The 142,883-nt window shown below is 44.9% G+C and overlaps 5 protein-coding genes and 1 pseudogene across 7 annotated transcripts in view; 3 read left to right on the top strand and 3 right to left on the bottom strand.

The window, feature by feature from the left end:
* The window catches only part of LOC129069456 (ornithine decarboxylase-like), a 17,124-nt gene extending 10,313 nt beyond the window's left edge, over positions 1-6,811 (bottom strand). Inside the window, exon 1 of the mRNA XM_054572200.1 lies at positions 6,728-6,811. Within this exon, the coding sequence (XP_054428175.1) occupies positions 6,728-6,811 (84 nt within the window). The remainder of the gene's footprint in view (positions 1-6,727) is intronic.
* A 3,260-nt stretch (positions 6,812-10,071) lies between these two features.
* SERINC2 (serine incorporator 2) lies at positions 10,072-27,503 on the bottom strand. The gene is made up of 10 exons (XM_054571883.1): positions 27,372-27,503; positions 19,275-19,436; positions 18,330-18,520; positions 17,833-17,912; positions 17,238-17,375; positions 16,086-16,255; positions 14,336-14,426; positions 13,875-14,004; positions 11,596-11,811; positions 10,072-10,638 (listed from the first exon to the last, which is right to left on the bottom strand). The coding sequence occupies exons 1-10, from the start codon at positions 27,408-27,410 to the stop codon at positions 10,503-10,505; spliced, it is 1,353 nt and encodes a 450-aa protein (XP_054427858.1). The 5' UTR covers positions 27,411-27,503; the 3' UTR covers positions 10,072-10,502.
* A 26,900-nt stretch (positions 27,504-54,403) lies between these two features.
* FABP3 (fatty acid binding protein 3) lies at positions 54,404-61,489 on the top strand. Its single transcript, XM_054571882.1, has 4 exons — positions 54,404-54,561; positions 57,589-57,761; positions 59,678-59,779; positions 61,209-61,489. The coding sequence occupies exons 1-4, from the start codon at positions 54,489-54,491 to the stop codon at positions 61,260-61,262; spliced, it is 402 nt and encodes a 133-aa protein (XP_054427857.1). The 5' UTR covers positions 54,404-54,488; the 3' UTR covers positions 61,263-61,489.
* ZCCHC17 (zinc finger CCHC-type containing 17) lies at positions 56,068-112,713 on the bottom strand. 3 transcript variants are annotated; one of them, XR_008528991.1, is made up of 9 exons: positions 112,633-112,713; positions 103,920-104,040; positions 97,252-97,309; positions 85,013-85,113; positions 83,473-83,564; positions 77,196-77,296; positions 75,256-75,398; positions 62,607-63,133; positions 56,068-56,117 (listed from the first exon to the last, which is right to left on the bottom strand). XR_008528991.1 is itself a non-coding variant. In XM_054571881.1 (9 exons), the coding sequence occupies exons 3-9, from the start codon at positions 103,983-103,985 to the stop codon at positions 62,972-62,974; spliced, it is 723 nt and encodes a 240-aa protein (XP_054427856.1). In that variant the 5' UTR covers positions 103,986-104,040; positions 111,761-112,025; positions 112,633-112,713; the 3' UTR covers positions 61,641-62,971. The 3 variants fall into 3 exon arrangements, 2 of the variants coding, with proteins under 2 accessions (XP_054427856.1, XP_054427855.1); XM_054571881.1 differs by lacking the exon at positions 56,068-56,117 and adding an exon at positions 111,761-112,025 and having other exon boundaries at positions 61,641-63,133; XM_054571880.1 differs by lacking the exon at positions 56,068-56,117 and having other exon boundaries at positions 61,641-63,133.
* On the top strand, positions 91,957-93,174 carry LOC129069424 (transmembrane emp24 domain-containing protein 10-like; annotated as a pseudogene).
* Positions 112,714-112,911: 198 nt separating the features above from the next.
* Positions 112,912-141,501, top strand: SNRNP40 (small nuclear ribonucleoprotein U5 subunit 40). The gene is made up of 10 exons (XM_054571879.1): positions 112,912-113,098; positions 115,467-115,596; positions 116,973-117,066; positions 118,258-118,423; positions 127,458-127,580; positions 132,501-132,621; positions 134,962-135,044; positions 136,306-136,367; positions 140,148-140,251; positions 140,986-141,501. Exons 1-10 carry the CDS (start codon positions 112,955-112,957, stop codon positions 141,033-141,035), a joined length of 1,077 nt encoding a protein of 358 aa, XP_054427854.1. The 5' UTR covers positions 112,912-112,954; the 3' UTR covers positions 141,036-141,501.
* Positions 141,502-142,883: the final 1,382 nt, after the last annotated feature.

Raw genomic sequence — 142,883 nt, 5'->3', positions numbered from 1 at the left:
GCCCAAGGTCATAAAGAAAGTAGGTGTCACAGTCCAGAGACACCCTCCTTTGACACACAGCAGAACAGGGACATCCTCAGGGTGAGGCCTGTATCCCTGTAAACACTATGATCCCAGTTACATAACACACCCTTTCAAGGAGGCTGGGGACAAAGTCATCCCAGAGAGGACATCCCGCACCCACTTCTGCCTAGACGTCCCATTGGAACAGAGTCTGCCCCCCTCGACTCCACCCAAGCAGGACGTGTGTCCTGGCTTTTCTGGGGCCTGTTCCTGCTGACTTCAATGTCAGCAAACACGACATAATACAACTTTGTACCGGGGCCTGGTGTGCAGGGTCAGGGGGAGAGAAATGAATGGAATTGGCTAAAGCAGACCCAGGTCAGAGATGTACACATTTGCCCTGGCCAGGTAGTTCAGCGGATTAAAGCGCCATCCTGATACACCAAGGTTGCAGGTTTGATCCCTGGTCAGGGCACATACAGAAATCAACCAATGAGTGCATAAATAAGTGGAACAACAAATCAATCTCTCTCTCTCTCTCTCTCTCTCAAATCAATAAATTAAAAAAATTTTAAAACAATATACATACTCATTGGGCAGTGCGGGGCAGGGGATTATTGTCTCTATTTTATGGATGACCATATTGAAGTTCAAAAAGTTGATGACTTGCCCATGTGGAATGTGGAAGTGAGGTTCCTGGACTCTGTGGCCAGATTGCAAAGGTTTGTGCCAGTTCTGCTGCCATCTGGGCAAGTACTTGACTTTTCTGTGCGTCTGTCAAGTGGGGATAATGGCAGACGTTACTCCTTAAGGTTGTTGTGAGGACTGAATGAGCCAGTACACATAAAAGACCGAGGACAGGGCCTGGCTTCACCGCCGTCTCCCTGTAACTCCCTCCTGCTGAGGAAGGTCTACGGGTGCCTCTGACATAGGTGTTCAGAGATAACACGAGCTGTCCCAGACACCAGGGAGCAGAAGCAGCCCTCGTTTACAATCTGGAAAGAACAGAGAAAATGCCTGCCCACCACCTCCCCTGCCTGTACACAGCAAGATAAAATCACTATGCAACTCAGACAGAAGACAGAAGATAAACCCCAGTTCGCTCTTCTGAAACAGTGTGGACTGACACGGGTTGAAACGGTTTTTCCGAGACTCCTCTGGTACAAAGTCCACCCAGGGCAGCCTCCAGGTAAGGACCGCTTGGCCAGACAGAGCTCATGTCACGCAAAGGGGATCAGGAAGGAGGAAGACTGGCTGCTGGCAATGTTTTTATGACCTAGCCATCAGTCAAGACCAGGAAAAGTTAGTGATTCTTAGCCTGTGACAATGATGGCCCACCCATGGTGACAACCAAATGACACAGCTATGAATGGCAAAGCCAGCACTTAACTCAGGGTTGTCTGGCACCAGAACTTACCCTCTGGGGAGGCAGAGAGCAGGGACGGCCTGGACTTCGGTGTTGGACCCTGGCCTGGGTCCCTCCACCCCTTTCAGTCGTGTGGCCTTGGCCCCCGTGCTCCTGCTTGCTCATCTCCAGGAAGGAGGGAAAAGTAACAGCCTTGAGGGTAGTCTTTGAATTTAAAACTATAGCATCTCTTTTTCTTCCACAATAAAATAGCTCTCCACTATTTTGGCTAATGCAAATAGTACACGCTCACTGTGATCAATTTAAACAATACAGAAAATTAAAAGAAGGTGAGTAAAAAACACCCAAAAGCCCTTCCCCAAGGAAAACCTTTTATGTTTTGGGATCAGCCTTACATGTATCTTTTTATGAATCTAACAAGTGCAGGTACTTAATATTTTGTCACTAGAACTGTATATACTCTGAATTATAATTATACATGTATAAAATGTATTGCCTTTTTAAAATAAATACAAGATCATATTTAAAATAGACATTTCTCTGTGTCTTGCTAGTCTCACAATGCAGCATGAAAATTCCACCAAATCAACAGGTCTAGCTCTGACTTACTGTTTTTAATGCTTCCATAATATTCTATGATAAGGAGACGTTAGTTTAACTACTAACTCTGTCTCTCCAGATGGGCATGCATGTTGTTCCTAGTTTTGTTATCATGAACAGTGCTGCCAACAACAATTTTTTTGTAGTAAAACCCTTCAGTGCTTGGGTTTTCATTTCTGTGACACAGATTCTAGGAGCGGGGTTGCTAGATCCAAGAGTGTGTGCAGTTTTAATTTTAATAAATATTGCCAAATTGTATCCTTCCCCAAGGGTTCTTACTTTATATGTTTTTGTGGATGTCATGGATGAGCAGTCAGCTCTCAATGGCAAAAATTGGTCCAAACCTGCCAGGCCTTCCTCTGCCTGCTAAGTCTCTAGTGAATTGGGTCCAATCAGAGAAAAACAGCTCAAGCTGGTCCAAACCAAATCAAAATGGGATAAGGCAGTTCAAGCTTACAAACCCTTTCCACCTTTCCAACTTTTTTCTAAGAAAGCCACCACTTGAACAAGCAGCGCACGTTCCCACGGCCTGAGCGCCGGTCAGCCGACCTCACGTGGCCGCTGTCCCCCACACGCTGCAGCACCAGAGGTCTAGATGCTCAAAGACATGGCAGTGCTTTGATCAGCCTGAGTTCTGTGGGTTGTAAGAAAACCACCTTCACACTAACAGACTCAGAGGGGATTTCTTGGCAGGAAAGTGAGGCATCTCAGGGAACCCAGGAAGAGCAACTAAGAATCGGAACGCCGTGGGGAACTAAGGCGGCCACTTCTCTCATTTGTCTCTTCATTCTGGCTTCATTTTGAAGTGGAAATCAAGGCTCAGGTGGGAATATGGCTTGTTTAGAGCCAGCAGCCCATGAGGAGCGGTGCCGCATCAGGGACAGGGGGCTCCCCGTGTGGGGGCCTGTGGGTTGGAAGCTGATGTGGGCTGCCGGGCTCTGGCTGTGGCGAGTGCTCTGACCATCCAGGAAGCCCGCAGGCTGTCAGTGGCTCAACTGCAGGCCCACAGTGACTTCGGTTTCCTCCTGAGGCCCCTGGAGCCCTGAGAGGTTTTGTGGAATCTGAAGCTTTATAGCTTGGGGGACTTCTTTAAGATTTAAGGAGGGAAATACAAAATTGCTGTGAGAGCCATCCTCAAAAGGGGCTTAATAGGGTAAAAGGCCTGGAGGTTTAGGTTTCATTCACTTCATCATCTGACTGCCTCTGCTCTTTAAGCAGCGGGAAGCACAGCCCTTGGAGAAGGTCCTGGCATTCTCCGCACGCTGCTCCCCGCTTGAGGCCATCTGTGGCTTTAGGGCGGGATCCTCAGGCTCCAGGGTGAGTACCCGGGAGCTGAGGTTTGGGGAAGGCTAGAGGAATGTGAGGCAGTCACTGCAGAAAGCCAGAAAGTAGACTGCCACCGACTGTGTGACCAGAGCTTGAGAGAGAAGTCACAGTCACTGAGGGAGGGGCCATTCCTGAAGAGGAGGAGCAGACGCCAGACAGCCCCGGTCTGAGAAGTCAGCTTGAGCCTTACAGGCTCCCTTCCTGTTCTGGAATACTTGAAACCTCTCCACACCTCAGGGCCTGTGCAGTGGCTCTCCCCTCTGTCTTGGGTGCTTTCTCCAGCCCTTCCCATGGATGGCTTCTCATCTTTCAGGTCCCCAGACACCAAGGGCCCACTTTAACCCTCCCCAGAGGGGCCAAGTCCACAAATAGCTCTCAGTGCTTAGGGCTGCCATTCTTGATTGGCTGCAGATGAAGCCTACCTGGTCATCAGCACATCTGCAGGGCGGTTTCTCTTTTTCCATCCAGGTGTTCGAAGCCCTGACTGCACAACTGCTGCCCTACTCCCGGGCCACAGGAAAGCCCCCAGCCCGGCCCTTTCCGGGAAGGAGCAGAAGCCTGTCATGGAGGGGGCAGGAGGACAAACTCCCCTGGAACCAGCTAAGGGCCCGAACCCTGAGAGGACTGCCTGGGCCAGCTGCACAGCTTCCGGGCTTCTCCTCTCTTCTCATAGAAGAGAGGCTCCCCCTGACTCCCATTAGACAGTGTTTCTCAACTGAGAGCAGTTTTGCCCCCAGGGGACACCAGGCGATGTTTGGAAATATCCTGGGCTACTGCAACTGGGGGCGGCTACTGGTGTCTTGCGGAGCGTGGCCATGGATGCTGCTGAACACCTTACAGCGTACAGTTCAGTCCCCACAACCAAGAATTCTCCAGCCCAAAATATCAACGGTGAAGATCCAGGCTCTTTCGCTTGTCACTCCAAGCCCCTACCACCTCCTTCTCCCCAACCTGAAGCCTCCAGGTTGGTCTGTGTAGTGTCACCTGCACAAGCCACTGTCCTTCAGCCTCCACATTCCTCCCTCATCCGTACTCCCCCCAACCCAACTCTATGCCTCTGCCAATGGCACCACCTCCAAGAAGTCTTCCCTGATCTTCCCCACAGATTCTCCAGCTCTGTGGACAGGCACCGATGTCACTTAATATTATATGTCATGTCACTGATGTCATGTACAGGTGAGGACCTCAGATGGTGTGATCAAGAAGAAACTTTGAGAGTCACGGAGTCTAGAGTTTGAAGGGCAGCCTCCTGGCCCGGGTAGCCTGCAAATGGATTCAGTGTGGTCTTCATGGAGATTTTCTTTTTAACCTTGAACCAGTCACCAGCCTGAAAACATCAGAAAACATGAAATCAAAGGCCATGTTCCCTGCTTCTCTAAACACCCCAAGAGCCGCTGCAAGGGCCCACATTCCTCCATGGCAACAATCAGCGGAAACAGAGGCGGCCGCCAGAGTGGACCCGGCATGGACTCCCCAGGTCACTGCGGGTCCGGCTGCCCCCCACCCCCGCCACTATCCTCACTCACTGTCTGGCCCCTGGAGGCACGGGAGTTTGAGACCTCCAAGCCAGTCCATACCCCCGACACACCCTTCATTTTATACAGGGAAACTGAGGCCCAAGAGAGAAGCTTGTCCAAGGTCACACAGCCAGTTAGTGGTGGCACACACCTAAGGATCTGGGGCCCTGCTTCCCACGGGGCCTCCTGTGAGCACCACACTGGTCTTCCGAGAATGTTGCACAATCTCAGAGTTTGAAGGGGCCCTAAGGACTTGGTGTGGGGATGTAACAGAAATGCAATTTCAGCTTCCTGCCACAATGAAAGCCAAACTCCTGAGACAGGTACAGGTGCAAAAGGAAAGAGATTTATTCATGTGCTGCAACCTAGGAGAACGCTGGACTCCCCTCTCAAAGGTCAGCCCTTCCACCTTGCTCTCAAACCCCTATAGTGATAGGGAGGAGAGAGATTTTTTCCTAACCAATTATCTTGCTAGCTTTTGGCCCTGTCCATTCATCTTTCTAGCTTTCGGCAGGCTCAGTGAAAGGATCTCCCTATGGCATCTTGGCCAGTGGGGGAGACTCCCCAGCTTTTCCTGGCTGTCTATGGCAACAGGGACAGCCAAGGTGCCATTCGCATCTCTCAGCATCACTCTTGCATTGGCAGAAGCTAAGAAGGGCAGCCTCTGAGCTCCTCCCAAAACCAGCGTCCTGGGGTCTGACAGTTTGATTCTGGGTGTGCTGGCAGCAAGCTCCATGTCTGATGCACTGCTAATAAGAAGGTACTCAGCTAGGTGTCAGGCACTGTCTTGCAGATATCAGCGCCCTTGATCCTCTCAGCCAGCCTCTCAGAGGTTGCCGTGATGCCCGTTTACTAAAGGAGGAAACTGAGGTTCAAAGAGGTTAAGCCAGTAGCCCAAGGCTGCGCAGCTAGTAGTGGTGAGGCCAGGATTTGCACATGGGTCTGGATCAAGGCGGTGTGCACCGAGCAGCAACGCCCCTCCAGGAGGCGCAGCCTGGGACAGGAAGCAGATGTAGCCAGGTCTAAGCCTCCACAGCAGCCCACCGCAGCATGCGGGTTCAGGCTCATTTTGAGGAAGCCCTTCCCAGCCCGTGAGAGAAATATTAACCACAGCCCATGAGCCGCCGTGGGAGGAAGGCGCCAGGGCCTGGGGGTATGGCTTGAGTTGTAGGGTGGGGGCGGGGGCCTGGAAGGACAGAACAGAGACCCCCGACCTTCCACCACTGAGATGGGACGACCTCTGGCCCCAGGGGGCAGGGAGACCATGACTCATCCAGAGTCAAGGCTCCACACCCAGGAGGTACATACCAGCCTCCAAAGTGGAACCCCGGGGCCTCTTCCCCCTTGGGTTGCCCCACAAGAGGCTGGGCCAGGCAACGCGCCTGTTCACTAGCACAAAGCCTCAGGCTTTCCTGGTGGTGACAAGGCAGTGGTTCGCCCACACTGTAAACGAGGAGGACTCCGTCCTCCCTCCCATTGGAAGCCCAAAGGGTGATTCCCTCTTGTGAGCCCAGTCCGCACGGTGAGGAAGAGCTGGAGCTGGGCCCCCGGTATCCTGGCAGCGTCCCAGCAGCGTCCCAGCCCCCGTTTCTCCCAAGATTCCTGGCTCCCAAAGCACTTTCCCTTCTGGGGTTCCATTTGCATCAAGTTGACTTGGAGCTGCTATTTTGTCCCATTTTACAGAGGCAGAAACTGAGCTTCAAAGAGAATGTGAGTTATGTTCTCTTGCAACAAGGACCCCTAATTCCACTCTGCCTGCCCCACCCAGGAGGCTGCTACAGGGTCCCCTCCCCCCCACTGGACAGAGCAGGAGACTGAGCAGTGGCCACTAGTTGGAGGGGGCTCAGTAGATCAGGGCCACTCTCTCACACCCTCACACGCACACACGGTCTCCCTGGGCCCGCCCCCCACTCACCACATGGTAGATAGCCAGGGCGGTGGTGGCGATGCGGACGTTGAAGCAGCAGCAAGTCTGGCGGATGGCCATACTGGGGGCCATGGTGCTGCTGTCCCCTCCTCCGAGACACTGAGGGGGAATAGACTCAGCTCCTGGAGCAGGACAGAAAAGGGCAAGCCAACTGCTGGCCTCCCTGCTTCTTTCTCAGACAGGCAGAGGTAAGGTCGTCTCACGCAGGGCAGGGCAGCTGGGAAGAGGCAAGGCCTGCCTGGGAGCACCACAGCTGGCCTCTGCCACTTCCAGAGGCGCTTCCCGGGGAGCGCTGACCCATGCACGGGGCACCATCAGCACCTACCTCCCGTGTGCCAGGGCTGGGGTTTACGCAGTTTCTGGATGCTCACCACCACCCTTGGGAGCAGGGATTGCTACCAAACCCACTTCCAGAGAGAGAAACAGAGGCCCAGAAAGATCAAGGCATTTGCCCAAAATCACACAGAAGTTAGTACTGGTGGCTGGATTCAAAGCCAGGAGGGGTTGCTCTGGAAGAAAGTCCATTGAAGAAAAGCGAGAATTCAGGGATGTGACAGTTTCTCGTTGGCTGAGCTGCTAGGGTAGTCAAATTCTTGTTGGAGATGCAACGTACATCTTTTCCTATTGGGATCTATAACCTATGATTCTCTGCTATTGACTATTCTATTGGGGTGTGTAATTGACAAAATTTTTCCAGCAATTGGCATGGAGTGGTACTGTGTGAGAGCTCCCCCTGCTGGCTTCTGACTGCATTTTAGTGAAGTTTCCTTTTATTAATTTTGACACCCTCTGGGGTGTCCAATCTTTTGGCGTCTCTTGGCCACACTGGAAGAAGAGTTGTCTTGGGTCATGCATTAAATACATTGTGACACGTAGTCACAAAAAGATCTCATAATGTTTTAAGTAAATTTATGATTTTGTATTGGGCCGCATTCATAGCTATTCTGGGCCGCATGCAGCCCATGGAACCCAGCCTATGCCTTCCCCCTTGCCCCATTACGCCGTCCTATCTGCTCTTCCTCAAACACTCTAAGCCCCTTCCAGCCTCAGGGTCTCTGCACTTGCTTGGGATTTTTTTTTCCAAACCATCCCACGACTGGCTCCTCCTTCAGGTCCCAGCTCAAATGTCACCCCATGAAAGAGGCTTTCCTTAACCACCCTTATGCCATAGAAATCTTTCCAGCTTTCCATTCCTTTATGTCCTGTTGTCATAATGCTTTTCACGATCTGAAATTATCTTATTTATTAATTTGGTGACCTGTTTAATGTGTTTCTCCTTAATATTTACTGAGCTCCTACTCCATCCCACCACATGAATGGCTCTTATCTTCAGCACCAAGAAGAGAGCTCACCCGTGCCCACCAAATGTTGGTTGAGAGGGTGTGCATGTAATCCAGGCTTTGAGAGAATGAACATTGGTCAGATGTCAGATGTCAGGTGTCATGGAAAAATAAGCGCAGAACAGAGGACTCGGTCCAGCTTAGAGGTCAGGACATCTGAGTGAAAACCTGAAGGGTATAGGTGCAGAGAACAGAAAACCCTACTCTAGCTGGTTTAAAGAGGAAGAAATGTGTTGCGAGTGTTAAGTGTTATAAATAATCTGGAGACCTGACGGAAACAAATTTGAGGTTGAGTTTTCAGGAGCAACTCCCAAAACCACACCGCGGAAGAGGGCTACCAAGGGACCGCCGCCTGAAGGCACTGGGAGCAGGGAGAGCCCCACCTGCCAGAGCCAAGGGGCACCACCCGCAGACGCACTGCCAGCCCCGCCTCTTGCCCTCCTGAACCTGCTGCCCATGCTCTGGAATTGGCCGTAGGAAAAAACAAAAGTCTGCATACAATATTTATCTGCAGAAACTCATACCTTTCAAAGGCCGTGTAAGTTTCTCCAACTGGCTGAACCTCACACCCAGGCTGAAAGGGAGTCCAGGAAATACGGTTTCTGCTTTCTAGCCCCTGCAGGCAGGCCCTGAGAAGAAGGGTGAATGGCTATCGAGTGCAGTCCATCACATGCATCATCGTGTGCATGCATGCGTGTGCTTATGTCCATGCGTGTATGTCCATGCATATGTATGTGCTGTGTACACATTTGCATGTCTCTGTATTTGAGCCCATGGGTCATATTGTGCCCAATTGTGTGCACACTAGTGTATATATGTGTATGTGTGTGATGGGGGGCAGTTGGGGGGAGTAATGGGCCATCAAGACCAGAGGGAAGGAGGCATTATCACAAAGACCATCACAGACACTTCCTCTGTGAGGACCTGGACCAGAGCTCTGCGGGGCCATTCAGCCAAGGTGAGCAAACAGGCTTTAACTGCCCAACAGTCCAATCCTACTGCCTTATTTTTTTAATAGGAAAAGCAAGTCCAGAGGAGTTCTGTCCCTTGCCCGAGATCATACTGCAAGTCATGGCATTGGCCTAAATCCCAGCCAGGCCCCCCAGGGGGTAAAGTTCATGTTTTCCACTTGACATGTGACCAGGCTTCCAGGGAGTTTTACATGAGGGACCCTCCCACACTGGGCAAGCAGCCCTCTGCCTGCTCCACCGGACTGTCTCTGGCCTTTCAGCAGCGTGCTCCCACGTACTTGAATAACAGCAAACATTTACAGACGCCTGCCCTGTGCCAGGCAGTACAGCCTGTGGTCGCTCATCGACATCAGGACCAGGCTGGGGGCCCTAGCCTGGAGCCTATGCGCCCCCACCCTGACGTCACTGTGCGCCTCCGGAGAAGGGCAGGCTGCTTCATCCAAGCCCCGCCACACCCTGGGACGGGGTAACATCTCTCCCATCTGACGAATGACGAGCCAGGGTCCAGAGGCAGGGAGGACTTGCCAGGGCCCCACAGGAGGATCCAGGCCACCTTGGCCACTCCCAAGCATGTTCTTCCCCATTTGCCAAGGCACCTGACCTAGAGCAGGTGCTAATGTCTATGACAGGAAGAAGGGGAGAAGAGTGACAAGTTCCTTGGCAGGACTCTGGGCACGAGACGGAAGTGGGCAGGACCTCGGGGAAGACACTAGGAGACGGCCCTCTTAGCCACCTAATGGTCCCCTCTCCACCCTGACTCTGGCCTCACCTCCCTCATGTGGGCATTACCCCCTTTCCTGGCCCCCCTTTCCTGACCCCCAGAGTCTCTTTATCCAAAGCCCTCCTTCCCCCACAGCCCCCACCCTCAGGCTCCCCATGACCCAGAGGAAACAGCCCAGGCCCCTCTCCCTGTCGTCTGGCCCCTCAGCCCCAACATTCCGTTCCCAACCACCACACCACCCCCCGTGGGGGGCTGCGCCAAGAATGAGGGGGCAGAGAACATGGAGGCACACACTGTGGCTTCTTTATTGGGCAAAGTCTTAGAGACTCTGTAAGGCACGGACTCTAGGAAGGTAAGGGGCGCCCTGGGGACGTGGTCAGGATACCAGTGCCTCAGTGCTGGGCAGCCCATCGTAGTGAGTGCTCCCGTGAGCGGCCCTGAGCATTTCTCTCCTTCTGGTCCCTCTCCTGGGGAGCCTGGGAACGAGGGGCCCTTTTTCCCCCAAGAAGGGGAGCATAGGTGACCAGGGACAAGGGGAAGGAAGAGGAAGCCCTGAGGTTCAGGGGCAGCAGAGGGTAGGGCTCAGGCATGGGCCTGATGCTCCTCATCCCTGAAGGCACTAAGAATAAGGCGCCCAGCTGAAGGGCAAGTGCTGGAGGCGGGGCAGGGGCAGCCTAGCTCACTGTCACTGAGCCCCGCGGCACCAGGCGGGCAGGCTGCAGCGGGCTGCCTCAGCTGAAGTCGCGGTTGGGCAGGAGGAGCGGCGCTACCAGGGTCCACAGGTAGAGGAAGAGCCCGGCCCAGCTGGCGCAGATCTTCACCCACACGGCAGTCCAGGTGCTGATCATCCTCTGGGTCTCCCCAGGCCTGGAACACACCCCCCCACCCTGCAGTGAGCCCGGTCCCCAGTCTTGGGACCTCAGTCCTGGCCCTGACTTTATGATCCAGTTGTGATCCCTGACTTCAACTTTGGCTCTGATTCTGTAACTTTAGTCCCTGTCTCTCGTGTTTTTGACACTTGACCTTAAGACTCTAGACATAGCTCTTGACCTTGTACCACAGAACTGACACTGCCTGACCTCAGTTCCAACCTCAACCCCAGTCCTAGACCATAATATTGTGACCTGGCTTCTGGTCCCTGACTTCGGGGCCCTAGGGCTCTAGACCTTAATCCTGACCTCTAATCTTGACTCTGACCCTCAATCCTATAACCCCATTTCTGACCCCTGATCTTATGACCACGGTTTTGATACCTGACCTCAGTTCTGGCCCTTAACCCTGTGACCCCAGTCCTGGCCCTTGACCTTGTTACTCTGATCTTAGCCCCTTGCCTTGGCAATTTCAATCCAGGCTTTATGGCCTCCTAACCTCAATTTTAATTACATGACCAAATTTGTGACTTTATATGGACCCAATTCCAACTCTTGACTTCATTATTCCTATTCTTAACCCTGTGACTTTGATTCTGACCTCCACACCCGAATCCCAACCCTCCAACCATGAATCCCAGATCTGACCCCATAAGCCAAGTCACCACGCCTGACCTGTAAACACGGTCTGCCCTGCACAGGCCCGGCCCACCTCCTGCGATCCCCACCTTTCAGGCACTTGTGGAGGTACCAGGAGCTGAGCCGTCACCGGCAGGGAAACCAGGTAACGGATGGGGCAGGCTCCATGGAGGGTCCTAGATAGACTCCTCCATGCCCAAGCCTTGAGCAGGCATTAGGAAAACCCCAGTGAGGAGCCAGAACAGAGATGTGTGGCACTCCGTCCCCTGCCCCAGGCACTGCAGGCTCTGCCCACACCGAGCCAGGCTGCACGCACCTGTACCAGTTGGTGAGCGTCATCATGATGTGCAGGGAGGCGAGCACCAGGCAGAAGTGGAAGAAGGAGTAGCTGTAGGCAACGCCGTCCTGCTCATTGTCAAAGGCCCGGCCCACCACCTGCTGCTGCTCCTGCTGCTGCATGACCTCCACGGCGGGCGGGCACTCCTCAGTCCGCATCAGGCTGTTCACCTGCCGGTGGTCCGAGGCGCGAACGCTGCGGGGGAGGGAGGCGGGGGCTGTCAGGGCGGTAGCCTCTGAGGTGGGCAGGTATGCGGTGCCAGGGGGCCTCGCAAGCCATTGCCCTAGACGTAACAACAATGGGCACGATGGTCCCAGGCCTTGAGTGGCCTGGTGGTTATGTCCTGTGCCCAGGAATTAACAAACTGATTCGACTCTCAGCTCTACCCGCACTCCCTTCATGAACTTGGGCAAGACACTTGACCTCTCTGAGCCTCAATCAGGTACAACAGTACCTCCCTTACAGGGTTGCTGGGAAGGTTAAACAGAATAATGATGTAAAGTCCCTAGCACTGTGCCTGGTACAGAGTATAAATAAATAAACCATCACTGTTATTCTGGTTGTTCATTTGCCATTTCCATTAACATGTATTGAGTACCTTGTACTGCAAAGCACCATACCAGGAACTGCAATTTTTAATAATGTTAATAATTAACAATACTCAATTGCTATTAAGTTTGTTGTCCTTTTATTATTTTAGATAAGTAATCTTACCAATTACCTCCCCTTCATGTTTATAATTTTTAAAATAATAAGAGTAATGAATTTTCAGTCACTGCTCTTCTATAATGAGGTCTTGATGTTGTTAACAGTTAACAGTTTGCACGCACACACAATTTTGAAAATCCACCTTGTTGGGCTGCAGTTGACCCCACTCACCAAAACAATTTACACATGAGCTCACAGCTGGGCGATCTCCCTGAGGTAAAAGCTGCTTTGCTTCTTTGCTTCCTATGTTTTAAGAGCTAAGAACACACAATCCCCTGGGCTCTCAGGGTGCTGTCCAGTGACCCCAGGTCAGAGAGGTGTGAGTATGAGAAGCATCAGGAAGCACAGGTGCCTGGGTGGGCTCAAGCCCGCGGCCGCTGTGTGCACTCGGCCTCAGACAAGTGGCTGCTCAACACTAACCCTCATTTGCCTCTGGAATGGAGGCGATATGGGCCATCCCAGATTGGAAATAGAATCAACTGAGGTGACAAAGACCAGAGATGTTTGCAAACTGCCCAGACCTGACTTGGAGAAAATGTTTTCAAAGAGGCCCTCACAGAACGAAATGTGAAACAGCCTCAGAACGTTCTAGCCCAGGGCACAGAGGCAGGGGCAGTGCCCCTGGAGAAGCGGGGCAGAGGTGCCCTCCATGGGGCACAGGGCAGACAAAGGAAGCGGGGCCTGGGGAAAGGCTGGGCCACAGAGAGGCGACATCGAGTCTGCCAGATTCGGGTAAGCAGAGTTACACTTGAGCTTACCACGGGGTGGGGGGCAGCAAGGGGAAGCTTACAAAACAGGCACTCACGCCCAGCTGTGCAAAGGTTCACAGCTATTTGCAATTAGCAGCAATACCTATTTGGTGGCTGCCACTTGTCAAGTTCTTTTCTAAGTGCCTTATACTACATATTAACTCACCTACAACCCTACAACAATCCAATGAAGTAGGTATTGTTTTTATCCCTAACAGGTAAGGAAACTGAGGCACAGGAAAAGTAAGTGACTTTTACAAGATCACACGGCTCGTAAGTGGCAGTGCCGGGTTCATATGCAGGCAGTCAGGTTCCTGAGAAGCACTTGCTAAGACGCCTCTTTAAAAAAAGTTGTCATGTGATCTCAAGAATGAGCTGCTCTCTCTCAGATGAGAGTGTAGGGTTCCAGCCACCTGGACGTTGGAGGTTAACATCCTCCCTTTACTAAGGAGGAAACTGGAGCTCAGAGAGGTGAAGCCACTTACCCCAAGGCCACGCAGCAGGTGAGGGATGGAGCCTGGACCCGCTGGTCCCAGGCCAGGCTCTTCCCCTGACCTCATAGTTGCCTGCACCCAAATGAGCTGAGCACAAGGCAGCCCAGTGTGCGGGAAGGGGCCCTGGGCCCAGGGCAGGGCTCAGCCCTGCCTCGGCTGCCCAGTCACCCCGTGCTCTCTGAGGGGTTTTGTTTCCCCACTAGCACAACGCAAGGGCTGGACATGCTGCTTCCAGCCTGGTGGCTCGCCTCCCACATCCTCCCTTCACTTCCGGCTCTGGGTCCCCAGCAACCAGACGCTGCCTTACCTGATGAATAAGGTGCACAGGATGAAGACGATGAGACCCACGATGCTCGGCGCATCCCACCACTGGGTCACATAGCCCTCAGGGCCTGTCAGGATCGTCCCGTTGTCAAAGTGGGGGTTGCATTTCTGGTCTGGGAAGAGGAGCACGGTCACCCTCAGCCCACGCAGGCCAGGTCCGAGGGCCCAGTTAGCCCCGAGGATGGGCAGAGAGCCAACCCAAATGGACAGGCAGACAGACACACCACGCACCAATCCAGTCCCAGTGACAGGTGGCATTTAGCAGACAAAACAAGAGACAGCCCCGGAGTCAGATGGGGTCCTCCCACTTCCCTGAAAGACTAAGCCTCAGAATGGGCTGGGGCTGGGATGTCCCTGTCACCTCTGAGGGTCCCCACCCTCCCAGAGGGTTACTGCTAGCCCAAGAACAAGACCAGGCCTCCACGAACTCAGGCCTGTACTCACCAGGGACATTGGACAGCGCCAACCAGGTGACGAACATGGTGTAGAGCGTGACAACGGAGGCCTGCAGCAGACCCGAGTTGGGCTGGGCGTCCTGAGAAGAGCAGCCGTCAGTATGAGCCTAGCCAGGCTCGGGGACACCCCCACTCAGCCAACAAGGGGACCACAGAAGCCCCTCCACCCGAGGGCCATGCACGCCACAGCCTTCGGGAAAACACACAACCCAGGGCGCCCACTGCCCACCTAGCCTGCCCAAAGGTGGGGTCCTGACTCTTCCTCCTAACAGATTACCCCTTTGCCTCTCTGCTGAGAACGCTGCAAGGGTGGCGTCCCTTCGCCCTCTGAATTAAAGCCCTCCCTCATTTGTCCCACCTTCATCGCCACCAGACACCCCCACCCGCGCTCCTCCCTGCTGACCTCAGCCCAGCCACAGGGGTCCCCGCACCGTCTGGACCGCGCTGCGCCCTGTCCCACCTCAGGGCCTCGGTACTCACCGCGCCCTCCCCGACACGTTCCTTCCCATATCTCTGCACGGGCAGCCCCTCTTTAGCTTTCAGGCCTCGGCTCAAACAAGACCCCCAACAAGGCCTTGAAAACCCTGCCTAGAGCAGCCCTGCCCTACCTGCCTTCTAGCCCACGCCCTCTTTTATTTCCCAGACGGCACTCATCCAAAACCACCTTACTTTGCCCGCTCTATTGATGATTCTTCCCCGCCCTTCACCACACACACACTTGAAAATACGGATCTAAACTGCGTAATGAACAGCATACGCTCTGGGGCCAGTCTGCCTCGGTTCAATCCCAGCTCTACCCCTTACAGCTGTGTGACCTTAGGCAGGTCTCTTTACTCCTCTAAGCCTCTGTTTCCTCATCTGTAAAGTGGGGACAATGATGGTGCAAGGACTACATGATGTGATAGGTGCCATTAACTGTTAGCTGTTATGATTGTTCTTCCTCCTTTTCCTCACAGCTGCGTCCCCAATATCAAGAAGGGTGCCCGGCACGCAGTAAGGGCTCAAAAGGTGCTTGCTGCATGAATACTGATTGCTGTGTGACCCGAAACGGAGGCATCGGCCTCTCTGAGCTTCCATTTTCTCAATGGGAAAAGCAGACTCTGACCAGAAGGGAGGTTTCAAAACTTTCTGCTGAAGACCCCCAAAGACTTCCTAAGCTCCCTTTGAAACTCCTGATGGGCTCAGATCCCAAACTGGGAAGTACCACTGACTCCAAAGGCTTTCTTTCTGAAGAACAAACAATTATTTGGGAATCCCCACCCACTACCCCAGATGGTCTGGAATCAGAAACTGTGGAATTGCACCTCCTAACATCACTTCTTCAGGTGTCTAAGAATCACTGTTCAGTGACCCTCCCTAATGTTCTCCTAATTTACATAAAAACAACAATAATGACAACGATAGCCAATGTCTGATGGGTATCTATAAGGCAGGCGCTGTTCTAAGTGTTCACAAGTACTATCTCAATCCTGAGAATAACTCTGAATAGTAGCTATTATTATCCCCATTTTACATTTGAGAAGAAAGAGGCACAGAGATGTTAAGGCACTTCCCCAAGGACACCCAGCACGTAGATGTGAGAGCCAAGACGCTAGCCCAGGGAGGCTGACCTGCGAGCCCACACTCCTAGCCCAAGCCCCTGTGGTGAACAGCCCTGCCCCAGGACCCCAAGGTTCCCACAAGACATCCCCCACCCCAGCGGGCCTGCTTTCAGGCCGGGGAGAGACTGGCAAGCTCACCTGGACCTTGGGCAGGACGGAGATGATGGAGATGCAGACACAGAGAGTGAGGTTGAGGCTGATGAAGACCTTGCCCTCGGAGCAGGCACCGGGCTGGGTGTAGTAAATGAAGAGCAGGGTCACGGCCGCAATAGACAGCGAGTAGAAGAGGAGGGTGAAGCAGAAGAGGCCTGGGCAGGAGGGCAGCAAGCAGTGGGTCAGGAGGCACAGGAACCCCCGCTCTCTCAAGGGGGCGCAAACCTGTCTTAGGCCTCGACTTTCTCATCCAAGGAATGACATCCGTGTCTCCCGAACTTGTATCATTCACCAACCCCTTTGTGAGTTTTTGCCCCATCCCGAACTAAAATGATTCACTCTTCATAGACAGAGTAACCGTGAAAATAAACACAACGAATATAAAACAGACAAAAGTGAACTAGACGTGTGGCGATCTGCTGAGGCCCACCTCCGGCTGTCAGGGGGACCAGCAAGGTTGGAGAGGAGTGAAAACCCAGCCTGCGCCTCAGTGAGCCTTTTAGATGGACTCAGAAGAGCCAAAAGAGACTCCGACAGGGACGCTTTCTGCCAGGGGGGTTTCTATCTTTTTAAGTTTTTTGGTTTTTAAGATTAGAGAGGCAACTCTTTTCTAATATTTTATTTATCTATTTTTAGAGAGGGGGAAGGTAGAAAGAGAGGGAGAGATACATCAATGTGTGAGAAACACTGATTGCCTCTCTCAAGCCCCCAACGGGGGACCTGGCCCGCGACCCAAGCAAGTGCCCTGACTGGGAATTGAACCAGCAACCTTTCGGTCTGCAGGCCAGTGCTCAACCCACTGAGCCACACCAGCCAGGGCTACCACTGAGGTTTCAATGACTAAGTGTCACTTGAAGTCCGGTCTGGACTGGCTGTGAGTGGCCTGTTCCACAGGAACTGCTGAACTAGGCCCCTCCGAGGCCTCTCCAGCTGCTCTCTCTGATCCCCAGAAGTCACCCTGGACTCGGCTGCCCCTGCCCACACCCACCCCCTTCCCTCCAGCCGCCTCGGAGGTTCAATGCCTACACTAAGGCGGGGGCTGCCTGAGATGCCCTCCAGGCTTTCATCAAGCTTCAAAGACGCCCCTAATTCCTCGAGTAGCTCCAGCCCTGCACGAGGCCAGCTGGTGGCACTGACCTGCGTACCACGCACGGGAGTCACATTCCTCGGCCTTGCCCAGCCACTGCTGGTTCCAGGAGTGCGCAAAGTCGATGAGCAGCACCAGCTGGATGAGGATGAAGATGAAGGAGCCCACGACGCCAAAGTAGAACCAGACTGGGTGGGGAGAGGGGAGTGAGGCGAGCTGGTCCGGCCACGGGGCAGAAGCCTGGGCTGTAGGGCCCCTGACCCACCAGGCTCCCGGGGGTTCCTGGGGCGGCCCCTCTCACACACACATTGATTCATTCCACAGTCATTTGTGCCAAGCCCTGCACCGGGCACACTGAGAAAAAGCAAAGTCCCTACTCTCAGAGAGCCCTGAGCCCTGCACAGAGACAGAGTGTGGCAGGGAATGGCTCCGGGAAGAAGCAGGTCCCCTCATTCCACTCCCCACCCGAAGTGGCACAAAGGCCACATGGCCAAGCACCAGAGCGCAGGGTCCTGACTAGGATGAGGACGCAGGCGGCAGCCTGGGGTCTGGGCCCAGGGCCCAGAGCAGCCGCCACCAGCGCTCCTCCCTCAGGGACCTACTCCCCTCCTGGTAGCCTCCATCCGCCCCTCCAAGACCACCTACTGTCGGAGAAGGAGTCGTCGGGGATGTAGAAGGCGCCCACGGTGATGCCCACAAAGATCAGGAACTTAAAGAACCAAAACCTGTCAGGGTGGGGATGAGGACAGATGGGAGAGCTGAGCAGGGTTAGCGGAACAGGCCCGACCCCCAGAGCCTCACCCCCCAAAGAGCAAGTACTGGGAGGGGTGAAAAGGGACTTTTCCAATGGTCTGATGGGCACAGGAAGTCTGTCCTAGCCCTAGAAAAAGCCCCAAGGGGCAGAGGGAAGGACCAAGTAGGGGGGAGGGTAGTCACCAGGGTTCTGTCCCCTACTGTGTCCCTAAATGCTGTGTGGCCTTACATTGTTGTTGCCCTTTCTGAGCTTTAGTTCCTCCTCTGAGAAATGGAAAGAGCTGAATGAGCTGACCTCTGCTGCAGGGGTCTGGAGGCATCTGGAGATGGGCAGGGGACGGGGAAACCACTGTGGAAGGGTCCGGACACAGGCGGAGCCCCTCCCTCACCCGTTCTGGACGGCAGCCCTGGGGTCCTGGCTGCTACGCACGCACATCATGAGCAGCATGAAGAGGAAGAAAAAGGCGGCTGTGGCGAAGCACATGCGGTAGACAGCTCGGTAACCGAGCAGGGAGCTACAGTCAATGTGGCTCAGCTGGACGATGGGAGTCCCGGACCCCTGCTCACACGCCCAGGGCAGCTGTGCAGACAGACAGAGCAGCTTGATGGCGCGGCCCCGCCCTGCTGGCCCGGCCCAGGGAGGCTCTCCCAGCAGGGGCTGGGCCTCCCACCTCTGGGCTGAAGTCCTAGGAGTGGGGCCCCCCCACCAGACAGCCGGTCCACTTACTTGTTCCTATGGGCCCACTTTCTTGCCATCTTGCCCACGTCTCAGGATGCATGGCACTGCCTAAAGCAGGATTTCCCAAAGTGCACTCCACCCCCCACCTACACCAGAATCCTCTGAGATTCTTGGGGAAAACAGATTCTGAGGCCCCTCTCCTACAGAACTAGAGTCTCCAAGGTGGGTCTGAGACTGCATTTCCAGCACATCCCCAGGGGACTCATACCTTTATGCACACCAAAAGGTCACAACCCCTGGCCTAAATGTCCCACTGGGTCTATGCCAGGCCAGCTGGGGCCCCCAAACTGGGCTTGGGCATTAAAGAGAGGACAGCTTGCCCAGGCCAGTGTTTTAGGGCAATAATGATTAGTAGGATTTTCCAAAAGGACCACGGCTTACAAGAACCAAGAATTGCGTGTGAGGCTCAATCCCTCCTTCCCACTTGAAGAAACGCACGGGAACCCTCCTGCCCACTACTCCCCTCTTCTTGATCTGCTGGGACCCCAAGCCCGGGCCCCTTAGCAGCTGAGCCGTCCCCAGAGGCCAGGTCCCACAGGCTGCTCCGTCTGCTCACCCCGCCCGCACCCCCACGCTCCCCCCGGGGGCTGCTCACCTTGTGGAGCTGACTCTCCACACCGGGGCTCAGCATGATGACGGACACCAGCACCCCCAGGAAGAGGAAGAAGGTGAAGATGAGGCGGCTGATGGTGGAGTTGCGGCTGGAGGGGCAGCAGCCACACAGGATGCAAGGGGCAGAGCCGCAGAGGCAGGACGCCTACAGGGAGGACGGGGATGGCACCCTTATTCCCTGCCTCCTTCCCCAGTCTGTGCCCAAGCCCGCAGCACCCACCACTGCCCATTCGATGCCTCCAAACAGGCACCGAGCCGCCTGTGCCGCGCCAGGCAAGTGTGAGCCCACTTAACTTCCAAGCCTGGGGGGGGCGCCAAGCTTGGAAGGGGCTGGGTCACACACAGTCACACTGCCAGCGAGGAAAAGAACCCAGATTCAAACCTAGGTCTGTCTCAGGGATTCCCGTGGCTTCAGAGAGAGAGAGAGAGAGAGAGAGTTGGGTCACACTGTTTCTTACTTACAGGGAATCGGAGCAGGAAACAAATAAAAATAAAATTTTAAAAATCAAGAAGGCCGGCTCATCACTGATGACCTGTGCAACCTTATACAGCTCATCCAACCTCTCTGAACCTCCGTTTCCTCTCCCATAAAACAGGAATCAGAAGGGTACCTACTCCTCACATGGCAGTTGTAAGAAGGAAACAGAAGTTTTCAGTCATAACCTCCTCAGACTCCCTTCCCCTTCCTTGCTTCCTTTTTCTCCATAGGACTTGCCTGACTATCATCTGTGTAGATTCATATGCTTGTCTGCCTCCAATTTCTAGCATGCAAGCACCCCCAGGGCACCAATTTTTGTCTGCTTTGCTCACTGTTTCCCAGAAATTGGAACAGTGCCTAGCACATAGTAGGAGCTCAGTGACTTTCCGATGAATGAATGTAAAGTGTTTGGTGTAGTACCAGACACACGTTAAGACCTCAGGAAAGAGCAGAAAAGCACATGATAAACACCTGTCAAATGAATGAACAGAATGAAGACTTGTGAGTGGCTGGGATTTCCCATTCTGGGCCTGGACCGGTTAGGGACAGCAGTGGCGGTCTGACCCCTTCCCTGTCCAGGCTCCTCGGCCCAAGCTGGCGTTGGCCCCTCCCCCATCTGGGGCTGACTGTAATCATTTAGGGGCTGGGGATACCACGCTTTTCATAGCTGGCACCCCGGTAAGAGCCTCACCTCTCCCAGGAGCTCGGTCGAGCAGCCCAGCCTCTGAGGAAAAGGGCCCACTTCCGGTTACATCTGCTAAACTGTTTACCTTCCCACAAACAGCGCCAACTCGTCACCCAGGTATTTAAGAGCCTAGACAGCAAAGAGTCTAGAAAGGCACAGGCCCCACCCTCACAGAGCTTCCAAGGGCAGAAACGACCCTCAGCAAGGTGTCACACCCATCAAGGTAAGCACCTGGGAAGGGAATGGGAACGTGTGTGCCTGTGTGCCACCAGGAGTGGCGGATGGGGGCCTAGTTTAGATTGCGGTTGACAGGACACTTCCCTGAAGAAGTGACAATTTAGCTGAGAGCTAACGAACGAGGATGCACTCTCCTGACCGAAGGCAGAGGGAATGGGGCCCGAGGTGGCGTCAGCAGGAGCTGGGCAACGGAGGAACAAAAAGAAGGACCTTATGGCCAAAGCCTCATGACAGGCAGCGAGTGGCACGGTCGGCCAGGCGGGCAGGGCCTGGCAGCCATGTGCCAAACCCTGGAGTTTAACAACAGCAGGCACGCACTCAGGGGGCTGAAGCAGGGTGGACCGGAACAGCCTTATGCTGAATGATCAGCTTTGGGGCAAACAGGTTACAAAGGGACCTTGCCCTTCTGAGACCCAGCACCCTGCTCTCTGGACTGGGCACAAGGTGTAAGGCACGTTCTGCTTGAGGTGTATCTGCCTTCCTGGATCCTCCTGCCCCCAGGCTGGAAATGCCCCTGCAAATGCTCCTTCTCACCCAGCTTTCACCTGCAAGGCCAAGGACAGGAATGCTAAATGACATGCTTGCAAAATGAAATTCTCCCTTGTGGTCCAAACTGAAACAGTTCACCCCTCCAGCAACTTGCAGCCCCCACCCCAAGCTCTGACTCCTATCCACAGCCACCTTTCGGAGGTGAGGACATAAGCAAATGCCATAAAAGTGTTCTGTAAACCACAGAGAGCATTTGGGTTATCAGGTAGAGCTGGCTATTAGCCCCCATTTTATAGATGAGGAAACAGAGATCAGAGAGGTTAAAAAACTTGCCACACAGCAAGCAGACAGCAGTGCTGAGAGTCAAGCCATGATAGTGACAGCTTCCCCGCATGAAGAGCCGCCTGTCCCAGGCGCTGTGGCAAGCGCCCTATATCTACATTGAGCCTCACCGGCACCATGATGTAAGTGTGCTGTAACCTCCCGTTTACAAATGCGGAAACTGAGACTCAGAGGTAATGTGACCAAGGCCACATGGCAAGTAAGCTGGGAGCTGGGGTTCGGCTCAGGGCTCCCTGCACTTTTGAAGTCCACGAACTTCAAAGGACTCTAGTGATGAGAACAAGCCCGCCGGTGCCAGAGAAAACCAAGGGAGATGAACAGGCACTGACCTCAGGAACCAGGTGCCCACGTGCCCGGGGCAGGGCCCAACTCTGGCTTGTTACTATTTCAGTTTAAGACATTTGAGATGCAAGAAAAGTTGCCCCACTGCAGTCAGGGAACCTGGCCTTTTAATTCACTCTGTTGTTTGGAAATCAAAATCCAGGTGTTCCTGACACCTGAAACCTCAGGATTTCCAAGGGCCTAGCCAGCAGCCACAGAGATCAGATCAGGGAGAGAAAAACACACACCAGCTCCCAGCTGCTTCCGGAGCAGCCTTGGAACATTCACACCTCCCGACAGTCCCTCCACCTCTGGAATCTCTCCTGTAAGAACCTCTTCCTACAGAAGTACCAGCGGCGGGATGAAGCGCAGATGTGGGCACACCAGTACGCTCGTAAGTCCACTCTGGCACTACTCACACCAGGGAAATAATAGGGGAAGATTGAAAATAAATGCCCAGCAATACATCACGGTACTCCTAAGAGGGATATGTCTGCTAAAGGGAGCAGATGGGGAGGTAACATGTAAATGGGTACACGTAACTAAATACATTAAATTACACCTCAATAGAGCTGGTTTCATTATTTAAAAATGAAAATTTTCAATTAAGGAACAAAAACTAAAATAGGCACAAACCTTTAGGTTTTATGAGCTTATTAGAATCTCAAGAGTCTGCAAGTGACCTAAGTGCCCAGGAACCAGGGGTGGCCCATTTATTCCATGGATGTTATAGAGACAGGCAAGATGAGTCACTACACGCAGAGCAACCTGGACCAATGCTTATGATGCAATGTGAAAGGCTGAGGCCAACTATGAAACTGCCCCCACCAAATGCACTCAGCAATGGAAAAGCACCAGAACAATACTAGCCTTAGCACCAGCCAGGTTCTCTGAACGGAGAACTCAGAACTTAGGAAGCTCTGGGTCTTAGAGTCTTCCAGCTGTAAAGTTGCTTGGCATGCAACCAGTCCAGCCTCTCTCTAATGCAGAATCACCAGTAAGGCAGCCGGCTATCCTCTGCTGCTTGCATACTGTCAATGACAAGGAGCTCACTACCTTCCGAGGAACTAAAGACAGCTCTGGAGCAGCACGTGGTTTGGCATGGTGGAAACAGGCTATTGCTGAGTCATTCATACTCCCCTGGCTGTTGCCAGAGCCAGGACATAGGTTCTTAGAACCATTTCTGGGGCACTAGGTGAGTGGGGTAGGCAGCTGAGGGCTGGGGCCACAGTTTAAAGCTGTTTTGTTTAAAACAAACTGGCCCTCCACTTCTGGGTATTATTCAAAAGAACTGAAAGCAGGCATTCAGGCAGATATCTGTACCCCCATATTCATAGCAGCATAGTTAACAATAGCCAAAAGGTGGAAGCAACCCAACTGTCCATCGATCTTTGAATGCGGTACATATGTACAATGGAATATTAGTCAGCCTTAAAAAGGAATAAAATTCTCACATGCTACAACATGGACGGACCTTGAGGACATCATGCTAAGTCAAATAAGCCAATCACGAAAATATAAACCATGATTCCACTGATATGAGGTACGTGGAGCAGTCAAATTCATAGAGACAAAAAGCAGAATGGCGGTTCCCCATGGGCCTGGGGAAGAGGGACTGAGGAATTCTTATTTACTGTGTAAGGAGTCTCCGTTTGGGGGAAGACGAAAACTTCTGGAGATGAACGGCAGTGATGGCTGCACTACCATGTGTAGTGTGCTCAGTGCCCCTCACCTGCATGCTTAAAACGGTTCCAATGGTACATTTCATGTTATGTATATTTTACGATAGCAAAAAATAAATAAAAAAGGAGGGGACAGAGAATTTTCAAGGAAGACTGGTCAGTTATCTAAGCGAGGAAGGGAAGGGTATTCCTACAAAGGGAACAACGCAAGCAAAGCTGAGAGGAATGTTGTATTTTCAGGGGAGCTGGGCAATAACAGACAGTACCACTCATGGAGATTGATATCATTAGGTTATATTTTTGTTAGATATCCATTTTAATATATATCATGTTTCTTAAAAATCACAAGCTCCTTGAAGACTAAAAAAGAAGTTAAAACAGTAAATTTTATGTCATGTCTATTTTTCTGTAATTAAACAAAACACTGCTCCCGGCAAGGGTGGGACGCCCTCAAGAGACTTTGTGAACAACTCTGTAATGGGCTGAGCCAGCCTAGAACCGGAAAGACGCAGGAAGAAGAAATTAGCCCCAAAGTATTCAGGCACAATTACTTTCCCCTGTGCATTGCTAGGAATAGAGGGCCTGGAGTCTTGGCTCTGCCACCAAGTTGCAATATGACCTTAGACAATCCTGCTTTCTCCTCTGTGGGACTCAGTTTCTTCATTCATAAAATGGGCTCCTGGGCAGAATAGGAAAGTGGTCCCGAGCCCAGGCTGTACTTCAGACAGCCTTGGTTCTGCCGATTCACCGCTCCCTTAAATGTACTCTAGAGAAATGTGCCTCTCTGAGGTGTCTGCAGAGTGCCAGCTTCACGCTGAAGATGTTGGCGTGCCCATCTCAGTCCCACTGAATCCCCAGAACGTGCTGAGAGGCAGGTACCATTGTTCTCTCCGCTTAACAAACAAGGAGGGAAAGGAAGTGACTGCCCACATCCCGTAGCAGAGAGGGGGCCAAGCCGGGCTCTGAGTCCAACCGGTCTGACCCAAAGGTCTTTCACACTCCCTGGCACATAGAAGGCCCTCCCTAAATACGTATTTGCTCACCATCTGTCTCACCGTGGGCTGGCTTGCCTGGTGATTCCCACTCTCTGCGGGCCCCCATCCGTCTTACCTCGTCCAGGCCAGACTCACCTTCAGCTGAGTACAAATGCTGACCCAGAGGGCCATGCTGGGCAGGTGCAAATGCCTCATGCTGGACGGGTACAGAAGTCTTCCCCACCCCACCCCCACCCATGTTCCCCACTAAGGATGCCGGAAAACCCCGTATTGGAGCTTCACTCCTGGGAGGCAAATCTCCATTGAAACAGGTTGTTATCAGTGTTCAGTAGCAACAACACCACCATGTAATACTGTGTGGCAGAGCAGACATAACATAAAATTTACTATTTTAACATTTTTTCTTCAAGGAGCTTGTAATTTAAGAATCATGATACATATTAAAATGGATACCTAACACATATAATCCTATTGATGTCAATCTCAATGAGTGGCCTTGTCAGAGGGAATAAATAAGAGCTAACGACCCAGTGAGAATTCTAGAATCTGACTCTTCCTTGGTATCAGTCCTTTGGATTCAGCTTCCCTCTCTGATTCCGCTTCCTCGTCTGTGAAATGGGAATAACATTAACCGCCTCACTGGGGTCCTTGGAAGGATTCAATGCAAGGATATCTGCAAAGTATCACTGCAGCCGCTGGCCTGCAGCTGGGCCTGCACCGCCTCTGGAGAGCTCTGGGCAGTGAGTGCTGGGCCCACAGTGAGGACGTCATACACAGTGGCTTCTCTTGGTATCGTTATCCAGAGTAGGATAACCATCTCACAGGGCTGCGGGGAGCCACTGAACTGGCATGGGTGAGGCGCTCAGCACGGTGCCTGGCGTGCAGTGGGTGCACAGCAAATGTCAGAGGTCAGAACCCTCGGGGGAGGCCACTGAAAGGGAGTCCCTTGCAGATATTAGACTCTCACTAAGTGAAACTCAGTTCGACCCTGGGCCGGCCCTGTCTCTCAGGCACCCAGGATGGGGGAAGAGGCGTGGATTACAAATCTGATTTTAACCCTGACTGCAGTTCCTCATCCTTTAACACTGTGTAACCTTAGGCAACTCAGCTACCTTTCTGTGCTGCAGTTTTCACCTCTGTGAAATGAGGGTTTAAACAGGCCGGTCAGGTCCCTTCTGGTCTCAGCATGGTAAGATTGGATGAGTCAGAAGCACTTGGCTTTAGAGGAAATGCTCCACCCACCTTTCCAAGATGATAATAACCACAGCTCCCATTTAGAGCGCATGCCATTGATTGGGCGGGGCACTTTTTAATCTTCCCAATACCATTATGGGGGAGGCAGATGGGGAGACAGAGGCACAGGACACTGGCAGGTCTCCCCTCAACATCCCCTACCCCCAGGCTAGCCCAGCCAGATCTGGTCAACTCCAGGGAAAGTCTCCCTCCTCCACCAGGAAGCAAACTCTTCCTGGCCAGAGACCCAGCCCAAACCTTTATTTCACTGGACAGGGAGGCATCTCATGGACCAGCTCTTGATTCCCCCTCCCCGCGCAGCAACTGCGCCGCCCCCCCACCCCCCGCCCAGATGAGGAAATGGAGGCTCAGAGAGGACAAGAGACTGTCCAGAGACCCACTCTGCAGCCTCTCTGTTCAGATACCGTTCTCAAAACATGGCTGTGAAGTAAATCTCTAGATCCCCCAGCTCCCGCCCCTACACCCCCATCCTAACACACACAAAGGAAAGCAAGCCTTGAGATTCAGCAGCCACCAGACCTCCCTCTTCCTCTCTGCTCCTCTTTGTGTGGGGCAGAGGGGGAGGGGCTGCCTGAATGAGCCTCGGATTTAATGAGGGGAAAAGGAAAAGGAGAAGGGGCCTCTTAGCTGGGGGTCTGGCTGAAGCTCCGCCCCTACGCTGGCTGCAGCCCCAAAACAGAGACCGGCTGTCCACCAGGCGACCAGGTACTCCCTCCCCCCATACACCCTAACCTCCCTCAGTTCTTGGGTCTTCCAGCCCAGAATTGGGCCCAGGTGGCGGAGGCAACCCTAGCAGACCTCACTTAAGGGCGCTTTAGAAAGGCAGACAGGGACTTCCTCCCCACTCCCCATTTCGGCTCCGGGGCCCAGAAAGGAAGAGTCTGGAGAAGTGCCCAGGAGTTAGCCTGAGCCAGACTGAAAGAGGCAGAGACAAGGACGCAAAGAGTCCGACTGATGCGCGGACAGATGGACAGACACCGAACTGTGGACAATGACAGATAGAGAAGCTACAGAGGGACAAAGACAATCGGACAAATGAACAGACGGAAACAGATATCAAATACAAATGGACAAACTGAGGCAGACGGGCAGGGGCAGACAGACTGACGGAGAGACTGCCAGAGAGAGGGACAGAGAAGGACCCACGACAGAGAGATACAGGGACCAGGCAGGCCACACAAAGAGAGCGTCCGGGAGAGAGACCAAAGAAAGGCGCACCCCGAGGACGTCTCTAAGTTGAGCGCGGTGGGGCGACAACGCCCAACCCCACCCCGGGCGATGGGCCTCAGTCTCCCCAATTCCCTGGGACGAGTGCCCGCTGAGGGCACTTCCCTCCCTCGCCCCGGCGTGGCCTGACCCCTCCCCCGCGGTAACCCGAGCCCGGGACAGCAGCTGTCCGCGGCGCCTGCAGGCACAAGCTGGGGTTGGGGGTAGGCGGAGGTTGACCGAGGGGCGGGGAGGCAGGGTGTAGGGCCAGAAAGACAAGTTCGGAGGAAGGAAAACGAAGAAACTGGAGGAAGGTAAACGAAGAAACTGGAGGAAGAAGACAGGACAAAAGTGAGCAGGCGGCGCGCGGCGGGTGCCGGTGGGGACTCACGCAGCTGAGCAGGGAGCAGGCGCCCAGGCAGGCCCCCATGACGGCGGCGGCGGCGCGGGAGCGGGGTGCGGTAGAGGGGCGCCGGCCGCGGGATCCGGTCGGGCTTTCGGAGCCCTGGCCTCGCCCCGCCCCCGCCCCCGCCCCATGGCCCCGCCCCAGCCCCGCCCAACCTGCCAAAGTCGCTCGCCGTTTTCCGGCGGCGTTCGGGGCCTCCCGAGACTCACCTAGGGCAGGTGCACTGGGCGGAGCCTGTGGGGAAAGTGGGTGGAGCGGTGACTGCCGGGGCTGAAAGAGCCGCGCAACCGGTCCCGATTCTGGCGGGGGTTCGTGTCCTGGTCCCAAGTGAGGATTTGGGACCTGGGTTCGAGTCTCACGAGGCCACAGTGCGACCTCAAAACACTGTCCCCCTGCAGGCGTCAGAAGCCGAGAGGTGGTCACCCCTAACTCCTTCGCACTTGGCACAGAGCCTCTGCCCAATAGTTGAAGGTGTTGAGGATGAATGATTGGATAAACAAAGTCACTTTGCCTCTCTGAGTCTGTTTCTCCATCTGTAAAGTTAGGATGCCTACCTTACAGGGCTGTTACAACACATAGCAGATGGCTTGAGGAATGTGAGCTCCCCGTCGTTCATCTAAGACCCTGGCCTTGCACACTTTCAGCTGCCCTCCCCTCCATCCACTGGTTCCTCAAGCTCTACTGAGCCGCAGGCCACAAGCGCGCCCCAGAGCCACCCTCTTGAGTGGCTCATCCGTCCTCAGGATGCCCAAACCCTGACCCCCAGCTAAGAAGGTCAGAAGCCGCAGGTGGGTCCCATTCTGGGCAGGCTGTGCAGTCCTGAAGGGATAGATGGCGGAGACCCAGAAACTGGCGCTGTGATTACTCACTGCTCACCCTCCAGCCCTCTCCTCACTCAACTCTGGACAGGATAATGTTAGGAAAGGAAATCCAGACTCCGCACAGATGGCCCCAGAGCGAAAGATCCAGGCGATGCCAAGCGGAGCCACTCACTGTGCCAGGACCGTCGTCCAAATCCTCCCCACGCTTTCCTCCCCCAGCTCATGCCCAGACGATGTCGTTCTTTGTGAAAGCTCTTTTCCCCCTTATCCCCATTTCTGCCCTTTGAAGCCTTGCTCACATATCCCATATTTTCTCCATGAAGAGAACCACCACCACCTCCAAAACTCTCTCTGGCCGTTGAGGAATGAACGTTGCTCCAGCTTCCCCACAAGGTCCGTGTGCTTCTGCAGCATGAGCCTCCATGCTGGCCTCGCTTATAATACAAGTTACCACAAGGCTGCAGCATGTACCAAACTCTTTCGCCTACATGGTCCCATTCAAGCCCCACAATAACCCTGAAAGACGACTCACTCCCCCCCTAACCCCAGTTTATGGGTGAGCAAACTGAGACTGGAAGAAGGAAAGCGGCACGCCTATATGTAAACCGAGCGCTGGCTAAACTTTGCTTGTGATTATGCTGTTGTTACTGTTGCTTAAGATCACACAGCTCAGAAGGGCAGAGCCAGAAGACCTCCCCAACCTGCTTGATCTAAACCCAAGGCCTGTCCCCGACATGTCACTGCCTATCTTGGAAAGCAGAGGTGACAATATCCAGTCCACCTCTTTTCCTGTCCAATAATATGTGCAGTCCTTCCCTAGTCCAAGGCCCTTAGGAGACTTCGAGATGCTCAGGGACTGTCAGATTCACCTCTGACACTAAGGCAGTAAACGCTTGCTGAATACATGAATGTCTGAACTTTTGCCTCAGGCCCAGTTTCCTCATCCTGCTGGGACTGACCAACCCAAAAATAGCCCGAATGAGGTCCCCTCCCACCTAGCAGTTCTGTGCCTGGAATGCCACCAAGCAGCCTTCTCACAGCCTCGCCCCAGAGTCAACTCCCTTTGACACTTCTGTCCCAAGGGCCGAATTTTCCATCCCTCCACCCCTCCGTTTCCCATGAGCTGGTCAAGTAGAAAGCGCCCAAGACCAAGCAGGGCAACACCGGACACTCGTTCTGTCACAGCCTCTCACACCCTCTGGCATCCTGGGGACCACTCCTCCTTCTTGGACCTCCATCCCCTCCCCTGAAATGGGGTAGTTATCCTGCTTAACCTCACGGAGCAGTTGTGAGCATTGAGAAAACATTCTAAGAAATGGGCAGTTGTCTGAAAGGAGTGAGGAGCCAACTGCAAGTGCAGAGAAGACAGCCCCCTCTGGCTTTAGATTGAAATTTTCCAGGGCAGAGCAACATACTGCCACTGTCCTGGCCTCACCCTGCCCAAGACCAAGGTGGCAGAGGCTCTCATATCCCCCCGCCGTGTGTCACCGTACATGGAGGGGCAAGCGTGCTCTGCAGATACTCACTGTGTGCCCTTGTCCCGGTGACTCACCCTCTTTCAGCCTCACGCTCCTCATCTGTAAAATGGAGATAATCGTTTTGTGCTCTCGGTATCTCAGGAGACTTTTGAGGAGATGAAATGAGGCACTAGAGAGAGAAGCTTCATTTCTCTGTGTCCTGATCAGCTTCCCCCAGACTTGAACCTCCTGCTTGGGGCCTGGAGCACTGCCTCTCGTGCTCCAAAGGCAAGACCAGTCAGTAACTGTGCGTTCTTGGAAAGTCACCCAGCCTCTCTGAGCCTCGCTGAGGGCTGAGAGTCAGGACCGCTGCAGCCATTCCAACCATGCATGGCCATGCAAACTGCGTCCACTGAGAGAAATATGCAGGGGTTACTTGGTTCATGCCCCGGTGCCTATCAGGTCCTGTCGAGCTGAGCACAGACAGATGCTCAGCTCGACAGGACCCCGAGGAAGCAGGCTCTGGCTTCTTGGGCCAGTCACTCCAAGGATTCTTTTAATCTGCTCTCACTGAGCCTCTATGTTCAAATCTGTAACATAGGACCTATCCTCTGCTCTAGCCCCCAGTGACCCCCAAAAGCCCCAACCCATTCTTTCCCCATCCCTTCTCACCATCCTCCCATCCATGGGGACTCAGGTGGACTCTGGCTTTGAGGCTCCTGTTCCCTGGGCTTCACTCTCTGCACTGGCCTCTGCTTCCGACTTCTGATGCATTTACAAGGCAGCACTGAAATGATCCCTTATGAATATGCATGTGGGATAATGAGGGCTCGAGGTTGGAGGAGGATCTGGGAGAGGCGGTCACAGGAGCACCATCCACCCCCACCCACTCTCTCCATACTCAGCCCCCCATTGAGGCTGCCCTCCCTCCAGAAGGCTGCATGGGAGTTTGGGGCAAAGCTGATAAGAATATCCACTATAACTATTTTTAAGTGCTTACAACATACCAGACATACAGCTAAGAGCATCTCCTGTAAGGTGCTTTTAAGGTGGGAACTGTTTTTCCCATTTAACATAAGAAAATTGATGCTCCAAGAAGGCAAGGTTTTATCGGACTCCAAAGCTGGCCCTCTGAACCCCTGCTGCCTGGGAGCCCTGAGCACATGGTCAGGGGGCCACACTTGAATCTCACACTCTGACGGATGAGCTCACTGTGATCTTAGGTGACCAAAGCATTGGGAAAGGACAGGGGTCCTGGAATGGACTTCTTCTGGAGAGTGGAGAACAGACAGATAGGTGGGTGCACAGAGTGCGTATTCACACATATGTGCACCCACACCTGATGCACGTGTGAGCATAGATGCACACACAGTAAGCACGTGTGACAAGGGTGGCCCTGAGGATGCCCAGCGTATGCACCATTGTGCTGCTTTTGTTCCTTTTACAGTCAGCACAGACAGGCTCACTGTGTGCCAGACGCTGGGGATGCGGTGAGGACAAGGCCAGCACAGCACACTCCCTGCCCTACTGGAGCCACAGTTTGGTGGGCTTCGTACCCACATGCAGTAACGCTCTACCAGGGACATGTGAAGGAGGTTTTCTTGGTAGGATGTGCTAGGAGATGAGGAGACTGTGGGAGGAAAGGAAAGAGGTGAGATAGGTGGGGTGGGGCGGTGCAGGGGAGCCCCTGACACTTGGCCGGTTATGAGGGGTGCAGAGTAAGGCAGGACCTGGCACGGGTTCCGTGGGAACGACAGGTCTGAGGATTCTAAAAGGACTCCGGATGCTTCCCTCACAGACATCAAGGGTCTGCCATGAATGCATACGTGGGCACTGTGTGTGTGTGTGTGTGTTTAGCTTATTGCGTGTGTGCATGTGTGGTGTGTGGGGTGGACATGTGTGAATTGCAGGACATGAGTGAGGCATATGTGGTGTGCGCACATGGGGGCTTTACATGTAGGTATACGTGTGAGTGGGTGCGAGGCAGGGTTTGTTATTGTAGGGGAGGAGGTTGAGGGAAGAGAGTGTCATTTGGCCCAGGCATGACATTCATCAGCCTCAAAAATGCATCAAAAAATGAGATGGACGGAGGGAGAGATAGATGAATAGATGGGTGGATGGATTTGGATGGACTGGTGCATGGAAGGAAAGAAGGATGGATAGAGGGATGGCTGTGCAATAAAGCCAATGCTGTATTGCAAAATGTGCGTTGCAGATACTGGCGTGAGGATATGGGTACTCTCTGTACGATTCTTTCAGCCTCTCTGGATGCTTGAAATTTTCCATAGTAAAAGGTTAAGAAACAATGTAAACTCAGAGGAGGCTAGATGTTTAGACCCAAAAATCATGCATGAGATGGAAAGAATAGAAAGGTCTTCATGTAATTTTAAAAGAATATCCCATCACAGACCACAGAGCACTATGAATTTATGGTTTTTATAATTCCTGTAATCATCCTTTGAATCCCTGAATTGCATTGATTTTGTTTGTGAGAATGTGTATTAAAAGATGTTTATTTTTAAATAAAAACATGTAAAAATACCACAATTGTGACATTTCTTCATTTTTAACTGCTGGCAGCCTCAAAAGCCAGAACTGGCTTGTGCCTCTCCTGGCCTGTGTGAGGCCCTGCTGTGTGAGGTATGTACGTGGGTGTGCATGTATGTGCACAGGGAGAAATGTGTGCGCCCACGCCAGGAGCTCGGCCTCTTCCGAGCACCCAGGGGCCAGCACTGTTGCCGGGATGAGAGGATGTCTTAGGGCTGAGGGAGGGCAGCTACCAGCCCCAGGGCAGCCTTGGGGACCAAGAACTCTGTTATCTGAGGCGTGGACACGCTCAATCAGGCCAAGCGGCGTCCCTGCGTCCCTGCGCCAGCAGCGGGAGTGTGGGTGGCTGAAACTGAGGGGTTGCCTGGAGGGAGGTGAGGCAAAGGCAGGATGTCCAGGGCCCTGCTGCAGCCGTGCAGGCCCTCCCTCCCCTCCCATACACGCATCACCCCCGGTCCGGCCGTTCCTCCTCCTCCGCCCAGTGCCCTCAGGCCTGACCTGTGAGTGCTCCCTCATTGTTCAGATGGGGAAGCTGAAGCCTAGAGAGAATGGAGCTGCCCGAGCCACACAGCAGCAGAGCCGCAACTGAGATCCAGCCCAGGTTCTGTTCTCCATCCCCACAGCCTGCCACCTCTGCATCTCCCCCTTCGGCCAGTGAAGGCGGGGGGCCAAGCCCAGCAGACCCAATAAGTAAGGCCCTAGGCTGCTCTCCTGCCTGTGTGGGTAACACACAGGATCCAGGAGGCCACGCGGGCACCAGAAACAGCACATGGCTGGGAGACAGGACTTGGCTTCTAATCCCGACTCTGCCCTGGATCCAGTCAGAGAGACCTGGACAGCTCCCTGCCCCTCTCAGGGCCTCAGTTTCTCCATCTGTAAAATATATGAGGTGAACTACAGTTGCGGCTTCCACATAATGTTCTGAAGCAGAAACCCCAGGTAACTATAAGAGTTGCTGCCCTGGCCCAATGAAGGAGAGGCAGATAATCTCTCTCCACTGGCTCCCTCATCTGCCCTCCACCAAGAAGCTGCCCAAAGAGACTCCCACCCGACTGAGAGCAGTGGATAAGTACCAGGCTTCAGCATAGAACCAGGGCCCACGTCTGGCTGTGTGGTCCCAGGCAAGGTTCTCCAAGCCTGTTTACTCACCTGTAAAATGGGGGTAATAATATCAACCTCAGATGGCTGTGTGAGGTTAAATGAGAATTCATGTCCAGTGCTTGGCACGTGATATGTATATTAAAACATCAAGGAACAGTGGTCCCTATTAGTAGTTAACCCCGGAGATGAGCCATGCATGAGCCCGCTGGCTTCACCGTGCCTCGCATCTGCTGTTTCAGACCCCGAACCGAAGCCAAAGCCAAAGCATCCTGGCAGCTGCTACCCTAGATTCCTCAGCCCGCCTCTCTCAGCAGGGGCTCCAGAACAGCCGAGTGTGCGGAGGCTGCTTCTAGGCCAGGCCCGACGGGCTCCCTGTAATCAGAGCAGGCCCCCAGCAGGCCATCATTAGCTCCCCCACCCCTGCCCCATCTCATGGCCTGGCCTGGCTGCTGAAGCCCCAGAGAGAAGGCGGCAGGTATTTATCCAAAGCCTTTTATTTCCAGGGCTGCTGGGTTTGGGATGACACAAGAGGAGGGAAAGTCTCCCAGAAGCCAGGGCCCCCACCCCTCCAGGCAGCCACTGGCCCCACAGAGGACAGAGACATATGCATTGAGACTCCTCCAATGGTAGAGCTGAAGGAAGCTCAAAAAACACCTAATGTATATCCGTACAGTGGAATATTATTCAGTCTTTAAAAGGAAAGAGATTCTGACACATGCTACAACATGAGTGAACCTTGAAACGGTATGCTCAGTGAAATTAGCCAGACACAAAAAGACAAATACTGCATGATTCACTTAGAGGAGCTTCTCAGAGCAGTAAAATCCATAGAGAGAGAATGGGAGTTTCAGGGCCTGGGGTGAACGGGAAATGGGAAGTCATTAAAAATAAACAAACAAACAAAACTCCACAGCTAATGTCTCTTCTCATTTAACCGATGGGGAAACTGAGGCCGAGACAGGGGAAGGGACTTACCCCGGTACACACAGCAGGTGTTAAGAGGCGTTCCCTGGCTTTCCGCTCCTTGCCAAGCAAGCCCTGCCCCACCCGTGGGCTGCCCAGCTGCTGCAACAGGCTCCTAACTGGACTGAAGCTTCCAGCTGGCTTTTTTGGGCACATCTACTAAAGTAATTTTATTTGTCTATTGAAAAAAATAACTTTACTCTGGGTTTCATGTCTCCCAATTATAAAATTGTATCTGCTCCATGAGTTGGTTCCCCACAGGATCAAGCTCCCAGGTTTGTATGAAGCAGGACATCACATAGGTGGAATACACAGATTTTAGGAAATTGGGAAAATACAGGAATGCTTAAAAAAAGGAAAGAGAAATCACTGATGGATTCTGCCCCTCAACATGCTCTGATATATCTTATTCTAATCTATTGTAACACTTAAATATTTTTCAGAAAACAATCTGGACTTGCACTACATGGATAGGGTTTTGTTTTGTTTGTTTTTCTTTTTTTAGGGAGAGAGAGAGGAAGAGAGAGAGACAGAGATAGAAACTGCTCTGTGAGAGAAACATTGATCCATTGCCTCCCACAAGTGCTCCGACCAGGACTCAAACCTGCAGCCCAGGTATGTGCCCTGACCGAAAATCAAAATGGCAACATCCTGGTGTCTGGGAGGATGCTCTGGCCAAGAGAGCCTCCTGGGCCGGGAACAGAACATCCCATCATGAGCATTTTTCGTGCCATTAAAATATTTTCTTAATTCTGTTAGTGGACATCCTCCATTCAGAAGTCAACTTCTTAGCAAGGGTCCTGGGACCAGTGAGGCTAAATAAGCCTTTGTCCCCCATCACTTCATCTTCTTCATAACAGTTATCACTACCTGAAATTGTCTTATTCGCTTATCCTTTTGCTAATGTATTGTCTGTCTGCTTATTAAACTGTCCATGAGGTGGTTTAAGCTCTGGAACAGCAGCTACCCATGCACAGCTCACTGGCACCTAGCACATGCCTCTCCCCACAAGAAATGTTTACGTACCGAGAGCGCCAGGTGGAGCGCTAGGCTCCGAGAGTGCAGCCGGGACAACACACAGAAACCCTGGCCCTGCCCTGACGAGTGTGTCCTGATGTTTCTCTCTCACATCGATGTTTCTCTCCCTCACTTTCTCCCTCCCATCCCCTCTCTCTAAAAATAAATAAATAAAATCTTAAAAGACAACAATAACAAACAAACAAACAAACAAACAAAAAACGCTCTGGCCCTTACAGACCTTCTGTTCTAATGGAGAAAGAATGAATGAATGATGAATTTACTTCCTGTTGTTGGAATTTAGGTTAATGCTCCTTAAACTTTCCTCCTGTACCACTAATGGACTGAAAGCAGAAAATCCCTTTAAATTCTCATATTTTATCATTAAAATGAATGTAAAGTTTGCACTCTATGCAAGGTAACCAATTTGTCCTGTTTTGCCTGGAGCTTTTCTGGTTTTAGCATAAAAAGTCTCTTGTCTCCGCAAAATCTTCAGTCTCTGGCAAGCTGGGACAGTTGGCTACCCTAATCCTATGCCATACTGTATCCACTATTTTTTAAAAAACAGCTGAAATACATTTCACATACCATAAAATCCACCTCTTTTATTTTTTAAAGATTTTATTTATTTACTTTTGGGGTTGGGGTGAGGGAGAAAGAGAGGGAGAGAAACATCCATCAGTTGCCTCTCACACGCCTCCAACTGGGGACCTGGCCCGCAGCCCAGGCATGTGCCCTGACTGGGAATAGAACCAGCAATCTTTCAGTTTGCAGGCCAGCGCTCAGTCCACTAAGTCACACCAGCCAGGGCAAATCCACCTATTTTAAAGTGTACGATTCAATGGTTTTTAGTACACTCACAAGGTTGGGCAATCACCACCCCTAATTCCAGATCACTTTCAGCACCCCCAAAAGAAACCTTGTACCCATTAAGCAGTCACTTCTCATCCCTCTCCCTCATGGCCCCTAGCAACCACTAATCTGCTTTCTGTCTCTATTTCTGTCTCTATTGCCTCTTCTGTACATAGTATACATACTGTATAATGTAATTATACAGTGTGACATTTTTTGTCATCTTTCACTTAACATAATGTTTTCAAGGCTCTTCCATGCTGTGGCATGTATCAGTGTTTTGTTCCTTTTAATTGCGAAATAATATTTTATTATATAAATATAGTACACTCAGATTCTTCGTTCATCAGCTGATAGACATTTAAGTTGGTGGTGTGTGGACATCACCTCCTCCTGGATGCCTCCCAGGCTCACCCGCCACCACACAGGTCTGATGGAATCACTTATTTATAGGGACAGTTTCATGGTCATGGAACCTCTGTAGAAGTGCGCCAGTACTGAGAAAGTGCCCTTGATTGGTCTGATCCTCTGCTGTTGCTCTGCTGTTTTGAAACTCTTAATAATTCTTTTAAAGATTTTATTTATTAATGTTACAGAGAGGAGAAGGGAGGGAGAAAGAGGGAGAGAAATATCAATGTGTGGTTGCCCCTACTGGGGACCCGGCCTGCAACCCAGGCATGTGCCCTGACTGGGAATCAAACCAACAACTTTTTGGTTCACAGGCCAAAATTCTTAATAATTTTTTAACAAGGGTCTTGCCTTTTTATTTTGCACAGGGACCCGCCAATTATGTAGTTGGTCCTGCTTGTTTGCTTTCTGCCTCACCCAGGACAGTGCTCTCCTTGGCCCAGGGTCTGTCCTCCCCCCACCCCTTCCCTGTCCTCCCAGTGCCTGGCAGAAGCTAAATGAATGAGCGACCAAAATGTATGAATGAAATGAATGAATAGGTAAAAAGGAAGAAAGGGAGGGAAAAAGAAAGGAAGTAAGAGAAAAAGGAAAATGAAAAGGAATTAATCTGCTCTACCTTGAAGAGTAAGGTAGGAGGAATTTCCAATGTTAACGGAAGTTGGAAGCACAGCCCACGCAGAGGGAGCAGCACGGACAAAGGCACCCATCTGTGCAAACTCCTTATGGGCAGGACCAGGAGGTCCCGGGCAATGTGGCTGCGCTGGTCTCAGCTGAACCCCTAGGGTCTGGGGGATGGGTAGGCGTAGGGGCCATGCCTGGAATCTGGAAGGAGCTGGGGGCAGGGAGAAAGCCCGGGAATCCAGAAGAAAGGGTGCTTATCAGTGTCCTCAGAGGGGACTTTCCTGTCAGAGGTCCTGAGAGGTTAAGCCAGGAAGTGAAGGGAAGTCACTGGGACAGCTTGGCTCAGGACCAGGCCATCAAGGTCGGGCGACCTTAATTACGCCAATCGAAGTGCCTTTGCCACCACTGGGCCAGACTTCAGGAGCTCTGACTCAAGGGTCAGCACTTCCTGTCTTCCACTCTAGCCTACCCCTTGGCCCCCTTTTCCCCGGAAGCTGGATGGTCATCGGGGTCCCAGGACCAATGAGAGGTTAGAAGAGGCCCGAGGAGTGGCACCCCAGCCGCCCGCAGGGGCAGAGAGATAATGACCTCTTTGGGTTTATGGGCATAAGGCTTGGCCCTACCCAGCTCAAGGAAAGAGGCCCAGGGGTTGCCCACCCCCCGCGGAGTCTTAGCTTGCCAGCGCTGGTGCCTCTGTGCCTTTGCTCACCCGCTGCCACTCTCCCTCCTTCATTCCACCCCCTCCTGCTCACAGCAACTTTCTTTCCAGTCTTTGGTAAATCAAGTTCACTCTTGTCTCAGGGCCTTCGCACTTGCTGTCCCCTCTGCCTGCACTGCGCATCTCCCACATCTAGACACAGGGGCTTCTTGCTTTTAGGGGTGTCTCAGCTCACACGCCGCCTCCTCCCCAAGGAAATGCTGTGTGGGTGCCCCTGGACGCAGAGCCAGCCCTTCTCTCCCCCTTGGCCTTGTTTAACTCTCAGACTGTCGGGGTCAGAATCTACCCCTCCTACCCCTTTCATCTACTAGCATGGGCAAGTCCCTGCACCTCTCTGCGCCTCTACTTCCTCACCTATAAAATGGGGATAATAGCAGCACTTACGCCATTATGTTGTTGGAAGGTGTGAATGAAATGACACAGGACCTGGCACAGCGTAGAGCTCCATAAACGGTGGCCATCACAACCAGCCCCTACCGTCCCTCCAGCCCCCTGCTGAGAGACGGGACTGTGTCTGCTTGCTCACAGCTGCAACCTTAAGGCTAGAACAGTGCTTGGTACACAAAAGGCACTCCTGAAATGTGTACTGCTGTAATTGATCTGTTTGTGTCTCTCCCGGTTTTTTGACCTTTTCCTTCTCTCCCCCCTCCCAATACAAGCAGGCGGTCTGTGGGCTGACTAGAGGCTCCCCCAGGCTGGAAGGGGACGGGGGATGGAGCTAGTGGTGAGGGCCCTGTGGATGGCAGCCGGAGCCCAGAGGGGGACCTATTAAAATGACCCCAAACCACAGTGTGACCCCCAACTTGGCAGAATGATACTTGTGTCCTCCAAGGTAACCCGGAAGTGGAGACCGATGGCCCCGCACAGGCCACTCAAAGCAAGAGGAATGGGGGGTGGGGGAGGGAGTGGGAGAGGGTATAGGGGGATAAATGGTAATGGGAAAAAAATACAATAAAAAATGAACTATTTTTTAAAAAACAAAAGGAAAAATAGTGTTGCCAAGGGGACCGATATGGACACATGACTGGGAAAAGCACGGGCCCACCCAAGCCTTAGCTCTACACAGAATCATCTCCTTCCCAATCTGCACACAGCCCTGGACTGACGAAAAAGAAAACTCTGTTACCCCAGTGAGTCGTGGCGTGGCGAGCATACATTAGGTTTGCCCAGTGCATGACCTCCCTGAGCCTCAGACCTGTCTTCTCGGTCTCACCTCTCTCCCAGGATGCTGGTGCAGGTGTCTGTCCTAATAGAAAGTTTCCACGAGACACGGACTACTCTAATCTCCGCTTCACAGGTAAAGAAATGCAGCGCAGAGGGACACGAGCCTGGTCTGAGGTTGAGTAGTTGGCTGGAGCCCACCCCGTCCAACCCCAGTCCCACCCTCTTCTCCATGCAAACAAAGCAGGTAAGCAGAGGGCACCAAAATGTTTCCTAAACCACCAAGACCTGTGGTGACAGGGGGCAGCAGGGAAGGTGGGGGTCCCCCGGACAGAACAGGGGCGAGGCAGGGTGTGGCTCAGCACGGGTGGGTGCCCCAGGCAGAGGTGCGATGCCGTGCTAGCCAGGGGCCTAGCTCAGCGCAGTCTAACCCAGGAGGGCTTTCACTGAGGGGTGCAGATCCTGAAGGGACAGAGAAGCCACATTCTCAGTCCATGCTCAGCCACCCCGGGACTGCGCCAGCCTGACTGGTGTCAGAAGGTTCGGGTCGAGTGCCAGCTCTGTCTCTAGCTCTCAGGGTGGCCTCGGGGAGTCCCTCTCCTCCCGAGGCTGGGATTTTCCTGTCTGGCCCAAGTGTAGAAAAACCCAGGCTGAAGCTCTGTGAGCTGAGCATTCTCCTGTGTGGGCTCTAAAGTGCCCCCTCGTGGGCAAATCGGTGTATTCCTCCTTCAGCTCTGAGACGCATGGAATTGCCCCTGCAGAGTCTTGACCTCTCCCCTGAGTGCAAGTCTCATTTCCAGGCCCCAAGAGAAAGGGGAAGGTCCTGAGGAGCCCTGGGTTTTCCAGAATTCCCGGGCCCCTCACTTGCTGAGTTTGTGCTCACCTGCCTCTCTAGGCCTGTTTCCCTGTCTCTAATAAGGGAGATCACAAACTCCCTTATCTGGAGGTGTAAAGCTTTGTTTTCATTCTATTTTTAAGCTGTGTGCCCTTCCCTGGGCCTCAGTTAGCATCTGATGGGACCAAATGGCCTCAGACCCCTCTGGCTCTGACCATCAGGGGTCCGCGTGGGAACTATGTCTTTAGGGAGGTTAAGAGGAGAAGCAAAGGGCCCCAAGGAGAGCTTCCTTGAGGGAAGGGTTGGGTTAAAATCATCTCATGGAGTTGAACATATATTCAGGTTTTTTAATTTGACATATTTATTGAGAAAATACTTGGTGCCAGGAGGTGACATGTGAATGGGATGAAAAGGCGTATAAAAGGCACTGCATTTTAAAAAAATTAAGCAGTTTTTCCTTTCCCGTTGACTTACGCAAAAATATTGATCTTAGTGAAAATTCTACCTCTCCCTGGAAAAGAGGACAAGCAAGTTGTAACATGGATAGAAAAATCCAGCAAACAAGAAGGGCTGCCCCTTCTTGCTTGGGTGCCTGAGGTGAAAACAGGCAACTACTAACCGTGATGAGTGGGGTGAGTCTCAGACACAGAGTGAGGCCAAGGGTCAGGATGTCTGTTGAGCTCTTAATAATAAAAATCAACAGTGTCACATTTTGATGTGGAGAAACCAAAATGGTCGTGCCAAAATAGCCAGGGTGATGTGTCCTGCCCTTGAATTTGATAGAGCCATTGCTTCAAGTTTCTTCCTGTGCTCCGTGGCACAAACCAGCTCAAACTTTCCCAGAGCAAATGGCTTCACCACTGTCTTTCCTGTCATGGGGCCTCTTGCTGACAATGTCCCATGCAGGCCTTGGGGTTGGGACAAGTCCAGCAGTGCAGAGAGGTGGCTCACACCAGCTCACAAGAGCCAGTTGCTAAAGTTTCAGAAATTTTGCACACCAATTGTTGAATAGTCATTATTAAAAATTAAATTGCAGCCCTGGCTGGTGTGGCTAAGTGGACTGAGTGCTAGCCTGTGAATAAAAAGGTTGCCAGTTCAATTCCCAGTCAGGACACATGCCTGCGTTGTGGGCCAGATCCCTAGTAGAGGCACTTGAGAGGCAGCCACACGATGTTTCTCTCCTTCTCATTCTCCCTCCCTTCCCCTCTCTAAAAATAAATAAATAAAATCTTTTTAAAAAAATTAAATTGCATAAATTTACAATTAAATTGTATTAAAATAAAGAAAATACTCAAAACTCCACACTTCCTAGAGACTTTATTATTTTCTATTCTTTTGAGATCATCCAAATCTATTGTATCTGCACAGTGTGACTTTGACATATGGCGTGCTTCTGCATGTATCTTCCCAACTCTGTGCGCAGAATTTAACTGTTTTTTTTTTTTACTTTCTAGGCTAAAGAAAGTGATGGACAAAAAAATAAATAAAAATAAAAATAAAAAAAGAAAGTGATGGACAAAATGTTAATAGTGCAGACTAAACTGAAAAGCTGAAACTGAAGAAATTTTAGCTGAACTGAAAGAGATTTTAGTTCAATGACTACACTTGCTGGAAAGTAACAAATAATGTAACAGTAAATTGTGCATCAGATTTAATGACGATAAATGTATTTAGAAGAGTTAGTAGACTAGAATGAGACTCCATTGCAAACTTTTGTTGAATTACAACCATAGGTTGACTACAGATACAAGAATTTGGCAAAAATTAACGAAAGAATTCTGTGAGAACTAATTGATTACATGGGATTTATAATCAAGAATGCATATATTGAGTTGTTGTTTGTAAATTGTGTGCTACACATCCTTTATGTCAGTAAAGTTTATAACAAACATATGTACATCTGTAATGTATACATTTGGATTTCTGAAGAACCAGTTGTCAAATATCTGCCAGCACACCACGGGACAAATGAAAGTTTAATGAAGTTCTTTTTGAAGCAAATTTTTTTCTTAGAAAAGCCCTCTTCATTGGGCAAAGTATTTTCAGGACAAAGTGACAGATGACCTCATGCTACCACTGGGGACACTCCCAGGACACAGCTCTGTGCTGTGGGATATGTCACTTTCAACAATGACAATAAAACCAACACATTTAGGGGCTTTGTGGTACTTTCTTTCCTTTGATGTTTTTCAATGTAAGTGCCTTAAAAAAGGCTATTGGGCTGCAAGTAGTAGCAATTTATCAGGCCAATTGAAACAGAAGCAGGACTTATCCGAAGGATGAATGTATGAGGAAGAGCACTCCTGGCCATCACCAGGAGCTCAAGCAACTCCCCGCTCCCTCCCCACGTACCAAGTCATCACTACTTCCTTCTCCTCTTCCCCTGTACCCAACTTCCCGCCTCTTTGTTATGCAAACAGCAGTGAAAGGAAGGCAGCTGCTTTACAGTCAACAGGTTGACCTGGTCTTAGGTCAGGGACCAGCTGGATCCACAATCCCCAGACAAAGGATCTGATTGGCCCACTTGGATCAGGTAGGCATTCCTGGACCAAATCCCATGATTCCCCTCATTCCTCCTCTCCTCAGCCTCCTACTCTAAGTTCTGCTAAGCACCCAGAGGACCTGGAATCTGAGGATCTGGGGTGGGCCCTCTGTGTCTTCATGGGTAGGGGGTGGTGCCCCCTCCCAGGAATAGAAGGGCAACTGGAGAGGGACTTTGCCTGCTCTTTGCCAAGGCTGCTTGGATACTGATCCCCCCCACTACCTTGCCCCTGCCCCCAGGCTGCAGAAAGAACAGGCAGGAGTGGGGCCACCCAGAGAGCCATGTAAGCACCAGGACCACACCAGCAGGTTCCAGGCCTGGCTTCCATTAGTACAGCTCCCTTTTATTTGTTTCATCTCCTGGACTTTCACCTAAGAATTTGTTTGAATTCTCAAAAATTCTCGTGGAAAAATAGTTCTCAAACCACAGCCCTCCTCACAGATGCTTCAAAGGGGAGACCGTTCTAGAGGGCAAGTGGCTTGCCCCAGGTCACAGAGCAAGGCAATGAGAGAGGCTCGCCTGCCTGGGACCGGGTCTCCTGCTGCCCAGGTGCATTCCCTTTTCCCCAAAGCTGCCTCTCAGACTTTTCCCCAAGCAGGGCCTGGGTGGAGGGCTTCGTGAAGGTCCAAGCAGGGGGCAACTCTGGGGTCCAACCAACCAACTCTGACAGCCAACCTGGGTGTCTATGCTGTGCCCTGGGAAGGGGACAGAGGGGTGAATAAGGCACAGCTCCTGCCCTCAGCAAGCTCCCCATCTGGGCCTGAATATGGGAAAAATGGGTTCCTCCAAATCTAACTCTAAACTCCTCCTTTCTCACTTCGTATTTTCCCTGCCTGTGAGCCCTGTCTTACCACTCGGCCTTTTTCCTGAAATTGCTCTATCTTCCTCCGCACTCCGCCCTCCCTCCCTACATTCAGAGGGAAGAGTTCTCTGGACTCTTCCACTCTCCTTCACACATTAGTTCTCTTATCTCACCCTGTTTCAAAGCCCTTAGGCTGGGAAAAGGCCAAGTGAAGGAGAGCATAGGACAAAGGCAAGTGGCTTAGCAGGACGGAGCTGCGATGCTTCCCCTTCCCAGGAGGGGGCGCGCTGTCATCTGCTGCGACCCATCTCTCCCTGGCGCTCAGCCCTGCAGGCGCAACCAATTCCAGAGCCTGGACTAACATGCAATCATTGCAGTTACGTCGCCGCGGAAGGCAGGATAAATGATCCCCAGGTTCAGAGATGGGCAGTGGTGGCTGGAGACCTGGGTTCACACAGCAACCGGTCTGAGCCTGGCTTCCAGTGCCCTTGACTCAAAATTAACCTCCTCCTCCTGGTCCTGGGAGATGGGTTGTCCTGTGAGAGGAAGGGCTATGGGCTGCGCTGCCTCTGAAACTACCAGGCCCAGGGGTATCTTTTCTTGGGCCGCTTATCCTTGAATTCCTTCCAAAATCGACCTTTCTCTTCCTAGGACACCATCCACCATGCCTACTTCCAGCATCCTTTCCCTCATTTAAACCCTTGGTTTGGGTCTCCGCCTGACCGGGATGGCCGCTGCCGCATGGGGGTTGGGTCAGCGCCGGGATCCCACTGGCTGCTCTCTCAGTGTTCTCCCTGGGGCCTCCTTCCCCAGTCTTTCCTCGGGAGTCTCTAGCCCAGTCTCCCTGCCTTTGCCGGATACCAGGAAAGAAGGAAAGGGAGGGGAGGGGAGAAGAGGGGGAAGGGTCGAGGGAGGGAGGAAAGGGGAGGGAGGGAGGAAGAGAGAGAGAAGGAAGGAAGGAAGGAAGGAAGGAAGGAAGGAAGGAAGGAAGGAAGGAAGGAAGGAAGGAAGGAAGGAAGGAAGGAAGGAAGGAAGATGGAACTCCTACCTTTTGCGACAGCATGGATGGAACTGGAGAATATTAAGCTAAGTGAAATAAGCCAGCTGGTGAAAGACAAATACCATATGCTCTCACCTGTAAGTCGAATCTATTCAACAAAATAAACTAACAAACAAAATAAACCACAGGCATGAAAACGTGGAGCAGACTGACAGTGACCAAAGGGGATGGGGGAAGAGGACAACGGTGGAAAAAAGGGGAAGGGACTAGACAAAAAACATGTATGAATGACTCATCGACATGGACAACCGAGTGGGAATTGACTGGGGGGGGGGGGGGGGTGGAGATGGGATGGGTGGAGGGGGGCCAAGGGGAGGAAATTGAGACAATTGTAATAGAATAAACATGATTTATACATTCAAAAACTAAACGAAAAAAAAAATAAACCCTTGGTTTAAGGGATGGGGCTAAATAGTCCTGGCTGCCTTAGCCATACACCTGCCCTCATAGGGGCGCCTCAGGCCTGCCAGGAACTCTAGTAGAAACCATCCCCAGAACAACCCCTTTTGAAAAGTAAACACAGCCCTGGGCCTCTCCACATGCCAGGCCCTCCCCTAAGTCTCGGTGTGTTAGCTCACTGTACACCCTCAGATGAGGCCCCTGAGGCACATAGAGAGGGCACGATCTCACACAGCTGGTGGTAAGGCAGGACTTAAACTCAAGAAATCTAATTTCAGAGAAAGACTTTTAACCACTGTTAGAGGCCTCCATTCTCTTCATTTTTCTAGGCTAACAGGTGGTCCAGAATAATGACTGTTTCCCAATCTCGCCTGCAGCTAGATGTGGCCATGCACCTAATTTCTGGCCAAGAGAGAGGCGTGTGCATCTGTAAGGTCAGCCTTTCATTAGGACAGGCGCGCCCCTCCGTGCTCCCCTTCCTGCTGGCTGCAGGCACCGGTGAGCGGACTGGGAGAGCTGCCACAGCCTCCTCACCGGTCTCCTGTCCAGCTTCCACACAACAGCCAGGGAACTCTTTATCATAATATGAGTCAGATCAGGCCACTCCCCTCCCCCAGCCCTCAGTGACTCCTCGTTGCCTCCAGAAGACAGGCAAGCTCTTTTCCTGTCTGATCTTAAACTGTCTTCCCAGTCTCATTACTTGCCACTTTTATCCTCTGCCTTCATCCCAGATGAATCACCAGGAAAATCTCTTTCTCGCTGGCTGCTGTGGCTCAATGAATAGAGTGCTGGCCTGAGAACAGAAAGGTCGCCGGTTCAATTCCCAGTCAGGGCACATGCCTGGGTTGCAGGTCAGGTCCCCAGTTGGGGGCACGTGAAAGGCAACCTGTCAATCGATGTTTCTATCCCTCTTTCTTCTTCCTTTCCCCTCTCTCTCTAAAAATAAATATATAAAATCTAAAAAAAAAAAATTTAGAAAACCTCTTCCTTCCTTAACAATCTTTCATCCTCTGCCTTCCCAATTTCTCTTCCCAAGTCTCGCAGACTCCTATGTATCCTTCAAGGCCCAGCCCAAAGGGGTTTCTCCTGTGGGAAGTTTTTCCTGACTCTCCTTGCAGACTGAGCAGCTCCCTCCTCTCGTCTTCTGTGGTCTGTGCACAGCCCTCTGGGACAGCGATAGCCTTTCTGTATTGTCATGGTCTGTAGACGCGTCCATCTCTCCTGTCTCTATAAGCGCAGGAACCAAGTCTGGGTCATCTGTTGGTTATCAGTACCCTGTACAGGGCCAGGCACCAAGCCAGCGACGGTCAAGTTTAATGAGTGATAGAAAGAGAATGTGTGTGTATGTGTGTGTGCGTGCGTGCATGTTTCCTGGGTTGGCTGGAGGTTCAGGCCAAGGAGACAGGGAGGACATCTAGAAATAGCCTCATTCTGAGCCCTAGACCAGGCCTGCTGCCCAGGTAAACTGACCCTGAGTGAGGGGGTAGGAGCCCAAGATAGGGGGGTAGAGACTAAGAGGTGTGGCTCAAGCAGACTGTGACCCTGCTGCCCTCTGGGGTCCGCTAGCCAAGGCAGATGGGCCTGTCAGACTGTTGGCGGTCAGTCCTGGCACTCAAACCTCAGTGACCTCAGTGACCAGGGAGTATTTCAGGCTGGGGCTGAGTGTCACCTGCTCCCTTGGCCTCATAGCTTATAGGGCAAAGGGGAGGCTGCCAGTCTACCCACTGAGGAGGGGGCAGGGTTGGGGCAGGGGCCCTGGAAAAGTTTGTTCTTTCTCTGTTCCGACCCCACCTCACCCTCTTCCCCACTTGGAAGTTCTCTCCCTGAACCACCAAATGCCACAGCTTAAAGGATTAGAGGGACCATCTGGCCAACCTCATACCATGGAGATGGGAACACTGAAAGGAAGAGACTGGCCCAAGGTTGCAGAGGAAGGCAGAGTGAAGACTATCACAGAGAAAGGCGATGTGGAACAGTGGTTAACCACACAAGATCTAGAGCCGGTCTTCCTGGGTCTAAACCTCGGGTCTCATCTATCAGTTAGGGATGGGGACAATAGTACCTCCTTCACTGGGCTACTTTCAGGACTAGGTAAGAATGGTAAGACAGAAAGCTGCCAGGTCCACCCTGGCACTTGATAAGTGCTATATTGATGTTCGCAAGCATTTTCTGTGCCACACTTCGCGGCACACAAAGCTTCTCAACGCTTACCATCTCATTTGTTCCTTCCGACAACCCTGAGAGGTAGACATCACTGTCCCTTTCACACAGAGGAGGATGTGAGCACAGAGAGCTTGACGGGCCAAGTTCACACAGCTGGTATCGTGTCTCCCAACTGCCCTGTCAGCGGTCTTTCCACCTCCTCCTTGCTGCAGTGATGGCTCATAGACCGGTTCCTCAACGGAGAGAGGACCAGAGAGCAAATGGAGAGACAGTCCTTGGGCCCTGATGCTGCCCTGAGCTCTTCTTAGCCCTACACTGGATGACCCCATTGCCGGGAGGATAATTTTATCCATCTGACATCATCCCCTCTTGACCGATTCCATTCTTCTAATGTCTTGATCTTCCCACCTCCCACCTCTAGAAGGGGAAATCTCGCAGCATAGACTCCTGTCCAAGTTCACTCCCAGCCCACCCAGTCCTTCCTGCAAATGACTCCTTCCTTTTCCTATCTAGCATCTCTGTTTACTACAGAGCCCAGGTGTCACAGGCGGACACAGGTAACCAGGTTCTTGGTGATTCCAGGCAAAGAACTGAACCAAATTCACAGAGAGTTTATAGAGAACGAGAGAGAGCAGATTTATTAAGCAATAGTACACTCCACAGAACATGGGAGCAAGCCAACTCTGAGCAGAGATTGACCTCAGGGCCTGGAGAGCTTCTAATAGGGCAGATATTTCCTGGCTAGTTTTGGCAAGGTTTTATTGTGCATGTACAAGTAGTTATATTACTTTAAAGCTACTGCGTGTGTGGTCTCCCACGATTTTCCTTGATTGGCCACCGAGAAGGGAGTCCCACAATGTTAATTCATTGTAATGAAGCAGGGGTCATGCTGCATCTTTTGCGCAGGTGCATCCATGGTTCACCGTGACTTAGTGCTTTTCCAGAAAGTGGGAACAACCGGTCTAAGAACAGGGTCTCTGTGCTGTATCAATGTCCTTCATCTTAGCCCTGGAGCACCCCTAGAGCTTCCTCCTTCCTGACTATTGCCTGCCCCCCAAGGATGCTGCTCCCCACTAACTCCCAGCTAACCCCCAAATCCCAGGTCCCTAAAAACAGATCAAGTCAGGTTAACAGCCTTGGCTCCATATCTGCTTCCTGGAACACACCTGGCCCCAGACTTCTGAGGCCAAGATCCTCTCCCTGCCAGGCCCCCCCGGCATGGCGGGCCAACTCTCCTCACCTAAGGATACACAGTGATCACCTGTCCAAACCAACCTGGCTCATCAGGCCTCCTGGAAGTCTTCCCAGAATCTTCGGCAGGCTGCTCCTGAATGAAGTGTACTCTGGGGAGTGACTGTTGAACCATTAGTTCTAATTATACTTAATCTAATATTATTTGTATTTTTGCACAGGCAAATTTTTCATTTGATAGAGCAGTAATTTGGGGAAGGTGCCAGAGGCAGCCCCGAGTCTGAGACCTGGTTTGATCACTTCCTGGGAAACAGCCCTGTCCCCAGAGAAAGCTGCCATGGAGAGCTTGTTTGGAGGTTCTAGCAGGGTAGTGCTGCTACTCATATACCCTTGACTGAAGAACAGTCCTCTCTTCTATCTGGGAAGGTCACCCTCTTTACACGTGGAGCAGCGAGGGAGGAAGGGGATACCCACAGAACCAGTCAGATCGGCTGAATCAATCCTGGCAATCAATGGGGTGACATTTGTCTCAGCCAGATCACCCTCACATCCTGAGAGCTACCATTGAGATTCAGGCTACACCTATGTGCCCAGAAAGGCAGTTCTCACCTGGGACTACTTGGGGCCCCACTTCACACCGGAAATAGCCCAGTCTCATGGCCCAGGTGGATGGAGTGAAAAAGAGGCCATGAGACAGGATACCTTGGCCGGAGGAAAGCTGAGAATAGGTAGTAGAATTTTCAAACAGAGAGCACACTGAAGAAGACAAGTGGTGTTCTTTGCTTTGGAGAGACTGTTCGTCCACTCCACAAATCTGTGCTGGGCCCTGTACTAGGCCCTGTGGCCATAGCACAGAGCCCCATGACCCGGGTCCTGGTGTAATCGGAGAGACAGACTCTGAAGCAAAAGGACCTCATGACAGCAGGGTAAGTGCTCTGATAGGGAAGGCGGGGCTTCCTGGAGGAAGGGGTAGCGGCTAGGGTGGAGGAGTATTCCAAGCAGGCAAGTGAGAGGTATGGAGCTGCTTCAAGGTACTAAAAGGGTGGAGTGACTGCAGGGTGGAGAGCTTGGTGGGGGAGGGGCAGTGGGGCAGGGCCAGAGCCCAAGGGCCGAGAGGCAAGGGATGGGGGTCTTGTGCTGAGGACCCTAGGCAGCCAGGGAAGGCGGCTGAGAAGAGAAACAATTAACCTTGGTACGGCACCCCTAGGCTTCTCCTACCTTATCTTCCCAGAGTCCTTGGGCAGCAGGCTGGGTTTTTTGCCGAAAAAGGAATTGAGACCCAGAGAGATCATGCCTTTCCCAAAGATACCCCTGGGATATAAGTAACAGAGGCAGGACTGGAACCGAAGAGGGTCTCACTCGAGAGGCCCTAAAGCTGCAGAGATGGAGAGATTTATTCACTCATTCATTCAACATTCATTCATGCTTACTCTCTGCCTGGTACTGTCCTGGAGTCAGATTTCAGTAATAAAGTAGACCAATAAAACAGATAAAACAAGGCTAAAGAGTTTGGGCTTTATTCTTTCAGCAACAGATAGGACGGCCGGTTTCTGGAAGGCAGAGGTGACTGCCCGTCCACTCTGAGCTGCAGGCCCTCCTCCTGGGGCAGGGAGAACCATTGTTTTCCTTCCAGGTACTGTTCTGCCACAGGCAGCTGCTTCTTGGAAGCAAATCGGTGCTGAGTACACCTCTGTCTTCTGCCATCTTTTGTTCTCTCAGACCCACAGTATCTAGAATCCTTGGGGAACGAGGAAGTGACTTCCTAGTGGCAGGAAGAACACTCCATTCCACCCACTGTGGCTGCAACTGTCCTGGCATTGTGAGCTCAGGGACAGAAAAGGGGTTCTCTGGAAAGTAATCTCATCCGGGGATCTGAACATAAATTCCAAACTGGGCAAGTCACTGGGTAGTCAGGCCCCAGGCCTACAGCTTCTTTAGCAAAAGGCTTATCCTTGCCTTCAGCGAGCCTTGCCCTTGGCATATGCATCCAGGTTAATGCCTCTTTGCAATGTCCCCTTTCAGGCCCTCATTCTAATGTACGACCGCCCGCTCAGACCCCTACTTCCAAAGCATGACAACCTTCAAGAAACCACATAATCTTAACTATTTTCCAATCCCATCCCCACCTTGGTTTCTCCCACTTTCATGGGATCTTCCTTACGTTCCCTCCTTTACCTCCAAAGCACAAAATAAACTGCAAACTTATTCTCAAAAGCATTTATCTCAGGCTGTTGAAATCTTGCTCCCAGGTAAGCGGACATAAGCCCCTTTCTCAGGTCCTCTTTCCCAGAGCTGGCTGGACCCCAGAAAGCATGACTGACCCTAACTGTTTTATCCTCAGGACTAGAAAAGTTCTGGAAGCTCCCCGAAGGCACAGAGGCCCCTGGAACTTAAGAAACAGGACATACCAGACTTCAGTGACCACTGGACCCTGCACCCAAAGATAACATCGAAACAGGTTGCAGCCTGACTGAAACATCCTGCTCTACAACCGCCCCATTGCCCGATAGAGACTCAGAGCCCTAGCCACCCCGTGCAGGCGCAGGCGCATGTCTCCGTATCGAGCCCTTTCCCTCCCTTGGGAAGGTAAAAATAAAAAAACTTTGCTCTCTGCACTTTCTTCTCTCTGTGAATTCTTTCACAGCCTGCATCACTGGCCATGCTAACACCCGGCATATCCTCTATTTGGCTCAAATAGATTTTTGCAAAAACTCTCTACGGGTTTGGCAGTTTCTTACATTGAGAGAGGGCGGCGGCCACAGCTCTCCTATTCACACTGGATCCCCGCTGAGCCCAGCACAGTGGCTTGGTATAGGCAGCGCTCAGTTAAGATTGGGGGAACCCATGAATTATTTAATGGGAGAGAAAGGGAGCGAGGAAGATCCTTCTCTGCGGTATCTGAAGGCTCTCGGTGATCTCAATGAGGAGGAGGTATACTTGGCTCATTCTTGTGCACTTCTGGGAAGGAGACCCAAAGGGAGAAGGGGAGTTGCCATTCAGAGTGTTAGTGTATGTTAGCCTTTCCGTACGTTCTCTCTTTTCATCCTCATAACAGCCCAGGGAAGCCATGGTCTTCCTCCATCTAGGAGGAAAGGAGGCTCAGAAGGGGGAAGGGAATTGCTTGGGTCTCTAGCTAGTAAGTGGGAGGTTTGGGATTTAGAGCCAGGACTCTTTCCAAAGATACTGCTTCCAAGTACACCATGCACCAAGGGAGGGTTTAAAGAGTGTGGAGAAACACGACAATTCCATGGCAGGCAGAGACACAGAACCCCCGCCACCATTCGCAGCCAAAGAGAAAAATTCTCAGTTTCAGGTACTTGGGGGTGGGGTGTGGCTGGTCAGCATTCACAGACTTTGGCCCGGAAGGAGCAAAGGGTGTCTCCATGTCCCCAGGTCAGTGGAGACTCCAGCTCAGCTTCTTTGGCCTTTACCTCTGGCATCTTTCCCTGTGCCAGCAGCACATTCCTCAGTGGAGGTGTCCAGATGGTAGGGAGGGTTGAGAGAACAGCTGAAGATGCTGAGTAGGCCTCCTTCTCCCCCCTCCTATGGCCCCATGGATCACCCGGTGCTGGCGGCCCTTCTCATTGGTTCTCTCCTGGCTGTTCATCTCTCCTCCTCTCCATCTTCCCAGCCTGTGGTTGCCATGGAAACAGAGAACAGTGACATCACCATAGGGCTAAGGCTGGGGAAATGCTGCTCTTGGCAGGGATTGTTCCTGCTACCTGCCAGATGTTATATCCACATCTGGACCTGTCAAGAGCAAGAGAAAGGAGCAGAAGATGGGGCAGGGCTCATACTCCCTCTCTTTGCCCCTCTCTCCCTAAATGTAGTGAGCACAAGAGGGCAAGGGGGATGCAGGTAATCAGAAGAATGAGGAAAAGACTGGACAAAGTTTAAAAGGAAGATGAGAACCAGGTGGAAAGGAGACAGGGTGCGGCTGAGGAGTCCACTTTGGTGACTCAGGTCCGAGCGTGGTGGGGAGATGGGTGTAGGGCAGCAAGAGTAGTGGGTGTCGGGTTTGCCTAGAGTTCCTCAGAGCACCATGCCATTCAACATAGGCAGGGCCCAAAAGAGGGAGCAAAAGGACTTTCTGGCAGTATCCCCCATCCCAAAGGTCTCTATAGCTCCTCCCTCACAGCTGCAGCAGTTTCTAATCCTGTCTCAGAAATAAGGAAATTGAGGAGTAGAGAAGCAGAGCAATCTGCCTTGGGCGGCACAGGTGAGGGACAGAGCTGTGACCGGGTCTTAGGACTCCTGTTCTATCCATGGAGATAATAATAAGAAATAATAACAGCAGCAGCAGGAGTGAACATAATTTATTAAGTCTGCCATGCTCAGCATTTTAAATCCATTGTCTCATTTGATCCCGAAACACCTCTATGGGGTAAATACTGTCATTACCTCCATTTTCAAGATAAAATGAAGATTTAGGGTGGCTTAAGTGAATTGCCCACAGCCACATAGCTAGAACCCCACGGAATCAGAACTGGAACACAGGTCTGTCAGCCAGCCCCAGACCGTGGCCTCTGCATTATGAAGACCTGGTAGGGAGGCAGCTCTGGTCCCTGGGTCTCCAGCTACTCCACCTTTGAAAGTGGAGGCCCCGTGTCTAAAGGCTGTGACCTTGAGTTAGAAATCATCCCACTCCCCTCCTCCCCTGGCAACTGCTCTGGCGGTTAGGTCACCAGGGCTCCATGCCCAGCCCTGAGGGCCTGTCCCTGTAGCTTTGGCAGAAATAGGCCCCTCAGTCTTCTGGCTAGCGGACTTATTCAAAATAACTGAGATCTTGGGGGAGAGAGGGCTCTTCCTCCCTGGCCCCCTTCCCAGATTGGGAAAGGGAGGTAAGGGCAGACGCTCACTATTCCCTCATGGAGAGACAGAGGTCCAGCAGGGGGGTCTGCCACACTGTAAGTGTGGGGCAGGGGGGCAGGAGCCCCAGCTGCTGGGCCTGCAGCTCCTGCACACCCCCCAGGGGGGCCTCTACTGGCTGAAGTTCAGTTGGGCACCACTACCTTATGCAGGGCCTCCTGTCAGGAATTTGCTTAAACTCACTTCCTCCGGGAAGCCTCCCCTGAGCCCCTAGGTCGGGCTAGGCCTCCCCTTAAAGCCACCACGGTAGTTCTGTGTCTGCTCACCCAGAGGTGCGTGTGTGTCTTATTCGCGGTTGTCTCTCCAGAGCCTAGCCCAGGGCCTGGCTTAAAGTAGGTGCTTTAATAACTGATATGAATGGCTCCCCTAAGCTTTGGTTTGCAAATCTGTAAAGCAGGGTTAATGATAACATCTACATCATGGATTTTGTTTTAAACGTTCAATGAGGCGTTGTAGTTAATGCCCTCAGCATGCAGTAAATGTCAGTTACAAGGAGGACCTTGTTATTCACAGTGCTTTGTGAACTGTAAAGTGTCAGCACTGAGTGTTTCTTTAAAGGAGGTGACTGACTGCTTGCCGGTGTGCAGAGGTCAGAGAAAGAGCAGCAGGTGGGGGCTGCAGATGAGGATGAGGGGGCTGCGGTCAGGCAGATGAGGAACAGAATATCTGAAGGAGGATGAGGGGGAAGGACTGCAGCAAATGCCCAGAGCTGTGCGTCGAGGTCAGAAAAGCCTGGAGCATTGGCAGGGTGGACGGGGAGTTGGATGGCTCGGCGGAAAGGCGCGCAGCAGACATTCCGCTGGGAGGGGCGAGCACGTGCGGGGCGCGCATGGTGGGCAGGGTCCCACTTTCGCAGGAGCAGACAGAGGGCACAGGGGCAGCTTAGCCATTGAGGGTGCCCCTGGTAACTCTCCCGGCCACCGGACAGTGGGACAGTGGCCGAAGAGCCAGCTAAACCAGGCTTGCAATCTGGGCTCCAAGTCACCCTCTCTCTTCGTGCGACCTTGTCAATTCCCCCTCTTAGTCTCCTCACCTGTAAAAGGGGGACCACGATTGCTGCTTCACGAAGAGTCAGCCAGAGCTTTCCGGGCGTGGTCATCAGACCAAGGGCAAGTTTCCTTTGTGCTCTAGTGCCTCCCTGCTCTAGTTCCAGCCTAGGGAGAAACTGGGGGATGGAAGACGTCCGCGGAGTGCGCCCCAGCTCGCGGGCACCGTGCCCCCAGCTGCTTCCTTCTCAGATTCCAAAGAAGGCCTTGAGGCCAGGGAAGGGAGCCGGTCCTGCCTCCCGGAGCAAAGGACTCGAAGGCCAGGCACCGCGCTGACACAGGCTAGCCTGGCACCACCGGCTGTCCCCCTCCACTTTGGTGCGCTGGGGGGATGGGCGGCCACCCCCTGTAGGGTGAGTGGCCAGCCTGGGGCTTCCTATTTCGGGAGCAGAAAGGGGGGAGGGGTGGGCCACGCCTCCTCACGTGACGCAGGAGCTATTTAAAGCGGCCGCGCGCGCCGAGAGCCGCGGGTCCCGGAGTCCGTCCTTGCCATCCTTGTCGCTTCATCTTAGCGCAGCCCAGCCTCATCATGGTGGAAGCCTTCGCAGGCACCTGGAAACTAGTGGACAGCAAGAATTTCGATGACTACATGAAGTCACTCGGTGAGCAGGGCTCGGGATGCTAGGCGGCGGAGGGGCTGGCCGCGTGCCCAACCGGCGCCGCGTTCCCGTTGTGGCTGGTACCCTGGGCGCCTGCGGCATCCCTCCCGGCCAAGGTTGGGGATGAGGAACGGGGAGAAGGCGGCAGCTTGGGCTAGGGCATCCGAGGCCTGTTGGGAGGGGCGTTTCATGGTCTGAACCTGGCGAGGATTCCCAGGTGGGGGGAAGCATAAGGAAGCAGATGTGCTGGTCCATGTTGGGGGTTGAGAGGTGCTTTCGAGGAAGAGGGGTTTATGTTCTGGAGAGTTTGGATAAAAAAAGAACACTGATCCAAGAAAGTGGGAGGGTAGCTAGGGGAGGAGAACAGCAGCACAGGAGGTTTAGGAATTGGAAATTGTGGACCTAGAAAGGGAATGGTCTGGATAGGGACTGTACTATGGCCTACAGAATTGAGGAATTTCCAGGGGAAGAGAGATGGAAGAAGAGTGCGTAACCCCAATGGTGGGATATTGAGAAGTAGGTGAGTTAGGAGTCCACACAGTTAGCAAAATCCCTGCTTCTCCATGTCAGGCTGGGGAAAAGGATTTCCCCTGGAGGACACCCTCTTTCTCACCAGCCAGTCTCTGACCTTGTCCTGCAGTGGTTTGTAACGAGCTTTTAATTGTAGTGGTAAGGTGGGGTAAGAGGCCCCAACATAAGCTACAACCCGAGGCTTTGCCACTCATCAGGGAAGGATGCGGTGGAGAAAGCCATTGGGTTTCCAGGGTGCAGCAAAGGGGTCCTAGTGCAAGGACTAGACTTGTTAAGGGAAGGGAGGGCCTTTGGTCTAGGAGGGTGTGGTGTTGGGATGCAAAAGGGTGAAAATTCAAAGAATCTCATAGGGTCCTTGGAGATCCCCATTACTTGCTTAGTTCAATAGAGGGAGAAACTGAAACCCAAAGAAAAGTAGAAACTTACAAAAATTCCACAGCAGAGCAGAAAACCTAGATTTCTAGATCTGCAACCCAGATCAGCTTCCATATGGGCCCTGTGGGTGGGAGTAATTGGAACTGCTTATCTAACAATTGGCCTCAGCCCTTCCCCTCCTGGTATGTGCTTCATGCTTGGATGGACGGGGTTATAGCCTGACTTGAAATCCCCAGCTCTGAGATTACCTGGGATCTCCAGGGTGGGACCAGGAAAGTATTCCCTGCCTTCCTCCCAGGGTAGGTGGGCTGGATTACTGCAGATATCCAAAGGAGGGAGGAAATCTGCTCCAGGCACCTCTCACCTTTGTTCCTAACCCATTCCTGAAATAGGGGCAAGGGTTGGCTTTTGAGGCCTGCCTTGTGCTGGGCACTACGTCCAGTGACTCCTGGGCAGCTGTTGGGGAAGTTGGAATGCCCAGCATTAGTTCCTCCTCCCAGACCTCCCACAGCCGACATTCCAAATGAAGACTTGTTCCCTGAAGTCAGCTGCAACATCCTTACCACCACTGCTTCCTTATCGGGCGCCACTTGGGCTAGGGGGCTGAGTCCATCCAATCTGCTCTTCTAGTTGTTCTGATAGAAAGGCTGAGGCTGGTGGGGGAGGAAAGCCCCTCCTCAGTTCTCAGTAAAGAGCTTCAGCTTCGTTTCAAAGTAAAACCTATCTCTTCCCAAGTCTCCTAAATTGTCAGCCCAGTTTCATTCTCAGTTTCTCCTGGCTCAGCCCCTCCCTCCCTCTCCAGATTCCTTCCTCAAATATTCCACCCCTCCAGGTAGGTCCAGTGCAAACAGAACTTGTTGTGCAGTGATAACGCCCAGATCTCTGTTGGCGGTGGAACTGGCCCTACTCACTCTGACTGTTGGGGGGTAAGGCCAAAGTCCCTCACTGGCCAAACAGGGTGGGCCAGCTGCTCGTGCCCTTCATTTTGGGCCAACGGTTCTCAGGGGGCAAAGGTGGTACCAGCGATCGCAGGCACACGTTACAGGAGGCAGGACGGCCCGGCAGGAACAGCAAAGTTTTGGAGCCTGGGTCAGTCACCTACTCTTTGACTTTGGGCAAGTCACTTCCCTCTCCAAACCTCTTTATAATAAGTAAAATGGGGATAATAAAACCTACCGTTCAGGGCTTTTATGAGCATTTCAAATACAATAACCCATGGAGGGCATGGGCTAGCTGCCAACAAGCACTATGGGGACTTTACAGACTTCTCTACACTGGGCTGTTCCTGCCTTGCCTCTGCCCTGGGGGGTAGCTCAGTATAGGCTGCTGGGGGCAGAGTGGCCAGGCAGCCACGGGAGGTTGGAGGCAAAAGGGCAGATTGCAGGGACACACCTTAGACTGCCTAAGAACTCTTCGTTCTGCACTCCCTTGCAGGACACTTCGGGCTTTGCCCAGCACCCAGGGAAGCCATACTTGGACTGGGGGCCCCCATCGGGCCTTAAGACTAGGAGCCAGGAGACCTGGATTCGAGTCCTGACTGCACTACCACTTTAGGCCTCTCCTAAATCTGTACAATGAGGCAGACGTGCCCTCTGCCTACCTCCGAGGTCTGCGATAAGCTCCACTGTGTCTCAGGGTAAAAATTTCCAGAGGAGGAACACTCATTCCAGGGCTTTTTAAGGCAAAATCCACATTTCTCTCCTTAGCCTGTGGCTTGAAAGCTGCCCAGGTGCTGCTGGAAGGGAACCCTGTACTCCAGCCTTGAGAGACACTATAGCTGAGCAGTTAAGTGAGCTCTGCAGTCAAAGGATTCAAATTTGTGACCCTGGGCTTTAACTCTGTTTTTGCATCTGTAAAGTGGAGATAAATCGACCCTTTAGGAAGACTGGAAGGATTGAATGAGATAACACATGTACAGTTCTTACCACACAGAAAGCACTTCTTATTCTAGTCTCTACTGTGCAACCGACTTGCTGTGGCATGCCTGTCCCTTTGCGTATGTCCATGCAAAGCCTTGGAAAGTTCTACTTTTCTTCCTTTTCCCACAGCCAGCCTGAGTTGTTCATTGAGCTCCTTATACCCTGCCTCTCTGCTCCATACGCATAACCTTCCCTCTGCTCTCAGGTGTGGGTTTTGCTACCAGGCAGGTGGCCAATATGACCAAGCCTACTACAATCATCGAAGTAAATGGGGACACCATCACCATAAAAACCCAAAGCACCTTCAAGAATACGGAGGTCAGCTTCAAGCTAGGGGTGGAGTTTGATGAGACGACAGCAGATGACAGGAAGGTGAAGGTGAGTAAAAGGAGGGGACATGGGGAAATGCGAATTGTGAGACCCTGAAGGGGAATAAACTGGTAGTCTTGCATCCTATTATTGCACCCTGCGGGGTAGGCTGTTATGGGGGATTGAAATAAAACAAGGGTCATCGCAGGAGCAGTGCTGGAATGTCCCAGTGCTAAACGCGTGTTGGTCCCATACACTTGTTTTGCCCCTCCATGGTTGAGAAGCATCTACAACCTGCCTCTGGGAGTGGGCAGCAGAGCCCAGGAGGTTCTTGACTTGTGTCTACTGTTCTGGCTGGAGGGTGACCTTGTGCATAGCATGCATTAGCTCTGGGTTCCTTTCCCCTTCCATAGATGGGGACCAGGTAACAGCCATGGCTCTTACCTCAGGTGTTTTAGGAATGATGCCCAGAAGGCAGGGCCCTCCACTGAATTAGCAGGTAGGTCATCCCTGGCCTCCAGCAACTAAGGAGGCAACTGGGGACAAGGAGCTGAGACCCACTCAGAGGCTTCCTCCTCAGTTCCCGTCTCCCAGGCTTGGCCAATGACCCTGAGGAAGTATTTCCAATGCTGCCAGTCCACAGGCAGGATAAGCTGTGATCTGAACAGGGCATGGCCGTGGGTATGTTTTTAGTGTCTTCTAACCAAGTCTTAGTCCACCTTCTCCTCAGGATGGAGAGGCCGCATACCTCGTTTCAGGGGCTGTCACCCTGCAGTGGCTTTCTTAGTAGCTTGCCTCAGGCCTCTGAGCTAGGCACACGAGAACAAAGGGGCTTTCATCTCTACAGGGTGGCTCTGCAGCAGTCTCCCTGGACCAGCCCGTCATTCAGCGCTTCAGCGGTTTCCTCCTCCTCCTCACAGCTGCCCCGAGGAAGGACAAGGGAGGGTCTGGGCTCTACTTTGTGGGGAGAACTGAAGCCCACCCCAGGATCACATGGGAGGCTGGCAGGAGAGCTGGGGTGGTGCCCAAAGATGGCAGCCTACCTGGGAGAGGTGGCTGCCCCAACCATATGCCGCTACCTCCTTCAACCAGTCCACTTTCTTGAGGGGCAAACCCCACAAGTTTTCTGGGATGCCTGGCTAAAAATAACCTGCTGTGTGAGTGGGCCAAAACTAAGGGAATGAGAATAAGGAATGAGGAGGTGCTAAGGATACACCACCCCGCAGCACACCCAAACATACGACCATCTGATTCTTTCACTGAACTCTGCTCAGTAAGGGTCCCTTAGCCTGGCCTAGAGTCCCCAAATTCCTAGAGGAGAGACCTGGGAGAGCTGCCAAGTGAGAACCAGCTGATACAGGCTGGTAGCACCCAGCAGACTCAAGTGGGCATTTGGCCAGAGCTGGGGAACACTCCAAGGGCACTCCGACCCAGGACCTGGCAGTTGCTGCCCACTTGTCAGCTGAAGGGGTCATATGATGGGAACCAAGAAGAGAAGTAGGAATATAGGGAGGGGGGGTCTAATTTCCTAACACTCCCCATCCCCAAGCATCTTTTAGACACCATATGTGATCACCACTAGGCTGGGAAGTCTCAGGACTCCCCCCTCCTCACCAGCCTTTCCTAGGGATATGTTGGCACAGGCCCCTTCTATCTTAGGAGCACTGGGACTATGGCATCACTCAAGAGTATGGGTTAAATGCCCATCTTGAATGCTGGTGGCGCTTCTCAGGGCCAGGCTCTCTGGCTCTACCACACTGCCTCTCTCTCCTACTTGCCCAACCCCTGAAGGCCCCTTCCCCCACCAGGCAGTAGTGGAGCAGAGGCTGGAAGCTAGACATCCTGCAGAGCGAGGCTGGAGGTGGGCTGCCTGCACTCTGGGCCCAGCACCATCATTAGTTTGGGCCAGAGGCCCAGTGACCAGGCCCCATGTTGTCTCAACCCTGGCTCGGGTCATATCTCAGGCCACTACCCTCTTTCCACAGTCAACTGTGACGCTGGATGGAGGCAAACTTGTCCACGTGCAGAAATGGGATGGGCAAGAAACAACACTTGTACGGGAGCTCGTTGATGGAAAACTCATCCTGGTAAGACGGGCACTTTGGAGCCTAACCCAGTTGGTTACTGCTGCTGCCCCTTCAGCCAAGCCCATTGTAAAGAGCCAAAGTCTTCCCGTGGCAGCACCGGGAGCCGGGACAATGCAGAGTGAAGAGGTGGGGGTGGTGTTAGTGGGAATTTTCTGTGTAGTGCTTTGGACTCACATCTCAGGCTGAGGTTCAAATCTCAGATTATAGGCCGTGTGACTTTGGACATCACCTTCAAGTCCCACTGTAAAAACAGGTACTAGTAACACCACCTCTGTAGGGCTGCTGGGACGTCTGAGTGACACAGTGGATGCAGAGCACAAAGCATCACTGACATGGGAGGAAGACAACGGGTGCTCCACAGCCTGTTTCCTCCTGTGTTGCTGCCTTGTCTCACCCGAGAGGGAAAAAACAGGGCCAGTTCTGACCCCGAGTCCCTAAGAAAGGCTCCCGCCTCCTATCACAGCCTTCCTTTTCCCCCTCCACCCTTGGACTGTACCACATGTAAACCCTGTAGGCAGTGACAGGCTGGGGCACAGACTGACAGCACAGTCCTTCTTTCCTCATTCCAGCCCCAGCTGCTCTCAGTGCCTTTCATGCCTGGCCTATTGCAAGTACCTGAGTAGACAGCTTGGGTAGGAAGTGACAACCAGGCCGGCAGATCTGTCTGTTTAGGGACAAACTTGGGGACTTCAGTCAGAATGTAGACTTGACTGAACACTCCCAGGCCCACAAGCGGAGATAGCAGCCACTCATGGTCTCTACCTCCTAATTCCGTAGGGCCTCAGGTTTTCACTTCAGCATCTTCAAGGCAGACCCTCTTGGGTCAGTGTAACCTGCTCACTGCATTCTTGCACTTACAGAGCAGGGGCCCTGCAGAGTCAAGAATGAGGTGCCTGCCTTTGGTAGAAACGTAAGATACAGGAGTCGCTGGACAGTCGGCTACGGGGAGACCATGGGCCTGGCTCTACGATGGCAGGCTGGGTGGTAGGGGCTCAGGGCTCCAGCCCTGGGCCTACTCCAAGTTAGGGAAGGAAAGAAGAGCTGGTGGCCTGGCACAGTCCTTCCCTAGGAGTCTCTGGATATTTGTATTCACCTATTTGTCTACTACATGTTAGGCACCATCCCACGCATTAAGGGTGAAGGGAGAAGAATGATGTGAGAAAAAGAAACACTCTGGGATCTTGATGAAGTTACTTCCTCTCTCAAGACTCATTTTCCTAAGTCTCTAAAAGTGGGGTTACATGCATAACTTAAAGACCTGGTAGAAGTATTAGAAAAAAGCAACACACGTAAAGTGCTTGGCACATAGCAGGTAGCCAATAAATGAAGACGATTAGGATGAAGGCAGAGGGTTCTCCCCACCAGAATGGAGCGATCTCATGTTTGTGCCCTCAGCCCTGCCCTAATCTGCCTCTCTTTTTCCTTCCAGACACTCACCCATGGCAATGCAGTTTGTACTCGCACTTACGAGAAAGAGGTGTGACCTGCCGGCACCTTCACTGACTGCTCCTCTGCCCCCTGGCTACCCCTGGACTCAGCACCAGATTGCCTCATTTTTTCCTCTGGCATTTTGTATAAATTCACCTCATTTGGGGAAATCCTTCTGGGGCCAGGTGCACCATCCTGGATCCAGTTCCAGTACCCATTGTGTTTGTTTTTCTAACTACATCCAAAGAGTGCTCTGAGGTCAATAAAGCAGAGCCAAGACCACCCGTTGCCTTTTTGCTTTTGGTGACATGACCCCGGGAGTCTCAGTTTCCCTGTCAGACTGGGCAGAAACAGTTGTGTGAAGGTCACTCAGGAAGAAGCACTGGATGAGACTGAAATGGACAGTCTCGGGGACAGTGGTAGCTGACCACCTTACACATACAATAATGTAACAGCTGTACCTATACCTTGCCTTTACTTCCTCTCCATGGCCAAATGAGCTAGTCCATCCTGGAATAATCCATCAGCGGCAGGGCTTCCCTAGGCCTGGCTACTGAACCATCACCTCAGGCCTGTCTGTATTGAATGCTCTTGGGTCTGGGCAGGTGCTCTTCTCTGTGCAGTGCTGCATTCTCTCTCATTCCAGAATGCAGGCTCAGGACAAAGGATCCAGGCTTGTGCCATAGTGGTGGGAGAAAATGCCCACTGGCCTAGATGACTGCTGAGCTCCCACCTATACCTCAGGCCATTACTCAGTTATAAATTCTCACTGGTTCTCTAGTCAACTCTGGGAGAAGAGGTCATCTGAGCACTACAGAAGAGGGAGCTTATGAGTGATCTAAGCACCTGCTAGTACATCTGGCTCTGCGCCTGAGCTGGGCCTCTCCACAGTCCAAGGTAACACATTAAATGGTTTCCTGTCAAGTCATGTAGACTCTGACTTTTAAGTCTGTAAGTTAAGTCTGGGAAGAAGTATTGTAGCAATAAGAACTTTCAGTAAGTTTAAAACCAAACACACTTCCATTTAGTGCCAGGAATTTAAGCAGAAACCTGAAGTGGAACCAATTGACTCGTACAGTAGTAAACACAAAGTAAAGCAATGATCTTGGCTTGCGTCGTCTGGTTTGGTGGCCTGGCAGACTGTCACACACAAGCTCAGTCACTGTGGACAATGGTTTTCTGGCCGCAACCACTGGCTGTAACTTCTAGCATAGTCAAATTACGTTAGGGAAAATGGAAAAAGCGAGCACCACTTCCTACCACATTCTTTTTCAGACTGCCAGTTGCCTATATGCCCCTGTGTTGGTTGGGTGCAGCAGAGATCACCGACCAATCAGCCCAGGGCAAACCACCGCGGAGGGGCCAATCTCTCTGTTCTCCAAATACAAGCCAGACTCACCTCCACAGCAGTAACTGTGGCTCTAGCCTGGACTCCTGTACAGGAATCAGACTCTGGCAGTGGCAGCTGGAGAGGATAATAGAATCTCCTGCCGAATAAAGAAGTTGGGTGAATGGATGAGAGAGCTGCAGGGGTCACTTGCAAATGGACGAGGAGTGACAAGGAGACAACTCATTCAGGCAGATGCTTCTGACATGTAACTCCCAAACCTGTCTGCTGCTTGAGGGGAAGCCATCTCCCATGGGAGAGAAGTCATGGGGTGGGAGGCCACATTCTCACTATTGGGTCTTTTAGGAGCCAGGGCTGCAGGGCACAAGGCTCCTGGTTCCTTCTTCTCTCAACCACCCCCTCTCCTCTTTGCACTCTCACTCCTTGTGCTTCTTCTTGTGTTTCTTCTTCTTTTTCTTCTTCTTGGCTGCCTTGCTGTCTTTTGATGTGTGCCTTGCCCTCTTGCCTGTATCACTCTCAGAGTCTGAGCTGTCAGAGTCAGATGACTTTCTGTCTCTATGTTTCTTTTTCTTCTTTTCCTGAAAAGCATATTAGAAAACTCAACATTGTGTATATATATTTGCTTTTTAAAAAATCATGACATGTAATCAATAGGGGACCACTTAATAAATTATAAAACATTAATTAAAAAAATCTTCAATTATCAATAAGAAAAATGCCCAAAGCAAGTAAAGGATCAAGCCATAATACGGTATGAATTCTAGTTTCTAGTGTATTTAACATACATGTGCATGTACTTATCCACACACACATACATGCATAGTATACAATGTGTGTATATATACATACATTTACATATACCTGTATATATTTACAATACACAGAAAACAACAGAAAGCACACAAAGTAGAAGTATCTCAGGAATGTATCTAATAAGGAAAGACGGGGTCTTTCATTTTTTACTTCATATAACTCTGTCCAGTTCGAATTTTTTAAACATTTATTACTTTCATCTTTAAAAAGCACAGATATAAAAGCTAAAAGGAGTCCTTAGGGATCACCTAGTCAATCTAGAGACAGCGCTTCACATGCCCAAGGTCACAGGATGAGAAAGTAATAATAGATTTAGGACTCCTGACTCCCAGTCTGGTTTCTATTAGACCCCATGGCCAGAGTAAATAACTGCCACCAGTTAATAAGGCTCTACCTGCTGCCCCTGAATATTTATCATTTCTAACCTTCACAACAACTTTACAAGATTATATGATAAAGAAAAAACTTCAGAAAGAGTTTTCTGAAAACTACCCACTATACCATGCTGCCAGATAGCAGCACAAACTCATACAAAGGATGGGAGGCAGATACCCAGGCTCTGGGCAGTTTTTAAGCTTTACACAGACCTTCTCCTTAAATTTCAAATGTTTGTATTGCCTTAGTGAGGTTTCTAAGAAGAAAGATTATGCGAAGAGAAAGGAACAGCAGCAGAGGGTGAGGCTCCTGCTCCTATAGGCTTTCAACGAGCATCCTGAAAGCTGTAAGTCTGCCTGAGTGATGCACCAGGTCTTAGAGGCTGGCTGTGACAAATGGTGGACAGAACACCAAAGCAGGTAGCACACACAGACCTGAACTCTGGCTTTACCATTACTATTCTGTAATCCTGGGCACACTATTTCACCTTACTAAGTTTCCTCCACTGTGAAACAGGGGGGCGGGGGCGCGGAGGAAGGAAAGGGGGGGAGGGGAGAGAAAGAGGGGTCATGTGGTTGTGATTAAGATTTAATGGGACAGAGACAGTATCCGCGGCTGGAGAAGTTGACAGCCACTTGCCTCAGATAGCACAGGCAGGCTGGGATCTGCCTGCAGATCACAGGACTGGAAATCTCCTGAATTTTCCGCTGTAGCACACAGCCCCTCTCTATATATAGTGCTGGCAGGCCTCGTGGTATGATCAGAAGAACAATTTTGGAATAAGAAGTAAGTTCAAATTCCAATTTTACCACTTACTAGCTGTGTGACTTGGAACAAGAAACTTAACTTTTTTGAACCTTAGTTTTTCTTTTCAGTAAATTGCACATAATATCTATTTCAAAGGATGCTATGAGCATTAAATATAAATTCTAATTATAGTGCCTGATATATGGTAGACACTCAAGGGTAGCTAGAAGTAATGCATTATTTTCTCATTTCAGAGAAATCCAGAATGTTCTGACAATCTGGCTATGCATCTATGGCAGATAAGTCAAAATTCTGAGAGGCAATTAAACCAAAATTTTTTTCTTGGAGTCTCCAATGGAGTAGAAAGAGGGGAAGCTTCCTAGGTCCACATTACCTATAGGAACCATGGCTGGGAGGAGCTGAGAGCTGGCAACTCATTGGTCTGGCCCACGTTACTGCACCTTCCTGGGTGGCAGGAACATGGAAGCCCATCACAGGCTATGTGGGCTTGGGACTCTCAACAGGTTCTGTCCCTTAGATAAGGCAGGGTTCTGGGGAGGGAAATAAGCATAAATGCTGAGCCTGGCCCAGCCTGGGAAAATGAGGAAGGAAAGTAATTATGCTCCTTACATCTAAGTAGCACTCTAGTTCATCAAGTTCTCTGCATCCCTTATCCTATTACAACTTGCTAAGGTCAAAATTCAGGAATTATTAGTTCCATTTTGCAAACGAGAAAATGGCAACTCAGAAAAAGTACATTAAGTGAGTTGATGCACACTGTCATGATAAGAATGTGGTACTTTCTTACTCAGAGTTGGGCATTATTTCCATTTTGCTCTCTCTCAAAGATGCAGGCTCAGGAGAAGAAAAGAGAAAAGCAAATCAGTTGACAACTTTGGCGTGCCAGGACGTGTACTCGACTTAGCAAGAACTCCCTAGACTTCAATCTTGACACAAAAGCTCTTTTGCAACTCTGAGCAAAGAAAATCTAGTCCTCTAGCAGATAATACCATTTTCATTGTGTGTCTAACTTTTCAGCCAGAGAACAAAGAACAATCACCTCAGAAGTTGCAGTTCAAAAGGAAAGTTGGGAGTTGCAGTGGAAAAGGATGGACAGCCGATTGTGAAACTACCTTCTGGTCACTCAACTGCATTCAAGGGAGAAGAGAAGATAAAGGGTAAAGAAATGACCCAGAGATGTGACCCTTGGCAGGCAGGCCAGGAGGGACATGGTAAAGAAGCCATGGCTCAAAAGCTCTCTAGGAAAAACCACACACCTCGGGCCACATCAGCTAGCCCACCCGTTTTCCCTGCAGTTCTGAAACAGGATACCAGCAACCCAGTGTAAGAGAAAAACAAAATCACAAACTGAGAAAGGGGAGTAACAGCAACTAACATTTATTGAGTACATACTTTTCTAGATGCTGAATTTGACACTTTTCACACATTCCTCATCTAACCTTCACAGCAAATCTATTAAGTAGACATAATTTTCCCTATATTTTCAGAAAAGAAAACTATAACTTCAGAAAGGTTGACTGAAATAAAGTGACTTGTCCAAGCGGTAGAACCCGTATTGACTCAGGCTGGGTCCCAGTGTGGATATTCTTTTTAGCTCTGTCTAGATGATAGGCAGTATCTAACTTAGTACTTCCCAACTAAAAGGCACTTATTTGGGCAGAAATCAAGCAAACAAGCACTTACTATTTTTATTTATTCTTAAGAAGTATTCTTTTTTTTAACTAATTTTATTTATTTTAGAGAGAGAGAAAAGGAGAGAAACATTGATTTGTTATTCCACTTATTTATGCATTCAGTGGTCCTTCTTGTATGTGCCCTGACTGGAGACTGAACCCACAACCTTGGCGTATCTGGATGACATTCTAACCAACTGAGCTACCTCGTCAGGGCTAAGAATTATTCTTAAGAAATGACTGATTCTCAAGAGATGATCTGACTCTCAAATTGATCTCTAGGATGAATTTTTGGGAAATAGGATAGAGGGTAATTCCTGGCCACAAGTTCCCACAGGGCACCAGTTTATCATAGACTGGAAAAGGTAAGACCACAAAAAAAGTTTTATTAATCAACTCACAAATATTTACTGAACTTTACTACCTACACAGCACTTTAGAGACCCACAGTTACATACAATGTTTCTTAGGAGAACACACAGATTTTTTAATAGAATTCAGACAAACAGAGAGTAGTATTTGCACTAGTAGGAGATGCAAAGTAAACACATTCATTGAGTGGAGCCTGGCACCATTCGTCCAAACCTAAGCCAACCTCGTCAAACAAGGGAAATAACTCCTTACAATCACACAGTACCTTTATTCCACAAATATTTGTTGAGTACCTTCTACGAGCCAGAAATATCTATTAGTTAACTTGTGTTTTTTATAATAGCTGAATGAGGTCAGAAATTAGGGACCAGGAGCTTAGAAGGAACAAATTATCTAAGCAAGGAAAAAAATAACTAATTAAGATACTAGGCAGTCCATTGAAGTGATGTAAGAAAAGTACAAAAAACAGGCTTTGGACACACAAGGGAAAGAAATCAATTATGTCCAAGGACTCTGAGGATGGCTGCATGGAGGACAGGTATGTGTGGTGCTCTCGAAGGATGAATATGGTTTTGGCGGGTGGAGTGGTGGTGGCGGTGCTGTCGGACGAAGGGAAGCACGGGCCTTCCAGCCAAAGGGAAGACGGAATGAGACAACCGCTTGAAAGATCTTTCAAGAGTGACAAATTATCTCATGTGGCTTATTAATCATGTACTGGATCCCATCCCTTCTCTCCTACTCAACATCGGTCCAGGAATTGTCCCTTCTCTTGTGCATCAATTTTCCCCTTTTTACTGGCTCATCCCTAAACAAAAAACAAACAAAAACCCTCCTGAACAATTTTAACCAGGTTGTTACCCCACCACTCTACTGAAACAGCTCTTGTCAAAGTTACCAATCACCTCCCCATGGCCAGGTCTGTGGTCAATTCTTGGGCCACATTCCACCACATTCTCTTACTTTTCTGCTGACTTTCTGGCTGTTCCTTTTCAGTCTTCTTTGCTGGTTCAGTTTCTAGAAGCTGGAACACTCTAGGGCTCAAGCCCTCAAACCCCTTCTCTTCCCTGTATTTACTCTCCAGGTGATCTCATATATGAACTTAAATACCATCTATATATGTAGATGACTCCCAAATTTATGTCTTTTTTAAGTATAATTGACTTATAATATTATATTAGTTTGAAATGCACAACACAGTGATTCGATATTTATATATATTATGAGGTGATAACCATGATAAGTCCAACTACCTTCTGTCACCATACAAAGATGTTACATTATTATTGATTATATTCTAGGTTTATCTCTTACCTGGGCCTCTCCTTAACTCTGAACGATACATCCAACTGCCTCCTCTATACCTCCATGTGGATATCTGACAGGCATCTCAACTCCTACGCCTTGCCCCTCCCAAACCTACTCTCCTCCAGCTTTCTTTCCCTTCTTCATAGACAGCAATTCAAAACTAAGCCCCACTCCCATACTTCTGCATTCCTTCTCCTCTTAACTCAAATCTTCCTGTTAGTCATCTTTAACTGTTCTCTTTCCTACCTCATATCCAATCACTCTGTCAGCTCTGCCTTCAAAACAGGGCCACACTTCTCACCACTCCCTCCACTCTCATTCTAGTCTAAGTCACCACCATCTCACCTGGATTATTAATGCTGGCCATTAACTGCTTCCACCCTTGCTTTCTAACCATCTAGTTTACAAATAGCAGCCAAAATAATTCTCTTAAAAGGTAATTTAGAACATGTCATCCCTCTAGTCAAAACCTCTATTGACATCTATCTCACTCTAAGGGAAGGGTGCAGTCCTCATATTCTCCTAGACAGCCCTGGGTTTCCTCTAACTTCCTTTCTTCTCAGTCACTTCACTCCAGCTACACCGGCCTCCTTACTGTTCCTTAAACATGCCAAGGTCACTCCCAATATCTGGCTATTGTTACTGGCTGAAATGCTTTCTCTCCACTTATGTGTAGCTTGCTTTCTCACTTCCTTCAAATATCCACTCAAATGATGCTTAATGAGAAAGGTCTGCCCTTACCACTCTACCTAAAATGCCAAGTCACTTATCCTACCTGTCTCCAAACCAGCACTCCCCATATATCTAACCAAATTAATTTTTCTCCATAAAACTTACTTTGTCTTTTGTTTACCAGTTTATTGTCTGTGATCCCCTTAGAATGTAGGTACACAAAGATAGGAATTTTACCTGTTCTGTTCACTGTTGTGCCTGCAATGACTGGAACAGAGCTTGGCACACAGTAGACGCTCTTTTAATGAAATCAGATTGGAATACAGTGTTTGTGAGAGATGATGCTGGGAAGCTGGAAAGATTGTGAAGAGTCTTTTTTTTTTTTTTTTAAGATTGTGAAGAATCTTAAAGGAATCTAGACTTTATTCAACAGAAGGGGACTCACTGAATGAAAGCTTTTGCACAGACTACACTGGATAACTCTCTGTGCTCGAGCAAATGGGCCCGGGGCTGGCAATCTCTCACTCGCTCTCTCTCGCTCTCTCTCTCTTTCTCAGATAGGCTCCAGAAGTTTTCTGGACAACAGGGCAGAGCCAGCACTGCAGCCACGGGATGACATTCCTATTTCTGTTCTCCTATATATAGTCCTGAAGAGAGTAATTATAGTAACCCTATCAAAAGGAGAAAATTACATTCTGGGTCAAATATAACTAAACTTCGCTATAATCTGTGGACAGCCTGATCCCAAGGCACATGCTTCCTCATAATGTAACACTGACTCAGAAAGACCTATGATGGCATATGATAAGTGAAAGAGGCCAGCAAAGCACCGACCACAGGTTCAGAGGAAAATTATCCAGGGCTTCGCGACAAAAATTTCTATTCCTGTTTTGCCAACCACTTCATATCCATTTCCATTTGCAACAGTTTCCTCTTGTTCTAATTATGCCCAACAAAAATGACTTACAATTTTCAGGCAAAAATTGGCATGGTACCAAATGGGTATACAGAACTAAACCAATGCATACTAGATTTTTGGACAAGGGCATGCATACTTGATAAAAAGAGTTGTTACATTATTATTGACTATATTCTAGGTTTATCAGGGCTAGGTCTCTTATTCCTGCCCCTGCTCCCTTCATTATTACCTACCAGCAGCAGTAGGAGTGAGTCCCTATAACTCTTCAAACTGAGGGCAGGTCTCACTGAGCAATTGAACCAGAGGAGCTACAGATATCAGAGATTATGGAGTCTATCTTTTCAAAGGTAGCTTGTGCATGCCTATTATGTGGCAGGCATTATTTGAAACAGGTAACGTCCTTTCTTTTTTTTAAAAAAAAAATTATTTATATATTTTTAGAGAGAGGGGAAGGGAGGAAGAAGGAAACATCAATGTGTGATCACCTCTCACATGCCTCCCCTTCTGGGGACCTGGCCCAAACCCAGGGACGTACCCTGACCAGGAATTGAACTGCTGACCCTTTGGTTTGCAGACAAGCATTCAATCCACTGAGCCATACCAGCCAGGGCTGGTAACATTCTTTCTTTATCCTGGGCCATTTCTTGGTTCCCCAACATGCCTAGCACCTTCTCCTGCCTTAGAGGCTTTATATTAGGCATTCCTTCCACCAGACTGCAGAAATAAGTGGGACAATAAAGCAGTCACGTGAAGAAGCAGAGATGAGATTCCAATAGCCTGTTCCTTTCCGGTTCTAGTTCTGGGTGGCCCAGCCATACTCTGCTTCCTATCACTGGATTTCTATGAGATCCAATAACCCTCTTGAAGTGAGTTTCTGTCTTTTGCCACCATACTTTGGCTGCTTATTGTTCTTATGCTATTAACTGCTTGAGTGCAGATGCTATGTATGACCTTTATTTCACTGTAAGTGAGTTGTCCATCATATATGCTTTCTACACACTGGGCATTCTTGCTACCCACAATCCTATTCAGCAACATGGACTGCAGAAGGCATTCTCCTTCAGATGAACCTACTCGGTTCCATTTTTGTTCTCAGTCAATTTGTGCTAGAATGGGCAACCAAATCTGCCACTCTTACACAATCCAAAATAGCCATCTCAGGTAGAAGTTTTTAGTCATAAGGAAAGCCAACCTCCTGTTGGAATAAACAATTTAGAGTGTAAAAGGAAATAGGTAGGAGGCCCAGAGTCTTGATTTATGATTGTGAACAGAAATAGATCAAAGATAACATCAGCCCTGACCGGGTGGCTCAGTTGGTTGGAGCACCAAAAGGGTGTAGGTTCAATTCCAGGTCAGGGCACATATCTAGATTGCCAGTTTGATTCCCCAGTCAGGGCAAGTACAGGAGAAAACTGATCAATTTTTCTCTCTCACATTGATGTTTCTCCCTTTCTCTTCCCCTTCCCTCCCTCTAAAATTAATAAACATATCTTCAGTTGAGAATTAAAAAAAATAAAATAAAATAAACATCAAATGGCTGCTATGGGTAGCTGGTGACAGGGCAAAAAACTAGCAAAAAAAAGGGCCCTGTAAGTCCTGATAATTCAAGCACCTAACACAATACACAACAGATCTGTGTGAGACACTAAATACATATTTGTTGAGTAAATAAGTAATTGAAGAGCTAAATGAATTAATGGTTGAAGTATGGTATACTGAATAGAATACTGGGGCCCTGGCTGGGTAGCTCAGTTGGTTAGAGTATTGTCTCCAATTCGCAAGGCCGCAGGTTCAATCTCCAGTCAAGGCACATACAACAAGCAACCAGTGAATGCATAAATAAGTGGAACAACAAACTGATGTTCCTCTTTCTCCCTTTCTCTCTCTGAAAATCAATTTAAAACAAAACACACACAAAAAAGAATACTGGGCTCTGGCTGGTGTGGCTCAGTGGACTGAGCACTGGACTGTGAAACAAACGGTTGCCAGTCGAATTCCCAGTTAGAGCACATGCCTGGGTTGCAGGCCAGGTCCCTGGTGGGGGGCACATGAGAGGCAACCACACATTGATGTTTCTCTACCTCTCTTTCTCCCTTGCTTCCCCACTCTCTAAAATATAAAAAACTTAAAAATTTTTTAAAAAGTCGAAAGAGAAAAAAATCCCTGAAACATATAAATAGAATCACAGTTAAAAAGATCTAGCTCTACTATAAAAGTACAATTACCTGTTTGCAGATATAATCTTATATGCAAAAAATCCTAAATATTCCACAAAAAAACCTGTTAGAACTAATAACTGAATTCAGCAAAGCTGTAGGACACAAAATCAACATCCCCAAATCAGCTGTATTTCTATACACTAACAATGAGCAATCAAAAAAAAAAATTTAAGAAAACAATTCCATTTACATCGAAAAGAACAAAATAGTTATTAGGAATAAACTTAATGAAGGAGGCAAAAATGCTTGTACTCTGAAAACTACAAAATGCAGCTTAAAGGAATTACAGACAATACAAATAAATGGAAAACATCTACATCTGTGTTCATGGGTTGGTTAATATGTCAATAATGCACAAAGCAATACATAGATTTAATATGACCCTATCAAAATCCCAATCACATATTTGTGGAAATAGAAAATACATCCTAAAATTCATATGAAATTTCAAGGGACCCCAAATACCCAAAATAATCTTGAAAAAGACCAAAGTTGGAGGACTCATATTTCCTGATTTCAAAACTTAATACAAAGTAAGAATAATCAAAACAGTGTTGGACTAGCATACAGACAGACATATAGACCAATGGAATAGAATAGAGTCAGAAATAAAACCTCAGGTATATGGTCAAATGATTTTCAACAAGGGTGCCAATGCCATTCAACAGGAAAGAACAGTCTTTTCAACAGAGTGTGCTAGGAAAACTGGAGAGCCACATGTGAAAAAAAAAATGAGGCTGGACCCTTACTGTACCACATACAAAAGACAAAACAAAAAAAATCTCAAAAAGGGTCAAAAAACTAAATAAAGTTAAAAGTATAAAACTCTCAAGCTTTATGACATTAAATTTGGCAATGATTTCTTGAATGTAAAACCAAAAGTATAGGAAACAAAAGTAAAAAAATAGGTTAAGTTGGATTTAAGATTAAAAATTGGGTGCATCGAAAGACATTGTCATGTGATTATCTACAACTGAACTGTACATTTAAAAATGTTATGATAGCAAGTTTTATGTGTTTTTTCACCACAATTTTTAAAAAAAAGGTAGACCTGAGAAAAACCCCAAAACAGGACACTATCAACAGAGTGAAAAGGCAATCTATAGAATAGGAAAAAAATATGCAAGTCATATAACTAATAAGGATTGATGTCCAGAATACATAAAGAATACCTTGAACCCAAGGTCCGTATTTCAACCCAGTCTCTGACCACAAGCCTGCTGCTTTTAAGCAACAGCTACTTGAAGCTGACTTACATTGGGCTTTGCTGTATGTCTGGTGCTGTGCTCAGAGTTTTACATGCATTCTAGTAACTTTATGAAGTAGATGCTTATTATTCCCATTTCAAAAATAGGGAAACAGATTTCAGAGAAGTTCAGTAATTAGCCTAACTTCAATTTCTTAATTCTCAAAGCAGGACTGTTAGAGGATTGAACTAAGGATGAAACCTGGGCAGTCTCTCTGTCTTATCAGTCCAGGTTCTTAACTACCACCCTCTACTGCCTCCAAAAATGCAATTCCTCAGCATCCACCTGATGTTAATATGGTACAGCCATTGCAAATGAGCGGTACTGAGACTAAGTGACAAAAATTGAAAGATACTTATGATGAAGTAAAAAAGTGGGAAACAAAATTGTACATATATTTTTATTACACCTAGGTAAAACATTTAAAAACAGCTGGTAGAAAATATGTGCCACAATAATATAAATTCTGGTAAAGTGGTCAGATTATGGACTGCCTTTCTTTTGTTTTATATTTCAACAATGTGGTTATACAGTGGAAACTTCCCTTTTCCCTCTTTAAATCAAGTCTTTGGATCGCTACAAGAGAGGTTCTGGAAACACTAACATCAAGAAATAAAGGCATGATAAACAAAAAAGAAAAAAGAAAAGAAATAAAGGCATGAGCCCTGGCCATGTAGCTGAGTTGGTTGGAACATTGTTCCATGCACTGAAAGGTTGCTGGTTCAATTTCTGGTCAGAGCATGTACCTAGGTTGTGGGTTTGATCCCCAGGGTGTATACAGGAGGCAACCAATTGATGTTCCTCTCTCACATCAGTATTTTTCTCTCTCCCTTCCTCTCTCTCTAAAATCATGGACAGTGGAAACATGTCCTTGGGTAAGGATTAAAAGAAAAAGAAAGGTTTGTAAGGCTAAATCCTGTGTTCAGAATAAAGCAACATATCCCTTGGCTGGTGTGGCTCAGTGTACTGAGCACCAGCCTACAGACTGAAAGGTTGCCAGTTCAATTACCAGTCAGGGCACACCAGATCCCCAGTTGGGGGCGTGCGAGAGGCTACTAACCGATGTTTCTCTCGCTCATTGAGATGATTCTCCCCCTCTTTTCCTCTCTCTCTAAAAATAAATAAAACCTTTAAAAAATAAATAAATAAAGCACCAGTGCGGGTTTCAGCTGGTTGAGCATCATCCAGCAAAAGGGTTCTGGGTTCTGTTCCACGGCACATATGGGAGACACACTATTATCAAAGATCAGAACAATCCCATTGTGAAAATTAAAAAACTGAAATTAGCCCAAAGTCACAAAGCTGGAAAGTAGCACAGACGAGCCTCAAACCGAAGTCTGATGGACTTCAAGCCAAAGTGTGAGGTGCCTGTAGGATAATAGTTAGAGATGTGGGAGTCACCGAGCCAGCTAAAGTCCTAGGAAGGATGTGATCACCCAGGGAGAGAACACACAGATCAATAAATTATTATTCATATACTTGGCTAATTCTTATATTATTAAAATAGGTCTTTTCACCTATAAAATGGATATAATACTTAATTTGTAGATAGTGCCCACTGAGGGCAAGGACTTTATCACAATTTTTGTATTCCTAGGTTTACAGTGCCTGGGACAAGCTGACTGCAATAAAAGTTTGCGCAGCATTAAATGAAACAAAACAAAACTCTAAAACTTAATAACTGGCCACAATTTGAAAAATACTATACAACATGAAAACCACTATTTTCTGACCAAACTATAGCATTTTTTTCATTTCCTGTGTAGTACGTGACTAATTACAAATGTACTGTTCTTCTGCACCACCACATCTGTTTTATAAATAAATTCTCCTATAAGTAGTAGATGGGAGACAAGACATTCTTATCCAAAGAAAACAGTAAGATACGTGGCCAAAATTTAGATTGGAAGTAATCAAAAACAACAGAAAAATTATTATATAAAACATCATACAGCCACAGAACAGACAGAATACCATATGTTGCTCTTAAATCAAATTTTTGAAGAACACTTAAGTATACTAGAGAATGCTTTTGATAAGTATAATGAAAAGAGTAGGATATAAACTATACCTAGTACGACCATAGTTTTGTGTTTATATGTATATGTAGTATCATTGTGTGTGTATGTGTGTGTGTGCGTGTGTGTGTGTAAATTATTACCTAGAAAAAAGATTAGAATATACCAAAAATACTATAAGAATTTCCCTGGGTAGAAAGATTACGAAGATCCTAATATTCTTTAGGTTTTTCAGTATTTCTAACATTTCTGCAAAAAGTACATTTTCATTTTAAAACAAACAAAAAAAAAGATAAAATAAAAGCAAGATAGCACTCACTTTCTTTCTTTTTCTAGAATTCTTTGTGGGGTCAGGCTTCTCAAACTCTGCTGACTTTGGCTCTTCCTTCTCTTCCTCATCATCAGGTATCAGAGAGTATTTGGTCCCGCCTGGCTGCATGAAACAATCCTTTGCAAAGTGGCCTGCAGAAGAGAAGCAGAAAAGGTAGAGAGAAAGAATCAGTCTTTCCTCTCAGCCGGTGGATGTTCCCCATAGGCTCCTGGAAGGGGCTAGCCGGTTCAGCAGCTATTATTGAGTTCATTCAGAGCAGCTATTGGATTCAGAGTAGATTTTCTGTCACCTCAAGAAGGCATTACTCACTCAACCAGAGCCAGGCTAGCAGCTGGTCCTAAAGCTGTGGGAAACACTGGCGCTGCTTTGGAAATGGCAGAGGATATGAGGATGCAGGCGGGTGCTGCCCTCCATTAGCAATGGAACTTAATAATTTTTAAAGATCTATTTGGAACTTACTCCTGACAACAAAAGGCTGCTCCAGAGCGCAGAACGCTTAGCAGAAGGAGCCAAGGGGCAGGCCAAGACCCTAAGGAAAGACAGCTCTCAGGCAGCTGGCAGGAAGGCAGCATCCAAGCTAGCACACAGAGAGACAGTCAGAGTCACCTAGGAGCAGTCAACATTCACAGACTGTCAGGGCTGGCAAGAGCCCTAGAGATCATCAAATCCAACACTGCATTTGCAGAGAATATGAAGGCCCAGAGTAGAAAGTAGCTCAAGGTCACGCAGATAGCAACAGAGCTAAAACTTACCTGGGGTCTTGTGCCTCCCTGCCCTGCGCTCTTTCTGTTGCACCAAAACCAACCACCTTTGGCCCAGCCTTTGCTGACTGGGTCAAATTCCATCTCCCATTATTCTTCTCTGCCTCATGTAACACCTGGTGGACACAAGTTAAAGGTAAGAAGACCCCACCCTCCCTGAGCCTACAGTGCTATCAAAGGCCCCTTTAACAGATGCTACACAGCTGGTTTTGCTTGAACTTATTGTAGATCCTACCTCAGGGGCACAGAGAATTGGATAAAATCATCACAAGCAGTATGTAAACTACTTTGCAACTCTGAATCCAGAAGCTGGATGGTGCCTGGAAGAGGAATACAGCATAGAATTTTCCAAATATATGGAATGTTCCCACAATTCCACTGAGGAGGTATTCTTTCTCTCAATTTTATTTTCCCTTCCTTCGTCTACATTAATGATAAATAGGGGCTTAAATCCCACAACCTCAACCAGGGCACAAAGTATGCCACCAGTCATTGTAGAAAAATCAACAAGACTAGGTAGATGGAAGGCTAGGGAGAGGTGGTGACAAATTGAGGTCACTCTGAAAATGAGAAGTTGGCAATCCCTCTCATTATAACTCCAACAAGGAAGTCAGGCTGAAAGAGCTCTTTAATATCTGGGTAAGACTGGAGGAAACCTGAGGAAATAGAGCTAAAAGGAAATGACTAGCGTGCGTTCTTTATTATTAAAAGGATATTGTATTCAAAACTCTGAAGTTTAAAGAGATGAGCAAGAAAGGGTTTAACTTGGATCCTTAAAGAATATGTTTCTAAGATGCTTAATTCTTGCAGGAAAACAATAATGGTCCTTGAAGATAAAATGTAGAGTGTTAGTCATAATCCAACATTCTTACCTTCCTGGCATGGTATCTGGGGCCTTGCCCAGGCGGGGCACCAGATGCAGAGTGGGGGAAGAGGTAGGGATAATATATAAACCAGGGCCAACAGCAGAGTTAGCATTCAGAAGAAGAAACAGAAAAAGTAGCAAGGCATGAACTCTTATGTAAGTCTAGCTGGAAAAACAGCATGAATAAGTAAGGCAATCACTTGGCTTAAAAAGAGGGTGAATTAAACTCACTAGGCTGCTCACCCAGTAAAGGGTCTGTCTCCAAGGAGAGAAAGTCTGAAACAGCAGAGGCTTCACCTTACCTTTACAGCCACACTTCTTGCATGTGGTGTTCAGGACAGCCTCGAGGGTGATCTTCTGCCCAGTGTAATCCTGGAAGGACCGCCTCCGCCTCTCTTCTTGCCTGTCACAAAAAGGATACTGTGTCTGTTGGCTCTCTTAAGAGATGTGGCCAGATATACTACACGGTAATGCCATATGTTGGTTTTTTGTTTTGCTTTTGGCAAGGAGAAGGAAGAAAGAAGGAAAAGTGTTGGGCATAAGAAGATGGGCAATAAAAGCAATGAGGTGAAATAGTTCTTTCATTCAGGACAAGGCTCTGAATTAATAATTATGAACGAAACTAGACTTCATCTCACTGATGCACAGAGGATAAAGACATAATTACTCCCCTCGTTAAATCCCCTACAACCCTTACAAGGTCACTCCTGGGTTGAAAAGACCTTCAAAGGCTTCCTGGAAAATCAAGTCCAAATTCCTTACCTTGACATTTGAGTCCTTTCATAGTTTGTCTTCCTTTAACTTACTTTTCCAGCCTCATATTTACCTATACAATATGCTTTAGCCAAACCAGGCTATTTTACCTTCTCCAGAAGGTTCACTGCTTTTGCTCATGCAGTTCTCTCTGAAATGCTCTGCTTCTCCTCTTTCCTCCCACCTCACTAAACCCAAACACAGTAAGGCTCAGCTGAATTACCACCTCTCCTTCTACCAAGTCTCCTGCCCTGAACCCCTCAGCCAGAATTAATCTTTGTTCACATTCCCATAGCACATTTAAAAACTCCAAGCTTTTGACCAAGGTATAATATACATAAAGAAAAGTGTTCCTAGCATACAGCTTGACTGATTTTCAATTTGAACATACCCAAGTAACCAGTACTCAGATTAAGAAACAGAATATTACCTGCACCTCAGAAGCTCCTCTAGTTACCATGCCTCCCCTAGTGGTAACCACTATTCTGATTTCCTACAGCATAGATTAGTTTTATCTATTTTTGTAAATTATTTAAATGGAATAATAAAATATGGACTCTTCTGTATCTTTTTTTTCCCCACTTGTGAGATCCATTCATATTGTTGTGTGTAGTTTGTTCTAATTTGCTGTATTTTGCTGTTGATGTAAGGTATTTGGGTAATTTCTATTATGAACAGTGCTTCTATAAACTTTCTAGTACATGTCTTTTGGTGAACATATATATACTATCTGCATTTCTAATGGGAAATGCCTAGCTCCAGGTAGGAGTGGAACTACCAGGTTGTGGGCATCAGCTTTAGCAGACACTGCCAGACAGTTTTCCACAGTGTGCTTAACAATTACGCTCCTATCAGCAGAGCCTAAGTACCCCAGTTATCTTAGCTCTAATTTTTTACCCTTACTATAACACATGATACCTGCACAGAGAAGGTTCTCAGGAAATGTTTAATTGAAGAGTATCACCTTAGTCACTCTCTTTCAAACTCTGTGTCCTGTACACACTTTAATCTTAGCACATATCATACTTTATTGCACCACATATTTATGTTTCTTCTCCAGATCATGAGCACTTTTTGCAATATTTTACTTGTGTTTGTTTTCCTTGCACCTTAACCCAAAGCATGACAAGCAATGACTATCAATAAAAGTTTGCTATTTACCTAAACTATTCTTTCTTTACCTGAATCTCTTTTAACTTTAAACTCTGACTTTACCTAAGATTTTCCAACTATTCACTGAGTCTCTATGGAGTCCAACAAAACAGAAATATTCTGCTGAAAGAGTCACATTACCCAGAGAAATGCAGGATGACAATATCAAAGCAGAACAAAGCTTAGCCAGCATTTTCATGATATATGCAGGCTCAGGAGTGGAAATGGGGAGAGCAAAGATATTCCATATTCTTGTCTCAGTCACTCTTGAAAGTTCAGCTAAAATATTACGTCTTCCATAAAATTCTCCCTTTTACCACCTGCAGAGTTTATAATTCATTTTATTTTGTTAGATTTTTCACCTCACCTTCTATAACATGTACAGGACTTCAAAGGTAAAGTCTATGTCTTATTCTTCTCTATATCTAAGCAGGGAGCACTGTCTAGCACACTATATCCAACAGAATGAAATAATGGACATGTTCTACAAAGTTATGTCTGTACTTTTTATTATTTATGTCTGCAGCTACTGAGCACTTCAAATGTGATTACTGATTGAGGAACTGGGTATTAAATTTTATTTAATTTCAATTAATTTACATTGAAATAGCCATATGTGACTAATGGCTACCTACTCAGACAATACAAACAAGCATATGATTTAAGTTCTGAAATGTCTGCTCAAATCCCTAGCTTTTTTTACCCTAGGAGAATCTTACTCAAATGATAGGGGTCTGATATGAATCATGTGAGAGGGTCCTTTCAAAGGGTGAAGCTTAAGTACTAAAAACAAAGGCAGGGGGAGTGGAAAGAGAAATAGGGAGTTACTTTTCAACAGGCATAAAGTTTAATCAAGATGAACAAGTTCTATAGATCTAATGTACAACATTGTATCTATAGTCAACAGTACTATGCTGTACACTGAAAAAGCTGTCCAACACGTAGATCTGATGTTGTAGTCTCACCATAATAAAATAAAATTTTAAAAAATAGGGCAGGGTCTTTGAAGACATACCTTGAGTAGTCACCAGCTCCATGGCTTTCACATGGCCTTATTTGTAGAGCTGTGTTTCAAGTGAGCTGAAGGTTAAGCAAACCCTCATTATAATAAATTCCAATACTCTGTGGATTCTAACATACTACAAACCAAATCACACCTAACACAATTCAATAAATGTGTCACTCATCACATGTCTCCTGCTCTGTCCTTATTGCCATCATGCTAGTTTAGGGTTCATTACATTTCTTTTATTTTTTATATTTTTATTTATTGATTTTAGAAAAAGGGAAGAAGAGAGCATGTAAAAGTGCATGTTAGAGAGATACAGAGGGAGAAAGAGAAACACTGGCTTGTTGTTCCACTTACTGATCCATTCATTGGTTGCTTCTTGAATGTGCCCTGACTGGTTATCAAACCTGCAACCTTTATGTATTAGGACAACTCTCTAACCAACTGAGCAACCCAGCCAGGGCTTAGGCTTCATTACATTTCACCTAAATAGTAATAATACTTTCACTGATCTCTCTGCCTCCAATCTACCCAACACACATAGTTGGATTAATCCTTCTTTTTTCAGTTGAATTAGCAAGTGGCAAGCACCAGAGCTAGTACTAGTGATATGCATAAGTATATTAAAATGATAGAACCTGGTCTTTTTCCTGAAGGAGCTGACAGTCTAGCAACAGAGGGAGATATATAAACAGATAATAATAATGTGGTGAATCATAAATGCTCTTTCTAAAGACTATACTGTGCTGTCTAACCTAATTGGAAACTGACTTTAACCCCTTCCCATTTGCAGAATCACTTATTAGATGACCCTGTTAAGTCCTTGGGGCCTGAGGGAATGAAATATAAGACAGCTAGGTTTTGTTTGAAAATGAAAGGTAGCTGACAATCTGGGTGGCCAATGGCAGCATGACGATATTGAGCATAACAGGGCAAGGCCAGAGAATGGAACACCTGGAGAGGATGGTCTGATCAGGAGCCTTTTCCACTTAAAGACTTTAAAAAAAATCCACATTCTTTGACTGATATCCAAAGCTCTTCACAATCTGACCCCAATATATCTTTCAAGGTTTACACCCTAGTACTTGACTACACCCTCACCTTTCCTTAAACAAGACTCCTGAATGTGTCATGTGCTTTTTTGCCTCATGTCTTTCCTTGAACTATTTCTTCTGCCCAGAATACCATTCCTATCCCTGCTGCCTGACAAACTCTTTATCCTTTCCTGGCTAAGGTGCCAGAAAAACAAACATAAGTAAAATTTTGCAAAAAAATTTTGCTCATGGTCCAGAGAAGAAACATAAATATATGGTGCAATAAAGTGTGATATGTGCTAAGACTGAAGTGGGTATAGGATATAGTCAGGGAAAGAAATGTAGAATGGTTAAGACCTTAGTTATTCTTAGGTCTTCAAGACCTAGTTCAAGTGCCACTTCTCTTATCATCGGGGCTTTAAATCAACTCTTCCTCTTCAAGCTAATTCCTAGAATCCTTTCTTTAAACTATTCTTTTAGCATTTATTACATGTTGCTTTATATTAAAGTTATTTGCATAATTATTTCATTACACTAGGCAGTAAGGTCCTTAGGCAGAAAACTTGGTATTGCCATTGTACCTCAAGTAGAATATGAACCCAATGAATAGTTCTTGAATAAAGGAATAAATGGATGTACTAACTAAATGACTGCTATACATCAGACACTTTGGGAGATAAGAAAGGTAAGATGCAGCCTCTGTTCTTGTGGCCTTATACATTCTTTCAAAAGAAAAGGTATGATAATCTCGGATGTTAGAAGAAAAACAAAGAAGCATAAAATAGTAACTACAAATAGCTATTATAAATTAAGTTTCTATTATAGACTGGACAATAAGCTAGGCTCTTTACAAACAAGATTTTATTTCAATCATTCCATCATTTCTGAGATGTAGGTGTCATTACCTCCATTTTATAGTGAAGAAGTTAGGATTCAGAGAAACTAGGTAATCTGCTCAAGGTCATATGCTATGTCCTGTACACACTTCAATCTTAGCACATATGGGACAGAATTCGGACTCATCTGATTCAAGTCTAATTCTAAAACCTGTCATCATTCCACTATGCCATGCTTCTTTCCTGGATGCAGCTCTAGAAATAGTTACAACAAAAGTTACTGTCCAGCCCCTTGGTTATTACTAGAAATATATACATGGAAACATATCTAGTATAAACCCAAGGAGCTCTTTCACTTCCCTACCCTTGTTTTGAGAAAGAGAAGTAGCTCTTTTTATCTTACTTGTTTTTGTATTTTACCCTTATAAGGATGGCTTTGGGAAATGTCACTGCTTCTTAATGAGTCTTTACAGCATAGAATTATTTGGAGCAGAAGCAATTTATTACAATGCAATCGGCAAAGGCCAGAATTAAAGAACATTTCTGAGCTGAGTCATAAAAGATTTCTACTGTAACTGGAAAGTGTTTTGTCAATAATCAGCCCTACAAACATGTCAATATTTAGAGACCAAACTACAGAGATATGAAAAACTCTGTGAGTCACATGCAACAGTTAGAAGCATCATGTGGTGAAAAGGGCATTAGCTTTAATGTCAGAGAGACTGAGATTAAAGATCCTAACCCACTATAATTTGCTTATAGCAAATTATAATTATAATCACAGGCAAGTTATTACTAAGCATCAAGCTAGAAACTAGAAAGAACACCCCGTCTTTGCAGGTTGTAATGAGTATTAGATGTACTAATGTACAGAAACTGACTTGTATAATACCTAGCACATAGTATATATCTAATAAATATCACTTCCCTTCCTTTTAGGTACAATTCCTTCCATATCCAGAGTCATTTCACTGAGAACAATAAACATAGGATTTCCAAACTTTTCATCACCAAGATCCCACTCAAATAACATTTTTTGTTTGTTTTTTAAAAATTAATAACTGCCACTGAGAGCACCTGATTAGCATGAGATAAATAATGGGGTATTTTATCATCAAAAGCAACAAAATGATGTCATAGTTAACCTGAGGATAAATGTATGATTTTGGTTGACTTTTTAAAATACTGGAAACAGTTCAAAAACCCCTAAAACTCCTTTACAAGGGATTTTAAGGATCTAGGAACCCCTGGTTAGAAATCACTGGCATATATTCAAGAAATACTTTGAGACAGATGGTAAATTCCCTATATCACCAGACATTATTCTATATAAACAGAAAATCTTCCACAGCTAAGTTAAAGGTCAGAAGAACTGAAAGTAACTGTGCTCAGAATACAGTGCACCCAAAGATACAGGCATCTAAGCCCCAATGGAGTGGCTTCTAAGTTACCTTACCTTCCTTTTTGGTCTCTACTTTTTTCAGTCCCAGTGCTAGGAGAGAAGCAAGTAACAGGTACTTCAGGAATGTTTATTGGCTAACTGGTTAAAGGACAGAAACAGAAAAAGAATAAGGAGAAGAAAACAAAACCAACAATGGATCACTACTGTGCTGGGAGCTTTGCATGTTAGAAGTGTTATCTATAATACTTTATACCTCTCTAAAAACCAAAAATCATGAAGGTTATAGTACTCATCACAGTCTGTAAATGGCAGAGTTTCCAGGTCAGCCTGATTCGCTACAGCATTCTATGGGTTCAGGAGCAGAATTTTAGCCTTTCCAAACCTTTTACCTACTCAATGATAACATTGTTGGGGTCAAGGTCTTTCCCAGTCCCTTGGTTGACGACTTTCATGGAGAGGGATACTTTTATCCTATCATTTTTCATCTGAAAAAGACAAAAGCAAAGTCACCAAGAGCTCACAGTACATCATTTAGACTTCTGGTCTAGAAATATCTAAGAATCAAAGTTTCTGTCATCACAACAAACAGTGAACTCCTTTAATGGCCAAGGTCCTGTGCTAACAGCATTGGTGGTACTGCTAAGCATAATAGGCAGATTCTGTGGCAGAAGACTTTCAGGAAATGGTTTTTATCTCATTTTTGTTCCTCTTGGGGTGGGGGTGGGGGGACAAAAATGGTTGCTCAGAAATCCAAGGCTTGTAGAAGTAACCCAGCAGCAAAGAAAAGCTGTTTCTTCTAGGTAGGTTCAGCATAATGATCAATGCAGAGATCCATGAACCAAGAATGGGTTTCAGAACATTCCAGTAGACTAGATCTCCTTTTGGACTTAGTCTAGAGCTTCTATAAACATGAACACTATTGTTAGCCACATTGGTCTTTTTATGCTTCCGCTAGCACTTGAAGCCCTTCTTCACTGCAGGGTTTTTGTACCAGCCATTTTCTTTTCCTAGAATATTCTTATCCCAACTTTTCATGACTACTTCCTTTTACTTTGGGTCTCAGCTCATATACCATCTCCTCATAATGCCTACTCCTGACCACTCTATCTAAATTTACCTCTCACATTGTTTGGACCCATTATAGTATTTACCATGATTTGTAATCATTTTAAATTATTTTAATTTGTTTACCTTTGCCTCTTCCAGTTATATTCTATATAAGCTCAGTAACAGCTGGGGTCATTTATGTATGGTTCACTTTTGTATGCACTTCAGACCTAGTGCATATTAAGCACTCAAATATTGTTGAATAATCTCTCTCAGGCCTGACTCCCGGGCATTCACTGGTAGAAGAGCGGGCCTCCGTGCATCTTCACATTTCTCCTGTGGTCTACCCACACACACAACCCACATACCCTCAAGTGAGTTGTTAACGGGGTCCTTTGGAGCTTTCTCATTTCCCTCATGCTTCATGGCGCCAGGTCTTAGGAAAAAATGACTGTAAACTCTTAACGTTCTTTTTGTTTTGGTTCAAACTGAAGTATAGCTGGCAAGAATTCTTTAAAGTTTATGATAAAGACTATTAAAAACTAGTTCCATAGATTAAGTTTCCTTCTTTCCTTTTAGTTCTTTTTTGGTTTTTCTTCACATCCACCAACTGGGTAAACTTCAGGGAGGGAAATTTTATAAACATGCACTTACTGCACCACACTTATTGAAGTTCATACCATTCCTTCTGAGTCTGCAGAAGAGCCAGACAGAAGGTTTAAATTCAGTTCAGATAATGGTGGCAAGATTCTAAATAAGATTCTCAGCCCGGTTAACAACATACAGAATTTATGAAATTCTATACCTCACTATAATGAAATACCAAGAAAATCCCAGCTTTTCTTAATCCTTTCTAACCAGATGAAAAAGTTGCATGGAATTTTACCTCTCGGCCAATAAGCTTCACCCATACTTTGTCTCCAACATCTACTATCTCAGAAGGCTTATCCACACGACAGGATGACATGTGAGTTCGATGGACCAGACCTGGGCACAAGAAAAAGAAATAAAGAACAAGATATGTCTGGCCTTACACTCTATGTTTGGATACTCTGAACAACAAAATAACAATGAGATGGCAGCTGGGTCCCTGGCTGGTGTCGCTCAGTGGGTTGAGCACCAGCCTGCAAACAAAAAGGTCACTGGTTCAATTCCCAATCAGAGCACATGCCTGGGTTGCGGGCCAGGTCCCCAGTTGGGGGCATGTGAGAGGCAACCTATCAATGCTTCTCTTTGCATGTCAATGTGTCTCTCCCTCTTTCTTCCTCCCTTTACCTCTCTCTAAAAAAATAGAATCTTAAAAAAAAAAAGAAAGAAGATGGGAGTTGGGGATTCACTGAAAAAATGTTCATTGATTTAATATTGAAAATTAAAACAATTTCAGATCACTTTTTATATCGAATCAACAAATATTCTTTAAAATAGTGCTCAATGTTAGTAAAATTTAATACAACTACACTTATATAATATGGTAAAAATACAAGTTGGTAAAAATCTTTAAAGCAAAGAGCATAAAGATGCTTATAGCTTCGATGCAAAAATATCATTAAAATTTTTCAAAAGAAAAAACCTCAGAGGCAAAAACCTATGGGCATATAAAAATACTTGCAATATTATTACCTACAGAGGTTACAATAAAAATTATAAAATAACCTAAATGACCAATAATTGAAAAATAGCTTGGTAAACTATGGTAAATATCAAAAGCAAGAGTAAGCAGCTATTCAAATTACAGTTACAGAGGATATTTATGATAGCTGTTAAATGAAAAAAGGAAATCCAAACAAGGTACAATTTTCAATCTATTAAATTAGCAAAATATTTAGAAAATAACAATACTCAAAGCTGATGATAATAAAACAAGAAATATTGCTAGGGCTAGCATGTCAAGAGTGATAAAATATTTAATAAAATTTTTAAATAATTACAACATGTAATAATTATTATATAGCTTAATAATGACACAATCACATATTTACAACAGATGCTCTTTTCCTGTCTGCCCAAGGTCCTTTCCTAGGAGAACACCTTCATTGCATTCTAAAGCCCATGTAATCTGGTTGGAGCTGATCTAACCTCCAACTGTGGGCCCAGACACAGGCTTAGCCAATCAAGGAACTTCACCCTCCTGGCCACAGTAACTGATTGGTTCAGGGACAAACAAAAGACATTAGCTAAATCTTTTTCAAGACTTTTGTCAGGGTTATAAACTACAAAAATTAAAAATGCCCATCTTTACCACCAGGTGGCAAAAGTCAGCCAGAAGGAAGCAAAGAAGAGCACTGGCAATCAAGAGACAAATCCCTGAAGACATAAACTAATCACTGATACAGCCCTGATGGAAGCTCCATTTATCCTGCACTCCCTAGCAAAATTAACAAAACATTTCTCAATTGTGCTTCTACCCTTGCACCAAGAGTTCTGACTAACAATCTGACATATAATCACCTGTGGGACTCTGTCCTAAGAAAACAGTCTTATACATAAGGAAAAGCTAGATGCATCTGGGAAAGCTATCTACATCAAAATATGCAATGTGTTTTTAAGAGAGAAAAAAATTAGAAACAACCTAATAGCCAACAACAGGGTAATGGTTAAATGAACTATAGTATAGCCATTTGATGCTACATTAAAAACAATGTTTAAAAGATTACATAAAAATGTCAGTAATTCATTTTTAATAAATACTTAAGTGCCTACTATGTGTCAGGTACTATAAGCAACTAGCATTTTTCCATGTAAATAACAAAATACAATGCAAAATTGCATAATGCGATTGCCAAGGCTTAAAGTAGATTTTTAAAATTACAAAGAAATGATCCAAAATGCTATGACATTGGTTAAACTAGGGTATAAAATTACAGGTTTTTTTCTTTTATGTTCAATTTTTTTTTTTTAAACATGGCTCACTTTATTCATTGACTTTAAGGCTGTTGTTTTTTTTGTTAGATTTTATGTTTTTATTTTTAAAGAGAGGGGAAGGAAGGAGGAGAAAGAGAGGGAGAAAAACATCACATCGATCTGTTGCCTCTCACATGCCCCCAGTTGGGGACATGGCCTGCACCCCAGGCATGTTCTCTGACTGGGAATCGAACCGGTGACCCTTCGGTTACCATGGTTACTGGACCTCATTACAGCTACTTCAGCTGATTCTGGAGGTTGACAGCCTATCTCTCTGAATAACTCTGGTGCCTCCAAAGTGTTTTATACACCCCACATTTTTAATTTTAGACCATTACATAATCTCCAAATTGGGCAAATTCCAAGGAGATGGGGTTCCCACCCCCAATGCTATGATGAAGTAGTTAGCAGACCAGCCTAACTGAAAAGTCTGGAGAGGAAATTCAGGGGTCCTAGAGGAAAGAGAAACCTTCCACGTTGACATTTTTGGCTACTAGAGTCCTCTAATTCTAAAACTCACTTCTGTCCTCAATTGCTAATGGAAGTTGTGAAGGAAATTAATGTTAAACCTAAACACTTCAATTTTCATATTTCGTAACATAAAAACTTCATAATGGAAAATATGCTCATCAGTATCACTATCAACTAAATAATAATAAAAAAAAAACCAACCTAAATACTTCAGAAAATATTTTTTTTCTTTTCTGAAACAGAAGGTCTACGTATTGGAGTACCAAAAACAAAGAAATAATGGCATTGACCATTTTTTGTCCTCTAATCTGATCTCTAAGCAAATTATTTTTTGGTCTGGTCACCTCTCCTGGTTAAACCCTTCTCAAAGTATTAAATAGTTTAAAACTGGAAACAAAAGGTCATGTGGTACACTTGAATGATAGAATAATGCCACTGCAATGTTTATTAAAAGTATTTTAAAAGATGGAGAAATGTTTATGTTTCAAAGAGCATAAAAAGATACAAAATGAATATATATAGTATAATCTTAATCTCAACATTTCATTTTATGTACATATGTAAACACACCAAATGTTAACAGTGCCTATCTGTGTGGTAGTAATATCATACAAAGATCATTTTCTTTTGTAGTTTTCTCCTTATTTTTCTATAATAAGCATGCAATCATAAAAACATTTTAAAAGCAAAATGTAAAATGAAATGTACACTATAATTGAAATTATGTAAAACTATGTCTCATATGGACCAGACAAAAGGAAATACCAAAATACTTATCCTAGGGTGTAGGATTTTTATAGTTAAGACATAACTGGCTTATTACCAAAAGGCCTTAGCTTACAGGGTGAATTAAACAAGGGAAATGGGCTAGCCCTCAGTTTTGAATGCAAATGTCAAGTAAGCACTCATACATCTCAATCTGCCACTCAGAGGAGTGGCATGAATTAGAGATAATATATTTAGGAGTCTTCAGCATGCAGATGCTTATAATACTAAAATATATTAACCAGATTGTCAATTTGGTGATTGGTTCAGGGGTGGACACAATTTACCAGTTTACTAATTTGCAATAGAGGGTATTCTTGTCTTATACCTGGAAGGTTCCCAGTCCTTACCTAGGTAAACTGCCACTGCCCCAGTATCAAATACCTGAAAAATTGGACTCATGATCAGAAACTGCTTCAACATGAAATTAGAACAAAAGGGAGACAAATATTTTGAGATATTTTTCCAGTCTACAAAAGCTTAACAGGCTATCACTTCCTCATAAAAGAATCCATCTCTCTAGCTCCTGCCATCAGATTCATTTCTGCCCTAAATGAGGCAAGACAGACACTTCAGACTCTGGGGCTTTCTTTCACTGTGTTCTGGGCTGACAACCCCCCAACCTGTTCATATAATCTCTTCCTAGACAAACCATGACACAATCAATTAGATTATAGTCTCCTAAATTACAATTTCATTCCAATGCCTTTTCCCTGGATTTATACCCAGATTATCTTGTTGAGTCTTGCATGCTCCCATCTCTTCAGTCACAATTTATAGGCAATCGCCTGGTATATATCTATGGCTAATCCTATACTCTGTATAGGGGATTCATCATCATTAGTTTTATTTTTCAGAAGACAGAAATCAGCAGTCTCTGATTCTTGGGAAGTAGGCTTTTGGGCAACTGTCACCCACACACACCAACAGGTGCATTAAGTGTATGAGATACAGGGCACTAAATAGAACATTTGAGGTTCCCTCACTCTGTGCAGTACCTCACTAGAAACAGAGTATTAACCCATTTATGTAATCCTTACATCAACCCTGTGACAGAAGTTCACACCAGGAAATAGTTCAGAAATTAAATAAACTGCCCAAGGTCACAGTTGATAAAGAAAGGACAATTCAAATATGAGCATCTGTCAGGTCTCCAAAATTATACTGATATCGTTTCATTTTTTTACTTATTATTGATCTGTGTTATCTTTCAAAAAAGGAGAAAGATGATATCATTTACAAACAACAGAAAGGCATCTAATTCTGCTCTAGCACATGCTCCAAAACAAAACAGAAACAAAAACACTTGGCTTGTTATGCGCATGGAAAGGAGTGCTTCAGGGCAGCTTGTGTCTGGATTTCTGACATTGAGCCATAAACACCCAGAGGCCATATCAAATCCATTATTGACACTTAAACAGAATGAGTCCCATCTGAGTGTTTGCTCATTAAAAGGGAAAAAAAAGGGAAAATTCTGACAACTTGGAAAGGGCTAGCATGTAAGAAAGACAGAGCTAGCCTATTAAACTACCTGTAAAAGTAGTGTCTCAACTGTGTTAGGTTCAATATTAATTTCCTTCACAACTTCCACTGGTAATAAAAGCTGAAAATTACAAACCATCAGAGGACAGCTACAGCCAAAAACTGTCAAAATAAAAGAACTCCCTTTACTTTTGGGGGATCTAAATTCCCTCTCCAGACTTTGCAAATATTTTCGCCAAACAATGGTATATGACAATATGTAAGCACATAAGTTAAAGTGCTTTCACATCCTTTATCTTGTGGGATTATGGATTCATCCAAACACTTACTGAATGTCCATTCACCATATCATAAGCAAAGATGAATCAAAAATGAATAAAGCATGATCCTGTCAGTCAAGAAGCTCTAAAATACATTTATCATTCTCATTTCACAAATAAGGACAATAAGGCTCAAGGACTAAGCACCTTGCTGTATAGTCAAGAAGCTAGGAAATGTTGGAGTTGGAACTAGAATTCAGTTATTCATTTAATGAAATCTACTAAACGCTCACTATACCTCAGGCACTGTATGCAGACCTGACTCATCCCAAAAGCCTAACTATTCAAGAGCTCAGTGGATTAACTAAAGCCTCACTCATTTTATTGCACTACATTGTAATTTCTTTACATCTCTAGTCTGTGAATTGTCTGAGAGCAGCAAGCTGTGTTTTCTTATCTGTGTTCCCACCTAACACAGTGACTGAAAAATGGAACTCCTTAATGATTTGCTAAATTGAATTTATTGCTAAAAATATTTGAGTGTCTACCACAAGCAAGGCACTTTAAAAGTGTAACACCAAACAATCTCTGCCCTCAAAATTTCATAGTTTAGTGCTGGTGAGCAAAAGATAAGAAAAAGAACTTCATAAATGTATAGGGCTACATTGCCCACTACAGTAGTCACAAGCCACCTAACTGTTATATTTAATTTTAAATAAACAACATTTAAAAAGTCAGTGGCTACTGTACTAGACACCACAGATGTGGTATAACATAAACGTATTTGGCCTTTGTCCCCAGTCCATGCACAGAACTCCTTGCAATTTCCCCTATGATAGGAGTGTCTTTTGTTATTCCTAATGAGCTCCTTCTGATCACATCAGAACTTAGACTAATGGGTAACTTCGGGTGGGGTCCCTAGACAGTCTCTGCAGGGGGCTAGTCACCAGAACCACCAAGTGATTACAGAGTCGGAACTTTCAACCCCGCAGCCCTCCTACAAGAGGGAGACAGGCTAGAAGTTGAGCTCTACAAAACTTCTTTAACAATGACATACAGAGAGCTTCGGCTTAGTGAACACATCAGATTGCTGGGAGGGTGGTGTGCCAGAGAGGGCATGGAAGCTCAGTGTGTCCCTCTCCCATAACCCTCCCTATGCATCTCTTCCATTTGACTGTTCCTGATCGTATCCTTTATAACAAGCCAACAAACAAGAGAAAAGTGTTTTCCTGAGTTCTGTGAGCTGTTGTAGCAAATTATCAAACTTGTGGAGAGGGTGGTGGGACCCTCTGATTCATAGCCAGTTGGAAATACAGGTGGCTTAGAACTTGCAACTGGTGTCTTGTGAGAATGTCCTCCTTTGCTTGTGGGATCTGAAACTAACCCAGGTAGACGGTGTCAGAAATGAACTGTACTGTCAATTGACACCCAGCTGGTGTCTGGAGAACAGGAGAACTGGCTGGTGTCAGAACAACATCAGAACAGAATCAGAACATTTCCATAATCACAGAAAGTTCTATTTGGACAATAGCATGAAGAGAAAGAAAATCTAGTTTCGATCTGAATACTGGGGAAGGACTTTCAACTCAGTAGTAAACAATTCTGAGGAAAGAAGTCTGAGAAAAATAAGTCAGATTAAAGTCTACCTTTCTGATTCAAAATGTTAAAATCTGGAGACCAGAGTTACTTCATAGCTCAGTCCTTTCAGGGTGGGACTTAATAATCTTCCCTTTAAGAGCAGGGAATCTAAAATACACTATAGGAAAAGTCAACTGCTCAAGTTATCCAATAAACCTACAGAGGAGCCAGGATTCGAACTTACAGAGTTTCCACCTAATTATTTGGCTCCCTGAGCTCTCCCTCCAAGACTGGTCTCACTCAGTAGAGCTGGCAAACTAACAGATTCACTTGTAAGCTGGCAGCCACAATCAGAAGCATAATCTGACAGGGCATGCACACAGGTGAGGTGACTGACTGCTGGAAGGTGGCAGGCCTTTAATCCCCATACAGTCCCCAAATTGTCACACAAATGCTCAAGTAAGGATGGGACTTTCAGATTCTGGCAGCTATGGCAAGTAAACAAGAAAATCTGTCTTTAGCCCAAAAGAGGTGCATGCCCTATGGGCACCAGGATGAGTTTCCACCTCATTAAATCCCAGTCAACATGAAATGAGAAACTTTATTACAGATTGCTTACTGCTAGCTTGGAAACGACTGGTAAGCCATTTATAACGCCAAAATGCAATTTGCAGCATAGTAGTCTCCCAGGCTAGACCATGGTTTTATTAACCACAGATCAGCTGTCAGACTTTATTTAAAAATTTTTTGTTTTAAAAATAGCAGAGTGGCCCGGGTGGTGAACAGTCTCCGGCACCGTGTCTGGTCTGTCTGGCCCACGAACCAAGCATGGGCCTTGCCAGTTAGCGTTGCTGCTGTCACTCCTGCTCGGCCCCAGCTTGGTTTTCGCCATCTCCTTCCATCTGCCTGTTATCTCCCCCCAAGAGCCTCCGTGAGGAGATCCACAAGGACCTGCTGGTGACTGGCGCACACGAAATCACTGACCAGTCTGCTGACATTGGCGGCCTGCGCACCCACCTTAAGATCACAGATCCTGCTGGCCATATACTGTACTCCAAAGAGGACACAACCAAGGGGAAATGTGCCTTTACCACTGAAGATTATGACATATTTGAACTGTGTTTTGAGAGCAAGGGAACAGGGCAGATACCTGACCAACTAGTGATCCCAGACATGAAGCGTGGAGTGGAGGCGAAAAATTACGATTACGAAGAGACTGCAAAAGCTGAGCAGCTCAAACCTTTAGAGGTGGAGCTCCAACGCCTAGAAGACCTTTCAGAATCTATGGTTAATGATTTTGCCTACATGAAGAAGCAAAAGGAGGAGATGCACAACACTAATGAGTCAACAAATAGTCGGGTTCTGTACTTCAGCATCTTTTCAATGATCTGCCTCATTGGACTAGCCACTTGGCAGGTGTTCTACCTTCATTGCTTCTTCAAGGCCAAGAAGTTGATTCAGTAATAAGGCCTACTCTCCTCCCACCTTGTATCTCAGCCACCAGACCATCACTGGGACATGCCTGGCCTGAGGCATCCTAGCAACAGCACCATCAAGGCACCTTGGAACTTTCTTGCCAGAACTGATCTCTCTTGATGTGGGAGGACATGAGTTACCACCTACACTCAAGTCATTGAGGGACTTCTTTTTAACTTGATAGGATTTAGACTGGTGTTGTAACAACAGGACTATTACTAGAGTCATCTATGACAAAAAAATAGGGGTTACCTAGATAATGCCAACGCCAGCATTTGTCTGGGTTTCCTCATGCAATCTAGTTGAACCATGTTTTATTTTCTTCTCAAACACTTGCTCACCAGCTTGGGCTTCCACTCTAGTTCCTCTACCAAGATTTGAATGACCACGTGGAACTTGTTTCATTCTGATTGTCCTTTTTTGGGTATCTTTGTGAAAACATTTATATCTTAACCCTTAGCTGAAATGTTTAGGTCACCTCTGGTGATATCCTTTCATAATGTCTTTTAAAAGGGTGATGGACGTGACATCTCATAGAAATGAGCTTTGAACTATAGATAACTCTTAAAGAAAATTTCATTTTAGAGAACTGAAGTAGTTGTGTGCGCGCGCGCGCGCACACACACACACACACACAAAAGCAGAAAATGTAAATCCTTCTCCCATGTACATCTCTTCCTAAGCAAACCAAACTCCCCAGAGGTAACTATTGTTAATAATTTGTTGCATATCCTTCCATACTCTCCTAAACACAGAGGAGGTGGACAAAAGTAGGCTTACCGTTATGAGTACATGAAACAGAGTTTATTCTTGTATTATTTATTTGTATTAAAACTGTAAGCCTACTTCTGCCCACCCCTGTATGCAATGATTTCTAAAATACACTGGCGTACGTACACATACATTAAAAGGGGAAGGAGGGGAGTCATGCTATACAAACTCTTTTGCAATATGCTTTTTCATTTTATTATCTTGGACATCTTTCCATTTCAGTACAATGAGATCTACCCTGTTTCAAGGATTCTGAGAAGCACTTTCCACATACACACTTTAACATCTTTGAAATGAGAATGTTTCTTATAATCAATAGTGTTTTACAACTGCCATCAGCCAGGTATCAGTGTGGTAGAATTGTATGAAAACTTTCCATTGACCTTGTCTGGTGGTAAAATGAGGACAACATCAGCATCCAAGGATCTTAGAATACAGCTATCATTCATCTTCATTGCCTACTGCATAGATGCACATAATTTATCTAATGGTGTATTACAAACTAAATTCTCTGAAGAATTGCTAAAGGGTAAGCACATTAAAAAATGTTAACAGATATTGCCAAAATATGTAACAATTTATGCTCCCAATAAGTAAAACTATTGCTGGAAATACCCATTTCCAATAGTGGGTATTAATAGCAATTTTTAAAAATATTTGTTAATCTCAAAGATCTTAAGAGTGTTTTAAATTACTTTTTAAAAATATTTTAAGATAATTTTAGATTCACCTAGAGTTGAAAGAGAGACCATGTGTCCCTTTACCCAGTTTCCTCCAATGGTAACATTTTGCAAAACTATAGTATACTATCATAACCAGGATATCTGCATTGATACACGATATAAGAAATACATATTTGGGCCCTGGTTGGTGGGGCTCAGTGAATTGTGCACTGGCCTATGAACCTATAGGCTACTAGTTCAACTCGTGGTCAGGGCACATGCATGGGTTGTGGGCCAGACCCCCAGGTGGGGGCACATGACAAGCAACCAATTGATGTCTCTCTCACACATCAATATTTCTCTCCCTCTCCCCCTCCCTCCCTTCCCCTCTAAAAATACATACATACATATATATTTGGGTTTTCTTCCTGATTTCTGGTACAGGGCTTCTAAACTCTTGGAATTTCCTAAGTGATAGGAAAGTCTTGTTATTTATAACAAGCCCCTCTCAACCGTATCCAAGTTTATGCCATGACGTGACTACTGGTGGGCCCCTAGAGATCTTCAAGACGGAGGCTGGCAATCTTGAGAGGAGCCAATCATGTGATTAGAAGGTTAGACCTTTCAGCCTTATTCCCTGGCTTCCAGGGAGAAAGGAGGGGTCAGAGATTGAGTTAAATCACTAAGGTCAACGATCTAATCAATCATGCCTATGTGCTGGAGCCTCCATAAAAAAAAGCCCTAAGCAGTAAGGTCTGGAGAGCTTCTGACTTGGCAGATACATCCTCATGATGACAGGGTGATGCACCTCAACTCCACTTGGGACCATTTGGACTTCACTCTTTATACTTCATTTGTGTCTTTTATAATAAATTATAATAGTAAGCATAACATCAGTTTGAGTTGAGTTATTCTAGCAAATTACTGAAACTTGAGGATGGTGCAGAAACCTTTAAATTTGTAGCCCAGGACTGGCGTCAGCTGTCTTGTGTCACTAAGCCCTTAAAGCCTGCGGAACCTGATGCCACCTTCAGGTAGTGTCAGTTTTGAATTTAGGATACAAAGTTGGAATCAAAGAATCAGAGAATTGGAGAACTGGTTGTTGATTCCATACCACATTTTGGGATGGCAACAGAAAAGAAATGAAGTATTGATGCATGCTACAAAATGGATAAACCCTGAAAACATGCTAAGTGAAAGATGACAATCACAAAAGACCACCTGTACAAATATATAAACATAGAAAGCAGAATGCCAGTTGCCTAAAGCTGGGAAGGAAAGAGGGATGGTAATAGAAAATGTGGAGTGACTGTTAATAGGTACAGAATTTCTTTTGGAGAGCGGGTGGCAAAAATGTTCTCAAACTAGAAGATAGAGATGTTTGCAAAACGCTGTGAACATACTAAAAACTAGTGAATTATACAGTGGGTAAAATGTATGGCATGTGTTATATCTCATTAAACTGTTTTTAAAAAGAATGTTATATAAATGGAATAGTAAAGTGTACAATCTTTCAGGATTAACTTTTTTTCACTCACCATTAATTCTCTAAAGATTGATCCAGGTTGTTGCGCATATCAATACTTCATTTTCATTCCTTTCCATTTCTGAGTAGTAAACCATTGTGTGGATATACCACTGTTTAAGTTATTTTTTAAATCAATACTGAGAATGAGCACCTTTCAAGATATTTATTTATTTTAAAGATTATTTATTTATTTATGTATTTTTAGATAGAAGGGAAGGGAAGGAGAAAGAGAGGGAGAGAAACATCAATGTGTAGTTGTCTCTTGTGTCCCCCTCTACTGGGGAGCCTGGCCCGCAATCCAGGCATGTGCCCAGACTGGGAATCGAACTGGTGACCCTTTGGTTTGCAGGTCAGCGCTCAACCCACTGAGCCATACCAGCCAGGGCTCAAGATACTTACTGATCAACTGCTGTTTTTTCCCTCCTGTGAAGTCCTCTCATATCCTTGGCCCTTTTTCCTACTTCACCCTTTTTTTACGAGTCCTTTGTTATAGTACTACAGATTCATTGTTTCAACTCTGCTTTGGTAATTTTTGCAATAAAGTTTTTGACTTTTATGCAAATATTATTTTATTTTCTTCTAACAACATCCTTATGGTTGCACTTTTCCATTAAAATTTTTAATTTATTTTAGCACAAGAAATTACCAATTTGAGTCTTTGGATCCACTAGGAGTATGATAGTAGAGAGCCCACGAGTCTAAAAATCAGGAGGCCTGGGTTCTAGTCCTGGATATGCCATTACTTAGGTAAATCACTCTGAGCAGGCTACCAGCCTGCAAAACTTGCCTTTTCTGCTTACCATAATTGTTTTGAGAAACAAGAATATAGACTTGAAAAAGATTCTTCAAAAATGTCAACAAATGTCTATTAATATACTAAGAAAATTTGAAGTATTATATATAACACATATATTTGTATTGGTTATAATATTTCCTTTCTATGTGCCCTAACTAAAAACTCACAATGTTAGCCTTAGGGAGTAAGTAGTTTGCCTTTCCCCAGATCCTAAGACCAAAGAGGTCAAGTGACTTACCGAGGGTCACACGTGAAATTTGGGGAAGGCAAATAAGAGAACACCATTCTTCTAAGACAAGCTAAAAATTAACTGTCATCACTTGCCTGTATTCATTTCTCTAAACAAAAACAAAGAAACTACTTAAAAACATAGAGCCTCTAATTAGGATGTGGTGGTGGAATGGGAAGGCTGAATTTCAGGTTATAGGCTCCCACCTTGCTTCCGACAGCCTGGGATTTTGATAAAGGCTCCATAGTCTGTCACCATAGCAACCTATAAAGACAAAAAAGGAAAAATATAAAAGAATCAGTGTCACACAGATGACACTCTCTTCTGTAGCATTTAACCAATCTCCCTGAATTTCTACTTGATATTGACTGCCTCTCTCTGTCTGCTGCCAAACTGCCTAACAGTGATGTTTTGTCAAAGATTTTCTATTCTTTTTAAAATTGAGACTGACAGGCATGTGTGAACCCATTAAAAACATTGGTGAGATTGGACTATTGTCATATGGTATAATACCTAGGAATGCCCAAATCCAACACCTATTGAAATCTCCAAAAGTATACGAACAAAAGGAACAGCAGAAAATCAGGTAATAAAGTTACATTTTATATTAGCTGGGATTGAGGCCTCCAATCCCAATACAGAGAACTTTAATAATTTGGGATGGATCATGTAAAACATCCCTTTTTCCTAAATTTCAAATCAAACCAGACCATAGAGCCTGCTCCAGTTCACTTCAAACAAGAGTCTGAGTTTTATCGAGAGAGAGAAAAGCCAATACAAAGACATCTGATAGAAACTGAAAAGATATAATGAGAAAGTTGTCCTCAAGTCTTACACAGAGTTGATCTAAGATGAAGGGGTTAGAGGTTTGATCAGTCTACATGTACTCTGTAATATGTAATCGTAATGAGTGGCCCAGATCCCTTGCCAGATAAATTATTACTCCAGACTATCCCTCTCCTCCTCTCTCCTCTAGACTACTCCCTTCACCTGTGGATTGGGATTCAAGTTGTCACTACATACTGTATTTATCCTAAATTCAGTATTATTTTTGAAAAATGCTCAATACAATCTTATACACATTCATTTTACTATTTTCAGTGACTTCAATTAGTTGCTCACTGTTTCAGCTTCACAACTACAACAAGGGAATATAGAATAAAACAATCCCTGCTGGACTGCTATTCACTAATACAAGGAGGGAATCCAAAAAAATATAATTTATTTATAAAAAATTGTGTATTTATTCTTCCATGTTTAAACTTCATTCATCTTCAAAGTACTTTCCACTTGATGCAATACACCTATCAAGATATTTTTTCCACAACTCAAAACAGTTTTTGAACTCGTTGATTTTGATGTTTTTAGTATTTCTGCCATTTTTTTGTTTCGTTTCTTCCACATTAGCAAACTTGGTCAGGGGTAGAGCCGATCAATAGGGAGGGTTGGGGGGGGGGGTGTGGGTCATGCTGTTTTTGGTCAAAAACTGCTGAACACTCAGCACAGCGTGGACAGGTATGCTCATAAGTCACCCATAATGAAATGGCAAACACAATGAAAGTTTTCCAACAAAAATTTTACTGAAGCTGAACGCAGCGTCTCACAACCACCACCAGGTGGTACACGAATACAGATGAGTTCCTGGAACATTCATCTAGGGGGGAAGCCTGTACTATAAGGGTATGATCTCCAGAAGATAATTTGGGGTTTTTGGGTCCCCCTTGTACATGCTGAATACCCATTATATGCAAAAACACTATTCAAAGTGTTTTACATAAGGATTACATAAGGACTCTATTTACATAAGGACACTGTATGATGTTGGTACTATTCTATTATGTTCATCTGATAGATGACAAAACTGATCCATGGAGAGACTAAGTAACCTGACCAATGTTCAAAGTTAGTAAGTAACAGTGCTGGGATCTGAACCCAGGGATTTTTAACTCATTAGAGCTGCTCTTGGGTTGTCTTTAACTATAAAATTCTAGCAGCCAAAAGCAGTGTGACAGTTGGTATCTTCTCTGCTCCTGGCAATAACCTTAGGAAGTACAGATGGTAGGTTCCCATGTTGCACATGGGGTAAAATAGTGTAGGTGTGGAAAGAGCACAGGCTTTGGAATGAAAGATGTGGCTTCTAATCCCAGCTCTCCCACTTCTTACTTGTGGGATCTTGAACACAACTTGCCTTTCAGGGCCTAAGTTCCCCTTGTACTCATTTTGCTGCTGCGGATAACAAATGATGTACATAAAGCACCAGGCACTGGTATCTGGCAGCCAATGTACATTCAACACATTTTAGCTTTTTAATAGTTAATAGTCCAAGACAATGAAGCACAGAAAGGTAGTGACTAGTGGAAACGCACACAACTAACTTAGATACAAGGTAGGCACAGATCCTAGATCACATGACTCGTAGCCCAGTGTCTCCTACTTCACCAAATAGCAGCACTATTCACTTCAATGTCAGGATAAAAATAGATTAAAACTTCCATTCTCCTCATTTGTTATGGAGATATTGGGACAGAGCATTTGAAGCAAATCTCTAAGACAGAGCATTTACAATAGGTTAGGAACCAAAAACTTGAAACTCCTGTTTTACAGATGAACATGCTACGCTGAGGTAGGGACCAGACAGCAAAGCCCCCTTCCCCCCAAAAAACGTACAATTAGGCAGATACTAACATTTATTTAATTACTTATTTTTATTTTTACTGATTTTAGATAGAAAGAGGCAGAAAGAGAGAAAGAGAAAGGGAGAGAGAAACACTGATATGTTGTTCCACTTATTTATGCATTCATTGGTTGCTTCCTGTATGTGCCCTAACCAGGGGCGGAATCTGCAACCTTGGCATATCAGGACAATGCTCTGGTCAACTGAGCTACCCAGCCAGGGCCAGATACTAGCATTTAAAATCAAAGCAAGGTGGAACTGGAGGAAGGATCTTATAGATTAGCTGGACCAATACTGTCATTTTTCAAATGAGAAAAGTGAAGATCAGAGACATGAAGTGCTTAACCAAGTTTACAAAGCAATTTGTCCTCTGTAAGATAGGACCATATAGATAAAAAAGATGATCGTAATTTAAAAATTTTATGTATTTTTTTATTTTTAGAGAGAGGGGATGGGAGGGAGAAAGAGAGGGAGAGAAACATCAATGTGAGAGAGACATATCGATTGGTTGCCTCTCATACCGAGACCGAACCCACAACCCAGGCATGTGGCCTGATCGGAATCAAACAGGCAACCTTTCACTTTTGTTGGATGACACCCAACCAAGCCATACCAGTCAGGGCTGATTTTAATTTTTAATTACAATAAAAGCAAATCCCTTCTTTCTGTACCCACCAAAGGTATTTTGGCTTTTGCTCCAGGGTTCTAAAAAAAGGGCTAAGATGTCTCATATTGTGTAACAACATTATTAAAGGGCATAACTATCTAACAAACTTAAAAATAGCATCTGGAAGTAGGAGCCCAAACCAACCTGCTGTTATAAATTAAGACAATCTCATTTTTGAATCCAGAAGCTCCAGTGTCACATTTTGATCTTTTGAGGAGATATTGTAACAGACCTTCATTTGGCCTCTCCCAAAGGAAAGGTTAATGGGCTCCAGAATGGACGCACTCAACAGCTCAGTTAGGAAAAGGCATTCTTGCCTATATCCAGCACCAGGTGTTCCCATCACCGTGTCTCCTAAGATGCAGACAGAGTTGAAATGAACAGAATGGCACCTGCTATAGATGATTACACAGTCTGCCCTGGTGTCCTCAGAATAATTAGTCAAATAGCTCAAGGGAAAAAAATTCAGTAATTATCATAACTAGACTAAGGACTTGGGTAAAATGAATTTACCATCTTCAGATTAGAGGTTGCATTGGCCTTGAAACTAGTTATCTCCATAATGTAAATGAGGAATATGAAGCTCAAGGGCATAAGTTACTTGTGCAAAGTCACAAAGATAGTAGCATGGCTAGGTAGGGAACAGAAGTATTCTGACTTCCAGTTCAGTGCATTTCCACTTACCAACACCAATTTCCCCTCAGCATTTCTTTGGTTATGGCTAGGCTAAGCCAAATCCCAAGTCCCATTGCAATGCCTGTATCCCCTACCATGCTTAACGGACAAGAGGAAGATGAATACTGGCTTCTCCGCTATTTGGTCCCTGGGCCCCTCTGCCCTGCTCAGCCCGCTAACGACAAGAACTGCTAGTATAAGGGCAGCGCCACCACTGTCTTCAATGACAATAGAACTTAAGAGACTTGGGATCAGTTTAAATCAAATATTTAGTGAGCATCTATATGCAAGATGCTATGTCAGGTACTTTGAAATAAAAACTTAAAAAAAAAAAAAAAAGAGAGAGAGAGATGCCCAGCCTATTTTAAAATGAATTTGAAGCAGTTGCCGAGATACATGAACAACCATGGCCTCTGCTCTCCAGTTACTCAATCTGGTGGAGGAGACATACACATATATAAGACAGACTATAATTCATACCATAATAGAGGTACAAACAAATGACTGTGGAACAAGCAGATTTACCATCTAACTTCCTCCTATAGTTCAATTTAGTCAAGAGTTCTCTTGTAAGTCTTTCAGTTCCACCATGCACTTATGTACAGTTGAACAATCCCAGCTGCAGTGTAGCAGAAAGCAGACTTGGAGAGAGAACTTCAGAATCCCAGCTTTGCCATTTATTAACCATTTTGGACATTACTTAACTTCTGAGAAGAGCTTCCTTATCCATAAAATGGGGTTAACAATTTCTTAGGAAAAAGTGAATGACAGAATGTGTAAAAGTGCTGATTTATATTAGGCTTACAAAATTTTTTTTGAATTTTAATATGGTCTTCTTTGTAAACATTAGACACTCATTAAATGTTTCTTGGATGAATATTCTGAAAAAATTTATTTCCAATTTACCATGAAGTTTCTGTCCCTAATTCCAGTAACTTCTAAACCATCATTCTTCAAAATGTGCTCCTGAAATACTAAGCTGGAACCATAAAGTTCTCTCTGAACTTTAGTCTAGCCTATCCATTCTGATAGTAAAACATAAAACCTACACTAATACAAGCCTCATCTCATATAAGAAAAAGCTGTATAGGTCAGGAGGCACTTTACTAGAAATCTGAGTCAGTCTGTGGAGGGCAGAGAACTCTCTTTCTTTTGTGTAACACCTGACAAGTCAGGATTTCATGATTGGAAAAATCAATTTCATCTCCAATACTACCACTTCCTTTTCCTGAATCTGGTACCTTAACCTTTAGGGGTACTATGCACCTTAAAGGACAGAGGATGTAAGCGGAGTTGTTTGCTATTTGTTAGAATTTATTACCCTTTCTATCATGACTGTTACATTACAAGACGGGATCAACTTAATGCAAGTCAAGAGCCACAATTATCTATAACGAACGGACAGTCACAAAGTGCATCATCAATGGCCTTACATTATTAGGTGAAACTTTTGTCAACTACAAAGCAAGTATAAATGCCATAAAGATGATATAGTTAAAATACTACAGTTATTCATAAGACACTGAAAACAATTTTTTGGCTTTACTTTTGTTTCAAGAGAAGTGAGATAATGTTAATGAATTCCTACCATGTCTCAGGCATTGTGTTTTTATAGACGACAGCTTATTTAATCATCATGGCAATCCCACGGAAGTAGTTCTCTCAATTTAATAAATAAGAAAGCTGAGGCTCAGATGATCAAGTGACAGTCTTAAGGATCACACAATAAGTAAGAAGCTAGGACTGGAATCTAGGTTTTGTCTTATTCAAAAGCTTTACTCTAAAAACAAATATAATGCTTTCTCACTCAAAGTTTGATCACTCACTCAGTCATCAAGACACATAGAGAACCTATTATTTTCTACCCACATACCTCAGATTAAAGATAGACAACACTGAACAAAACAGACAGGGCTCTGCCTTCTTGGAGCTTAGTGTCATGTGAGGAAAAAAGACACATTAAATAAGTACACAAATAAATGCAGGATAAGTCTATTACTTCAGGAAAAAAAAAAATCTCTGAGGAAATGACATTATGTTTAAGACCTAAAAGAGAAGTTGGTGGGAAAATGTGTTTAGAAGCAAAAGTATGTGCAAGTCATGAGAAGGAAGCAAGCTTGGAATGTTCAGAGCTGTAAGGAGGACGGAGTGGCTAGGGACAAGTATAGTAGGGCAGAACACCACCATCATATCAGGTAGACGTTAAGTTATAAAAGGGTCATAAAAACAAGTCCAGATGTATTCAAGTGTAATGAGAAGCCTAGGAAAGCTGTGAGAAAGCAGCACTGTCCAATCTGTTTTTAAAATGTTATTCTGGCTATGATGTAAAGAACAAATTGGAGAGGGACTACGACAGAAGCAGAGCTCCCAGTAATGGCCAGGGAAGAGATGCAGAGCCTGAACAGGGCGCCACAACAAAGAAGTATACAGACCAGATATACCTCTGGGACACAGAAATAATAGGACTTGCTAATGGGCTACAGAGGGAGGGAAAATCAAGATCAAATTGAGAGAAAAAAATCAAGGATGATGCCCAGATTTCTAGTGTGGGTACCTGAATAGACAGTGGTTCCATTTGCTGAGGAAGACTAGAACAGAGTTGGCAAGAAAATAAAAATTTGAGTTTAAAACATAAATCAGAGATGCTGTGAGGTAGCCAAATGAAGATGTCAAGTATGCAGCTAAAAGTCTGGAGCTTAGGAAGGGGTCCAGGTGATAGCCAGATGCTCCAATAACCCTTCCTGTTTAAACTGTAATGCTCACGACATTCTCAAATGGATAGGAGCTTCAAACCCAGCTGTTTTTCTTCAATCTATGCTTAACACAAAAGGTTAGTTTTCAAAGACAAAAGAATATACCTCTCCTTGGAAAATAGTGTAGAGAGCAGGCAAGTTCTCCATGGTCTCCGGTCTTCCTGAATTCATCCTTAATGTTCTATGGCTCCTCCATATCGCTTCTGCTAAAGCTAATTCAAGTGTCCTGTCACAAAGAAATAAGCCAGACAACAATTTGAGAGGCATCTACATTAAGGAAGAAAAATGCAGACAATTCAGTCTCTACAGAATAATTAATATAGATTTAACACCATGTACTTTCATCTAAATCTCTTTTGTCTGCTTTAATCATGTGGAGTTTTGGAAACCTTGATCTTATTTCTTTTCAATTTTATACTTAGTCAAGGCCATTAGTCTACTGCTGTTTCTTGTTTTTCAGTTGCTATTGTTGGTATTCTTTTGCCAAGGGAAGGTTTGGGGGGAGGGGTGGTATAAATGGATCTTTAAGAAAGGCAAACAATAGTAATAAGAGCTAACATTTATCAAGCACTTAGTATGCCCAGGCACTGTGCTAAGCACTCATTTAATCCTCAAAAGCAGCAAGATATAGGTTCTAATATTGTCATATTATAGATGAGAAATTCGAGGCTTCCAGAGGTCAAATTACTATGCCTATGTCAAAAGCTAGGAAATGGTAGAGCCAAACTATGGCTGACACCAGAGATCATGCTTTTAACCACTATGCTAGGTATTAAATCTAAAGTGACAACAAAAGGGAGAGAATAGCTTACTTTTGTCCTGATAAAATTAAAAATACACATCTCATTTTATAAGGTCAGACAAAACATTAATAATGAGGAAAATAATTCATGATTCTATTTTGTGTATATACTTTTAGACTTTTTTATATGTATAGTTGTTTTTTAAATGGAATTATGGAATCATTAATCATTAATTAACAGCCATTTTCTTAATATATTTTAGCAATTCTTACATACATACAAATATACACACATATCTTTTTATAAATGCCTACATAATAACCCATTGTTAGATATACCAAATTCATTTAACTACTTATGGATCATGTTAAAATAGATTACAATTCTGAGGTGGTACTAGAGACTGTATATTTCTAACAAGCTCTCAAGTGATACTTATGCTGCCTTTGGTACCAAGTCTTTCCACGTTGGAGTTGAATGGGACGTTCCTTAGAGGTGCTCTTGCTCAGCTAACTGGTTTTAAACAGAGAGGAAATTAGCAATCTAGTTGCTCTCAACCATGTCCCTTTATTCTGCTGGACAGATCACTGTTACATAAAGATAAATCTAACAACACTGTCCTCAGTTCTTTTTTCCTCCCAATTATACTTGACACCATTGAGAGTTGAGACTATTTTCCTTAGGTTTTCATAAGCAAATACTTTCTTCTCTCCTCAACTCCAACTGCAACCCCTCACTTTCAGATGATGACTTAGGGCCCTACTTTTGAACTCTTTCTGATTTACAATCACCATCCATTAACTACACTGTCTCACTTGAAACAGAAATGAAAGAAAATCCTGTCAGCCTTCCAAATCCTGGTTCTAGTATTATCCAGAGGCCCAGGAACATCCTGTCCTGAGTTCCATAAGACAACCTTGTATCTTTACCATAAACTTGCCCCTTCCGGGTTAGGTCAGCCAGAGGTGTGTATTATTACTTTACTAATAGTACACAGGTTAAATCCAAGTATCACAGCCTGGTTGAATCCTTCCTTCCATTTCTCAACTCGAGTCCTTCCCTTCCCTCTGCCCAACATCTCTTGCATCACATCCTAGAACAGAAGTTACTAACCTGAGGTCAAGGGCTCTATCAAAAAACCTTTATCATCCCTCCAACTCTTAGAGCATTATTGAAGTACAGGATCCACACATGCATCCACAGGTAGGATATCTAACTGAGCTCAAACACCCCTATCTTCGTCTACCTGTTCCTCAAAAAAAAAAAAGATTGTGGAAAGAACAATAAAAGTGGAAACAGTCTTAAGCTGTTTCTTGCTTATTTCTGCTGGGATAAGAATATGATCAGCTAAGTTTAAAGCTCTCTTGTTTGCTCCTTCTGTAGAACAGTAGCCTAAGAAATCCTACACAATTCCTTGAGAAGGAAACTAGCAGCATTTTTTAGGGAAGCACTGAAATGTAACAACATATGTTTACAATTCAGGAAAGTAGAGGGTTGCCATTTTCTTAAATAGTATTAAAAGATTTTTTTTCCTACTATGTTCTGTAGAAACTTAGAATTCTATGGTAGTTTTTCAGAAGCTCCTTAGGCAATTCAAGTTTATTTTTAAAAAGTCAATTCTAAAATATCTAAGGGCCACAGGGTTCAAGAAGGCCAAAGAAAAAGGGCTCTAGGCCAACCAACCAGAAGAGAGCCTCTATATGAAAGGTGCAAGGAGCAGAATTTCAAAGAAACCAGAATTGGGGGAGGTCGAACTCAAAGCCATTTGGAAACCTGGGTAGCTCAGTTGATTAGAGTATCATCCCAATATGCCAAGGTTGTTGGTTCAGTCTCCAGTCAGGGCACATACAAGAATCAACCAATGAATGCATAAATAAGTGGAACAATATGTATCGATGTTTCTCTCTCTAAAATCAATCAGTAAGTAAATAAGTAAATAATAAATAGAATTTAAAGGGGGAAAAAAAGAAAAAGAAAATTAGGCAGAGGCCAATTATTGCTGATTCACACTTGCCCTCCCAGCCTTGGGTGGGCCATGGTAGCAAGAAGTAGAGATTACAGGAGAAGGAACTATTTTTAACAGTATATTCTGCTTTGATCTGGCTTACCTATTAAGCTATTATATAAGATTCTATTTGGGGAGAAAAAAGTTCCTCTGCTTTCAAAAAGGTTTATATTAGCCCTGACCAGTGTGGTTCAGTTGGTTAGGTGACATCCCATAAAGTGAAAGGTCGCTGGTTCAATTCCTGGTCAGGGCACATGCCAGGGTTGTGGGTTCAGTCCCCAGTCAGGGCACGTGTAAGAGGCAAGTGATAGATGGTTTACTCCCTCTTTTTCTCCCTCCCTTCCACTCTCTCTAAAAATCAGTAAATAAAATCTTTTTTTTTTTTAAAAAAGGGTTTATAAAACACTGAAATACAGTCCGGTCAGAGAGGACCACATCTGTAGACTTAGAAAAAGCAAGTAAATTGATAGGGATTGAGAAATACCATTTGGCATTGCCTTGCAATAGTTCTGGAAATAGGAAATCTTCCTTAAGCACTTCATTTTACTTGAATATTTTAAACAACTATAATATGTAGGGAAGCAATAGGGACCCAATTACTGGACACTACCTTCCCAAAGCAAGGGGCGGAGGAAGGAAAGAATAATGTGGGAATAGGAAGTATAGCAAGGGAATGGTGATGGAGAGTAAACCAAACTCTATGTTGGGTAAGGAGGAAATCCACAAAGAAGAGCGACCCAGTGTGGGGAGGAGTGGGGTGATGAGGTCATCCACACGTCCGGCAGCGTGAAGAGGGAATCAGTGACCAAGCATGGAGCAGAGCCTGAGTATTAGCAGTAGTAAGGCAATGTTAATTTTCTGATTTTAGTAGTTACATTGTGGTTATAGAGAAGAATGTCCTAGTTTGTAGGAAAACTAAAGTATTCAGGGGCGATAGGGCATCAAGTCAACAACTAAACTCTCAAATGATTCATAAAAAAATGTTACTTGTAGTGTACTTCCATAATTTTATGATTGTTTCAAAGTTTTTTTAATATGCATGCTATTAGTAAAAAAAAAAAATAACCACATCCTGTCCTCCCTCTTCTCAAGCAATGACAAGTTCATAGAAAAATATTAAATTGGTAAGACACTTTATAGTCCCTTTGGAACATTCATTTCATGTGTCGCCTTACTGATCTGGCCAAGATTTTTGTTGTTTTCAAGTTTGTTTGGATTTAGATTTGTTATTGTTACGTAACAGTACTAACTGGATAGAACTCTGAGAGTTAAACGGGATTTTAATCCATCTTTAACCTATGTATATGAATGAAGAAGAGATAAGTTGATAGGTAAAAATACTGGGATATGAGCAGAGAGAGAATAACGACTACAGAGTCTGCATTCTTAATCACTATTCTACACTGCCTGAAAAAGAAATTACACCCCACACCTAAACTTTGTAGAGTATAGCTCTAACACTAACTAGGTCCCAATGAGGAGCAATCAAAAGGACATTATTCATGGAGGAGGCTACAATGAGCCAGGTCTGGATTCATTAATTCAAACATGTACCCAAGAACCATTTCTTATTTGATTTTCTGTTTCCAATGCCTGGAACACAGTAGTTACCCAAACTTTTCTTGAATGAATGAATAGAGCCTTTCTATGTGCTAAACCAAGGTGGAGAAAGAAGGAAGAAAGGAAACATTCTGGTCTAAAGAATGAAGAAGCAAATGAGTTCCACATAATATGCTGGATAGATCAGAAGATAGGAGACTTTCAAAAGCCAAACTGATGGTCCCAATCTTCTTTCTTCCCACCCAATTTCTAGAGTGATTGTTTTAGGGAGACACTACATCTTTCCTGAACTCCAGTCATGGATCTGTTAGAAAATGGTAAAAAGCAGGAAAGAAAAAGAACAGTAAAAAGTAAAAAAAAAAAAACCCCACACAAAAAAAACCCCACACAAAAAAATGGACTCATAAACTATGAAAGCTGCAAGGAATTATAGAGCTCATTCAGCCCATTACTCTTATTTAACTGAAAATAAATAGAGATCAAATAACTTGATAAAGGCTGCTGACAGTTAGCCATGCTGGTACTAGACCCCAAGACTAGTACTTAATCAACTACTCCACACTGTTCTTTCAGTCAGTAATCCTGAAGGTCCCTTCCAAGTTGCTAATAATAATTACTAATTTTTTAGTACTTCCTATTTGCCATGTATTAACCTAAAAGCTTTACTTGTCTTAACTAACTTAATTCCCTTTTTGACCACCTTACAAGATAGGCAATTTTTGCTGCCATTTTACAGATGAAAGAACTAAGACACAGAGAGACTAAGTAACTTGCTCAAAAATCATGATTCGAATCCTATTTACAAACATTTTTCCCCCTTTTTAAAGATTTTATTTGTTTACTTTTAGAGAGAGTGGAAGGGAGGGAGAAAGAGGGGGAGAAACAACAATGTGCAAGAGATACATGGTCTGTTGCCTCTCACAGGCCCCCAACTGGGGACCCGGCCTGCACTCAGCTCGGGCATATGCCCTGACTGGGAATAGAACCAGAGACCTTTCAGTTTGCAGACCGGTGCTCAATCCACTGAGCCACACCAGCCATGGCTTTCCCTTTTTAGGTTATGAAATTCTTCTGAGCATGCCCTTATTTTGCATATCAGCATATCCTTCAAATCTCCAGCGCCTAGCACAGTGTAAAGCACATATAAATTTAAAACTGTCTACTCAAATATTGAAGTACTTAATTTTACTCTATTTTAAATTAATTTAAATTCATCAATTCAGCACACTTATTGATGTTTATACGTCAGACCATCTGCTAGCACTTCGTAAACCTCCTTTCAATCCTTAAAACAAGTCTACAAGGTAGATAGCCCTGTATTAGAAGAATGAATTTACTTGCCCAAAACTCATACGTAGAAAGAGACAAATCTTAGGCCATTCCAAGGGCCATTTACACTTACCATGAAATCATCCTTTTCAACATAGTCCCTGTCCTCAAAGACTTCCTAGTCTAGTAGGGTTAATGGTGACCAATTATAATGCAGTACGATCAGAACTAAAATAGTGACTCGGTTCAAAATACTAAGAAAACAAAAAAAGAAAAGAAGAAGAAGAAGAAGAATGGCCCGGGAAAAGAAGGAAAGTTTGAAAGGTGACAACTTTTGATTAAGAATAAATGAAAGGCCCTGACTGGTATGGCAGGTTCAGTCCCTAGTAGGGCCATGTACTGAGAGGCAATCCATCAATGTTTTCCTCTCAGATAGGTGTTTTTCTCCCTCTCTTTCTCCCTCCCTTCCCCGCTCTCTAAAAATAGGTAAGTGAAATCTTAAAAAAAAAAAAAAAAAAAAAAAAAGAATAAATGAGAGTCCGCTGGCAGACAACACTGTTCTTTGACCTCCTTAGAATACTCATTGTTGTCTATTTTTTTCCACTCTATCAGCCCTTTCCTTTTTCTTCACTTTCCTTGCCATCCAGATTAGATTCCACAGTCCATTATTCAAACAATGGTGACCTTGACCTCCCTTTAATTCTGTCTCTATCATTAGCCTATACACCACTACCCTTACACTGGCGGGGTGCAGCTGCAGACATTACAACACATTCCAGCTAAGTAAAGCAGAAAGGGACTTACTGCCAGTTATTAATGTAGCTTTCAGAATTACTACAAGAGCTATACAAACAAGCTCTAATAGAACTTTCAGGAACAACTCCTAATCCACAAAAAAAAGTCTTTGCCACAATTAAGAAAGTCATATCTATCATTGCATAAAGTCACTAAACTAGAAAGCTGTTGACTACAAAAACTCACCGCTTCTGCTTTGGTATCTGCCAGCAAAACTGGATGCTTCTCACCCTTATCTCCACACTTAACTCAGTTCAATATTCAATTCCCATCTTAGGTGCAAAGGAGTCCCAGAGATTATTTTTAGTATCCCAGAATTTTCAGTAAGAGAAGGCACATTAGAGATGGGAATGTGTGTTAAGCAAATCAAATCCACAGTCCCTTCCATACATGGGTATACTGTCTCCATGACTGCACAAAATAGCCTAATATTGCTGGAAGAAAATTATGATCTCCAACTTCAAATGGGCTCTTAATTCTGCGATATCTACATTTCTCTGGTGAACTATTCTGCCACACTCTATGATTTCCCAATCTTTCTCCAATCTCTGACCTCCTGTCTAAGTGTATGAGTCCATCTTGTACTTTGTAGAGAAAATAAAAGTCATGAGAAAAGAACTCATTTCACCAATACCAAACAAACAGCCAACATATATCTACTGCCTTCATTTCCTGCTTCCTTTCTGTTAAATGGAGAAATTGTCCATCTTCCTAAGGCTGCTCCCTGTAACTACACTTTGGATCCCATCCATTCCCGTGAACTCAATTTCTTTATCACTCTCAACTGGATCCGTGGTGACCCCCACCCCCTTTCCCTTCCACATCCTCCCACCGTCTTTACAAATTCCAGGAGTTTCTGACACAGACCATCTCCTGGCTTCTGACTACATTCCTCTGATCCTGCTCTCTAGCTTTCTTCTCTCTCTCCTGTAGGCTCATGCGCCTGTTCTTGGCCATTAGTTGTTAGAACTACTCAAGGTTCTGACTTAGATGCTTACTCACACCTATGGCTCAATTACCACCAAATCCAAATTACTCCCAAATTTTTATTTATATATATATATATATATATATATATATTTTTTTTTTTTTTTTTTAAATCTCTTTCCTAAGCTCCAACACCATATTTCAAACTGCCTTCTGGACGTCAGGATGACCTCTCCTTTCCCATGCACCCCCCCCCAAAACAATTATGCAATTGCCATAAGCCAGAAACCTAGGAGTTACATGGAAGTCCTCTCTTTTCACTCCTTGACTCCAATCCATCACTAAATGCTCTTGATTTTAACTCCTATAAATCTCTAGAATCTGTCCAACTTTCTGCAGTTCCACCAATATCTCAGTCCTCATTGCCAAAAGCTCTCACCTAAATGCATCTATCTCTCCTCCATTTATTCACACTGCTGAGCCCCTGAGGGATCAAGCCCTCTCCCTCAGCACACCACCCGCTCCTCATCAAAAATAAGCCAAACACACACACACGCACGCACGCACCCCCCACGACTCCCCCGCCCCCCGCCCCCGCCCCCGCGTCAATCTTCTAGTAAAAGCTACAAAGTCTTGTAAGGTCTGACCTCTACCCGCCTCCAGCTTCAGCTTGTACCGTACTCCCCTTCATTTCCCCTTCATTCTCTTCGTACTGGTCACACTGGCTTCTGTGCTTTTTGGTCAGTGTCCTCCCATTGTCACAGCGCCTCTGCACACGTTGTTTTATATGGAAGAGTCTGCCTCTCTTCACCGGCCTAATTAGAATTCTTCCTTCAGGTATCTCTTCAGGTATCCTTCCCTCGGAGGAGTCTTCCTCCTTATTTCAGGCACTCAAAACATCAGGTGCCTCTCCTAGGTCGCACGTATGTCACATTTCTTAGTGAAATGCTTTATTTAACATGTTTTCCCCACGAGACTCAAACCCCTGAGGTCAGGGACCATGTTTGGTCCACAATGTATCCTTCACGCTTTGCGCAATAAATATCAGTTGGACCACTAAGGAGAAGGCGCAGGACACAGGCATGAGTCTAAATTTCTCAACGAGACTGTGCTCTGGAGAGACAGGAGTGGAACATTTCTTTCCTCTCTGTCTCTCACAGGGCACAACGCAGGCCCTAGTAAAAGGCTTGCAGAAACAAGTCGGCCTCCTCAAACAGGACCCTAATGGAAGCTGGGAGACGGGCCTTTTCTACCTGGGAGCGCCTGGCACACGGCGGAGCACGGTAGGCGCTCGCCCAAGTCGGCCGTCGTTGGCCGCCGACAACCACAGAGACCCCAAAGCGCTGCTCCAGCCTAGAAGGGCAACCCAGGCTGCCGCATACCCGAGCTGGACTACCTGGGCCCACCTCTACCCGTTGCAATTAAAACTTCAGCTGAGACGGTCCGGGCTCACACCGCACAACCGAGGGACCGCCTCTAGATTCCGCAGCCGCCCGCCCCCGACCTTCCTCACACTTACTGGGCGTCCGGTCCCGGTCTCCCCGCCGCAGCATTGCTCGGAACGCCAAAATCCAGTCAGCGCGCTTCCACCCACAAGACACAGCGTGCCCAGGCGGGACTCCAGCTCCCTCCACCAATCCTGGAATTGTACTAAGGTGACATCAGAAAGAGTTGACCAGTAACCGGAGACCATCCAGGGCGGCGTTGCAAGGGGGACTATGGGAAGCCGATTGGTTTCTCCAAGCCGGAAGTTCTAGGGGAAGGACTAAGTCGTAACCAATCGTGCGGTGCCCGAGAGTGTCAGCGCGGTCCGTGGCGGTGTTGGGAAGAGGGCTGCCGCCATGATAGAACAACAGAAGCGTAAGGGTCCAGAGTTACCGCTGGTTCCAGTCAAGAGGCAGCGGCATGAGTTGCTTTTGGGAGCCGCGGGGTCGGGCCCCGGAGCGGGACAGCAGCAGGCGGCGCCGGGAGCTTTGCTGCAAGCGGTGAGTGAAGTAGGCGGCCTTCGGCCCTCAGCTCATCTTCCATCTCTCTCCTAAGCGCTGCACAGGGTGATCCCACACCGGTCCTTTCCCCCGCACTGCAGGGCGGAACGAGAATCTCTACCTGGAGTTAGAGCAGAAACACACTGTAAAAGTGGCCGACACCCTGCGGATATTCCGTCCTTCCCTGTTTGACTCCCGTTTTCAGCGTCTCGACCTTCCTGTGAGGTGGCGTTAAAATTAAAGTTAAGGATATTGAGCTTAAAATCGAGACCATGGTTTTTGCATTCTCAGTCTTCCGGGGTTTCGGCGTAAAATAAACATTCAGAAAAGTTTGTAGAGTGGGTGGATGGAGAATGAGTGAATGAATGAATGAGGGAAGGGAAGGAAGGAAATGATACTAGCTCACGTTGGAACCTTGGGCAAGTTGCTTTTCCCTTTATTTCCTACACTATTACTAACAACAGCGGAAGAATAGTTAGCATTCATTGAATCTTTGTACTAAATGCCTTTAAAAAAAAATACAAAAAAACTCCATTACTCTAAAGAGTTAGTAGAACTGTTATCCATTTTGTGTATGGGAAAACAGACTTATCTAGTAATGATAGAAACATTTAAAACCCAGAGCCTATGTTCTTTACTGCATTTCTTGTAAGATAGAAGTAGTGATCACACCTCTCCTGTGCTATTAGGCTCAGTTAAAGAAATACATGTCCTGGCTCTCAACTCCTCAAGCAGCCAGTCAGCAAATCCAGCTGGCACCGTTTTCAAAAGATAGCTACAATTGCTACCACTTCGACCACCTCCATCTTAGCTCTTCATCTGAGCTATTACTATCTCGCCTGGCAATATTGCAGTAGGGTCGTCTGGTATTCCTGTTCCTGCTCTTATATGGTCAACCTGCTCTCAGTCCAGCCAGAAGAATCCTTCTAAACAAAAGATTATGTTACCCTCTGCTGAAAACTGAAGTGGCTTTCCACTTCACTCACTGTAAAACCAAAATCCTTACAACCTTTTGTCCTTTTTGCTTTTACCTCTCTGATCTGCCAATTTTCCATTGCTCACACTTGTTCTAGTCACACTGGTTTCAATGTTCCTGCCTGAAAACCTTCGCATTTGCTGCTCCCTCTGCTAGAATACTCTTCTTCCAAGTGTTCATATGGTTTACATACTCAGCTCCTCCAAATCTTTGTTCAAATGCCACTTCTAATTAGGGCTTTCCTGATCCCCTTTAAATTGCAATACCCTGTGCCCACTAATTCATAGTACTGCTTTGTTTTTCTTCGTAGCACATACCACCATCTGTAAGCTTTACTTGTTTTCTCTCCCTCCCTCTTTCTGCAATCCACTGAACACAAATTTTGTTTATTTTCCCAGTGTCTGGCACATACTATTTTAAAAATAAATGAATAAACCGGAAACTACTAAAGAGATTTGGGGATTATCGATAATGTACTTGTTCGTCTATCTGGCAAGTAAGAATATCAGTCCAGGTTCCAGCATATTGCCCAAGCCTAGACTTAATGTCAAGACCCTAGTCAAAAGGACCTTTCCCAGTAATCTGTCCCCTGCATTGTTGTTGGGAAACTCAGTGCAATTGTTCATTTGTTAAATGAGCTAGAGATTGGGAAAATAGTGTTGAGTGCCACAGGCAGGATCCCTCTATTCGCAGAGCTTTTCTGGTGAGAAAAAAGGCAAAATATGTAAACACATACAGAAGGAGGGTAATTTCAGGTCATGAGAAGTACTGTGAGGGGATACAGTAGGGTGAGAGGGGTACAGAGGGGAGAATGGGTACTGCCTGAGTTTGAGTGAGTGAGGAAAGACTCTCTGAACAGGAAACATTTGAAAGGAGCCGAACACAGGAAGATTTAATGGGAAGGGGATTCCTGTCAGGGACAACACGTGTGAAGATCCTGAGACAGAAATGAGTTGTTGTTTTTTTTTTTATGATGATTTATTTATTTTTTATTTATTTACTTTTTAAATACATTTGTCTCTGCCTCCCCCCCACCTCTTTCCCTTGCCCCCTCCCACCTTCCCTCCCTCAGCTCTTCCCCTTTGGTTTTGTCCATGAGTCCTTAAGAAATGAGTTTTAACATGTTGGAGCAGTTAAAGATCGACTATAGGACAGGAGCTGAGTGAGGGCGGCGGGGGGGTGGGGGGGAAGCTACTGAAATAGGCAGACACTGGAAACTTCAGCAGGAGAGCATGCACATGGAAGCACACATGTGAAAAGAGTTGTAATTCTCTAAATCCAGATAAATCCACTCATTGTTTCCCTTGTCTTTTTCCTACACCACCTCCCCCAGTTTTTCAGCTTCCTTTCCTGGTATCCAATAACTACTCTGTATGTCTCTTTTTTGTTTAGGGGCCTCCAAGGTGTTCCTCTCTTCAAGCCCCAATCATGCTTCTCTCAGGACATGAAGGGGAAGTGTACTGCTGCAAGTTTCACCCCAGTGGATCCACCTTAGCATCTGCAGGATTTGACCGACTGATATGTAAGGCATCGTTCTTGAATTTGGAGTAATTGCGCTCTCTGCCAAATAATGATTATTTTTTTTAAATCTTTGGTGCCACAGTAGATACCAGTCTGATCACATAACATGGCTAACATGTTAAATTAGGGTCATGAAAATACAAATGGTCTTGGTTGTAGAACTTGGGGTCCAACTGGTAAATACAGAAGGAATTATGTTCCTAGTTGGAAAGTGAATCGCTCTAGTTTGAGAATATCTTCCTCATGGAGGCAGTTCTTGAGCTGATTAAGCAAGAAAAGAATTCTATGTTTAACAGCTTAATGGGAGTAGTGGAGAGAGAGATAACTTTTCTTTTCCCCAAAGGTGAGAGGCCCTCCTCTTGATTCACTCTTAGAATCTTAGCATATGGGAAGGAGGGGAGCATCTTAAAATGGCAACTCACTTGGTCAGTCTACCTGTACATCATTAGGATCTGCTACCAGATTCCCAGCTACTAGTCAGAAACACCCATTTTCAAGAAATAAGTAGGAAAAAATCACTTTGGGAGAGTCGTGAGAAAAAGTGACAAAGAAGATAACAAAAGAGGCCTCTGACTTTATTTCTTCTGGCATCATTTGCTGCATTGTGAGATGAAATGAGTCCTTTAGCTCTTTGCTTGTAACCCTACCTCAGGGTAGGTGATAACTGTTTAAGTGTTGTAGTTTAGGTGTTCACTGTTTTGATTTAGGTGTTCTAGTTCTATGACCCTTAAACTTTTCTGGTGGTCAAGCATCTGGAAGGCCTAAGTATCTTTGCAGAACTTCCTTGAGTTATTGATATGCCTCATTTTATTGAACAAACTAGAAATTGTTATATTAGCAAGAAAAAAAAACTACTATATATATGTACCTTATTATGTAAAGAGGTACTCCTTAGTAATTCTCATTAAACTTTACTCCTTGCTAGAGCAAGCTCCCTGAGGATAGGAACTGTGTCTGTTCATTTATCTCATCTTACCCCAGCACCTGGTATGTTATAGGTGCTTAGTACATGTGGATTGAATTGTAATATAGCCGTGGCCATGTGACCTTCAAGTCATTTGCAGCTTCCTAGGTTTTCCATAAGCGCCACTGTAAGAGACAAGCAAGAGTGAGTGTCAACTTTTTAAATATTATAGGAAAATAACTTAAGGTTTAAAAAATTATATCCACTAACTGTTGTACCTTATAAAATGTTAAAATGCATTATTTGTGTTAACAGCATCAGGAAAATTGGTCCAGCTGATAGAACCAATAGTGTTCCAGGGGACTGTCATTTCAGAACTGTTGTTCTGGTAAATTCCTAAGTACCCCTTCCATGGCCAGTACTAAATTTCTTTTTGCCTGGTAATGCTCACAGAACCCCTGTCTCCCTAACAGTGTTGTGGAATGTCTATGGTGACTGTGATAACTATGCAACATTGAAGGGACACAGTGGAGCAGTGATGGAACTGCATTATAACACAGATGGCAGGTGAGTATTCTGCATGGTGGAATGACAGCTGCTGCTTCCACTAATTCTTCTTGGTATCCTTTCACGTTTCATCCTTGAGTTTTCTCTCTCAGGAGACCATGCCTTCAAAAACTGCTATGTTTGGGAAATTACTTGATTTTTATCACTGTCACGCCAAGAAAGGTGTTTACTGTTCCATGTAGGCATTTATCAGTACATCACCTCTGTCACCTATCATATCAACATCGCAAACAAACTTGTTTTCTTAAGGCAAAATAATCTTATGTAGAAATTAGCTCTTTTAACATAAAAGTAAGAAAATACTGTTTTGAGAAGTTCAAAAACAGAACAATGAAAAAATAAGCCATATTCCTACCAGTCCAAAGATAATCACTGTTAAAATTATGATACATTTTTCTCAAGCCTTTTTTCCTACTCAAAACTGTGTGGTTTTTATGAGCTATGTTTACAATCTTGCTGCTGCTTTTTTTCCTTAAACCCTATTCACCTAATATATCTGTCTTAACATACTATTTATTATAAACATTTTAATGAATGCATAATTTTAGAATAACCAGATAACAGGAATGTGTTTATACAAATGTATCTAATCCCATTAGACATTTCAGTAAATAGTCAATGTTTTACACCTTCGACCTCTAAAACCTCAGGGTCCCCTGAATCAGCTGGTGCATAGCCTTGTATACACTTTTCCTATTAATATTTGAGTAAAGAAAGCCTTATAAAATAACTTAGGAATTATCCTCAGAGACAAAATTAAAACTTTGATTTTTAGAGAAAGGGTCGGAGTTGCTGAGCCATTGGGTTAGGAATTTCTAGTTCCTCTTACTTACGCAGCAAAGAGTAATTAAACATTTCCAAGTGGGAGATTGTCTTATGTTTAAGTGGTGTCTCTCATGAAGGAGGAAAAGATTGACAAAAGTGCTGTATTAAATGGGTACTATTTCATTTGGGGACTGATAGAAGGAAATTTTTTTTTTTTTTTACTAGGGTAGACCTTATAACCGGGGTCTAAAGCACCAGTAGGATTTTGGTTGGGAAGATGAGGCAGGCATTCTAGCATTGTGTGCCTAACTGTCAGAGGACAACGTGTCAGTGATCTTAAAGAATTTGGTACATTTTAGTAAGTGGGAAAGATAGACTACTGGTGTTTATTCACTTATTTCTTTTTTGTTCTTCCTTACCTTCTAGTATGCTCTTCTCAGCATCCACAGATAAAACTGTGGCAGTGTGGGATAGTGAAACAGGCGAAAGGGTTAAAAGGCTGAAGGGACATACCTCCTTTGTGAATTCCTGTTACCCGGCCAGGAGGGGCCCCCAGCTTGTCTGCACTGGCAGTGATGATGGTACAGTTAAGGTGGGTGTTGTTGTCTTTCTGAGTGTTGCAGTTTCTGAGGTGACATGATATGAACCCTATCTTGCCTTACCCTCTGTGCTGTATTCTCACCACAACTTTGTTTTAGCAGTTACTTCTCAAAATAGACACGTTATGTATCCTACAGTATAATATTAAAATCAAATCAGACCATCGTGATTTGGAATAAAATAGACTGCCTGAATTGGATTATTGGCTAAGCGGTTTACTTAATTGTGTGATCTTAGGCAGTTCACCTTTCTTATCCTCAGTTTCTCAATCTTTACGGTGGTGACAGTGGTATACACATCTTACAAGGCCGTTGTGAAGTTAGTCAGTATATAAAAATGTCAGTATGTGGTTTAGTAACACAGGATGGGATCTCAAAGGTCATTTAGTCCAATGATTTTCACTGTGTTCATATCGGAATCAGCCGAAGAACATGTTAAAAAATACCTAGATTCTGGTTCAGTAGATCTGAAATGAGGTTTTTTAAAAACTAAGACTTTATTTTTAGAGCAGTTTTAGTTTCACAGCAAAATAGAAGGGAAGGTACAGAGATTTCCCCTATACCCACTGTCCACATATGCACATCCTCCTGCACCAGAGTGGTACATTTGTTAGAGCTGATGAACCTACAATGACTCATAATTACCCAAAATCCATAGTTTACACTAGTGTTCACTTTTAGTGATGTACATTCAGTAGGTTTGGACAAACGTATAACAACCTGTATTCGTCACTATGGTATTATACAGAGTATTTTCACTGCACTAAAAATTCTCTGTGCTCTGTCTGTTCATCCATTCCATGGCCCTGGCAACCACTGATCTTTTTACTATCTCCCTAATTTCGCCTTTTCAGAATGTCATATAGTTAGAATCATATAGTATATATAGCTTTTTCAGATTCGCTTCTCTTAGTAATGCGTATTTAAGATTCCTCTATGTCTTTTCATGGCTTGATAGTTCATTACTTTTTAGTGCTAAATAATGTTCCATTATTTATGGATTCACCTAATGAAAGACATCTTTATTGCTTCCAAGAGTAGGCAATTATGAATAAAGCTGCTGTAAACATTCACGTGCAGGTTGTGTAGACCTACATTTTCAGTACCTGTGGGTAAATGCCAAGGAGTGCAACTGCTGGAACGTATGATAAGAGTATGTTTAGTTTGTAAGAAACTGCCAATCTATTTTCCAAAGTGACTGTACCATTTTGCAAATGAGTGAGAGTCCTTGTTGTTCTGCATCCTCATCAGCATTTGGTGTCAAGTTTTTGGATTTTGGCTTTTCTAATAGATGTGTAGTGGTAACTCATTGTCAGTTTAATTTGACATATACTGTGGATCATCTTCTCATATGCTTGTTTGTCATCTGTATACCTTTTTTGGTGAGGCATCTGTTAAGATCTTTAACTCATTTTTTTAATCAGGTTGGTGGTTTTCTTATAATTGAGCTTTAAGAGTTCTTTGTATATAGACAGTCCTTTATCAGGTGTGTCTTTTGCAGATACTTTCAGTCTGTGGCTTGACTTCTCATTCTCTTGATGCTGTCTTTCATAGAGCAGCAGTTTTTAGTTTTAATGAAGTCCGGCTTATCAGTTATTTTTCTTCCTGGATTGTGTCTTCGGTATAGTGTCTAAAAAGTCATTGCCATACCCACAGTCATCTAGGTTTTCTCCTATGGTACATTCTAGGAGTTTCATATTTTATGTTTTACATTTAGATCTGTGATCCATTTAGAGTTAATTCTTGTGAAGGGCGTCAGGTCTGTGTTTAGATTAATTTTTCGACATGTGGATATCCAGCTGTTTAAGCACCATTTATTGAAAGAACTATCTTTGCTCCATTGTGTTTGCTCCTTTGTCAAAGATCAATTGACTATTTAGGCAGTAAGTCACATTGCCTAAAGGTGACTGCTTTTTAACCAGTTCCTTATTTTAAATTTCCACATATTTATAATGAATGCTTCACTGTCTTTTACATAGACTTTTTAGTTGTCAAGTTGGAATGCTTTTGTGTTACTATTTTCTGGCACTAGGTTTAAAAGTACAGGAATTTAGTAACCGCCGCTTATCTAAAGGAAAAACATCAGGTTGCTTTTTACTTGTAAGAGTGCTCAATAGAAAGCAAAGGTTTCAGCAAGTCTTGCATTTTCAGTCTAGACGTGGTATCCTGAGCATTATCCATATTAGTAGTTTTCAAGCTGTTTTGAGCAGTTCATTCTGTCTTTTAATAAGGCAGTCAAGTGAAATCATGTGTGTGCACAAATAAATTGTTCCATTTCACAAACAGTTCAGTCCTAGCTTCATTATGTAGACCAAAGCAGGGAATATGTTTGAGTGAGAGGTGGAGCGTGGGCCAGAGTGGCCCAGAGTAGTGTGTAAGAGCCAGGGGAGCTAAATAGAGCATCCACACAGGACAGGGCAGTCCAGTGTAGGGAGACGGAGACTGAGTAGGATAAGGAGGGCATCCACACAACACGGGATAGGTATCTCAATGTGGGGAATTGGCGCGGGGGTGGGGGGGTGTGTGGAATGGAAACTGCCAAGCTTGGAGAGTCAGTGCCCTAGTGGGGTAAAAGGATCACCTGCACATTGTTTGAGGAGACAATGTGGGTTTAAGAGCCTGAGCTGATGGTGCCCACAAAGGGTGGAAACCGTTCAGGTAGGGAGTCTGTAGGTTGGCAGGATGAAGATGGCATCCCTGGGGAAGGGAGGGGTAGAGAGGGTATTAGAGCCTGAGCAGAATGAAGAGAATGTTCGTTCATACAGAAGGATGACCTAAGTGGGGTGAGGGAAGGGGTCCACATAGAGTCAGCCGAGAATGGGAATCACAGTTCAAGCAGGAAAAGGAGGAAATCCATGCAGGGGAAGGATGGAAGAGGATATGGGAGGTTGGTTGCATACAGGAAGCTTGATCAAATAAATACATGTAAGTATAATGGGAGATAGATTTCTTACTATTAGAGAAAGGAGTTACCAATCCTAAAAGAGAGAACTAAAATACATCTTGTGTTGTTGGTGTCAAATTGAAAGTATCAATGTGAACTCCTGACATTCAATATACAAGCAGGTAGGTATAGAAAAAAAATAGATGGAGATGTGTGTGTATACCTATGTTTTCTAACTGCCCATTGAGAGGGTTTAGGAATCACAACACCCTGAGCAATGAGCATACCTACTGTCCAGGTCTTGGCTTTAAAGACCATTTTGCTACTAAAAGGAACCAGGACTTCTTATTTCAGGACCAGACAAGAACATACTAGATGCACCTTAAATTTCTTAGGCAAGAAAGCTTGTCAAAAGAACATCTTAATCAAATGATCAAATTGAGCTTTATTAGCAGTGGGCAAATCAAAATTCTGAGTCACTCAATAGGGTACCGTGAAAATGCAACATCACTTCAGTGATATTTCTTCCAAAGATGCATAACTTAAATCTAATCATAAGTAAACATTAGGTAAACCCAAACTGAAGAACATTCTTAATAATTCTCTGTAATTTTGAGAAGTGTCAAGATGATGAAACTCAAGGAAAGTCTGAAAAACTCTTCTAGGCCGAAGGAGACTGAAGAAACATGGCAGATAAATTCAACATACGAGTTTGAACTTTCAGTGTCCTTATTGGAACAAGTAGTGAAACTTGAATGAAATCCGAGGATCAGATCATAGTAATGTATCAGTGTTAATTTCTTAATTCTGATTTGTATTGAGATTATGTAGAACATCTTTGTAAGAGAAACACAATAAAATATTTTAGGAGTGATGGGGCATTACATCAGCAACACTCAAATGATTTAGGCAGAAAAAGGTTCTCTCAATTTCAATGTTTTTGTAAGTTGGTGAATATTTCAAAATACTTTTTTAAAAAATTATGATTGTCTGGAACTAAAATTCTAAAATATTTAAATCAGACTTTATCATAGTTTTTAGATAAAGGTTGATTTGACCTGAGTAGAGATTCCTAAGACAAAGCTCGTAGTAAGTCTGGTAAGCTATTTGGAACAAGATTAACAAGGCCTTCATTTCTAAACTAAGACATTTGAACTTGACTCTGTAGCCAGAGGAGTAGACGGGCAGGAGCTGGCGGTTGGGTCTCTGGAAGAGGAATGAAGCACTCTTTTTGGACTTACCTGAGTGACAGCAACCTAAGCCTTTATAGCTCATGTTTCCATGAATGAAGTGGAAGCCACTATTCATCTTAAATTCCAAAAATTGGGAAGAAGAGGCATCTCAGTGACAACTCAGACTCTACTTGTTTACCACAGGATTAAATTTAAACCCATGGCCTTTACTAAGAGTCCATGGCTGATCCTGTTCTTTTGTGAGAGCCCTTTAAAACTTGGAACAGCTACCCCACAAAGACCTCTTTCAATGAAATGACTCATGCTCCTAAAACATTTCTTCATGGTTTGTCTTCTCAAATCTGTCAGTCATTTATTGAAACATCTGTAGGCCCTCTCTATTGTATGCACTTTAGAAGTGTGGCCCCATGTTGTATTACAAGTTCTTTTTAAAAATAGAACCAAATTGCTTAGTTAGAGTATGGAGTTCTAGAGTTTTTATACCTAATCTTCATCTCCCTCACCTATTATTAATAAATCAAGCAGCCATTTAAATAAATGTTTAATTTTAAAATAAGCATATATTACTATAGTAATTATAATTCCCACATTCTAATACTTTTAAGTTAATACAATATTAACAGAATCAGTACTAAATTCTAGTCCCTTTGTTCTTGACTCGCTAAGGGCTCTGTAAGTCATTTTCTTTGAGCTTCAGTTTTCTCATCTATAAAAGTTGAGGTTAAATGAGATGGTCTAAGTACAATAACTTCTAAACACTTAAAGTAATGATCCACTTTAAGGAATACCTTTTGTACTATGACCCAGTGTATATCCCCCTTATTACGTCTACTTAAATAACTACCTCTTTCTAAATGTGACATTCTCTGGTACCTTCTATCATTTTTTAAAATCGAGGTAAAATTCACATAAAATTTACCATTATAACCACGTTTAAAAGCATACAATTCAGTGAGGCTTTTAGTACGTTCACAGTGTTGTGCAACTGTCACCACAATCCAGTACTAGAACATTTTTATCACCCCCCAAAATAATCCCTGTAGCTATTAAGGAGTCACTACTTTCCTCTACCTTCTAGCCCCTGCCTACAATTAAGGTACTTTCTGTCTCTGGATTTGCTGATTCTGGACATTTCCTGTAAATAGAATCAAGTAGTATGTGGCCTTCTGTATCCTCTAGTTTTTTTCCGTTTACAGTTAAATAATATTCCATTGTATGGATATACCACCTTTTGTTTGTTCATTCATCAGTTGTTGATGTATATTGGGGGTTTTTTCTACTTTTAAAAAATTATCGTAAATAATGCTGCTATAAACATTCATGTATAACTGAACACCTATTTTCTCTCGGGCATATATCTGGAAGTGAGATTGCTGGGTCATATGGTAATTACATATTTAACTTTTATTTTTTATTTTTCTTAAGGTTTTATTTATTTTAGAGGGGAAGGGAGAAAGGGAGAGAAACATCAATGCACGAGAGATACACAGATCAGTAGCCCCTCGCATGCCCCCCAACGAGGGACCTGGCCCGCAACCCAGGCTTGTCCCCTGGGAATTGAACCAGCAACCTTTCAGTTTGCAGGCAGGTGCTCAATCCACAGAGCCACACTAACCAGGGCTAACTTTTTATTAAAGATTTTGTTTTGGTTTTTTGTGAGAGAGAGGAAAGAAGGGAGAAAGAGAGACATCAATGTGTGGGAGAGAAGCATTGATAGGTCGCCTCCTGCATGCCCCCAACCAGGGCCCCAGCCCGCAACCCAGGCATGTGCCCTGACCGGAATCAAGCCAGAGACCCCTTGGTGGCACTCATGCCACTGAGCTACAGCAGCCAGGGCCTATATTTAACTTTTCGGGAAACATCCAAAGTTTTCCATAGCAGTCACATCATTTTACATTCTCACCAGCAATGTATGAGGGTTCAAATTTCTCCACATCCTAGCCAACACTGGTTATTTTTCTATGTAGGTCTGTAATTATTATTACCATCCTAGTGAGTGTGAAGTGGTACCTAATTACTGCTCTGAGTTGTATTTCCCAAGTGATTTATCATGTTGAGCATCTTTTCATGGGCTTATTGTCTGTTGTTACATCTCCTGAAGAGAAAAATTTATTCAAGTCCTTTGCCCATGTATTAATTGGGCTTTTTGTATTGTTGCTGAGTTATAAGAGTTTTTTATTCTGGATACTAGACCTTTATCAGATACATGATTTGCAAATATTTTCTCCTTTTTTGAGTCTATCCTTTGATGTACAAGTTTTCCCCCCCTTCTTAAAAGTATTAATCAATAAATAAATTGATTATTTATTACACTTGTCCCATTTTTTCCTCCCCTTTATCCACCTGCGCCCTGTACTCCCTTCCCTCCAGCAATCCCCGCCCCCACCTTAGTCATGTCCATGGGTCATACATGTAAGTCTTTTGGCTTCTCCATTTTTTATACTATTCTTAACTATTTTCCCTGTCTATTTTGTACCTACCAATTATGTTTATTATTCCCTGTACCTTTTCCCTCCTTCTCCCCCCTTCCCCTCCCCACTGATAACCATCCATGTAATCTCCATTTCTGTGTTTCTGTTCCTGTTCTAGTTGTTTGCTAAGTTTTTGGTTTTGGTTTTGTTTTTTTTAGGTTCAGTTGTGATATTTAGATTCAGTTGTTCATAGTTGTGAGTTTGTTGTCATTTTACTGTATGTAGTTTTAATCTCCTTTTTTTCTTAGATAAATCCCTTTACCATTTCATATAATAAGGTCTTGGAGCCCTGGCTGGTGTGGCTCAATGGATTGATTGCCAGCCTGCAGAACTAGGGGTCACTGGTTTGATTCCCAGTCAGGTCACATGCCTGGGTTGCAGGCCAGGTCCCCAGTAGGGGGTGCATGAGGAGAAACTACACATTGATGTTTCTCTCCTCTCTTTCTCCCTCACTTCTCCTCTCTCTAAAAAACAAATAAAATCTTTTTTAAAAAAAGGGGGGGGGGGCTTGGTGATGATGAACTTCTTTAACTCGACCTTATCTGGGAAACACTTTATCTGCCCTTCCATTCTAAATGTTAGCTTTGCTGGATAGAATAATCTTGGATGCAGGTCCTTACTTTTCATGACTGTGAATACTACTTTCCATCCCCTTCTTGTCTGTAAGGTTTCTTTTGAGAAATCAGATGATAGTCTTATGGGAACTCCTTTGTAGGTAGCTGTCTCCTCTTCTCTTGCTGCTTTTAAGATTCTGTCCTCATCTTTAATCTTGGGTAATTTTTTATTCTTAAATAAATAAAATATTTTAAAATATTGGTGTCACATCTAATAACTCATTGCCATATCCACAGTCATGAAGATTTACCCCAATGTTCTCTTCTAAGAATTTTATAATTTTAGCTTTTACATTTAGGTCTTTGACCCAACTCTTAAGTTTTGCATATGGTGTGAGGTAAGGATCTAGCTTCATTTCTTTGCATGTGGTTATCCAATTGTCCCAGCACACTTTGTTGAAAAGATGTTCATTTCTTTCTACTGAAAGGCCATAGATTTTTGCTTTTTTCATGCCTCATACTTTTTTTGTGGAGAACAGGATGTTTGAATATGATAATATGGCAACTTTGGAAATTAGATTCTCCTCAAGGTTTGTTAATGCTTTTTGAAACCATTATTTGTTTAATGCATTTTCTGATATAATTTTGTAAAGTTGTGTATGACCACTGAATTCTCTGTTTCATTAGCTTAGTAGTTTGCTAATGGTTCAGCAAAGATTTCCTTAATCACCTGGGGGGGAAGAAACTCTCTCAGTCTTTGGAGAGAGAGAGAGTGTGTGTGTGTGTGAGAGAGAGAGTGTGCGCGCGTGTGTGCGTGTGTGTGTTGGGGCCTGCCTTCACCTTGCAGCCTGGCAGCTTACGACTCTGCAGTAGTCTTCTCTTCCTGCTTATACAGAGTCTGGGTCAGAGCATACGGCCTTCTCAGGTCTTTTTCTGAGCATGTGCCCAGCTATAGGTATGCAAACTACCTGTTAAAGTCCCAGGAACATGTAGGCTTTTCAAAGTCTCCCTCATTTTCCAAATTGTCTCATTCCTCTACCTTTCCTCCCTGGCTGTTTGGTTGCCTTTTGTTTGCCCCAGCCAGCAGAGGTTGATGGCATTTGTCTGTAAATGCTTTGGACAAACACCTCTGGCCTAGGAGAATTCCAGGTTAGGCAGAATAAAGGAAAACCCTTTGAGCCCATTCTTCAGGGAGACACCAGACAGGTAAAAACAACTACAGTTCTTTAAGGAATAAGGTCCATTCTGTTCCCTCCTATACCAGGAACCTATATTGGGAATATGGGCTATTGTCCTTAAAGGTATTGCTGAGTTCGGGAGATAGAACCAAAGCAAGTTAAAACACTACAAACTCTTCCTAAGACTCAGGTGGTTTGTGTTTTGTTGTCGGTTTTTAATAGCCCAGTTGCTGTAAACTTTTGATTCGTTTCTAGAGTTCTGATAAAGTTGATTCTGCTAGTTGTTTTGGTAGGTAATTCTCTGCTTTTGTAGAGGGACAGTCTTTTAGTATTTCCTACTCTGCAGTTTTTGCTGATGTAATTTTCTCTGTGTATATATTTTTAAATGTAAGTTGCAGCCTACTAATAAGGTAGGATCTACTGTTTAAAAGCACTGGTCTGATATTCTTGCTGTGCTAAGGATATATGAACTGAGCAGGTAGAGGATTTGATTAACTATATGTATTTAAATTTTAACAGAGGACTCTGAAGATATAATCAAAATGATTTGTTTCACCAACCTTCAGATAGATACCCTGGCAAAATTGTGGTCACTTCTCACCGTGTAACTAGGATACCCAGAGAAGTTTCTGAATTGGATGCTTCTAGAAATGGGTTCACCTCTTTAAAGTCCTTGGACCAAGGAGTATATTATGCAGTTACTTCTTGGAGTGTTGTTAACATAGACTTTCCTCTTTTTTGCTTCAGCTTTGGGACATCCGGAAGAAAGCAGCCATCCAGACATTTCAGAATACCTACCAGGTGTTAGCTGTGACCTTCAATGACACAAGTGACCAGATTATTTCTGGTGGAATAGACAATGATATCAAGGTATGTTTGGTGTTTATGTTACATTTGCTTTTCACTATCTTTACTCACAGAGGTGAATCTTTTCAAACCTCTGAGATTGTGGTAGCATGCACTTAGTCCCAGTGAAAAGGAAGATAGTAATTTAGATCTTGTTTTCTTTCTGTCCTATCCTCATTGACTTCCTAACACAAGGGCTGCTCATATGAAGTGCTGTCAGGGACCAGGCAGTTAATGAGAAGTGTGAAGTCCCTGCGGAGTCACTCTGAAAATGAAGAGCGCATTTCCTGCCTAAAGACATGCAAAACCTTTTTTTTTTCCTTCTTTTCTTTTCAACTGCCACTGGCCTAATGAGATAGCAGTGGATCAGTTAGGGTGCTTCTCTACCCTAATCTCTCAGTGTGTCTTTTTTTTTTTTTTTTTTAAACTATGGGAAGGGAGTTGTGGAGAGTATGTAACTGAGAATGAGAGACAGTAATGCTGTTGTAGAAAGGGGCAGTAGATCATGTGGCAGTACAGTGCAGTTCAAGCTTTCAAGACTTGGCTTCTAATTCCAGTTCCACCATTTCTAATTTTTTGTGACTTCAAGCAAGTCCTTTAACTTTTTTAAGCCTCTGGTTTTCCCTTGTGTGTATCAGGGGTAATGATAATAAATCTACCTCAGGGTTGTTGTGGAGAATCTTCTCTCAGTTCTGCATTCTCTTGTTACTGTCCTACCCATCTTCCCCTTCACAGCCAAACTTTTTGAAAGATAATATGGTGGTGATGATAATAATAATAATATGATCATCTAACACTTACATCATACTTTCTGTCCAGCATAATTCTTAGAGCTTTATGTTATTCATTCATTTAATTAATAATTCACAACAACATTATAAAATAAGTACATTGATGCCATTTTATAGAGGAAGAAACTGAGCCAAGAGAGAGACAGCAATTTAACCCAAGGTTATATAGCTAATAGCAATGGAACCTCAGAGTTTGGTTCGAGAGTCATGCTTTTAGTATCTGTGGGAAATCCCCTGAGGATTTTTCTACTCTCACTGTCTTTAATTCCTATCTCCCTTTCATTCCTCAATTCTGTATCTCTCAATCACTCCTCAGCAGTTTGGCTTTTGTCTCCATTGTTTCATTAACCCTCTTCTCTTCAAGGTTACCAGTGATCTCTAAATCCAGTAAATCCTTCCTTGCCAATGGTTGCTGTGTTGTCCCCATACACCAAAAGTTGTGAGTTTGATCCCTGGTTGGAGCATGTACAGAAGGCAACCAGTCCATGTTTCTCTCTAATCAATGTTTCTCTCCTCCCCTCTCTCTAAAATCAATACACATATTAGATAAGGATTTTAAAAATCCAGTAAATTCTTTTAGTCTTTTTTTTTTTTTTCAATTAAACTGGTAGTGACAATATAATCTTCTGCTCCTCTTACATATTCTTCCCAAACACCTCTGTGAGCTAGTCTCTCTGTGTATTCTTTAAATACCATTCTTCACAGTTATTTCCTAGGGGTTCTTTTCACTCCATACCTTTTCCCTGGGAAGTTCTCATCTACTTCATGACTTTGTCACCTCTTGGCTGATGACTATACCATACTCCCAGACCAGATCTTTAGCTTCAGACCCCTCTATACAACCAGCTACTCAGCATCCCCCATTTGGATGTCTCATAAGTACTTCAGAATTCACCATTTCAAAAATTCAACTTTTCCACCCTATAACTATATGGAAAATGTGGAATTAGAACATGGGAACTTAATTAGATCATCTTAATAGCTAATGCAGTATTTCCCAGAGTAAGGTTTGGGAGCCCATTAGCATTAGAATTGCTAGAAGCCTGCTTATACACATTAAAGTAGGTTAGTGTCATTAAGTTATGATAATTTTTGTACTTTTAAAATTATTACTAGTATTACTGTCAGTATTTAAATTTTCATACAGTGAAATTAACTTTTTTTAGTGTACAGTTCTATGAATTTTAATGCTGCGTAGCTTTGTGCAACTACTGCAAACAGGGTACAGAACAACTTTCATCACCCCCCAAAATTTCACAGTGCTCCTCTCTGTCAAACCCTTTCCACATCCTTAACCCCTACCAACCATTGATCTGTTCTCTGTCCTATAGTTCCTTTCTACAATATCATATAAATGGAATCATACCATATGTAACTTTTGGTACTAGGCTTGGGGACTTGTTTGACAAATAAGTGTACTCCCTCACTACATTCGGAGGTGATCCTGAGAGAACCTGGTTTTTGTTTGCTTCTTAGTCTCTTAGACGATACCACCTATTCTAAGAAAGTGGGAACAAATAGGGAACAGGAAAGCCCCTTTTAAAATCTGAGGGGAACATGTCTGTGTGTGTGAACAAATATGTTGTTTCTCCCAACCTCCTGGGGTGGACTCTCTGGATATAGGATTGGAGTATCAGGAAAATGAATTAAAAAAAAAAAATACAGTGTGCCTCTCCTCAATGGCATAAAGGGCTAGCTGGCAATTCTTTGGCATTGCTTATAATCCTGAGCTCCAAAATGGGAGTTTAATTAATGGGGTTTTGTTGTCGTTGTTGTTGTTGTTAATTATTGTTTTTAATGTAGTCACTAAGGGGTTCGAATAGATTTTCATCAGTTTCCCTTTGCTCTCATCTTTTTGATTGTCTGGGCCAGAAGCATTTTTCTGCAATACAAGTCTGACCAACTCATTCCACTACTTTGAACGCTTCTGTGGTTCCTGGTGAGGAAGATCAAGTCCACGCCAGGTGTTCAAAACCTTTCATGATCTGGCTTCTGCCTGCCTACTTCTCAGACATTGTTTATTGCCTTTCTTTGTCAAATTCCCTATATCCCAGCAATTTCTTCATTCTCCTCTGCTTTTACACCTTTCTTTTTTTGCCTGAGAATACTCTTCTACTTTGTTTAACTAAAAAATTCTTCTTTCTTCTTTCATACCCTGCCCAAGTGCTTCATTCTTCGTGAAACCTTCCATTTCTCACTCCCATCCCTGTTCCACAAGAGAGTTAATCCCTCTGCCCTCTTTGCTCTTGCACCTTGTACAGACCTCTCATCACTTATTTACATGTCTGTTTTCTCTACAAGGCTGAAAATTCCCTGAGAGCAGGGATTGTGGCTTTTTTTTTTTTTTAATCTCCATGTGCCTTCCACTAATGAGATGTCCAGATCTTCACTAAATAGTCGATTAAGACATTTGCAAAGTATTTTGCTTAAATTTGTGCCCTACTCACTTTTTCTGTGGCAAACCCCAAATACATATTGCCCCTGTACAAACAATATGTGCAGGGTTTAATAGAGAAAGTCTGGAAATAACACCCAAGCACTTAAGAGGGATGGTGAATTTCATTCTCTCTTGGTTGTTACAAAGCTAAATGTTTCAGCAGTTCCTTCTCTGAAGAAGAGGAACAACAGCTTGAATTTAAAAATGTCAGCCATTTTAAATTTTCCTGATTATTGATGCAGTACACATCTTGATAGAAAAAAATGATTGTATGTAAAGTATGTTGGATTACACACATGAATGAGCTCTTGATAGGGAAGCAGAGTTGTCTGCCTTGTGTATTGCTTGGACATAGAACACCAAATTCATTTCTAGACGAGGAAAGTGCCTTGCTTAAAGGGACAGCAAATTTTTTCTTTTAATCTTAGAAAAACTATTGGTAAATGGCAATATTAAATCAGATTTGGAGGAAATTATGTATAATACCAATGACCCTAATGAAATTGGTATTCTTTTTTTCTTTTTCCGTCTTCTTTTTTTTTTTTTAATTTATTTTTAGAGAGAGAGGAAGGGAGGGAGAAAGGGAGGGAAACGTCAGTGTGTGGTTGCCTCTTGTGTACCCCCCACCAAGGACCTGACCCGCAACCCAGGAACATGCCCTGACTGGAAATCAAACTGGCGACCCTTTGGTGCACAGGCCGGCACTCAGTCTACTGAGCCACACCAGCCATGGTGCTGTCTTTTCCTATGGCATTTCGGATCATTTCTGTTGGCTTCAATGTATTCGTCACATAGTTATAGTCTATGTAAATGTGAATACTCTTTTGTATTTTCCATATTTGCTCAATAGCTTCAGAGTTATTTTTAGGAGTTGCTTAATGAAAGCTGCCAATTATTGGGGGCCTTCTATGTGCCCGGCATATATTTCTAAGCATTCTATTTGTCATCCTGGCACTACCACAAGAAGTAAATGTTGCTATTCCCATCTTACAGACCAGACAGACTCTGAAAGGGTTAGTGGCCAGTAACACGTAACTCTTTAAGTAGCAAAGACTGGTTTAGTCTGACCCTAAATTTCTGCTCTTTCCACTCTGCTATCCTACCTCGAGCCATGAGAACTCATAGTGTTGCAGTGTGTTTATGAGCCATAACTTAATAAACCATGTTTTTTTCCCCTGTTTGACATTAGGTTATTTTCAACTGAAATGTACGTATTATGACATTTAATTAAAAATTTTAGAGCTCTGTATCTTTGCATATTATCTCATATACAATTTACTTGCAGTCATAATAATGCCTCTTTATATTACATTTTTCCTTGTTTTTATATTGTTATAATAGTGTGTTTTTATTTGCTAAGAATCATAGTTGAAGCATTTTAAATGCTACTTAGTTTTTTAAATTCTGATATATTTTGTTATGATTAGGAAATAACCTCTATTGATTCCATTATTTTTTGTTAAACTTTACCTTAATATTTGACATTGATTTGTTTGTATCTAATCAAATATATTAGTAACTTTGACTCCCTTTTCAGAAAGAGGAGAGTTTTTCCTGTTTGGTAGAAATTCTGTAGTTTGTGATAAAGTAATTCCTAGTCGAGAGCCAGATTAAGAAGGGATACCAATTTCTCCAGTCGGTTGACTCTTCAGTACAGTAATTTTATTCCTTTGCTGTTCACAACTTGATTTCTGGGGGCACCTTTTTATTTTGCAGGTCTGGGACCTGCGCCAAAACAAGCTGACTTACACCATGAGAGGCCATGCAGATTCGGTGACTGGCCTGAGTTTAAGTTCTGAAGGCTCTTATCTCCTGTCCAATGCAATGGACAATACAGGTAACTTTGGAAAGGAAAGTGCTCCAAATGCCCAGTCACTGTGGACCCTAAAGAAAAGGGGTCATTGGGTGCTAGAAATGTGTGCTGGGATAAATGAGGGTTCAAGGAAAGAGTCAGGACAGCTCACAGATTTTCACCAGGGCAGTTAGGAGAATGTGTAATAGAAAACATTTGGAAGAGATGGTCAAAAAGCCAGGATTCTAGTCCCAGATCTGCCACCTAATCCCTGAGCAACTTTGCTCATAACATTTCTCCTCTCTGGGCATCAGTTTCTACACTGATTTGAAAAGGAAAAGAGGGCTGGTCTTTACTTAGAAGGCCCATTTTAGCTCTGGTGTGCTCTGAATTCAAGGCTATGGATTCAAGCAGGATACAAGAAATTCTTGATGATTTCTTTACTGAGAAAGATGAGAGTCTGGAGATCCATCCAAGGCGGTTCTCAGGCATTTTCAGAGCACCAAACTCGGATGATCAATAGACCTATTGAATCTCAAATGTGCTCTTTTTGCCATTGTCTTCCTTTCCCGCTCCAAAGCATTGGTGTGGCAACCGGACCTCATTAAAACATCTCAACACTCGGAATTTACCCAAACACACACTCTTTTCTTTACCTGTTTTTGAGTTGTTGGGTGGGAGGATGGGTGTAGCAGAAAAGGAGGATCACATGTTGGATTATATGCTTAATATTTTTGGAAATGTCCCTCTGGTGTACAAGTTCATCGGCTTGTCAAGAGCTGAAGTGTTTTTTCATCATAGACATTTTATGATGAAAATAGCACTCAGTGGGCGCTCAATATACTTGTTGAATGAATGAACATTCTTTATCTTCTGACTATATTGTCAGCTTTATAGCAAACTTTTATGCATAGCTTTGCCTTTTTTTGCTTCTCTGACTCCAAGGACTATTTTTTGGGTTTGTTCTTGTTGTTCTGGGATGGAGAGAGGTGTTGTGTGGTGTGGTGTTGTGTTGTTTTGTTTTATTTTACATTTAAAATGACAGCTATAGCCCTGGCTGGTGTGGCTTAGTGGATTGAGAGCCAGCCTGTGAACCAAAGGGTCACTGGTTCAGTTCCCAATCAAGGCACATGCCTAGGTTGTATGTCAGGTCTCCAATAGGGGGTGAGCAAGAGGCAACCACACATTGTTGCTTTTCTCCCTTCCCCTCTGTCTAAAAATAAATAAATAAAAGAGTTACAAGTTCTGATTCTTAAAAAATAAAATGACAGCTATAGCCAGTGCTCACTGTGGGTATTTGCACATACATTGTGATTTCTTCAGAAATACCATTGACAAGCATTTTTTTGTTTTTGTTTTTGTTTAGATTTTATTTATTTATTTTTAGAGAGAGGGGAAGGCAAGGAGAAAAAGGGATAGAAACATCAATGTGTGCTTGCCTCTCGTGTGCCCCCTACTGGGGACCTGGCCTGAAACCCACTGGGAACTGAACTGGCAACCCTTTGCTTCACAGTCCGGTGCTCAATTCACTGAGCCACACCAGCCACGGCTAATTCTACCGTTGTTCACAGTAAGGAAAAATGAGCTTCCCGAAATGGTTATTAAAATAAGGAGAAAAAGGAGAATTTCTTACAGGTTATAGAATAAAATTACAAATTCTTTATTTTTGTTAATTGCCTCCAGTCTTTTAGAGCCCTTTCACATATGTCATCTTATTTGATTTTTAAAATACTCTTGCTTTAAAAAAGAAAAAAGAACAAATAGTATTCACTTTTTACAGAGGAGCCCAAAACCCAAAGGACCTCACTATTTATCTGATATACTATGTATATATATATACTAAAATTAGAATCAGTTCATTTTTTGAGTCTTGATACAGTGCTCTTTTGATATATACAGATATTTGACCTTGTTCAAGTTTAGACTGTCAGGTGCCCCTCAGAGCAAAATTAGAAAAGGTTAGTCCTGAGTTTGATTTTTATAGATTGAATGTCACAGTAGTCAGTAATGGTTAGGTTGCCATATCAAAGCTTTGCTAGATGTGACTCTTTGGGTTGGCAGAGGAATCATTTGCAAAATGTTTTGTTGAAATTAATGTTACACCCAACTACTCTCTGTTGCAAGTCCCCAGCATTGTGTTTGACATTTCTCCTTCCTGTCCCCTCCGGTTTCCTCTATACCCTTAGGCCCAGTTAATGGAACTGGAATGCATTTTATATTCCTCTTAACAAAAAGAGTCTTAACAGGTTACCATGTACCATGTTGACCTTCTCTTTGCTCTCCTCCCAGGAAATAGCCTCTGTTGTTAACTTGATACTGCTTTCAGGTGGGTTCTCAGAGGCCTCTGGCTGATAACTCTTTTGCTTTGTTCATTTGAATTTGCAGTGCGGGTCTGGGATGTCCGGCCATTTGCTCCCAAAGAGAGATGTGTAAAAATATTTCAAGGAAATGTGCACAACTTTGAAAAGGTGAGTTCTGCACAGCAAATGAGTTTGATTCAAAGAAATGTTGAAAAGAGTGCTAAGGTGCAGTATCTGCATATATGAAATCATTATGCTGTACACCTAAAAATAATACAATGTTCTATCAATTTTATCTCAGTTTATTTAAAAAAGGGAGCTCAGTATCTCCACTAAGAAGGAACTGCATTCCAGTAACACTGTTGTCCATCAAAATTGTTCTTCCTAGAAATAAAACTAATAGGATAGGGTAGAAGGCAGTCACACAGATAAACAGCGATGGGTCCAACCCTCCAATTTAGGACTTCCAACTTCAATAAAACACTCACTTCTATCCTTTTAATTCTTTGCTGACTTTGACCCTCTTAGGTTGTAGTTTGAAAAGGGACCCCAGCTCCCATGGCTGTTACCAAGAGGACTGCCTGCCCCTCCTGGTGACCAGCTACTGGAGCCTCAAGAAGACTGTATTTTGCCATGTACGATGCGCACTTTTTTGCCCAAATTTTTGAGGCAATACCTTGTAGCTGTTCTTGTGTTTTCTAATTATTTGTTACATAAAATTTCTTGAACCATAATATGATAAAAAATAAATGCTAAATTTCTTTTATAATACAAAAAGCAAGTATCTAAATATAAATGAATTTAAAATTGAAACAGAAGATTACTTTTTCTTCCTGAAAGTTTGGACCCAAAACAAGGATGCACATTATATATGGGAGCACGTTATATGTGGCAAAATATGGTACATCTCTCTCCTCAGCAAGCACCGTGGCCCAGATTCTGAGAGAGAGAAATTTTTTCTAATTCTCAAATCCCAGGTCAGCTCTTGAAAGCAGCTTTCCTCCAGATAATTTGATAACAGAGACTACTGGTTTTACTTTGAGATCCCATTATTTCACTTTATAAATCAAATCTTTTTTGTTGTTAGATTTGGTTCTGCTTTTCCTTTTCTTCAAGGTAAACAATTTTTAATGAGGATCAAGGTAAATGGAGCAAAGGGACCCTCCATTTGTAGGCAGAACAAAATTTTGTTGTCAGGTCCACTCTGATTTACTGTAAATTAAGCATTTTCTACAGTTGGTTTTTATATAATGAAATTATAAAATGCGCTATTTTGGGTCACAAAATATAAAATACATTGCTGATCATCTTTCTGGGGGAAAAATTAAAATTGCTTAAATTTAAAGTCTCTTAGTGAGTCTGTAGTCTAATAAAGGGGGACTTGGTACATTACTGTCTTCAGTGGATTCCTGCTTATTCATCATTTTAGAATCTTCTGAGATGTTCTTGGTCACCTGATGGAAGCAAGATAGCAGCTGGCTCAGCCGACAGGTAAGGGTGACAGGGTGTGTGGTAAAGAATGATGGAGCTCTGTAGGTATCTTCTAATGTTTAATACATTAAGTGTGGACACGGAGCTAGAGTACACATAGAATTATAGCTGTACTCAGAGATGAAACCATATGCACTATGTAGGGTTTAAAGGTCATATCAGACAAACACATCAATTCTACCCTCTTTGGATATGTTTTAGACATGGAGGATAAATAATTTCTTTGATTCTGTTCCATTACCTTTGCCATCATAATACACTTCAGGCTCATAATCTGACTCCAGTCTTGTTTTGTTTTTAACCAGATTCTCCTGCCATGCTTCAGTTTATTTAAATATCTGTTTTACACTCCATTATTCAAACTCCTATATCTCTCTCTAGTGATCACCTCTCTCTTGTTACATCTATAAACTTTTCCTGGCCCTCTCTGTCTCTTACCTCTCAGGCATAACTAATTTCTCTGTCTTATGCTGTAGTTACACCTAACCTTTATTAGCATTTATTACATCTTATTGTCAAACAGTGAGGCACCCCCAGTACATTATTTGCTCGTAGAGGTCAGAGAATGAGTTGTATTCATCTCTGAACCCAAGGTAGTGTTTGACCTATCTGAGCACTTAGTGAATAGTGCTCAGAATGAATTCCTAATTCAAGTATGGCAATCAAATTTTACCCTGTATATGGTGGCCTATACTTGGGAGGGAGTCAGAGGCTGATTATAATCAACCTCTGCTGGGCCACAGATGTGGGATGGTACAGAATGAGGAAGCCCTCTGGTGACAGACTTTGGGTTTGGCTCCCATCTTTTTTCGCCTTTAGAGATTTTCCTGCTATCCTGCTGAAACAAGCACCAGCCCATAAACACGAAGCCTTTCCTAGGCTTTCAGTATGTTCCAGTCGTATTTGGGGCCCTAGCAAAGCCATAGATAAGCTTCATTTGGTCTGTCCCACACCTTTCTATTTGTGAGCATACCTGAAAGTTCCAGAGTTGGCTTTTGTATCCTGGCACATTTAATGCCAGGAAAAATGAACAAATGTTTGGCCATTTTCGGGGGGGGGGGGGGGTCCAGGTAAAAGTGTCACATTGATGGTTTGAGGCCTTGTGGTTTAGAGAGCTGCCTCAAAGAGGGAATCTAAGAGATTTTCTGTTGTTCAAATTGCTAAAGAAGATCTTAACAGGTCCACAGCATAAGGTGTCATGCATTCTGACAGAATGAGAACCATTCTAAGTATGTTTACATTATTTTCGGTAGAGATATTTTATCTTTCCTATGTAATTAAGCTTTTAAATATTTGCCTAAGCTTTTCTTCCAAGCAGTTTATTTCAACATTGGCCCTGCCTGTCAGTGTTCTCTCTTCCCTCTTTTCCTCTCTCTTTTCCTTTAGACCTTACATGTAGAAGCATGGCTGTGGCCTGGGAAAGTCTGCTTGTCTACCTGCTGGGGGTTGGCCAGATATCACAAGCCTCCTCACCAATTAGCCCGAAGTCAGCAAGCAGCTCTGTTACATAAAGAGCCTGGTTCCTGCCGAATATTGCCATGCCAGAGTAACGAGAGGGCATGGAACCTCTAAATTTAGCATCTAATTGGCAGCCATAGAGAGTGAGGCCTTGAAGTAAACCTTTGGAGATCTGGGGTTCTGCTGGCCTTTATGTGCCTGGGAAATGTAATCTTCCTTAGAAAACTGCCTTTCACCTTGGCCTGGATTTGGCCAGTTTTTTCTCTCTACTTGCAAATCATCTACCTCCTCATGTTCAGACTTGAAACTTTTCAAAAGTGCTATCGTGGCGAGGGAGGTGGGTGGGTGGAGGTGGAAGAGGGTGTAAGGGTGATAAAATGGCAATTGAAAAAAAATACAATAAAAAAATTAACTACTTTTTTAAAGTCTTTTTTTTTTTGTTAGTATCATAGACTACAGGAAGACTTACCAGTCTTTCTACTCTGAGTGATTTATTCAACCTTTTGATTTTATGTGATTCTGTTTTGATTATGAATGTATTTGTTAGAACAATCGCTGTAATTAATTGTGTGTGCCAGGCACTTAGCATACATTATCTTATTATTTCTTTCAGCCAAACTGTGAGATCAGTATTATTTCTATCTAACTTTACAACTAAGAGAAACTCAGAGAAGTTATATAAATAATTGTCTAACATTACTTCGCTGTTAAATACTTGCATTGAGACTTGAACCCAGGTCTTTCTGACTCCAGAACTCATACACTTTTTCACCATTTTAGACCAAAAGTGTTTATTTGGTTGGCCAAAAAGTTTGTATAGTTTTTTCCATTCAATGGCTCTAATAGCACTTAGTTGTCTTTAACTTCATTTGAAACAATTTTTTTAGGTTGTATTGTGACAGCTGTCATATCAGCATGCATTAAAAAAAACCACATCAAAATTGGTGAATATTTTTGTGTAGCCATTTTAATATTGAAGATGGTAGAAAATGCACATTTTCAATATATTATTTCAAGAAAGGTAAAAACACAACTGAAACACAGAAAATGATCTGTGCAGTGTATGGAGAAAGTGCTGTGCCTGATCAAATGTGTCAAGAATGGCTTGCAAAGTTTCTTGGTACTATTGACATTCTGGCCAAGTAATTCTTTGCTGTGGGGCTATCTTGTGCATTAGAAGGTGTTGGGCAGTACTCTAGGCCTCTACCCACTAGAAACCAATGGCGGGAAAGAGCCAATATATTCAAAATATCTGAATCAATAAAATTATTGGTGAAAATGAAAAATGTCTTTTATTTCATGGATTAAACTAAATCTTGGGTTGGACTTTGTGGGCAACCCAAGACTGTCACATAAGAAGTAGGCATTTTATAATCAAGTACTGGTGAGTGTGCCCTTTTAGGTGTTGCCCAAACAAAATTAATGTATAAATAATTCATGCAACCTATTTGAAAACCATAAGCCCTTTAAACTTACCAACAAGTTATTTTTGCATGGTCATATAAAGGTAATATCTCTTTATTTACCTTTAGCTTAAAATGACCCAAGCAAGATTGAGGATCAAAGGAACTTCTTTTGGGGGAGATGGGGAGACAAGGTGTTTGAGGGTGGTAAGACAAAAGGGAGAACACTGGAATATATTAAGAGTTCTGATTTTAGTTCTGCCACTGATGAATTGTATCATCTTGGAAAAGTCATTGTACCATAGTATTGTTACTGTAAAATGAGTTCAAACTACCTGATTTCTCTTGGCCCCTTCCCATGCTAGAATTCAGTATTCTGCCCAAGAATTCAGTACGAGATTTGGGTCAAGTGTATATTGGGTTATGTTTATATAGCACAAATTTCCTGTTCCTCCTCTGGCTCTGTGATTTAAATACTATATTAGAAGTTCAGATGCCTCTACAACGTAGATTCCCAACCTACCGTGAATCGGGTTACCTTTAAGACATTCCTGGATGCATATGATGTTAATAACTGCAGCCTAATTACATGGGGTGGTCTTTGAGAAAGATTTCCATATGGGGATCTGTAGGAAAAACTGTCTTTCTCCTCCACATTTCTTTCCTATTTCTTAAGCTTGCGTTTGAAAATACCAGTCATGCTTATATTTTTGTCTACTTCTATTTCTCCACTCAGTTGCTCAAGGCAGGTCCATGCCTTATTCGAAATCTGTATTCGTAATTTCTAAAACTCAGAATACAGTTCAATAAATATGGAGTGAGTAAATAATTGTTACAACCATTTCCCTTAAAAAGCCATACTTCCACCCTATCCTCAGCTCTGAAAGGCCTTAGCTTTGTTCTTCATGATACCTTGCAGGTTTGTGTACGTGTGGGATACCACAAGTAGGAGGATTTTGTATAAGTTGCCTGGCCATGCTGGCTCCATCAACGAAGTGGCTTTCCACCCCGACGAGCCCATCAGTAAGTCTTCCTGACTATGGGGAAGGGGAGATGGGGGAATCTCCCAAAGGGAGCCTTGAGAATACAGAGGCATATGTGGCTGTCTGTTTTCTGAGAATGTCCGTGCAAACATTCTTTATGGGTGTCATCAGCAGTCTCACCATTGTTTTAAGTGGTGAGGGTAAGAGCAGTGTTTCATTTTCTTCTCAATCTGAGAGCGATCTTGGTTAGTCTAGTTCTTGTGAGTTTATTTGCTTCAAGTGTGTTTCAGTGAAGTATTTGGATAAAAGAATGATATTTCTTAGTATTCAGATTTAAATTATAACTTCACTCACATTTTATTGGCTAGCCAGTCATTTTGTAAACTAAATAATGGGCCTTGAAATTAAGGAGAAAATGTGACTGTCTCTAGGGCTAATAAGCGCACTTAGAAAATGACTGGCACAGACATTGATTCTTGTTTTCTGGAAGGACTGAGATCTTTTTCTTAGGGTTTGACTGACAGGATACATCAGGATTTGGAGCCTGATAATGCTATTTCCTACAGCACAGTCCACCCTTATGGTTCTGAGAGGATGTGGATTGAAAAGCCAGACTACAATTACCAGTGAATGGTGTTCAGAAGGAGGGGGGTTTAAGCTGAATCCAATTGCTCTTTTATACCAAAATCGGCTCTTGAAATAAGAGCCCTTGAGCACCAGGTCTCCTTGAGCCTTCATTATAACCAGTTATTCTTCTCTGTTCTTTTACCTCAGTTCTCTCAGCATCCAGTGACAAGAGACTGTATATGGGGGAGATTCAGTGAGTGGGGAGTGGACGACTCCAGGGCTGCTTGACCTCAGGCTGCATCAGCGGCATCCAGTGGTGGCCAGGCCAGCACCCTCCCTCGAGACAAAGATCAAGAAACTAGTAGGAGGTGGCCATATTCCAGCAACCACATGTATCTCATTTCACCAGGATGATTAAGGCAAGCTCACAGTGGCCTCTAAAGAACCACCTGCCGGATTTCAGGGACTGTTTGTTTTTTTTTTCTTCTTTACTTTTTTTTTTCCTTTTTAATATTCCTTCAAAGGGACAGACATTGGTTGGTTTGCAGCTTCCTGTTTTCTAATCGAGACCGAAGACAGAGAATGTGATGAAATTTGTTTGGGGATTTTTTTTTTTTAATTCAATAACTGGCTTGTATATTTTCTTTCTGTGTTTCTCTGAGTCATTTTGTATTAAAAACCAAATAGATGCCTTTTTACAAGAGCCATGTAGATTGGACTTATTGCTGTCCTTTGTTTGCTTGATCACTATAAATCTGAGCAGGACATGATATGGACACGTGATATAATTCAGTTAAACTTCCAAGAAGCTGTCTATTGGAATGTTTTGGGCTTTTTTTTCCCCTTGTATGTATTTTTAGGTTCACTCCATGAAAATGACAGAATAATTACAGATAACAGATACTGCTCTCCTATTAGAACCATAGCATAAAGAGGTGATCTGTAAGGTCTGAAAGAATCTTGTTTACTTTTACATGCTCTTTAATGAACAGGGTCTGTAGCTCCCCATCCTGCCAAAAAACAAACAAAAACTTTCCTGAGCAGTGGTTTCTAGACCCAGGGTTCCTGCAGCGGGCATATTGGGGCCAGTCTCCACTGGCAGAGACAACATTGGCTGAAAGGCTGCATCAAACTCAGAAGGAATATGAGAAAGTTTTGGTGTAACTGGGCCATGACATTAGGACTTCTTTATGATTCTGCTTATTTGTCTCTCTTTCCTAAATTGACAATGGTATTAAGAAATGCTATTAATTGTCCTCTACCCCCAAGACAGGTTACTGTCTCCCTGGATCACTGGGTGACTGTGCTGAGCACACACCGGTGGATTCCATCTGACACTGGAGAGTGGAGTTTGTCTTTTCTGAAATCTCATATCTCAACACAGAGGCCTTTACAACTCCAACCTCTTCTAAACACATTTGGTTTTATACTTTAGCTCACAAACCCGAGTCATCTGTGTATCTTAAGTTATAAGAGAGAAGATGGTTTTAAGTGAGCACATGTGCAGTATTTAACTCATTAATGAAGGAACTAACAGGATGATAAAGCTGTCAAATCAATTACTTTTAATACAGTGAATAAAATTTTAATAAAGGCCACTGGAAACGATTTATTGTGCCTGGGAGAGTTGAGGCAGTCTCACAGATTACTTGATTATGCTTAGATTGGGACTAAAAAAATAAGTGGGCTTTTGCCAGGTGGGCAAAGAACATGTGCATTGAACTTCAGCATCATTAGAGGTGGGGAGCAGCAGACAGTGAAGTTGCAGGCTTCGGTAGGAGCCACGTCCTGGCGTTCCTAAAGTACGTTCCACAGAACACTGTTTCCCAGCTATGTTAGCAACATTGGGGCCTAAAGATTTCTTGCTCAAATAAATGAGAAAAAGCCTAGTTAAATACAGTGAAACAGATTTCTTTACTGCAGAACAGCCTAGAGCCTTTAATATACAAAGTATAGTAGAATCTTCGAAGAGAATGGTGATTCAGGTTTCAGGTGTGGGCAATAATTATATATATGCCTTTAACAAGGAGAGGTTTGGCCAGAGATGTTTTGCAAGTTGCTATTCATAGTTCTCACACCATCGCAGGTTGCTCCCTAATCCCTGT

Source organism: Pteronotus mesoamericanus, unplaced genomic scaffold (genome assembly GCF_021234165.1).
Source record: "Pteronotus mesoamericanus isolate MK-2021 breed Mesoamerican mustached bat unplaced genomic scaffold, CSHL_Meso_final contig_221, whole genome shotgun sequence".
NCBI classification, from domain to species: Eukaryota; Metazoa; Chordata; class Mammalia; order Chiroptera; family Mormoopidae; genus Pteronotus; species Pteronotus mesoamericanus.
The sequence above is the reverse complement of the archived record's forward strand: the minus strand, read 5'-3'. Positions and strand labels throughout refer to the sequence as shown.

What these genes read in the sequence shown, in the direction of transcription:
- SNRNP40 (XM_054571879.1), top strand. Translation starts at nt 112,955, where the DNA reads ATGATAGAACAACAGAAGCGTAAGGGTCCAGAGTTACCGCTGGTTCCA. An exon ending in GAATAGACAATGATATCAAG is followed by an intron (nt 127,581 to 132,500) that starts GTATGTTTGGTG and finishes TTTATTTTGCAG; the next exon opens with GTCTGGGACCTGCGCCAAAA. An exon ending in ATGTGCACAACTTTGAAAAG is followed by an intron (nt 135,045 to 136,305) that starts GTGAGTTCTGCA and finishes TCATCATTTTAG; the next exon opens with AATCTTCTGAGATGTTCTTG.
- SERINC2 (XM_054571883.1), bottom strand. Translation starts at nt 27,410, where the DNA reads ATGGGGGCCTGCCTGGGCGCCTGCTCCCTGCTCAGCTGC. An exon ending in CCTGCTCCCTGCTCAGCTGC is followed by an intron (nt 19,437 to 27,371) that starts GTGAGTCCCCAC and finishes TCCTCCCTGTAG; the next exon opens with GCGTCCTGCCTCTGCGGCTC. An exon ending in CTGTGCACCTTATTCATCAG is followed by an intron (nt 11,812 to 13,874) that starts GTAAGGCAGCGT and finishes CCTCCCCCGCAG; the next exon opens with CGTTCGCGCCTCGGACCACC.
- FABP3 (XM_054571882.1), top strand. Translation starts at nt 54,489, where the DNA reads ATGGTGGAAGCCTTCGCAGGCACCTGGAAACTAGTGGACAGCAAGAAT. An exon ending in TGACTACATGAAGTCACTCG is followed by an intron (nt 54,562 to 57,588) that starts GTGAGCAGGGCT and finishes CTCTGCTCTCAG; the next exon opens with GTGTGGGTTTTGCTACCAGG. An exon ending in CAGATGACAGGAAGGTGAAG is followed by an intron (nt 57,762 to 59,677) that starts GTGAGTAAAAGG and finishes CTCTTTCCACAG; the next exon opens with TCAACTGTGACGCTGGATGG.
- ZCCHC17 (XM_054571881.1), bottom strand. Translation starts at nt 103,985, where the DNA reads ATGAATTCAGGAAGACCGGAGACCATGGAGAACTTGCCTGCTCTCTAC. An exon ending in CCCAGGCTGTCGGAAGCAAG is followed by an intron (nt 85,114 to 97,251) that starts GTGGGAGCCTAT and finishes TCTTGTGCCCAG; the next exon opens with GTCTGGTCCATCGAACTCAC. An exon ending in ATTCTAGAAAAAGAAAGAAA is followed by an intron (nt 63,134 to 75,255) that starts GTGAGTGCTATC and finishes TATGCTTTTCAG; the next exon opens with GAAAAGAAGAAAAAGAAACA.